The sequence below is a fragment of the Heptranchias perlo genome, chromosome 29 (genome assembly GCF_035084215.1).
Source record: "Heptranchias perlo isolate sHepPer1 chromosome 29, sHepPer1.hap1, whole genome shotgun sequence".
Classification (NCBI taxonomy): Eukaryota; Metazoa; Chordata; class Chondrichthyes; order Hexanchiformes; family Hexanchidae; genus Heptranchias; species Heptranchias perlo.
Window position 1 is genome coordinate 23,214,584 of NC_090353.1, and position 126,626 is coordinate 23,341,209.

The following is a 126,626-nucleotide window of genomic DNA, read 5'->3' on the forward strand; positions in this document are numbered from 1 at the left end:
AAGTAAACTCGTGGAATGATCAGGAAAGTCCCAGATCTTTTACAAACTTAATTTTACAGTTTGTGTAGTTGACTTTAGAGCTTGCACTTACATTACTTTTTTCCTGTTGCAGTGTAACAATCTGCACCATGCCCCATGCTTTTGGGATGATTGGCATCATCATCCTTTGAACTTGTCAGCCATGGCTCAGTGGTAGCACTTTCGACTCTGAGTCAGAAGGTTGTGGGTTCGTGTCCCACTCCAGTGACTTAAGCACATAATCCAGGCTGGCACTTCAGTGCAGTACTGAGGGAGCACTGCACTCCACTGACCGAGTTGCCTCTTTTGGATGAGACTTTAAATGGAGGCCCCTGCTGCCATCTCAGGTGGATATAAAAGACCCCAGGGCAATATGGGCCCGTTGTACCTGATAGGCACTTTCTAGACCTGATCTCAATTTAAGTGTCCAGCGTTTCTCTCTTCCCTATTCTCTAAATATCTGCATTTCTAACTGTTGGGCGAGAGCTCTGAGCATGCTTGTATCCAGATTTGCAATGCGTGCTCTATTTATTAGATACTTAAATTGAGATCAGGTCTAAAAAATGCCTCACGGCTACAACGGGCCCATTTTGTAAACCAGGATTGACACCGGGCTAGACTTACACTCCCTGTGATGTCGGTATCAAACTGAAGTGGTGTCAGTCGACAACCTCCTGTCGGTTAAGGCCCAGACTCCGGATTGACAGTGCTTCCCACCAACGCTTAACTTTCAATGTAAATGCGCCCTGAAAATTGCCTCCTCCAGATGCGCGTACAACCAGTGCAAAATCCCCATCGGTTGCAGCTGTACTTGAGTGACCAATACAAAATGTATAGAATGCCGCGGCTCCATATGTTGTGTAGACTGTACACTCCGACCAATTGTTGCTAATCTATTATACAATGTACATGATTCTTGTCACTTAATTTAATTTTGAAAAGAATGGCTTTTTTTTTCTAACAGGTGTGAAATATATTTGACCAGGGTAAGTAATTAGAAAACGAACGGAGTCAAGTTCGAGTTTGGTATTTACCCGTTGTATCACTTTAATATATAGAAGAAATCATTTTGCAATATATTTATGAAACGGAGAGAAATACCAGACACACTAGCTCAGTATAACGTGTCATAAGATCAGCACTCCCATCCGAATCAAATTTCTTTCCGTCCAGACGTGTCTCTCGCTGAAAACAATTTCCAAATCACCTGCTAGGGGACATTGAAGCGATGATCCAGTTCGAGTGATTAGGTATTTTTTTGTTAATACATTAGATATTATGTGTTCGTTATGCAGATACCTCTGAACAATATTCATATATGAATGTGTGACAACGCTGCACGATGAGAGGTTTTATATGTAAATCCCCCGCATACACATACCATCAAAATACACCCACTGTGACATTACATCACTTGGTAAATAGGCTGTATATACACTCTGAAGATGTTAGTTGACTTCCTATGAAGCACACAATTTGAAATCTCACTACTTACACACCTTTGGCTGACAGTGATCAATGGGGATAATGTCATCCGCTTCTTGTATTGCTGTCATCTCAGTAGATAACCGACTACTTGCTGTAAAGGAGTCATCACTATTTGTACTATTCCGTGGGTTCCGGAAATAAACCTTGAAACGCTTTCCTCTGACACTTTTGGTTTCAAATAACTCAAAACTGCAACACGATCGTATTAGGGTTAGGGTGTAATGTAGAGATGGGGTGGGTATTGTGAAAGAGACCAGATAGCTATTTCTGCTTATAGTTTTTGTGTAGCCTAAATTGCCAAATATCTTCAACCCGGTTTTCCTAAAGTAGACTGTGTAAAATGAGGAACCATTCACTCTGACCCAGGGGCCAGTTCTGATAGTTCGAAATTCAATCTGTGAAAAGAAGTAAAGATTTCAGATTTTTCACCCAAATAAGAATGAAACTGTTCATTTACTCTGGATTTGACTCGTTTACCAGAACGGATATCATCTTATTGACAAGGCTCTTAGTTGAACTTTTTGATAGAATGAATTTCGCTTAATTTTTTTTCAATGGAGATTTATAATGAGGTTTTTCTTCACTTTTTGTTCTGTTTATTTTTAATCCACTTGTTTCTTCTCTTGTTTCTTATCTGATCGCAGATTACAAGACATTAGTATCGTCTATTTATTTAACTGTGGGGCAACTGAAGTTACAACTATTACATTTACCATTAAAACATTACAATTAATCTCGCCTTGTTTGACGCGATTACTGGGGAAGTTAGTAAGGGGGTTAGTAATCTGTGGTTAAAACTGACTACGAGTTAAATATCCCATGGTCCTTATTACAGCCTAAACTGTTAGTCGCATCTGAATGCTGCTATATCCGTGTTGATTGTCACCAAAAATTAACACGCTGTTTAAGAAATCAGCTTTCACCCTGAAATGTTTGAAATTGACGTATGGCATCTATAACTTCTAAAAAGTATCTTCCCATGTTAAGGTATTCTCGATTCCTAGAATTAAGTATGATATTTTATCATTACTAAATATGTAACAGGTGGATATACAGGCGCCGTTTATGTACGGATGGATATATCTGTGACGGAAATTGCAAAGTTAGCAAAATATATCCTTACAGAAAAATATTACACTTTGACCAACTATCTTTACTACACACAATAGATTCGACAAGATTACCAAAAATACACAATTAACTTTTATCCATGATTGTTTTTCTTTAATATTTTAGATGCTTTTTTAAAAATAAAAGCGGCGATTGCTTATCTTGAGAACATTCCTGGGATTTAACCGATTAAATGTGATTAATCGCCAGTGTGCTGTTGAAATATCTTCAAGTGGAACTTTACTCCAGATATTAAATTATTCAAAATGAGTTAAAAATCAAAAGAATATTTCGTACTTTTTTTTTCTTAAATCACTTCTTGTTTGTGAAGAATCTTGAAGTTTACGTGAGATCGGATTGTATCTACAAATAAAGAGCGGCAAACCAGAGACCATTAAAATTGCAGACTATTTTTATATGTTTATTGATATATATTTCCCTTTCAAACATCTACTGATGGGCGATTAAACAATAGGAAGCACAGTGAAACAGTAGAACAACTCGCCTTTCACAGTTATGTAAGCATTCCAATGGGTTGTACCGTATGGGCTAACCTGCAAAAAAAGCAGAGCTAAACCCCACAATGACATTTTCCAAAAAAATAAGTTACTAAATAGGGAGAAGGAGATCAAAAAGCAAACTGCTAATAGCACCGTCCGCCTTTGAGAGGACTCACTGCTTACATTGAGCAGCTATACTGTAAACTGTGTTTCTGTACTAATCCAAAATAATTTTTATTTTAGCTTTCTGCCAGTAATTCTGTTTTTGGATCGAATCTCCCTCCCCCACCCCGGACACACAAGCATGCAGATTCGTTGGAATACATATGAAAGATTATTTGAAGAATGTTACAACAAATAGATATTAGAATATTAGTTTAAAATGCACCCGCGGTTCGTTTTATCAATAATGTATTAAAAGAATTACTAAATAGATGTGGGCCGATAAAACGTATGTCTCATTAGTTTTGCGCATCTTTGAAGTGCTGTGTCCTTGTGGGACTAGATGTTTCTCCGTTAAAATCGCCTTCATTTTGGGTAATTTTACAAATTATAGTAGTAATGTTGAATTTTTGAACCGATGTTTGTGTGAGCAGAAATATAATCGGATAGAAATCTATATTATGTTACCAACTTTATGGTACTCTTTCAAAGCCAGTGAACTTCAAGGCGTCAGACAGTTTTGGTGCGTTGGGGGGAAGGGTCGTTGGCAGCAATACTGGATATTTTTCTTTGGGTTTATAAAAATAGAGGTCTAGGGTTTGATTGGCTGCCGAATAGTACCCTCCAAAAAGTACGGCGATTATCTATTTTTATAAAGTTTACAATTCCCAGGACAGGAGTTTCACTTCATCCTTTAAAATTTCCGAAGATGCTGCTTTAAAAGATTCCCAGACAATATATTCGCAGTACATTCGGGCAAAAACTTAACGCACAGTGGGTAATAAAAGCTGCAACACTCTCAGGTTTCATTTAATCTATTGTTTTGATTTTAGCTTCACAGCAGCATCTAAATTCAGTCGTAACTAACTGTTCAATGCACCCAGCAAGGTAAAGGAAACCGGTCATCATGACCGACAACTACGGAGCAAAATTGTTAAAGTGGTGCCTACTAAAATATTTTAACTTAGATTCAGTTATTGCCCCCAAAAATCGAATGTTATCTTGTGATTCCACCCGCCGCTTATACGTGTGAAGATGGAAATAAGGCGGCATGTTAAAAAGTGTTTTCAGAAGGACGAGGTTTTTCAGTAACATGAAAATGATGCTCGCTGTATAGCTAAGATCCTGCCCCTATCCCTTTGTAATTTACTGAACGAAACCTCATTGCCCTTATTAAGTTTATCACTCAATTAGATTTTGCAAATCTGGGAAAAGTGTAATGGTCCCATCTTCAAAAGTTCCGTTTGAACATTGGCCCATTAATCGTGGACAATGTATTTGAGCAATCTTCTGGCGTGGTTTAACATTAATTTTAACAAATTATAGCGCATGTAATGGCCGTCATTGGGAAAATAGCAGCTCTCACAATTTCCATTCCAATGTTTAAAAAATGTTTTCTGTAGAATAGGAGTGTTATAGCCTCTTGTTATCTTGAAGTTATAAAGCCCTGGATAGAACAATTTTCCGAATGCTCTGCATGAATTAAAAACTTTACTTAAATGACATTAAATAATTCTCCTCGCTTTTGGCCATTGCTACGAGAATACAAAGTCACCACATTGTAAACCAGTTCTGTTTTTAAAAGATTTGTTCGGTATTGCTGGATTCAAATCAATTAGACATCTACCTTACCATTTGTTATAGCAGAAAATTCAAGTCAATGTATTGATCATTTGTATTTAAATAATTTGAAGAGTGTTCCACTATTACTGTAAAAGTTGGAATGCTCAGTTTGCCTTCTGTGTAAGCGTTTTTATCATGCTTACAGAATATTCGTGACTAACTGTCTGAAAATTGGACTCATTTATGAAGCAATCTCTTTTTCGCAATGCCGTCCAGGGCTTTCTATGGTCTAACCAATAAAACCTGATTTTTCTTAACAAAAAAAAAGAGAACAGCGTGAAAAAATGCAGCCTAGAGGTCTGTATTTAAAATCAATAAGTCCTATTTTAGTCAAATGCAAAGGCGTTAAATACATTAAGAAAGGCGAACGAAGCTCTGCTTACAATGTGGCAGTTCGAAATGTTCGCAGACCACGATTTACATGGTCTTTACAATAAATCAGGAATACAAAATACAGACCTAGTCTTTATTATTCATATTTACTTTAAAAGTGTTTAATTTCTAGACACATTAAATAGTTAATTGCACCCATCGCGGTAATTTATATATCTATTTACTAAATTAGTGCAGTCCATCTGAGATGCTAGGATAAAATAGTATCTAGTGTTAACCACCAAGTTTAGATAACATTTCTCTCGCCTTTAAATCCTTCAGTGGCTTCACATAAATGGAATTGATCTGTAAAGTGCAAGTGCGCAATTCTCCCTTTATATCCAGACTCAGTAGAATGGAAGAACTCCGAATGCAATACTTTTGCAATGTTATTTGTGTAATGAACCCCATTGTGCAACATAACAACCACCGGATTGATTATTCTTCTACTTAAAAGATAATGCAAGGAATTAAATTGAGCCCTGCTGCTGGGATATTTTTATGCATGGTGCATACATTTAAGATTTACTAACATAATATTTTTTTGTAAAATATTCACACTGATTTAAGAGTTTACCTTGGTACTTTTTAGTGCCAACTCGTTCTTCAATTGAATGGAGTTTGTGATTGGTGTATTAAATATGCTAGCACGTTGGAGAATCTTTTAACAAGAATATTTTAAAATTCTGCAGATAAAGATTGCTTAATTCCTTATTAAAATATATATCGACTTCATTAATAAATAATATTCGCTAAGGTTCTGATTAATTCTTGGAGATCCTGCGTATAATTAGATCCAGTAATATTTAATTCCAAGCACCTTGTTCGGAAAGTATGTGTAATACCACAAAAGCATTTCTCCCCTTCGATGGCTTAACTGATTTTTATACAAGCAGCCAATTTAGATTTTCCTTCTCAAGCCTGAATATCTGATAATATTTCATAGGCGCTCACCTCAAATCATTTTATCATTTAAATATTTCCCAGGAATTCTGCAGATGCAAACTTATCTTAGTTCCACACCACCTGAGGAAAATTTCTTGCAATATTCATGGAGTTGGGGATGGGGGGTGGGGATATAGGTTGGAAAGGCAAGTCCACTGCAATATCAATAGATAAGCTGTCGATATTAAAGTACGTGGCTCGATTTCCAGCAGAAATGGGTATTTTATCAAGTAGCAAAGCACTTTCGACATTGTGTAGATCTTTATCAACAAGACAGGGTAGGTGAACTCACCAAGAAGTACAGTGTGTAAAAAAAGTTTCTGCAGCGGAATAAAAGTTGAAAATGATTTCTATTGCTAGCCAGGTGATTATAGAATATCTCTGCACTCAGCATGAAATTTATATTTTAGTCAAAACATATCATGCATGGAGTGTTCATATTTATTCACATGGCCCTAGGATGCCCTCGCCACCTTTTAAGTTCCTCTTTGGAAGACTATTTGTCGAGGCTTTTTATTGAATACAGATACAGAGTGTCTTCCCTTAAGGCGTTGAAAAAAACTTTAACGAATTACACAACGGGAAACACGATTAATTGTCGTTCAACCTTATTTTTATTTTTTTCTTCAAATTCGCATATGGCCGGGTACATGGGTTCACGTGTTGCATGATATTTTATGAATTGCGCCTGTTTGCCCAAGATTGTTGGATGGCAGAAATTGGCACTCATCTTGTGTTAAAGGCGTTTTTGGTCACATAAGCGTTTTTCTTGAGTACTTTTGCTTCTTGTTTTCTGGAAGAACCATCTAAATATTGAAAGATCGATAGCTGGAAGGGGCGTTCATTACTTAAATCGCCCACTATTAGTTAATATACACCATCTTTAAAATCGAAAATGGAATTCAGTGCGCTCAAAAATAACATTTTGGCTGTGACTTATTAAGGAACTAATGCTTTCGAAATCAACACGTTCCTCTGGTTTAAATGCTGTGATGTAATTTTAACAGCGCTTTAAATAAATATGAGCCCTCATTACTTTCGGAGTTTTATTTAACAGAATGACTTAAAATTGTTCCAAACGTTGCAAATGGAGTGAAATGAAGTGAAACATTGTTGAAGACTGAAATGTTCACTTTATTTCCTTTATGTCAGCCTAAATATAAACTAACAAAACAGAAGAACCTGATTGAAACAGGACATCAATTGGCAGCATACATATTTTTTTAATAAAAGAAGCCGTCTGAACTTAGTGAGCGATGAATATTCTATCCTAAATATGGCCAGGTTTTTATATTATTTGACATATAAAGAAAAACAAGGGCACACCTCTGGCCCATTTATCCTGTTAAATAAACACATGCAAATAGTCTGTAATCCCATCACCCGTTTCCCATCAAACATGTTTCCATACTTAACGCTGCCAAGTCAGGTGGAATTAATGAGGGGCTCCAAATCTTTGGCCACTTTCGACACTTGAAGTATAAATGCTAGGACATTTAGTACTTCCTACCTGCGTTTACTAATTACAGCCTCAAAAGTGTTTATATCACTGAAACGTATAAATGTATTAAACCCCCTTTCATATTCCTATGATAGCTCCCTTGCAGTGTGCAATAAATCCCATGTACAGTGATCCTAACTTGCAAACACTTCTTCTCGCCGTTTTTACAAATTACTCAGTATTAACAATACATAAATACCAACCGGGTTAAGATGTCACTCTGTATACGTGGGTGTTTTACATCACGGTGTTGCTGTATGTAAACCACACTTATTTTACCAGCTATTTGCATAAAAGCACCAACACTACTGGGACTTGTAAGTTGTATACAGTGGACAAACGATTTCATGGAAATTCACTTACGGATATAATAATGTGCAACAGAACTTTTTTAAAATCAAGCAGGGGGGAATAACATATAGCAATGCTAATGCGAATTTAATGGCGGTTTATTAATCTCTGTAATTGCAATGCTGCATAAAATGGCAGCAATCTGTATATGTGATGTAAATACTGGAGAACGGAGTATCTATGAATGCATAAGATGCTTTGTACTTAATTCTAAAAGCGTTTAATTTCTGTTTCTTGTTAGGTTTTAATTATCCAGTCTTCATTTCCAGCGACACCTATTCTCTCAGTGTAGCATGAACGGTGTGCAATTATCATCTTCACAGTCTCTCTTTAAAACGCTAGGATTGACTTACTTGTTTTGACTGGTTATGTAGAGACTGAATTTGAGAGCAAAAGATGGAACGCTTTGGATGCGGAATTGCCCTGATATCCCCGCACTAGACATATCACAGCGGGAAAGCTAACAACGTAAATGAAAGTTACACGGATTGCACGCACAGCCCGTGGAAACACCTGTTTACTTACCGGGGGAAAGTTCTTGTACATTTGGTAAGAAATAATGAAGCAGATCTTTTTTTTTCTCCCCCACGAGATGAATTTGCTGGGTCTGGAGAAGAGGCGGACAAGAATTAACCGGAGCCAGGGCGAACAAGCAGAGAGAAACGATCAATACCCAGCCGGGCCATAGCAGCTGCCAGATGGTTAGGAGATAAAAAGCACAACCAAACTGTTTCTATCAGAGCCCTCGTCAGCCTGCTATCACTTAAACAGGGGGAAATAAGGAGTCTGATTACATGCAAATTTGAATCAACAATTACAACTGCGTACTTTTAAATGAATTTTAATAAGACATCGAGGCTGGAACATTTTTTTACAGAAATCATATTTACATTCGGTGTGCGAAATGTGTTTTCTAAATGGTTAGAAATCAGATCAGTGCCCACTGAAACAGCATAGTTTCTTAGGAAGAAATTGTGTTAAAATGTTAGTTTTCCTTTTTGAATGTTCCAGTTGTAAATATTAGTTCAGCAAATAGAGAGACAAGCTTTAGCGTCATTAATAATTACAGTTTAATTAATTAAAACGCCAAGTGATGGCGAGCTTCTTGAACTAAGGACCGAAATAGGGATGCAACGTTTTTTAAAGGGGCCTAAGGAAGGCCTTTCACTGACATATCATTTACTGTAATTCCACGATGTAATTCAGTGACACTTACATATGAAGTGAATGCTAAAAGTTCCCTTTTTATTTTTTTTAAAAACCTAACTTATTGTAATAATGGGAAATGATCAATGTTTTTATCCGTTCTGTTCTCTGATTTTCAGCACATTTGGCTGCGCTTTGGCTAATGATATCGTATCGATTTAGGCGAAGCAATGAGGTGTTGCAGATCCCTGCTTGAATGAAGAGCGCATTCAGCTTGCTAAATTATATTTTGTTAATTAGAAAACGAGTGGTGAAGAAATAAACAGGATTTCGGCTGCTCTTCATAAGAATCAAGTGATGAAAGTGTCCATCATACGAGTTTACTGCAGCACAATTAAACAGCAGCGATAACATTCTTACTGTAGAATCACCATTACCCTGGATTTGCATTTAATTGACCAAAATTTACTGCAATAAAGTAGCACTTTTGTACTGTTTTAAATTATCGAGGAGAAATAAATAAATAAATAGATGCTCGCTGCCTGCACGTCTGGTAATATTCGTACTGCGTTCGATATTGATCGTAACAAGGGAAAATTAACAAATTGAACTACATTTTTTCAGAGACTCCACATCTAGAGCTGAGGTACGGCACCTAAGAAGGATAAACACATACAGGTACAGGTGGAGACGAGCTGCAAGTTAAAGTTCTGCTTTGCCCCATCCCTCTCGATTTTCAAGGTCTCAGTTCTTTAAATCAGGAATGCAACGTGTTGAAGCTGCATTCTGAAACTGTCAAATTTCCAAGTTGCTCGTTCACCGCTGATCTTTCAAACCAAACGACACAAACCACACAGAAAAAAAACAGACTTTCTGTAAACTTTTTTTTTGGAGGTGAGGGGCGGGGTGGGTGGGGAATAGATGACAGGGACGGCGAATATAGTGTGAAGCCTCAAACAGAATCTCGTGCAATGTCGGAATCGTATACAGGTCATTTAGTATATCCTACACATAAGTGCATATGAGATTATTCTCCGTTGTTCTAGACTTCTGCATACAGTGAAATATCGCTGAGCGGTGCATTCTTGCTGTAAAAATGTGTGGTCATTGCATTTGCTTGCTGTAATGTTCATTAAATAGCAGTTCAAGTTGGGGAGCTTTTTCAAAACCTTCGACCTAAGTATATTCAAGATCAAAGTGTTCTCAGCTGGATTTTTGTACTTCTTTATGTTGCAAATCCTCTGCAAGTCCCTTAATGCAACACTTTCATGCTGTTACCACTGGTTACTGCTCTGACTCCCCAAAGACCTTTTTTTCCCCCGATCCCAATACCGCAGGTCAGAATTTGTCCTTCACACGTCAGCCAGGAGATTTTAATCAACTCATTTGGCGTTTACAAATGGCATTAAAGCCAGCGGACATCATGAGCTATTCCGCCAAAATTATCAGGTTTTAATGGGGAAAGCGCAATTGTGGATTGTTTTCCAATGGGCAATAAGTAGAATTCTTTTACACACAGGACAGTACAGCCCCTTAAGTCCTTATACCTGATTGCAAATTAAACGTTGTATTTGCAAGGTAAATACTTCCTCCCAAGTTCAAATAAAAGTTAATTTATCAAGCGGAAAGTTTAGATTCCTATGACTTGTTTCATTAGGATCGTACGTTGGAACTGAAGATCTGTTTTCCAATTTTAATCAGCACTTTATTTCCCTGTTGCTGCCATTTATCAATATGAGTGATAAAATGTTACTGATAACTTGGTTCTCTAAATGCTTCCAAGTGTTGTTAGCAAATACATCTTTCGATGGTGTTTTGTATCGCTTATTGTATCTGCGCCTCTCTTGCAGTTGCGTCTGTTTCATATTAGAACGATTGATTGAGACAGTTTTAGGTTTCGTGTAAAAAGACTCCTAAGTGTTGACAAATACTGTATTAACAATCGAGGTGTGTTAAGGGGAGTGACTATGAACTGCCTCAGAACACCTCAATAACTGCACCGGTGTCTGTGCACCCGGCTGAAGATTTGAGGAAACTGTTAACATTTAAATGATGAACATTTCTCTCAAATAATAAAGCAATTTGTAAAATATGCTAAAATTGCTCAAGTTTGGCAAACTGACCTGACAAGTTCGCCTCCATTAAAACCTACAATATCCAAAGGTTTTGGTTTGAATTTAAGACATACACCATAAAAATATAATAAAGATAGATAGATAGATAAGAAATTTCAAAATATTGTAGTTTATCTTACTGAATGGAAATATTGCTGAAAGTACTGAATGTGTTCTACATCAAAAAACACATCAACTATCACAAATCAGGAGTAATTTTGAGCCTCGCAGGCCTGATCTGGTGATAATTGGATCCTAAGATATAGTCATCTTGAGAATCTCTAGAGTATAGATTCTAATGGCTCAGTCAATGATCTTTGACTACCAGCATTGTTTAAGTTCAGTCACACAAGGTGTGTTTCTTGCCGGATGCTTAAATTACCTAAACATTTGAGCTCTGGTGTCTACCCATTTTAATAACTTCCATCAAAACAATCTTGTCCTTAAGTTTTAATATTCAATTTTAAGAGATGTTTGTTCTCAGATATCAAACTGGCATAGTAAACGTTAGGGATGAAACGTTTCTTTCCGTAATGATATCCTTGTCAGTTATACAACTCATTTCAGGTATAATGTCATTTGCTTAGGATCAACCAGCCAGAGATAGCTCTGTGCTGTGGTTAATTAGAAGCAGAATCGTCAGCCAACAGCTATATATAGAGTTTAAAGTGAGGTGTGGTAGTCTGTTATCAGATCAGAGTGCTGAACCTATAATATATCCTTAGATAATTTAAATCATGTAGTGTGTGATCTGAAACTTCCAGTTTTATAAGTAAATGCATTGGTAGGAGAAAAGCTCCGGAAGTTCAGTAATGAGATGTGGGACTGCTGACGTCAAGGTTGGATGTGAGATTGCGCACTGACACTCTGGCTCCCTCTGTCTCTCCCCAATCTGCAGCCGTTAAACATCAGCCCTAGGACCAGCACATCAGTCAGAGAGGCGATCGGAGCGAACCCGTAGCACTGAATTCGAGAAACAGAGACTACAAAATGCTCGATCGAACGGATGAATAGGTATTGATGCCTAACCAGTGCAGCGAACATGGAGCTTACAATGGAAAATATTGGGAATATCCACGGCGTGACCCAATCAAGCGACCTGATGAACAGTCCCCACAATCGCCAGGCTTCTCACCGTAACCTCACTTCCCACGGCCGGCCTGCCATGGTGTCGAGCATGGCTTCGATCCTGGAAGGAGGCGATTACCGTCCGGATCACAGCTTGTCTGGTCCCCTGCATCCTGCCATGAGCATGTCCTGTGAAAGCCCACCTGGGATGAGCCTTAGCAGCACTTACACCACGCTGACGCCCCTCCAGCACCTGCCGCCGATCTCGACGGTGTCTGACAAATTCCATCACCCTCATCACCATCATCACCACCACCACCACCATCCGCACCAGAGATTGCCTGGTAATGTCAGTGGCAGCTTCACACTCATGAGAGACGAGAGGGGCTTACCATCCATGGGCAACCTCTACAGCCCTTACCACAAGGACATGGCGACCATGGGCCAGCCGTTGTCCCCTCTCTCCAATGGACTGGGTACTTTGCACAACTCTCAGCAGCCCCTGACCCCGTACGGTGGACACATGGCAAACGAGAAGATGCTGTCTCCGAATGGCTTTGATTCGCATGCTGCTATGCTCTCCAGGGGCGACGAGCACCTTGCTAGGGGGCTGGCGGGTCCAGGAGCCGGAATGATGGCCCATCTGAACGGGATGCATCATCACAGCCAACACCATGGACAAACTAACGGCTCCATGCTCTCGTCTGAGCGCGATCGCCAGGCATCAGTATCCGGATCTCAAGGCAACAGCTCTAATCAAGTGGAGGAGATCAACACCAAGGAGGTGGCCCAGAGGATCACAGCCGAGCTGAAGCGCTACAGCATCCCCCAGGCCATTTTTGCACAGCGAATTCTGTGCCGGTCGCAGGGGACCCTCTCAGACCTGCTGAGGAACCCCAAACCCTGGAGTAAGCTCAAATCCGGCCGGGAGACCTTCAGGAGGATGTGGAAGTGGCTTCAGGAGCCTGAATTCCAAAGAATGTCTGCCCTAAGGCTTGCAGGTAGGACGGGTAGTATACAGAGCTTCAGTCGATTTCCTTATATGCCGTTATTTTTTAAAAACATATAATGCAAACTTAAAACACACAAATGCAACAAATACTGAAAACTTTGTGTAGAATGCAGAATGACTTCCCTTCATATACATTGAAGGAAATGATTCAAAGTGTCTTTCCATAATCTTTGTACAGTAATTTTGTTCCTTTATTTTATTTATCGCTTTGTATTTCTTTGTCTTTCTATTTGACATTGTGTGTGTGTGTGCGTGTGCATTACACACGCGCACAAACACATTCTCAGTGTTCTCTATTCCTCTCACACTCGTTATTTTACTACAGGCTCCCCAGGGATTCCCCATTATTGTCCTTTTCTCTCCCCCTCCCCCATGTTTAGCATATGTAAATATGGTAATATTTATTTGTTACAGAAATAGATTTACCTAACAAATATAAAGGTAGATGTGGTGATACCTATCCCAAACATTGTTGCTATCACATTGAAAGGCCAATTTATATTTAATCTCCCATTCTCTCCTTTTCTCTCCCATATACATTATATCTAGGGAGTTATTTCTGTCCATTGGTGGATTTGTATTGATAAACACATAGAAAATTTGTTTCCAGCAGAATAGGTTATTCACATTGAAAGAAAGGGATTGTGCCCATTATCCCAGCTGTGTTTTGCTTTTAGAAATAATGTTAACATCTTATCTTGATTATTGGGTAGAAAATAGCTTGAGAAATTTGAAAGGGATTATTATCACCGCTACGTTTTATTTAAGTTACAATTGCTTCATGTACTTTATATGAAATACATAATTTATATTCTATAGTATTTGTACTATGAACTATTATTTCCAAAACTGAATGGCATGCATGTTTTAATAGCCTTTCAAAATGAGTTGTGGGCCACCTAGCGTGGTCATTGTGACAATGTATTTAGTGTACCCTCCATCTCTTGTACCCTCTCTGACACATTCAGCCACGTCTTCTCGTTAAGTAGAAGCACGGACATCTTCAATACTGTACTGTCCTCAGGTGTATAATCCATGTGGTGCCACGTGTCCCACAATTTACCTGCCCTTAATTAGGTGCGAATCGAGGCATCTTTTAGTTACAGTCAATGCGCTATTGAAAAGCAGTTAATGTAATGCAGATTGCATTGGTTTTACAAGACTCTGATAAATAAAGATTTAAACTATCCTGAATTGGCTTTTTAAGTGTCTCTGTTGTTAAACGCAATCGAGCGTTTGTGTTTTATTTCTGTTCCAAAATGTAGTATGGGAGAGTTGGGACAAATTAGCACAATAGAGGGAAATGTTACTGGATTTAGTAACACATACAGAAATTAAATGAAAATATTTTAAATTAAGCGTTTGACAAGAAGACAAAGTCTAGCCACTGAACGCTGATATTTTTTAAAATTATAACATTTAGGACAGCTTTTCATTTTCGAGTGGTTAAATTCTTAGTAAAGCGCTGATAGAACTTGGCGAGTCTTATACTACATTTTGAGATCTCCTATTAAATGGCAATAAACCCTCTGTGCCATAATATAGCCTAACCACTTTATTAAAATATGTGGAGTGCACTGCTGCCAGTGCATACTCATTTGCTGAACGATGGTGAAAGTCTTGCAGTGTAATATTTTCTTTAAAGGATATCCTTGCTTCAAGATTCTTTGTTATCCCAATGTCTGCACAAACAATCTGATCAGGTTTGGGATTTAGACATATTTCAGGGCTGTTTAACGTATTACTTGTACTAGAATAATTGGTGATTTTTTTTATTTTGAGTATTTTATGCCATATGATCATAAAGGGGCTTGGGAATGTCAGCACAATGTCCTACTAGTGATATTAAGATAGAAACATGAAAGGTAGAAATAGCCAGGATTCTTTACCAGTAGTAAGGGAGTCAGAATTGTTCGCGTTTCAAACCACAAAATCAATAGCTTCGAATTACAATTCGGAATTCATCACAGTCAAAGAAATCGATTTTTAGGGTTGTTCAAATATTTTGAAACGGCACTACACGGCCAGATAATGTTACATATGGTGAGAATGCAGAGAAGAAAAATCACAAATGAACGTGTCGGGGTAGTTTCAGATATTATAGATGTAATTGTCCATTTGCATGTTAAACTGCAACGATTGGGACACCTTGGAGGATCGATGCGTTTAGCAGCACGATTTCATTAGGTTTGTAAAGGAAAAGAAGACGATGTGCGAAAAATCGTCGCAGGAGCAATTCGAGTAAGGTCTCAAACACTCGCTTAAAACGAACAAGATATTTTCTTATGATATCAGCTCCAATTTGACCTGCTCAGTGGTAATACAGGTGTTTTTTAATTGTGTATTTGAACGTCCCACGTCAATTATAAAGATTGCAAATGTTACCATTGCTTCGTACATCAGTGCCCCTCCCAAAGGCCAATTTTCTAGTATTTAAATCATAACGTAATATGAATACAAAGTTCTAGATTCTCACAGAGCACAAGGTGTATCCGGCATCCTGCTGGTCAATGAGTAGGTCGATTCGTACTAAAGGCGAATGGATGTGCTTTTAGCAGCAATTTTGCTACATATTTGGTTCAGATTGCGTCTATGCAAATAATGGTATCATCGCCAACAATAGATATAGCCACACAACAAATCCGATAGATAATACATGACAGACGTTTGAAATGGAGGGGGGGGGGGGGGAGGTCTTACAACCCTCCAAATGGCGCTTTAATACTCAGTGTTGAGAGAAAGCCCTGACGTTAGTAAATATGCACCCAGAAGAGCTTCAGATATACGTGTTGCATGAGATATTAAGAAGGAAGTGGGACACATTTTCAGGTACCCCATTTATTGCCCTCCTCCCATCCCCTCTCCTCCCCTACAGCTTGCTCAGATCTCACTAGCAGGACATAGCACAAAGCAGGACTGATGCTGCTACTTAATTGAACCCCCCATCCTGATGTGGTTGTGCGAGTCGGTAAATATACGATCAATAAACATGCTGGACGCTGAAATGGCGTTTGCATACGGATCTAACCCTTTCCACTTCACTTTCTTATCCCGTGTCTGTGGACTGCAGATTAATAATCAATTATTTAAAGGATTCTAACGCGTTACTCGTGCCTGGAACTATACGCTGGTGGGCTGTTTGTATGAGTGGCGAGCTTGGTATAATTTATAAACGAAAATGAACAGATATATTTGTGTTTTGCAGACAGCAATATCTACATTGCTTGGAGCCTTCCTTTAAGAATTGTTTAAAGATAGTACAGTAACCTTTTCTCTAGTCATGATTGATGTTGGTAAAGATACAGATACACACCAGAATGAATATTCCCATCAGGCCGATCTATACGTTGATTTGTATACAAATACGTATTTTATGTACAGTCCCATGTACATGCGAACATATATTACAGACCATAATATGTATTCATATTCCTCATTCTGCGTATGCTGAATCTTTCTCAGATATTTGCTCTCAAAGGAAAGTCGTACTTAAGCAATACCAGAACACTTGCAAGTCTGGAAATCCTCCATATAAAGGTGCATCTATTATTTACTAGGGTACGTATTATATATGTACATATCAAATAAATTACATATGTAGGCATCCAGTCCATACTGGTGTATACATGTCTGAAACAATAATAATGGGGGCATCTATAAAGGTGAAATTATTATCGATTAGGACTATCAAACAGCGCTGTAGTTTAACAGGTTTTACAGCGTTAAAAATATCATTTTTTCGGGGGGGAGGAGGTTTAAGGAAGTGCGATGTGTTTAATGATAGTGTTGCGGCAGTGGGGAGAGAGGGAGGGAAGGAGGGGGAGAGAGAGAGTGCAGCCAGAGCTGGTTTTGTGCAGTTTGAACTGTCAATATTGATCACACAGCAGCTTTGCCTTTGCTACTGGGAGACATACTCTGCTCGCAAATGTGATCAAAAGCCTGCAATCCCAAACCACCTCGACTGAGCTTTCCACAAGACCGATCGGTGCCCACTGCAGTAAATTCTTCTCTCCCACACATCTCTATTGTTCCAATTAACGAAATCAAACCTGCTGCTGGCTGCAGTTCTTTAACTTTTACGAGCAGATCACCACACGCTACACGCGATCTTAGAAGGTCCCGATTTTTGGTAACCCGGAAATGTAGAAATACGACAGTCAGCTGGAGTGATGCTTTAGTTCAACAGAGAAAGGGGTTTCGAACGCATTAAACCGTTAAAAACGGTTCATTAAGCCTGTGCATAGACGGTGTCGGCAGGATAGTTCTGCAAAGAATCAAAACATCCTGATTGACTAACGGTTGCCACAACAACTATTGGAAAAATACCCCCGCCCCCCAGACACACACCCCACCAAAAAAAGGAGCCGTTTGGCTTTTCGATTACTCGCCTGCGATTGATGAAGTTTCATCAGTAGTTAAAAAGAGAGCAAATCAATAACTATTTTTGACAACCTATCTGCCATTTGTTGCGATATGTTACCAAGATGAGAATTATATAGAGCTAAAGCAGTTCCAATAACCGGTGTAAATCCAAGGCTGCTGATATGGATTAGTCTCGGAAAGCGACAAGTAACAAAAGAAAAACACTTAAACCCTTAAAGAGACAAATCTGACCTTTTAAACTATATATGCATATAGGCATAAATATATTCATGTATCCAAGTAACGCCCTCTTTGCATATTGATCTATACATTGTGAAACACTCTAATCTTATGTTGGGAGCCGACAGGAATGATTTTATTTTTAACATTTAATGGGATTCTTATTCTATTAATTATCAGGCGTTCCTTCCGTTAGAATGATACAATTCATAACTAGCTGGAATTATCCAATTACATCGGCATGCGCCGCAGAACAAAAAAACAACAGAGCGCCGTTTGGAAAGGCCCAGGCGGAATGTCTGGTGGATGTAGGTCTGTTTTAAGTGCAACTTAAGTGAAGGGCGCGATATTGAAATTCTCAATTAATGGGGTTTGCCCGACTCTTATCAAACAGCTGCTGAGGGAGCTTTGGAATTTGTTACAAAGGTCGCTGTTGCGAGCTTGTTATCTCGCCTTAAATTGTTGCATTCGGAGGAGTCTGGTGGAAGTCGGGCTGGTCCGGAACGAAAGTTAAATAGTAACAACATGGAACAGATAAAATTAAACATTTCAGATGCGATTCTCTGCGTCAGAGTCGAGTCGAGTTGAGTTGAGTCAGGGGGTGAAGAGAGACACAGACATACACAATCTGATTCTGGCTGTTTTTTTCAGAATGGGGTAACCACCCGCTCTGATCGCCTCGCCACCACAACCCAAATAAACAAGGATATTTGTTGTTTGGTTTGGAATAAATTGGAAAAGTGAAAGACACAAGGACTAGTTTACTCTGAGAGGCCACTTCAATAAATAAATGGCGTTAATTATTAGTAATACCAGGGTGGATAGGGACATTAGTTCGCGATTAGATTATTTGAGGGTTAGATTATAATGTTCTTGCTGATAATACTCAAAGAATTAATAATTTACAGGGCAAGACGTATGATTTGAAAATGGTAATGCTGAAATGGCCTCACCGGTATTAGATACCCGTTCGTGTATTTCTTTACCGCGCGGTGTTCTCATAGAGTCGGGAATATTCCGGCGTGTTCGCATTGAAAATTAATATTGTTTCGAAAATTGGAATGCACTCTGGACAGGAATTCGGGTGTTGGCTTTAAAATATATTTTAAAAGGTAATAACAGTTGTGTAATGTAAACATAAACCGGGTATCGATAACGGTTAGAAACCATTCTACCAGCTAAATTGAAGTGTTAACACTTAATGATTTAGTTTGATATTGTATTGCTAACAGTGATAATATTATATTATCACACCATTGTAATGTCATTAACAACTGGCATTATAAATCAAATACAACCTGAATATAAATGAAACCAGATTCAACTGGGCTCCTTTTACAGTAAAAACAAATGTATTTCTAACATTATAGGACATAAACCAGGCTGAGCGCACCGCGTTTTAAATTAAACTGCAATAAAATTATTAAAAATCGGCACCCAATCTCATTTTGTTAACCAGAACGGAAAAGCCGTATAAAGTAGTTAAAATCCGATTAACGAGCACTCTATTAGCATTACCCAGGAGGCTTTCATAATTCCCTTTGTTGTAGCAGCAAGGTAAGAAGTTAAATCTTTTAATACATGAAACGCGGCAATGACTGTGTGGAATGTCGAGAGTTTGGGAGTGCTGGGACGGTGGGCCGGATTTATTGAGGTGAAAGGACTGAGGTTAGAATTCCTGCGAGCACAAGAGATCAGAAATAACCAATCCGCCTTGTCAACAGGCAAACCTTGTTGTAAACGCTACAGCACGCGTGGTGGCGATTTCTGCTATTAAGATACGTTTTAACCGTATTAGCATTTCGAACTCAGACCCAATTATATCAACAGATAAAATTCTGATTCACCCGCCATCATTGTTAGACCTGGCGTTACGCAGTTTCTCCAGTGACTAACATTTTTATTTGATTTACAAATTGTTCCCCGCTGAATGTAAAAGGCAAAGGGAAATAAAAACACAGGTAGAGTGTTCGTAACTTTTTGGCCACAATCCAAGTGTCATCTTGTGGTTTGAACACAGATAACCATTGTAAGCAACACAGCGGGATTGAACAGTTCATACGCCGTAAAGACATAGGTAAAATGAATCAGAAAAGGTATTTCCGTCAGAGACTGCTCCTCCTGCTCCTCCTCCAAGGGCCATCTCGTTTAAAGATGCCGAAAATGGTGGCTACCGTTTTCCTCACTTACTTTGCAAGTCACACGTTTGTACCAATCCAGCCTTGAAAGCTACAGCGTTAGTGAGTCTCCTTGTGACTCAATATTGACGATCATCCAACGGCAATGAAACACCCCATGGCAGAGAGGTTAAAAAAAACGAAGGAACGTTTGAAAAATAATAATGATATTAACAAACGTTCTTAATAGTTTTAACGACTGGAACTCGAAATCCAACAAGAACATAATTATAAATGTGCCCCACAATCCTGTCCTTTGGACATAATACTGCACATCCTAACTAACAATCCATAGCAAACAAAGTGAGGTTCTGACACACCCACAGATGCCCGAGTTAAACAATACTAATAAATGCCTGGTTACCTCTATATATGTTGCAGTATAAAATATATAAACTGTACTAAAACAGTACAGTATCCTTTCATTTCTACATGTTAAAATAACGCCTACTGTTATAATATAAAATGTCACCCGCAACAAAATGGTGTTCTGGCGAAAAAGTGACTCCTGGTTTTATGGAGTACATCCCGGTCAGTATATCAAGTAATCCTTATTGTTCTTTGAAACAAAATACTAGAACTAACGTTTTATTAATAAAACAAGAATTCTGCATTGTCTTATTTACATCTGGAATGTAATATAAATCTCGCTGATCCAGCCTGTGAGCTGTGCAATCTGTTCCTTTTAACATCTGCTCAGGCCCTCCCGATACAGGCAGAGTTTAACTGGGACACCAACATTTATTCATATGGTCTGCATTAAGGAAAGCCTATCAGCACTGATCTAAATACACTGGAAATCAATTAGTGCCTGAGCAAACGTCTCATATAAAGGAATTGTCTCCATTATCCGGCGTGGGCTGTGCGTGCTTTGACTTTCTTCTCCACTTGGTTTGTGTCGATTTTTAATTTCCCAAAGCATGTGATTGCCACGAGTGAGACCCATATCTGTCTCCCAATCTCCAAATCCCACTCAAGAAAGGCTGAGTTCAAACCAGTTTACCAGAGAAACCCACGTACCGCACACACACAAGCAACGAGTAGAATTTTGCCTCTACCGTACCAGAAAGAGAAACAACTATAATTTTATATTAAGGATACGCCAGCACATTTTGGCTGTAAAGCAATAAGCACCTTTGGAACAACAAAACAATCCTGTAGTTTTCATACAAAATTAGCTGCACTTTCAGATTAGATATTTAATATTTCATCAGGCTGTGTTAATAAGGGTGGGAAGCAGAATCTGATATTCGAGCATTACCTCCAGAAAGCAGTGACCAGTTTCTGTGGTTAGAAATGGGAACACTACATTTAAATCGATTTGTAATTACAACCCAAAGCTTGAGGCGTTTTCCGTGTGTTTTTATTTGTAGATTCGTCTGTGGTTAAACATTCAAAACTATTCGCATTGTGCAAGTATCAAAATTGAACTTTATTATTTAGTCCAACCTGACCCCAGTTCCATTATCTTAAATCGGGACAAATGGACGAATTGTCCTGTTCAAAACCACCTATAGCGAATCGACACTGCGCTGAACGACAGACACTCTTAGGCTCCAGGTAAAAGTCGACATAATATTGGGCCTGGGTTGTGCCAGTTAAGACGGCGAGAAAAAGGTTGGAATAGTTGGTGTTCTATGAAATTTTATTTACCACGAAGTATTTAGATACGTTTTTTGGGATGTGTGTGGTTTTGGGAATTACAATTTAATACTTTATTAAATCCAACTTTCATGTTCATTTACAAATATGAAATATTACTTTCATATTTCATATTTGTAAATGAACATTACTTTTTAAAACATTTCCAGTTGGAGAGAGGGATGAGGTCGATAGACTCGCCTGAATCCAGATCTCTAGGTTTATTAAAGAACTGGGGCATGATCTCTCGGAAAGCTGTACAAAGTCTACCTCAGAATAAGATTTTACTAAATGCCAATCTACACTCAAAATAATTCTCTACTGTCTGTGTATCTTTATATATAATTCGTAAGTATTTTAAGACTGGCGCATTATATTTCTATATAATCACTGAGCTAAGCAGTGACAAATTGACACAGGCAAAGTATGAATTCTGAGATTGGTGTGATACCTAATTCCTACTTTAACATTTTAATTCCGAACAGCCACCCCCAATAAATACCCTCTCTATAGCCCGCTGCTTATTGTTAAAGTTCTCATCCTTTAGCACCAACAGTCTTTTTTTTAGAAATTTCTTTTCGGTTTTTTTGAGGAGTTTCAACCAAAGATTATAAAAATTACGCGAAACCACAGCAGACGCGTTTGGGTTTTCATTTTTTTTAACATAGCGAAATGAAGCATTGTGAATGCAGCCAGCGAATGCATTGTGAAATCCTTACTAGGATAACTCAAGTATTCGCCTGGAGTCAATGAAATATAGGAAGGCGGTATTAGAATTAACAGCAGAGAGGATCCAGCAGATCTGCAACAAATGAAACATAAAAAAATATAATATTTTCTCGGCCTATCTAAGTTGTTACTTAAATTGGTGACGACTGCTCGAAATTATTTAAATTATTTATTTTAGCTATTGGGCCTTCGGATTGTATTAGAGCTATTTTAATATGTACCAGCATGTAAAACTACATAAAAATATAACATCAATACAATGCTTCTGCTAATCTGTTTCGTTTCCGATGCCACTTATTACGTAGAAATTGCAGCGTAATTCGATGGCAAGTTTCAGTTGTTTTAATTTAGTTAAGATATAATAATATACATTTTTTAGATCAGATGTTATTTAAATTAGTGAAAATATTTCCTGAATTTATTTTAAATTGTAATGGCTTTAGATTGTTTTACAAATACTATCACAGAAAGTCACAGATGGTGCACAGGATTCAATTGTGAAGTACAAATAATGTTGATGATCCATTAATTATTGATTCTGTTTTTAATGGGTGCTCATTTAAGGTAAAGAATGACAGTACCGGGGAATGGAATGCTTACGCCTGTGGTTGAGACAGTATGAAGCTTTATCAGGTTCCCTATTACAGCGTTCAGTTGCAATTCTGAGGTCCCATTTCACTGCTCCTACAATGTATTTCCGCCTTAGTGTCACAACAGCTCCCCCTACTGCACTGGCTTGACATTTGTGCATCGCTCCGCCTCACGTCTTTTGTGTTCCAACTGGGCAAGGCTATCAAATTAGTGCCAATTAGAGGTACACTCCAAGGCAGTTTGGTCCTCTCCACTGAGACCTACACTGAGTGTGATCAGACTCATTTCATTTTGGACCTTTAGCATTCATCACAGAGAGACCAAGATGACCTTTATCGCTCTGTCTTGTCTGGGTTCAATCCAGGCCAAAAAAGGTTAAAAAGTATTCTAACAAACCACGACATCCATTTTATTCTACTGATAATAGGATCACAAACAGATTGTCAAATAGTAGTTTGTCAAAAAAACTCTATTTACTCACTGTCTTGAATGCCATTGCTTCTAGAAAACTTCTTGTAGTAGGCGTATACATGTATAGGCATATAGCTGAACGCCCTAATTCATGACAGCAGAATTACAAAGACTACAACATAACTGATACAGAACATCAACTGCAATAGAAATTAGCAGCTGTACTTAGAAATACATTCTTTGTTTCAATTGTGCAGTTTACTTTGGATTTAATCAGTCAAAGTAAACTCTCTGTCCCTGCTCACTGTTATTTGCACCTGTCTCTTTTACCTTTAGATAACTTTTAATCCTCCTTCAGCTTTAGTTTGCATTGAGCAGGGTGAAGGAGGGCCTCAGTTTGATGAATCTGCTATTGTTTGGTTGGCTGGTTCTTACCCCCCTTCTCAAAATCTCCCCAGTCCTAAAGTTTTCTACCTGAAATCACTAAGATTACTCATTTTCATTAGTTAGATGTGATTAGCTTGAGAACATTAGTAGGTTTGTTTTTTTGGGCCTGGAAGATTACATTTTCCAGCTAAGGCTTCTCAAACAGAATCTTCATCATATGAAGAAACAATGATAAATCATTAATAGCTCCAGTCAGGGGCAGGATGGGAAATGTCTTTCTCTTCAGGAGGTCAGGACTGTGGGACACCCCTGTCTATGACTTTCATTTGCTTGTTCATAAGAAAGAAAGAGGTGAATGGAAGTTATTCCAAGCTCGGCCTTTTGTGGCAGGGTGAGAGTTTTCCCCTTTAGGGAATATAACTCGGATAGCTAATTGCTGCCCTCAGAAGAAGAGTGAATGATTTATCCCTTCAGAATAATGGAGAAGTGCTCACAATTCACAATATTTCTCATCATATTTTAGATCAAAGAGGTTACTTTGGACCAGGAATAAAAGGTTAATCTCAGGATCCCATTACAGTTTATATAACTAAACAACACAGGCCAATAATGATCAGTAATTATAAGATTAACTAACTGAGAACAGATCAGGCCTAATGCATTATGGCTATTTCCACTTGCAAGCAATATTGCTGGCATTATATCACCTCAAGTTACCTGAAGTTATAAACATCACCTTACACTAAATGTATTTAATTTTGCTACAGATGTAATATAAACTGTACAAATATTTTCCAAGTACCTGTAGAAAATGTAGAATACTGAAAAATAACAGTCCCCTTCCTGAAGTTGAAACTACAGAACCCTCATCTGTTATATAGGTTCCATGTCAATCAGGAAATTCATTTCTCAGTTAAGAACTGTTCAGTGTGTTTATCCTCTATTCTTCGAGTGTTATTGATTTAGATTCAGTAATAATTCCAAAACACAGCACTGGTGTTTTCTATTACTGATGTGAAGTATCACTTTCAGGGATTGTGAAAATGCCAACAATGCATCTTTAACATTGAGGATTTGTTTAATGATGAAATTCCAGGAAGTTCTGGTGGTATCATGAACCTGGTATCTGTCCTCTCTTACATACTGATATGTGGATAATATTCAGTACACTCAGGATTCCATCCTTGGTGCCCTCCAATTCATCATTTACATGCTACTCCTTAGCAACATCATTTACAAACAATAATTCCACTCCACATGTATATGGACAATACTCAACCCCAGCTCGCTAAAACAACCATCAATTCCAAGATTGCTACTATAGTTTCTTACTGACACCAGGTCCTGGATTATTTAAAATTACCTTCAGCTCAACAAAACAAAAGCTATTTGTTAAAAGCTAAACAGCTCCTATCAGTACCTACTTGGTTCAGATTTCATCAACCTCCCCTGCTGTCCTCTCAAGTTGATCCCAGTGGTACAAAATCTGAGTCTCTTGAGCTTTTTACATCACAACTGGTCAGTTGCCAGGATCACATTCTGCCGCCCTATGGAACATTGCTCATCCAAACCCTTATCTCCTTCCTACGTCTATCAAACCTTAACCCAGCCTTTCATCACCTGAAGGATTCATTTCTCAAACACTCTCCTCACATCCCTCCATCATTCATAAATTGCAGCTCATACAAAACTCCTGTTCCTCTTCCACACAAAGTTCCACATACCTATACTTGCCAAGTTTCGTTGGCTCCCTGTACTCTAGCAAACTGACTTCAAGGTTGGTTCTTGTCCTTAACTTCAAATCTCTCCATTGTCTTGTTCCACCTTCCATCCTATCTGAATAGACATCTCTAGTCATATATCTCTTCCTCACCCTCAATTTCTCTGACTCTGGATTGTTCCCGACTCCCTCTGCTTCACCATCTTTCAATAACTAAATCTCTGGCCTCTGGAATTCTCTCTGAAAACTATTTCACCCTGTTCCTCCCTTCTTGCTTTCAAAAATCCCCTAAAAATTCATCTCTTGAACTGTGCCTTTGATTTTCCCCACTAAATTCCTACTTTTCCATCTCTCTGCCTGTAAGGCATACTGACAGCTTCGTTTACATTAGGAGCAAGTTATTGTTGTTATAATGCTAACAGAAACAGTTTTAACAAATTCTTCTCTTGTACCAGAATATTTTAAAAATTAACTGACCTGAACGGAAGGATTTATTTTTGGAAAGTCTGAATTCTAATGTCAATGGACTTCTGGGTCATCATACAACAGCGAATTTGAACCATCAGGGGAGGACCAAAAATAAAAGCACAAGACTTTGTTCCCAGTAATAGGAATCTGATGAAAGTTTGAAACTTACACATCATGATATTATTTTTCCCTACTGAGGAAAAGGTCTAGTTGATAGCACATGGAATGGTACAGCACTGTTAATAAATAAAATCATTCTGTCCAGGGGATGGATTGTGGTACATTGTACGAGTGTGTACAATTTGTTAGTTTGTACATAATATCTGTTCATAGTTTGCATTCAGTACATGCACTCTATCCCAAGATCAGTAATGGCGCAAGCATTAACGTAGCCAGTTTCAGTGAAGTACAACCAAATTTTCTTTATTCAGAGCAGGGTTAATTTTGGAATAACCACACTCAGGTTTTAACTGATCACTTACTTTTGAACAGATAATTAATAGAGGCAAAGGCAGTCTCACAGCCAATTGTTTAAAAGAAAAATAGAATTGCTGTAATAGGACAATACTGGATCTGCCAACCATTTTACTGGACAATGAGTGTTACCACCCTCTGGGAGAAGGATCCAGGGTCAGAGTTAACTGGACTGACAACAGAACATACCTATTCCTCTTTAGTTGGATATTTTCCTAGAGAAAGCCTTTTTCTGTTATAATTGTGACGATTATAGTTTCAGTGTCTTTTAAGGAGGAAAAAAATGCCTATACAGAGCATCTTTCAAGTACTCAGGACATCTCAAAGTGTTTCAAAGACAATTATTTTTTTCAAGTTATGTAGTCCTGTAAATAACAAATGAGATAGTGACCAGTTAATTTGTATTAGTAGAATTGTTTTAGGGATGAATGTTGGCTGAAATCAGATCAGCCATGATCTCATTAAATGGCGGAACAGGCTTGAGGGGCCGAATGGCCTTCTCCTGCTCCTATCTCTTATGGTCTTATGGAAACACCAGAATTCTCTGCTCTTCTTCAAATAGTGCTGTTGGATCTTTTATGTCGACCTGAGTAGGGAAATGGAGCCTTTGTTTTAACATCTCAGTCTAAAAGTCAGCACTAATGTGCCAACCTAAATTGTTTGCTCAGGACTAGGCTTAGATCTATAGTCTTCTGATTAAGAGGCAAGAACGCTACCACTGAACCAAATGGACTCTGATATCTTACAATACAACAAAGAAAATGGTCAAGAAGCAAAAACATCACTGGTCTTGTGCATAGCTAAATGAGAGGGGTTGTTTTAGGGAGATGTTCCCTAATTACCTCAATCATTAACCTTTTATTTGTCTTTTTTTCTGCTTCTGAAGTAGAAAAGAAACATTACATTAAATAAGTTCAGTATTTAGTTACTTTCTGTTATAAAGTTATAAAGTATGATCAGAGAGACACAAGGAAATCAAATAGCCTTTCTTCATCCATGTTATCTTCTGAACATACTGCAAAATGCCATTCTTGCTATTTGTGTTGTTTTTGATGCAGGAATGTTGCTGCAGTTGTCACAGTGTATGTTTTTGCATGGACCTATGTAAGTTCTGAATCAAAACCTGTCTACCTATCTCTGGGCCTAGCACAAGTTCCATCACTGTATACAAGCAACATTCTCTGCAGACTGCTTTAGTTGCTCTAAAAGGAGTTTCCATTTTAGAAAAATGATGCCTCAGCAGTTTTTGAAATTATTTTCTTTCTCTTTCTATCTATTTGTTGTTCCATCGCTTTCTCCTCCTCCTCCCTTTTCCCCTGAAGGCATTAATGTCTTGTTGGGATAAGCCAAGTGGCCATCATTTATGTGTGAGCTTAGACAGCAACAGTCAGGAGCTTTTTTTTGTTTAAAAAAATTACTTTTTAACTAAACAAATACATTGTTGACCTGATGGACTCCTGTAACAACCAATTCTACTAAGTTCACTCATGCATTTTGAGGGCTGTACAAAATAAATGCTAAAAATTACAACCATAATATTTTAGTTAAATAGAGAATACTTTGTGGTAATATAGAATTAACAATGAACATAACTGACCACATACACTGGAACAGTGAACTCCTGAGCCAAGTCCACAGGTTGCATTATGGAGTATCAGTATATACAGTATATATACAGGTTATATATATGGAGCATCAGTAGTTCCACTGTACCAAAGCTGTTTTTCTTAAATATATGTTTATAATAAAAAAATGAATGGTGTTTAATTTTCCCCTTTTCTCCTTGGGGTCTCTGTGGCACACAGCATCTCCTCCAGCCCTCCGATCAGGTGACTGTGCAGCTGGCTATTAGAACATGCCAATGTAGCATCAGAATATCTGTCTCCCTGATTTTCCTTTCCTGCTCATCAGTAATTGATTGGGCTCCCTCAGCATGGTGACATGGTCAAGAGTGGTAACTCACCACGTGAGGGACACTGATTGTGAGCCTGTCTGCTATCGCTGCTCAGGCACTGTGTATATTTATTAATATGAAGTTTCGGTTGTGGGTCTTTCCTTTGACAGAGGTAGGCAGTACCTGGATGGGTCTTGTGAAGCAAAGCAAAATGGCAACACTGCTAAGATTCCTTTTGGTTTCTTGCGATGTGGTATCCCCTCAGTTATAAAGTTTCTTTCATTGTAGAATTCAGAGACTACCCTGTGACTGAACAAATGATCTTTGCTTTATAATATTCCACAATACATATGGGCGAAGAATAAATATTTTTTGACAATTTTCTTCTCAATTTTCTCCCCTCCTTTTTTCCCGAAAGCATTGACTCATTGCTGGATCATGGTTCGATGGCTGTGAGTTGCCCTCCAGTACCTTGCTAAATGATCATTATACATGTGTGAGCTTTCATCAGGCTGGACTGTCAGCAGGCTATTCAACCCTGGAGGGTCATTACAGCTGAGCCCGATCTTGTCCTCACTTAAAATTCACTTACACACACTTCCAGAAGGGGTTGCTGGATAACGAGCATGAATCACAGGCAATTTTTCTCTCCCCTTACCTAGGGGGCCTTGAAGCTAAGTGTAATACCTCTACCACCACCCCTGCTGAGGTCAGTTAAACCCAGCATAGACTGTTGATCGAACCTGGGACCTTGCAGCTACTCACTGGATAAACTTAATGAGCCACTGGGAGAGCTTTGAGAATAATATTTTAGTCATTGCACGATATAAAACATGGATGTATTTGGAAAGCTGCAAAGTACTCAAATTGGCTTGGATAATTTGAAGCACTGAGATAAATAAGCCCTCCCTCAATAGTTTTGTCAGGGGAAAAAAATCTTTCCATCATGGGACAAAAAATAGTGAAATTCTTTGAAAACCAACTTATAACCTTATTTCGCCTAAAGGTGCTTGGAGGTATTACCTGTTCAATGCCACTTGAGGGTTTAGCCAATCCGTATGGGTAAATCAAAAATGCTGCAGAATGGAAAGTGTGATATCAGCTATGCTAGCAGGAGGAACTGGCAAGTAAAAGTCAGGGGCTTCCTTACAGGGATAGAGAGAAAATGAGACGATCTCGTCACTCTGGGCTGCTCTTGTGCATATCCTAGTGGTTGGTCATATTGTTAGAGCACTAAGGACAATGATGGGAAATGACATGGTGCAGCACGACCAGAAAAAGGAAAGAGAAACAAACTTAAAAGAGAATGAAATTGTGGAATTAAAAATATCTTCCTCAAACATTGTATAAACCATCAGTTTCATAGACACCAAATGCTTCCCCCATCCCCGCCCCCATCCCATGCCTACTGACGTGCGTTTTAGAGTAGACTGGGGCATGCTTGACCAGAAAGTTTTGAATGTTTACATTAAAATTGTGCTTTCTGCCTATTTATGAATGCTATTTTTTACTTCACAATTGATAGACTTTTAATAAAGAAAGTATAGGAAAAAGTAGGTGATATTTGGGTTTATCTGTATTAAATAGACCATCACTTCCCCAAAAGCTACCTGAACTGTCACTTTCCCCTTCAAAGAGGGACTCCCCCTCCTTGAGCTCTCATTTTACAGAGTCTCTCTTCCACCCTAACTCTCCCCTCAATTCACCGAGACCCTTCCCCCCAACAAGTACAGAGAGATATTATTGTTCCAACAACCACCCCCCGAGTTCACAGACCTCCATTAACCCCACCCCCAGCCAAAGTTCACATAGGACCTATTGCTCTACAAATTTCCCAACTCACAGATGCACTTGGTCTCCTTTATCTTATAACAGATCTTGTTATGATGATTCTATTAGACTGTTGGATTCCACTGTTAAGAGCTGTAATTCCCTCTTTGGTAAATCAGTAAAATATTAGAATTTATATTCAAAGACTTTGGCACCATAACCGTTTGTAAAGAAAAATTTATTGCAGAACAGACAATCATACATCGACAGATAAGGAGCTATATACAATGTTCAGTGAGGACAATAACAATTTTACCAAAGAGGGAATTACAGCTCTTATATACAGGATATTATATATTATATTATTAGGATAGTATGGTTGAGCTGTGGGCGCCATTCATGGCCCCAGACGCAGTTCGTCGGTCGTAGGAGAGTCCAGTGGGGGGTGGAGGCAATTGGAGGGGGGGGTTGGACAAACGTTGGCCAGCAGCAGCCCACGTTTTTAATATGGAGCCGGGTGAACCACTTCAGCTCCTCCTGGCTCCACAGAAAGATAAGTAAAAAATGTTCCTTACCTTTTTGGTTCCTTTCAGGACCGCTGGTTTTGGCTGCTGAGCACCTGAAGAAACTAACCCCAGCAAGCACTGTGCGTGCTGCGGTCATTCACAGACCATTTTGACAAAGGGGCTTGAAACAGGCATTAGGTCCAGTTCATTGCAAATGGATGGGGCCTAACGCCAGTTTCAGCCATGTGCCCTGGACACCGACTAAGCAGACCTAACCAATATGGCGGGCAGTGCACCTCCGGCAGGGAATGAGCACATGTAGGATGCCCGCCATATTGGACCCCTGGGCGCCCATTTTATGCCTATAAAATGGGCACAGTGTGATCCAGTTTCTAGGCCATAATGTCTCTGGGGACTCTCATGAACTACCTGGACATCTTTAGAATGTAGGTTCGCACCAGAGTGTACTTACAGTGCACCCAAAGCATACTCCAGGTGGTGTGAGATTATCTATTAGAGGTGGTTTCACATTTCTTGATTCTGTGATCTTTGAGTCAGATCGCCAATATCAGTCTCAAGTCATACTGCTACTGTTGTATTGCTCCACATCTGAAGCTGCTTCATATCAACATAAAAGTGGCAATGTAACTATGTCCATTGTGATCTGGCCAATTGTCTTACTGAGAGTTAACATATTCCAGAAGATGTAATGATGCAATTGGTGACACAATGACATTATCCCATCACTGTTTCCATCAGCTAGTACAATTGTTTTTAATTTATTAAAAAAATAATTTTTAAAACTACTACAAAGAGCACACCTTGCACTGGAAAAATCCACATTGCAGCAGGTAGAGATGTCTGCTCCATTGTAACATTCTCTAATAGGCAAAATGGAGGTGTTTTGTGGTAATTACACAGCAGGCTGTGCTCAATCATCCTGGGATTTCAGTCTGCCACAAAACTTGCCTCAATTCTCTCTGGTAAGGCTACAAAATTCCTTGAAGACTATTCGATAAAATTTTATCAAATGCTTGTAACCAGTCAAGAAACTTCAGTGGTGATTTATGAAATCATCTGTACACACTTAGTATCCTTTGTTGGATTGTTTAGCACTCTATGCACATCACGAACAATGAATTGAAAACACATAATTAAGACCTGTGCCCAGAAAGATGCCCATCACTACCTGGGATAGGTAAAGATGATTGTGCAATCAATTCCTAAAATGAAAAAAAAGACTAATTCTGCAATCAAACTAAAACAAATCCAGCAGAGGTTAATTTTTAATATATTTTTTAAAAATTGTGTTTGAAAAGTCAAAAAAGGAAGTGATGGGAGCTAACTGCCTGTACTTAGCTCTATTAAAAAGCAAAATGCTATGACCCAAAACCCAGAGCGACTTGTACACTTTCTGACAATTTTCAGTTTTGCTCAGAAAGACACAAAAATAAGTCACTAAATGAAAAGTGGGAGGAAGTCTGTTTTTCTCCGAAATTAGTGACCCGCTAACTAAATTCTATTCTCAGCAATCGCACGCTCCAAAGTTACACCTTACCGTGATTTCATTAGTGGACCATTAATTATGGAGAAAACTGCATATTCTGCTTTTCCATTAAAAGAGCAACTTCACCCCTTGGACGGAATTTTTGGATTGGTGCATATTGGGGCTCACCAGCAGAAATGAATCATTGTCCCTCCCATGACTTTTATCCAGTTTTTCCAGGAAAGGGTTGATTTATTTTAATTTCTTGTTTTAACATCTGAATTAAAAATTGTTTAGCAGTGCACAGGGGAAGCAGAAATTTCTGGTGCAACAGGGAAGTAAGGGCTGGGGGTGGTTTTAACAACAACACATCTGGAATTCTTCCCTTCGAGGGCAAAATCCAGCTATTGACAGGGGTGAACATTTTTAAATAATCCTTTTTTTCTTATCCTCTATGCAGTATTACAGGCTAATTTTCTTTTGTTCCCTATCACTGCACCACCTCTTAAGCCAGAAAATCAGCGGTGCTTGGTTACTATAGCAGCCTGCCTTCATTTACCTAATATGGCCATAGTTGTATTAAGTCGTGACCACTCATATAGGTGCACCTTGTAAAATGGTGGATAGAAGCCAAGTATTGGCATTGAAGATATAGCAATATCAATAATGGACACCTTAAAATTTCCTTCTATAACAGTTAATAATTGTTCAGCCTACCTAAAGCCCTAGAGATTAATTATCTTTAACATAAAATTTAAGTCTAAAGCAAGTTTCATTTTTTTTAAATTTAAAGTTAATTTTCTCCTAATTTTGTTTTGTGTTCATCAAGGTGAAGAATGTCAGTGGTGGAAAATGAAGCTCTTCCCATTTCAGGCACCCAGTGTCAGCATCACGTACTCTCAAGTCAGGTATAGCACAGCCAGATACAAAGTAAAGCTCCCTTTACTGTGCCCCAACCACACCATTCAGGTTCAGTCTCAGACAAGCAGCTCCTACTGCACCAATGTGACATTTTTTTCCCATATTCCACTCCACCCAAGCTGTGGCATCTCTAAATGAAATTGCTAAACAGTGATGAATTAGGGACGGTTTTGTACTTCGGTGCATGGCCACAAGTAACTAGAGTAAGACCTGCTCAAACTTATCTTGTGTAGATCCCTTACCTGACCGAGGTCCGAGGCCTGGCAGAACAATTTCCGCCTTCCTTCTTTCAAGGCAAGCTACCCGACAAAGCCAAGAATCCTGTCAGGAGTCTGCCTAAAATTAATAAATGACCTTGACTCGGGGTCGGGGTGGGTGGAAGTCCTGACTTGCTGAAGTTGCAGCAGGATTCTGCTGCAGAGGAAAATCCTGGCCATGTTATTTATATAATAGTTTAAATTTGAAAGTTCACACTGGCTATCTCTGTTACTTGAGCATAAGTGGGAATATTTATTGAAGTGCTGTACAGGATACTTCAGAGATTGTAGATTTGTAACTATTGGGTGTGATCTGAAATTATCTTAAAACTGGAGTTGTCCAAATTTGTTTCTTTTAGAAGTAATTAAGAAACAAATGAAATGGAGTGGGGTGCAGTGGGACTGCACACTAAAGCTCCAGCAGACTGTGCCATGGATTCACAGCCCACTTTCCTCATAAAGGCAAGTTCCCAAACTCAGATATACCTCAGGCGGTGACGCTGAAGTTACTTTCTGTGGGGTCCATTGGCGGTCATCATTGATAAAGTGCCACTGTGTAGAAAACTAATAATTAAAGAGTGTATTATGAGAATAATAAGTTACTGTGTAAATAGGAGTACAGAGTTCAGTTTGCTCAGTACTGACCCAACTATCTCAATGTAAAACTATCAGTATGCATTTGCTGTCACAATGAATCATGCTCCAGTGATCAAATTGGCCTTTGCACATCCTTCCATGCTTGATTGACGATGCCTTTATGAACATTTACCTGAGGAAGGAGGAAGTCTCCGAAAGCTTGTGAATTTAAAATAAAATTGCTGGACTATAACTTGGTGTTGTAAAATTGTTTACAATTTATGAAGGGTGCAGTGGATATACCTCATACTTCTGATAAATCTTTTTGCATTTTTAAAATACAAATAATGGGTCAATTCTTCATCAAAATAGGCTTTTTATTAAACACTCTATAGATGTGGTTAAATGGAATATACATTATATGTGTATACTTTGAAGGAACTGAGAATTTTTTAGTTGATAAAGATATTTAAGGGGGTTTCTTGACAGTCTGTGATCAGCCTAGCCACAGGTCCTGTTTCAGCATGCAAACACACTATCATTTATTCCATTCCAATGGGTCAGATGAATTGGTGAAACTCCCATTTCCAATATAATGCTTCTCCATCATAACATAGCATAGTAACTACTGAACACATCAAAAGCCTAATAATACCAGAGGCCCAAAATAATGGAAAGTGGATGTTATAGTTTAATGGCAAGTGCATCAGTGTCTTCTTGTCAGGTTGATAAATGCCATTTTCTCATGTATCTGAATGCGAATGTAATATATAGTATGTACGTGCCTTAGAACAAATTTAATCATCTTTAAGATGGTTTAAAGCAGAATAGATATGTTTCAGACAAAGATGCCTGCAGTTTATTTTTCAATATGGATTGTACTTTCAAGTAGTTAATGAGAACAGAAAGGTTTCAAAGAGGTAACACTTGCACTAAGAGAGTATTAACCGTGCCAGGCCCACACGGAATTAGACAGTAAATATTGAATTATCAGTTTATTGGGTACCAATTCTCACTAATTAATTTAAATACAATTGGCTGAACGGCAGTTGCCTTGGTGAATAAGCAATACATTACTATGCCAATTAAATTAATGTTTTTGTCAAAATAGCAGTAAATATGGCCTAGTCAGTTTCTGAATAATCAATCATTAATACATAAATACAGACACAGAAAGCCTTTGTAAATAAGTTCATTGCATAAGCATTTTCGTAAATACACGAGAGGCCAGACTGCTGCCAAGAGCCCCATTTGCTTTTGTTTGTCTTGCAAGTAACATTACATTATATAATTTTCCATTCATTAATTATGATATGTCTGATAATCATCAGAACTTGTAACATTTAAGTACCTATTTTATTGATTCAAAGAAAAGACATCAGCAGATTCTGTGGAATTATCACACCACATCAAGTCCCAGTGCACCAAAAAGGAGGTATAATGTTACAACACTGAAGTATATATTTGAATTGCGTTGATTTCTTATGCTACTAGCAGTTATGTTTTCTCCAGTGAATGATTCATCTAAATTATTTATTATGTTTTGTGAATAAAAGTCCTTCCCATCTTTCTGTTTACTGGATGGGGTTGAAGGAACTGGTTTGTGGGGGGGTTAAATTGGTGAACCCCCGAATCCAGGTGCGGGCATCGCGGTGCACGATTAGCCCATGCCCAGTGGTACCTACGCAGCCAACACGTTAGATTGGTGCAGCAACTTCATTTACTTGATAGATGCGCAGCGTGGAGCCCTAGCTGCGTACGTCTCTCCATTTGCTCCAGTCTCTCCACTTCTCACCATCTCTTTAAGGGAGGCTGCACCTTTTATTTGCAAAAGATAAGATACGGGTCCGCATGGAGTCTGAACGGAGATCAGACATCGCACACGTAAAACACAGATGCAGGTCCTGTCCCTATGTTTACAAACTGTTGAGTTATGTTAAAACATTGAATAAAGGTTGCGCACTACTAAATCCCACATCCTTCAATCTGCATGCCAGACCTCACCAATCTGCTGATCTGAGTTTGTACCAGGCCTGGAAGAGAGTGTGCACCAAGGTTCTCTGCTGATGCACTAGCAGCCTTGGTGCAAGAGGTGGACAGAAGGAGGGGCATTCTACATTCACAGTGGGGGGGAGGGCGGGGGCAAGAGACCCTCTAGACATATGCTCCAGAGGCAGTGGGAGGCAGCGAGGGACAAAGTCAATGCCAAGCACCAGGCACCTGGCACCATGAACATGGATGCAGTGCAGGAAGAAGTTCAATGCTTTGACACGAGTGGTCAAGGTGAGTGAGGTCAACTGTCAAGTGCATCCACTGCTCCACAGACTACACCCCCATCATCCACCTACCAACAAAAGCTTTCAAACTGTACTTAACTCTTCCAATCAGATGCTTCCTCTCACCCTCACACATTACCACTGTTGCAAGCCGCACACCCTCAAGTCACAGGCCACACACACTGGCAGTTATTCAACCATGACAGGCACATCACCCAAACATCCTGCAGGACACTCACTGACACATGTCCAGCTTTCTTGTAGGAGAAGGTGGTGCATAACAGGAGGCAGCGAGTGGCAGTGGCATTTAGCCCCTCGAGCCTATTCGGCCATTCAGTAAGATCATGGTTGATCTGTGATCTAACTCCATATACCCACCTCAGCCCCATATCCCTTAATACTCTTGGTTGACAAACATCTATCAATCTGAGACTTAAAATTAACAATTGAGCTAGCATCACCTACCGTTTGCAGAAGAACATTCCAAACTTCTTCCACCCTTTGCGTTTCCTAACTTCACTCCTGCAAATCCTGGCTCTAAATTTTAGGCTATGTCCCCTTGTCCTAGTATTCAAGTATAGGAGACCCTCCAAAAACAGGTACAATCAGCAGTCAGGAGCAATAATCCAGCAACTAGCCTGTAAATCCTGCATGGTCTCTTTAAATAGCACTGGTGGGGGATCCTCCAGGCCTCCATGTTTAGTTGGTCGTGGTTAAGACTGGCTGCAGCTTTAAGTGCCAAAATGGTGTCTATGCCTTTAAATCAGTGTTTTACACTGATCTAACGCATATTCTCCTTACTATACATGCTGCCAGCATTCGTTATCTGCGCCTGCGCAAGCTCCTTGACCAAGATGGCGTCCAGCACACGTCTTGCTAGAAGCGTGCGCACGCATCCCGGGCACCATTTTGGAACTTAGGGAGTCCACATAGCGCCGAACAACGGGCGCTACACGGCCGAATTTTTAGCCCGTGCTCTTCTTAGGGGCCTTCTAGTGTTCATCAAATGACGTAGCCTGTTTAAGGGAAATTCTGCTAAAGGTTATACATCACACAAGAGGCCTGAATTTTGAATGGTGCTCTTGGCATGGAGCTTCATCTGCCAAAAGTGCACACCGGGTAATAGTAGGCACGTTCCCTACAATTTTCTGTCCAGTGGATGGAATATCATGGAGTGCAAGCCACAATTTCTCGTTAATCACTTTTGCTTCTGTCCAAAAGTGCATATTTTTAAAAATCCTAACATTTACAGAACTGCTTGAAAGGATCATTTACCTTCTGCAGTTCTGAGCATTTACCTTTCAGCAGAAGCAGGCATTCCAGTACAAAGACTCCCTTGAGGCAGTCCATGTTTTTTTTGGAAGGGGGCAGGAGGGGGAAGTGACTGTTATGCTTATCTGGTCAATGTTGGGTAATTGATTTTGTTCACTTTTTAGACTTGATGTCGACGTTAAAATTTTTGGGTCAAGAATTGAGCTCCTTTTGTATTGCTCCACTCCTAACCTCAGAAGAGTGGTTCACCCTACTGCAGCAGTGCAATATTTCCATTTCCCTTATCAGCCATCCTTGTCACCTTTCTGATTAAGATTGATAATTTAGTGTCAATTAGTGCCAAACTATAGGCAGTTCTGTAGTGTGTACCCGCCCACTGGGACCTAGTGTGAGACTGTGTGACATTTTACATAGGATCCTCATAGCCATCAGTTTGGCCTTGATTTGAATCCAGGTCCCAGAGGTGAAGGACAATATTCTAATTCACTGTGCTACGCAGTGCCCATAACAAAGAAACTCCCTTATATAATATAATGTTGAGAATTTTTTCACGCAGAGTATTTTGATCATTCATTGGGCTTGTGTCAATTTCTATCCTCAGGGCTATGTGGAAATTCTCCCAGGATGTTTTTATTCACTGCCTTGAGTTTCTCTCAGCTATTGCTAGATTTCAATATAATTGTTGCTTTAATTTGCCATCTAGAACAGCAAAAATTACATCCTCATCATTCCACAATGCTACTAAATGTACGGTGGATAGCGGGAGGCCTCTAATGGGGCTTTTGTAGCACAGGACCACTTCAAAAAGTAGTTCTGGAAATTTGGACTTTAGCCTGCTGCATTTAAGCAGCTCCATTTCTAGCACAGAGTTGTTTGAATATCAATAGGACGGAAGAAATGGCAAAAAGTATCAATGTGCCAGTGAGAACAGTTGGATTCTCCTTCTCCGCCCTGTACAGGTTGTGAGCCAATTTCCTCGTTGCTTACTTGACCAGGTCTTCACCACTGACCAGAGAAGTTATTGATACCAAAATAAAGTATTTTGATAAAGCTTTTGAAACTCTTTTTGATCCAACAGCTTCCCCAATTGCCAGACAAGCTCTATCAAACTATTTCACTAATTGTATATGGGGAGAAGGGAGGGGGAAGGGGAGGAAGAGGGCCTCAGCTGCTCAGGTAAGTCGCATTCATGTGGTTATCTACCTCCTCACTGTCAGTATTGTTGCTGCTTAAAGTGACGCTGAGATCAAGGGTGAGTCCTGGGTTAGTGCCTCTGACATCCAGAATTATGCCCCAGTCTCTGGTAAGTGAAAGGCAATACAATCTCCACATTTATAGACACTGTACCACCACTAGTTTTAATAGTTATGTTAATAACAGATTACTATTGTCAGTGAACTATCACTGGTGATTTAAAGTAAACAGTTTTACTGAAACCTACTCAGAATCTGAGGAAAAGACATGGGAATGAATCAAGTCATGCTAGGAAAATTTTCATGTCGCACTGAATAAAGATGAAACCAATTAATGATTTTATATATAATTATATAGCTAATTTCCTATGGTATTGCTCACTGACTAAAATAAATGTCTTTCTCTTTATGGAACCATCTCTCTGCTTGTCTCCCTCGTTCTAATCCTCGCGTTTATGTCTTTGTGTTTCTATTGGCCTTCAACTGTTTCTGTGCTATTCTTTGTATGTCTCTCTCTGTATGGCTCTGATGCTCTTTTTCTTTTTGTTGTGTGTCTGAATACAAACTTTTCTCTATTTCAGCTCTCTATACCTGGTTAGATTTTTCTATTTTGACTCTTTCACCTACTTTATCTCTTGCCTTTTTCCTCCTATAAGTTTTTTCTTTGTAGTTTGCTCCAGTTGGACTTTATAACTTCTTTTAAATGTTTATCTAATTGAAAGTCATCTTTTGTTCTCCCTCAGAGCATTATTTCTTACCGTGTGTGTTTGGCTCCGTCTCTTGGTGCAGCAGTGAAAAGTTGGGCACAGTCATGCATGCACGGTCACGCCAAATATGAAATGGGGGGGTGGGGTAGGGCTGGAAAATTGCAGAAAATAAATATTAATAACCTATATCAAAAAGCTAGATACACTTTGGAAAAAAAATAATTCAGCAATGTGATGGGCTGAACTTGCCATCATTCATGTGATTGCTTTTCTTGAATTCCTGCGGGGTCTTTGCCAATCTGTATTTCAGTGATATCATTACGGCTAAGCTGCTTATTTGAGCGTTTAAGAAAATTGTAACCCTTTCTTTTCTGCTACTGATAGATTTAATGTGTCACCCTTCAAATTTAATGTGTGGAATACTATAAGCAATTTTAAAATTATATACCAGTGGATTTCCTGTGGCATTGCTCATTGGATGATACACTGTTTTATAAGGACTAGAATGTTAAAACATACAGGGGATGAATTTCTGCAGGGTTCTCCTGATCAATCACCATGACTTTGGCAGAAGAGCCATGGAAATCCTAGCAAATGGCTCTTCCAGTGAAGTTACTGAGGACAATCGGGAGAACTACCGCTGGAATTCACCCCCATAGTGCATAATATCCAAATCAATTTGTGCAACACCACAGGAGAACTACTAGCCTGGGTAAAAATAAACCTGGAAGAATGCTGACTTCAATGACAATTCATTATAACTTTGCTCTTAAAGGGATACTTCTGTGATGACTCCATCTTCTAATAACAATAATTTCAAACTAACCAGCTAACCTGATCCACATAATAAACAGCACAATGTAAATGGAAGAGAATGACTCAATATAGCCAGTAGGTTCTGATCTCCGATTCCTCAATCCTGCAGTCTCAGTGAGGTAGCAATTAATTATTTTACATTCATCTGCTACTTTAGGATAATACATTTACAACCATTACAACTGTTTCCCACTATATGTATTAAGTAACAAACATTTGTGTTGGAGACTATAGTGAGTGAGTATAAGAGATCATGCAGATCTTAAAATAACCAAGATAAATGATTTCTTGCAGTTGAACGTCACTCTATACACATTTTGAGCTTCACAGAAATTATAGCAGAGAAGGGGACCATTCAGCCCATCAACTGGAGCGACATACCCTAATCTCATTTGCCTGCCTTTTCTCCTTAACCTTTTATATTCTTCCTTTTCAAACATTTATCCAATTCCTTCTCAAGCAATGTTATAGTCTCACCTCCGATGACCACATGTGGTAAAGCATTCTGACCATGAATTTCTATGGGTTCTGCCGATCTCCTGCTGTAACTTCAGTGGGAGGTCAGCAGAGCCACGGAAAATAGCGTAAATGGCTGTTTTTAGCTATTTACATAATTTCTTCAGAAATTTCACCAATCTCCCACTGGAGAAACCCTCTGGAAATTCCAGGTATCATTGTTTAATAACATGCCATGTGACAAAATTTCTACTAACATTCCCTTTCATTCTTGTAGTGATAGTTGAGTCTCTGCCTCTTGTTACCAATTCACTGACCAGTAGAAGCAATCTTTCACCATTCACCTTCTCAATACCTTCCATAATTTTGAAAACCTCTATTAGATTCCCCCCTCATTAAATCTTCTGTTCTAGTGAAAAAAGTCCCACTCCTTCAAATCTTTCTTTATAACTATAACCTCTTTTTCCTGATACAATTTTAGTAAACCGTCACTGCGCCCTTTCCATGGCTCTGGTATTCTTCCTAAAATGATGTGCACAGTGCTAGTGCTCTAGTTTGCAAATCAGGAATTCCTATAAAAAAAATAACCCACTTAGGCAGAGGTGAAATTATATTAAGTTGTTTCTTACAGTGGATGTGAATTGAGGTGATATGGATCTTGTCCTTGTCTGTGAAATCCCCCGTAGCCTTGCCCCACCCTATCTCTGAAAGCTCCTCCTGCCCTGAACCTCAGCTCGTTCTCCACTCTTTTGACTCTGCCATTCTGTACATTCCTCCCCTCACTCCAATCCAGTCACCAGCCATTCCACCCCACATTCTGGAAGTCCTCTATCTTGCAACTTCTCTCCCCATTTTCAAAAGCCTTCTCAAAACCTCTTCTGCCATGTTTTGGGTTATCTCCTCTATTTTCCTCCATGTCCGAGCCCTGTTTTTAAAGCACGTTGGGACTTTTTGATACCTTAGAAGGTACTCTGTAAGTGCAAGTTGTTTATCAGACTGTTCTAGAATTTTCAGCTTATATCAATTTGGGGTTTGGCCTCAAGCTCTACTCATTCCAGTAAAGTACTGAACCAGGCACAGTGACAATTTATAACTGATGATGCCCACAAAATCAACTCCACTACTAAGAAATCAAAGTTCAAAACTCAAATTCTGATATTGCAAAATTTTCAGAGTTGGGATTTTTGTGACATGACGAAGCATAGTCTGCAAAACCCGAGAAGCCTGCGATAGGGCCATATTTGTGTTGGGTAAAAATTAATGCTGGTGTGAATAATGAGCGAATGCCTAATGTGATACACAAGATGAGAATGGGGTTGGGGGTAATATATTAGCCTGGATAGAGGATTGGTTAATGGACAGAAAACAGAGAGCAGGAATAAACGGGTCATTTTCAGGTTGGCAGGCTGTGACTAGTGGAATGCCGCAAGGATCAGTGCTTGGACCTCAGCTATTCACAATCTATATTAATGACTTAGATGAAGGGACCGAGTGTAATGTATCCAAGTTTGCTGATGATACAAAGCTAGGTGGGAAAGTAAGCTGTGAGGAGGACACAAAGAGTCTGCAAAGGGATATTGACAGGTTAGATGAGTGGGCAAGAAGGTGGCACATGGGGTATAATGTGGGGAAATGTGAGGTTATTCACTTTGGTAGGAAGAATAGAAAAACAGAATGTTTTTTAAATGGTGAGAAACTTAAATGTTGGTGTTCAGAGAGAATTGGGTGTCCTTGTCCACAAAACACAGAAAGTTAACATGCAGGTACAGCAAGCCATTAGGAAGGCAAATGGTATGTTGGCCTTTATTGTAAGGGGGTTGGTGTACAAAAGTAAGGAAGTCTTGCTACAACTGTACAGGGCTTTGGTGAGACCACACCTGGAGTACAGTTTTGGTCTCCTTATTTAAAGAAGGATATACTTGCCTTAGAGGCAGTGCAACGAAGGTTCATTAGATTGATTCCTGGGATGACAGGGTTGTCCTATGAGGAGAGATTAAGAAGAATGGGCCTATATTTTCTGGAGTTTAGAAGAATGAGAGGTGATTTCATTGAAACGTATAAAATTCTTAAATGGCTTGACAGGGTAAATGCGGAGAGGCTGTTTCCCGTGGCAGGAAAGTCTAGAACTAGGGGGCATAGTCTCAGAATAAGGGGTGGGTGATTTAGGACTGAGATGAGGAGGAATTTCTTCACTCAGAAGGTAGTGAATCTTTGGAATGTCTATCCCAGATGGCTGTGGATGCTGAGTCGTTGAGTATGTTCAAGATTGGGATCGATAGATTTTTGGACTTTAAGGGAATCAAGGTTTTTGGGGATTGGGTGGGAAAGTGGAGTTGAGGTTAAACATCAGTCATGATCTTATTTAATTGTGGTGCAGGCTCAGGGGGCTTTATGGCCTACTCCTGCCCCTATTTTTTATGTTCTTATGTGCTTGCATGACATTCTTCTGCCCACTGTTTTAATGGAGGTATTTGAAAATAAACAAGTTAATACCCCTGTTAAAAGATCAGACAGTGGAATGTCATACAATAGCATGAAGTGTTCATCTGCTAACATCACCGACAGTAATTTCTAGCCTATAGAAGGTTCCAAATGGAAAATGCATTGGTTACCTCAATGGCATAGTAGCTAAACGTAATGTCTGATATAGTACTGAACCATACATTTCAGGAAGATCCCAGATTTAATTCTTGATCTGTGTGAAGTTAACTGATCCTAGACAGTGGAGAGATATGAGCACTAAATTGCCCTCACCATCCCTGGACTGGGAAGGGGAAAATCATTCAGGGTTTTTTGCTACTGACTATCATCCCGTGATTCCTGTTGGAAGGTATATGGGCAAGGACAGGTTTGAGCTTGGTTATGATGCCATCTTTGGTTGAATAGCCTGCCAATAGGCTCACAGATGAAAAATGACCACTTGGGCAAGGTACAAGAGGGCTGCTGCACTTCAGAACTGTATCCAGCAAAGTTCAGCAAGTTCAGCACCTTCAGCAGAAGAAATAAGGGGGAAAACTGAAAAAAGAGAGACAATGAAAAGATATGGTGTACTTGCAGTTATGGCACCATTCTGAACATTACTGTTGCTATTGGCAACAGCCTGAGCTGCTGCAAGTTGTTGCTGTAATTGCTCATTTCCTGACCCTGCCCAGTGGGAATGAGAATGCCTTTTAAGACACATTTTTATTGGCCACCTGGTATTTCTGTAACTGATGGACAATAATGAAATGGCTGTTTGTTTGGTACCTCACAGCTGTACAAAGGTGTTCATTGCCAACTTGTTTAAAAGGCAAAAATCTACAAAATGGGCACCGTGCAATGACCATCAATCACCGAGAGGAATTGTTTGATGGTTTATGATATTTTGAAGTTTTTCCATTGTGCAGATCAATGATAGCTCGAAGGGTTTATGATTTTGTTTCTTGTATATGTGCAAGACTGTGGACAGTATTGATTGATACGTGATCTCCAATCACATGATAGGTTGCCAGTCAATCAATATAACTAAAAGGAGATGGAGTTTAAATTTCTGCAGTTCGTTTTTTTCTTGAATTCCCCGTAGATTTGTGTGTGTGGTGAAGGGCATGACTTATAGTGCAAAATCCTCAAACGACTAATTTGGTTGCCATGAGATTTAAAAACATTCCATCGATTGTAGCGGGCTGCATAGATTCACAAATGTAACAAAGGCCTGGTTAGATGCCTCTGCTAGCACTCAACGTATTCAGATGCAGATTACAATGACATTGCTCTTTATCAGATTAGCTTCATCATTTTGCAATCTGGTCACCTTGTTGAGGGCTTTATATGATTTTTTAAAAAATTAATATTCTTGAGTTGCCAGAGGATATTCATAGATCTTAAAGAACCACATTTTACAATGCTAACCATTGCAAGTAATGTAAGTGGTCTTTCTTTTAGGAAGAGGTGTGCAGGTAAGACAGGTTTAAAGGGAAAAGCATTTAAGTTCTTCTCCCTCCATTCCGGATCATTGCTTTCCTGCAGCCTCCAATGTATTGTGGTATGCTGCTTCTCTTTCCTCTTCCCTTCTAACTCTCCATAAATACTAAAATGTGCTATTTATTGCTTTTGTTAAAGTTTGAACTTTAACCAGAGAAAATGACCATGTAAAGCAATAAGTAACACATTTTAGTATTTCTGGAGAGCCCTAAAAAGCATCTCAACCCATCAAGACTGAAGGGGCATGGAATTAAGACATAGCAAGTCAAGATGAAGGGAAAGGGAAAGGTGCAGGTAAATGTCTGTGGACAAGTGACAGTGCAGCCCAGCACCCAGCTTCCTCTTTCAAGCAATGATGTGCAAGATGCTTGTGAGGAGGGTTGTCCTCTGTGTCACTGCACCATCCCTTAGGTTAGTGCTGCAGTATTCCTGCCAGAAGATGCAGCCAAGTTTCAGACCACAGCACAAGTACGACCCCTATGCTGCATGGCAGATAGTGTCCTTACAGCAGCTGGCATAGTGCCATCTGCTGATCCAAACCCTGAAAAGGCAGCTCCCCATGGTCTTCGCATGTAGGTTTTCCTGGTCCACCAGAATGGTTGGTGGCATCTTGGCAGGTTTGGTCATACAGGCAACACTGGCTCCTGATCACTCTGGCATGCCTTCATTCATAAAATATCATACAAAGCACAGCATGTTATGATTAGGGTGCTTCAGAAGAACCTATCAGCATAACGATTAGTCAGGCATTCACATCTCAAAGTGATGACACTAGGGGGTCTGCTGGCATAGTCTCCTTTGGAAAGAGGAACCCTGCCCAGCGCAATATCTGAAATGAGGTATGTTACTATGTTACCTCTCTGCAGATGTGGGGGAGCAGGAGGACATGCCGCACTTCTCGGGCTGCTGGACATCTATGCAGATCCTACTCTTCATCCGAACAGGTCAGCTCAGAGGATTCCTATTGGCAAACCCTCTGGTGTTAATAAAGGAGATGGGATGGAAAGAATATAAATGGCTACTGGCACAAAAGCTCATGCAAATTTAAGTGCCAGAGTTTAAAAAAACACACACAAAAAATACAAGGGCTTTTAAATGGCCAAAAATATTTTTTTCTTTAAAATCTGTCACCTTTTAAAGGTGTTCCTCTCTGCAGATTCACCGCAGTCCTCCTTCTTGCCAGGTTTCCAAGGATATGCCAGGAATTTGCCAGCCAGGATGCCTGTGTGCCAGAAAATGGCAAAGCACCTTTCTTGGCTCCTTCTTAAAGATGCAAAGGAAGCTTCCTGCCCATTTCAGGTAAAGAGTGTCCAGGTCTATCTTGTGTCCAGCTTAATGGCAATGACAGCTGCATTGGGAGGGGCCTGCTTACAGATCCTAAATGGTTTGGAAAGGCCAGTTTTGGCAAACCTCCAGTGAGTATGTCCCAAATGACTGATTAGAGATCAGTATTGGCAGAGGTCTATGACCAGACAATCAGCAACGATCTGCGCTGGGAGCAGGGTCTTACAAAATTTACCTCTATGTTTACATTTTCTTGAGAAATTTTTTTGAAAATCTATTAATTACATGTGGGCAGATCTTTCATTATAACTTAGGTGTGCAGGGACTGGGAACCCCCCCCCATGCCATATTTTTATCGGGCTACTTAACGCTCGTCTATTGCTCCTATACAGAATGAGTGAGAGCTTCATTAAAACACATGTCCTGCATACAAACAAGGGCTTAAAGGCGTCCCGCCATGGTTTCTTCCTGCTGATTTAAACTGGGTGTTAAAGGAAAATTGTGTGGGAATTCTTAAAGGGACGCAGATAATTTTGCTGTTTCTTTACTGTTTGTTTTTCTGGAGGAGTGCTATAATTTTGGAGAGTTTTTTCTGTTTTGTTGATTTGAACATGTATAAAAAGTTTATATTAATAGAAAAACAGTTGAATTGCTGTCTCCAAAGTCATCAAAAAGCCAATAGTAAGTAAAACATTTACAAATGTTCAGCAGAATAGGAAGATCCTTAAAGAAGACGGCATCTGTCAAGTGGCTTCTAGAATACAAATTTTCACTCCAAGTCATGGAGAAATGAGTTATCCAATTGCAAACAACAGAGTACAATGTCCCACAAGTCAACGTAAAATTAATGATGCGAGCTATCACAGTATTTAAAGGTTGAAGTATTACCAAATGAAAAAAGGCATGCCAGTGAGATCAACTGGCACCTTAGCCTGCCTGCCAGCACCCATCACTATGTCATCAACTGTATCTGAAGGCTTTGGTGTTAACTAAAGACAACTTACTCTGCAGGGTCCAAGTCAGCATAAAGGCACTTGCAAAACTGTTGTCATCTGCTGCAAGGAGACCTGTAAGCAACATCTGCCATACGACGACAGTGTTAATGACGGTCAACGTCATTTACCTCCCTTAACTGTTATGTTTCACCCTGTTCCAAGCTGGGACAGCGGTATTCTGCAGTATCATCCAATTTGCTGCCTACAGGTGTATCAAACAAGTGGCTGATGCATTGTTCAGCAGGGGCTATTTTTTCATCTCCTTTCTCACTGAACAGAAACAGGAGAATGACATGGCTGTGCAATTTTACTCCATTTCTGGATTTTACAGAGTACAGTAGAGTCACTGATGTCACACATATGGCCATCAGGTTCCCCAGGATAATCTGCTGCAGGTCTGGAACTACTCTTCCATTTCCTGCCCTGCCTTCCAGTGCAACGCCCATCTAGGAGGTGGACCTGTGACGGGGGTGCTACTGGGTCATTACAGAAAATCCCAGCAATCCTGTACCTGGAAAGGCACAGTGCTGGGGTGGGAGGGGCAGGAAAATCAGCCCAACAGAAATAGGTCATTTGGCCAATCAAGCCTCTGCTAGTCTCCACGTGAATCACTCTCCTGCTTGCTTCGCAAAGCGTTTGATAATCTCCCTTTTCAAGCAGATATATAATTATCTTTAAAAGAAATTTGATTGAGTTTCATTATATTATACAATAGACAAAAAATGCACAGAACTGATTGGAAGAATACTACCAAAGAAAAGCCAAAGATTTTTTTTTTGAATAATGCATAATTTTAGATTACAAAGGGTTAAACAAGACCAATATGGTGAAAGAAGAAAGTGTATTTTATGTTATACATCCTTAATAAGGGTAGCATTCAAAACAAGTGCTTTTGTGAATGCAGGTTCCATTCAAAAGGCAGACCTAGACATTTTTTTAAATTCAAATTGTATACAATTCCCATCTCAGCCTGGTTCTCCAGGGAGCCAGAGGTAAAGTACCTCACTGTGGGTGAGAGTGAAATTTCAAAAGCCTGTTACTCCACACTTTTTTTACATGAGGAAGAGAAAATCAGAGTGCCTGTTATATCATAACTTTCTCAAGCAACTCCCAGTGCTTAGTTTCAACATGCTCTCCATCGCTGTAGTGGCCTAGCTGGAGGAGACCCCACTCTAAGGTTTTGAAGCTGCAGGACAATTGGCATTTTTCTCAAAACATCATATACTATTTTGTTTGATTAAAAAGAACAAAAAGTACTGTCCCTAGACTTTCCTTCTTCTCTGGTACAATCTGACCTTATGTGATATAATTGGAACCCTATAATTAGATTATTCCATGTAATCACTCCTAGGAAGCCATTATTTTATATTTTATCACTCATCAGCCACAGTAAATGAAATATACTGTACTTTATCATATTAAATACTTTTCTGTGATTAATTGTTGTCCTGGTCAAGTTAGAAATACAAGTTTGCTAGCACACTTTGCCTCCTGTTGGTTGCCTTACACTCTTCTTTTCTCTATTTGTTCTATAACACCCACTCTATTTCTCTTCCCCGAGTTATTGCACCAGTACTGTCCTTGCACCCTGCTGTAGCACTAAACTGCCTTTCCGGTGTTGGTTTCTGCACTGCTGTGTGATTGGGAAGCATATAGGCAGGCAAGTCTACAAGAGCACAAGGAAGGTGAAGAAATTAAAAATATAAATGGATTCAGAAAGAAACAGAACAAGGGAGGAAGCCATAATAATGATCAAAATCTGAGAGAACATGAATTAAAAAAGGCATTTTAAAAGAATATATACAAGCAAAGAAAGCAATTTAAAAAAGAGTCAGGAAAGGGAAGTACAAGAGAATGAAAATCAACAATCGTGACGTCAGGCGATCACAGCTCCATGTAGCAAGAGGTAATCCATGCACTTTGGGTACTAACCCAACTTGGTCTTTTTCCAGTATTTTCTGTTTTGTTTTGCACTATCAGCTGTTAATCACTTTTCTATAATTTTTTCCTCACTTTTATTTTTTATTTTTAAAGGGAAATTACCTAAAGATCCCAAAAAGCTAATAAAGAGATTTTTACACAGTTCAGTGTCTCTGAATCAAACCCTTTATCATCCTGCATGCTTTAGAAATCCTGCTCAATACAAGTCTGGAAGCAACTATTTTGTGTAGAACTTCTTCCTCGTGTGACATCCTGACGTTCAACTCCAGCGACATCATGAAGGAGTTGAAAGCCGTGTTCCTCATTCATGATGCCACTGGAGCATAACTTCATAACGTTTTACAATTTATCTGCTCCTAGGCTGCATTGAAGTGGCTCTTCTAAACCAGGGTAACAAGGGATGATTGATCCGCACTTGAGATGGTCTAACAATTCTGTAGAATAAACATCCCCTTCAATTAAAAGTTCATTTACACAGTGACCTTCGAGTTGATGTGCAGGGGTTTCCACTTCACAGTGCACTAAACTTGCGGTATAAATCTGAAGACAGAGCCCGACCTAACTCCAGAGAAAAGTAGTGTGCAACACTCTGGAAACAGGAATCTCACACCCTTAGGCTCAACGTCACATGGACAGTGGCTCTAATGGCGCCAAACCAGATTTTTAAAGCACTGAGGATCCCTTAGACCTCCTAGGTACTTTTAAGCCCTCTCTGGAATTACCTTAAATGTTTAGAAAATGTAGACACTACCTCTGGTAGTTGAGAGAGCAGTGCATTATGTGCTCCTGGCAGAAGGATAGCAATTTCAGACAGGTACTACCCAACTGGAACCCAAACTACAGCTACAATTGTCAGGATAAGGCTACTAATCACAAATTACTGAACTTAGTGGAGAAAAGCAAAATGAAGCAGTAAAGGAAAAGGAAAGCCTAAAATTGGCAAAGCTAGTTTAGTACAGTGGCCATGTCTTATGCTGCTTGATGTTATCATAGTGCTTTTGAATTGGGTTTTAACTTTTGAGGCATGGATATAAAGATGAATCACCTTACCCCACGGAAGGAGTACTGTGCATGGTAGGGAGTACAGCAAGGTACAATGCAGGCTGGAGCCATCTTTATATCATCATCTTTACCTCTTTTAAGTGCTTTCATTATCACTCATTGACATGGCCGCTGTAGATTTATAAACTGCTTACAAAAGCCACTCTTCTGGACTCCCGGTGGCTGATGAAAATACGAACAAATTGACACTGATGAGTCAATAAGGAGAACCTAGAGAAGGTTTTGTCAAAAGATACAAATCAACTGAACTACTTAATGTGTTTTTTTTTAATTAAGAGCTGGCTGCAAAACCTAGTCACTGGAGCGCTGCTGATTCCCATTAAACAGCACTGCTGAACACTACCACTTCATAGTTAAAGCCATTTCCACCCCTAACGTTAAGCTTCTAAACAACAAAATGAGCTAATAACATTTTTTGTAATCCTGAAAGTTGGCAACACAAGTCAGTCATATTCAACAACACTGACATCTCTAAACCGGACCACCTGTTTCAAAGGAGGGGTCGATTTTTATCTGGAGCAGGACAAGTGCAAAACACACTCGCTGGCCTGAATTTCAGGCCCAGGGAAACTCCTGGATCTCACTTCAATGTTGCTGTCCACTTTCAGGAAGATAGCACAGAGCGGCTGTCAGCAGCGGAAGATCATACGGCCCTCAGCCACCCGCTGGGCCTGGACATAAGTGGTGGGAAGGGGTTTTTGGGAGGGTCTCACAGGAAAGGGGGAAGTCCCAGGAACAAAGGCCGTGACTTTCCTTGTCGGGCCTAGAGGAGCAATCCTGCTCCTCCTCGCCCACAAAGGAAAATTTTGACTTACCTTTTCGTCTTAAGATACCATCGGGTCCTAACGACATAATAGGACCCTGATTAGCATTTGTGCATGAGACTCTGGCCTGACTTTGGCGGGTCCTCATCCGCTGCCAAAACCAGCAGAAAGCAGTAACTGGTGGAACAGAGTGGCAAATGGAGCCAACCCATTTTAACTGCTTGCCTGCTGTCTTCCCACCCAAGGGTGAAGAGTTAAAAATTCCCTCCAAAATTTCTTGCTTCGAGAAATTTCGACCTACAACACCCTTTAACTATTGGCTTACTACATATTAATTTTTCCAGATATTCCAATGAATTTTCATATTCTCACCAGGCTAAAAGGTCAAATCTTCAAGTCACATCGATCCTCTAAACTAGTAAGGGGTAGGAAAAAAAAGGGACGGGCAATGGAACAACAGAACAAAGGGTTCTATCTACCAGTAGATCGATGTAATGGATATTAGGAAAGTACAACAGAGAACTGTCTTGGTAACTTAATGAGGGAGGTTATTATTTTATAAATGATCCTTCAATGGTCTAGTGGATAAAGGTGCCACTCAGTGCAAGCCTTCAGCTCCTGTGGGTTAAGTAAGGAAAATAAACAAAGGCTCCAACTCCCTCTCACTGAGTGACTCCTGCTGAAAAGTATGCATGTGTGGACATTGGGTGAGGATACTAAGTGAGGACAAGATCGGGCTAAGATGTGATGTCCACCTTAGTCAAATAACTTATTTACACTCGTTGTTTAGGCTCAGACATGAACAGTGGGCACTTGGGCAAGGTACTAGAGGGATGTCAGCATCTGTGGAAATGTACCCCAGGATGAGCAAGTTCCCTCAGAAGAGGAAGGTAGAAAAGGTAGAAAAAAATGGAGTGTAAAAAGTGTATTATTGTTACTGATAGTAGACAATGATATTGGAACTGGGCTAGAGTGAAATTTTTGTAGGGTGTCAGTACACTAAATATTCAGTTCAGAAGTACTAATCAATTAAAAGCAGGTTAATTTATTGGAATGAATACGTAATCCAACGCACTGTAAAGATTGCTTTGTGGCATTTTTCAGTTTCTTCATAGTTAATACTATAAATTTTTTGTCTGTCGGTAAGCAGAAATCCCACCATGCCAAATTGTAAAATTGATTTCAATAAATCTGGTAATTTGTGGGCTGACATCAGAAAATGACCATGAAAGCTGATGTTTTGTTGTTAAAAACTAGCAAGTAATGGGCAATAAATGTTGCCTTGTTTTCATACCTTCAGTCTCCTCTTGGAGAATAGTGTAGTAGTGGAAGGATTTGCAGGCTGATAAACAGTCTGACAGGCTATATGAATGCTCCTCCAATGGCCATAACTATCTTTATACTAGATGATGGTTAGTCCTATGGGCTCCCATAACCCTTACACTAAGGAGAGCCACCCACACCAAACAGACACAGGTGTTCAGCTGGTTGTCAACCCAGAAATGGGAACCAGAGCTTTAGTCTCCACTTGTTGAGACTGACTGAAGGTTTTCGAACCCTGCACCTATTGACTCAGAGGCAGGAGTGCTAACGACTAAGCCAAAGGATCGTCCCATCAAAAACCTTTTGAACCACTGAGCAGGTGCGCTGCTAGCAAGGTTTGAGCCGGCACAGGGAAACCTCAGTGGATTTTTAGTCCAACACCTTAACCGCATGGCCATTGCCACTGGTTAAGGCTGCCACTCGTATTCCAAGGACAAATAATAATAAAAAATATTGTTGAGTCAAGCTAGCAAGAGAGGCTGTTGGCTGCATGGTCAAATAGAAATTGGGCCTGGCCATTGCAGTCTGAGAACTGGCTGGAGACAAGATTGACTGCAGGTTCAGACAGGAAGTCGTGCACTGCACATTAACTCCTGTGCATGTTCAGATAGCAACAGCCTCAAAATTTACAGAAATTGAGAAAACTCAAGAGGCAAAGGCCAGAGGTAGCAGTGAGCCCGTAAAAGTGATGGAAGCCTAGCCACATGCTCAAGAAATGAACTTGCAGTGCTAGGTTTAACTTGAAACCACGGACAGGTGGCAACCCTTACCGTCTTGTTTGTAGGTGCGCACCTGCTTTTCATGGTTTGTTTGCGGGTGCATATTCTTTTTCACGTATTGCTATGCTTGTTCACTGCTTTGCCTATTTGGGCACTACGTATCTGCCAGCCCTCAGCAACAAGCCCCCAGGAATCAGCCTGCTGCAACCCTGCCCCGGAGCTCGCGCACGATCGAATCCGGGCTCTGTGCGCGTGCACGAACGCTGTCCATTTGCGTAAAAGTGCGTACAAACTGCCGGCGTTAATGTATGCGCGGATTTATAACTCTCCAATTTTTGGCACGGTTCTCTCCCTTTCAAATGAATAATCAAGGCCAGCAAATTCAGCCCAAAAATGGAAGGTGAGAAGCAAATGCCAGTCAAGAGTGAGAGTCAGACACCTTATTTAGTTTCAGGTGACCCACTATTGCCATCTGAGAAATTATTTTGCAACGTTACTTGATAAGTGAGGGAGCCATCAATAATGCATTAATAAAAATCAGAGGGAGTATATCAGAAAATGCTTTAATGAGGATGCATTATGGAGATATTTTACATCGTGTATTGAACAGGAAGCCTTAACTAGCACTGATGAGCAGAAAGGGGCACATTTTCTGAAATCCTGTGTTGCCAATGTGGAGATCAGAAAATCTCGAGTGTGCTGCTCTCCATTTTCTGTTCAATTAAATCAATGAGAAAAGTACCAGCTTGAACTGGGGCAGTGGAAGAAGAGCAACAGCTTAATTGGGTTAGAGGGTACTGTTTTTTTTTTGGTTAGAGGGTACTGTGTCTCTGTGAAATGGGACCAGAAGGAGCAGAGAGATTTTGTAAACTGGAGCAACGGGGGCTGAACTGCTGAGGTAACTTTTCAGTAAGTGATGGTCGGATTGCTTGATTGAAAATCCAAATGTATTTGTATTTTCCTTTTCTAAGTGTAAAAATCTATTAATTGTGAGGTATAAAAGTGCTTAAAGTTAATGTGAACGCATTATTAAATGTTAGAATTCAAAAGGATCCTCCCTAGAAATGGACTGCAGATTTACTGCCATTGGATTTTCCCCTTCATGTGCTTATGTTTTTCCCCCCCCCCCTATGTAAGTGAAGGAATGTTTTGTATATGCAACCTCATGTTGCAAAGCCAGTGTGACAACAGTGGAACCTATCTTTTAAGACCCCTCTAATGAGACCACTTGCCATATGCAACTGTAATATTTTGGCTGGAATGTCATTAACTTCCATGAGAGACCACTTGCTTGATGTGACTCACATCCAGGCTCTGGATGACCATGTCTAATTATTTCATCTGTAATTGCCAGGAAGCAGCATTTGAACCTATATTTAGACAATGGGATTTTGTTTGTAATGGGGAAAAAAATGACCCAATAACTATGTGGGTCAAGTCTTAATTATGTATGTTCTTTGGAGGCTATGATTGAAATTGTTTTCAATCTGTATCATGTTAAAGTGAAGATTTTGGATGTAAATGACAATGCTCCCAGAGAACCAGTTCCACCTTGAAATCTCGCGGGTCATGGTACCAGGTGTGCATTTTGTAATGGAGTGCGTGCATAATCCAGCCATTAGAATCAACTTCCTACAAACCTACTAGCTGGTTGTTAATGATCATTTTACCCTAAATATTGAAAAACCCATTGTGGACGGGAAGTTCCCAGGCTTGTACTGGAAAGGCCATTGGCCAGAGAGAAGCAATTGATTCATAAGTTGGTGCTAACTGCCTAGGATGGAGGGGTCCTTGAAAGATCTGGAACTGCTGAAATAATAATCAAACTATTGATTGCTAAAGACAACAAGCTTGATTTTCTGCAGTCAGTGTATTGGGTTAGTGTGTTAGAAAATGTATCCAAAAAAATTCTTGGTGTTTACATTGAATGCTACTGACTTGGATGATGGTTCCAGAGGGAAGAGAGTGTATATTCAGTAGCCCTACTTCTGTTAAGAGTCTGAAGTGTTTGAATAATGTACATTGTGATAAGTTATGCTAATTTTCAGGGTCACTTCATGCAATGTCCTTCCAATCAGGGAACATCTGTTTTTTGAGACCACTTTTTCCAGAACACGTGGTCTAAAAAGACTCTTCCACTGTACTTGTTTTCACATGTCAAAGCTGTTCTTGAATTGTAAGCTTCTTGAGGCTATATCAGTTCTGTGTTTTTTTTTAAAGCTGTTTGTCAGCTTTTTCTAGTTTGACATGTATGCTTGTCTTTCCCACCAGAACCTGCTTGTGTTTCTCCATAACTGAAGTTACCAGCATGTGCAGGGTCTGGTTGGCAAATTTGCTTTTTTGAACCTGCCATCACCTATCCTCCCCACCCCTCCCAAAAAAAAACACTCACTCCTCTGCTGGCTTAACAACCTTTGATATTTATACTGATTTAAGTAGCTCATTAGAAGTTTGAAGCATTAAAACGACCATTATTGCAAGTGTGTCACAATTGGCTGCTAGCTTTTAGTTGCTACTAATGAAAATGCATTGTCAGTAATTACATGTTTCAAAGTTGAGCATTCCTGTAAATTTGTGGCAAGTTGTTAAATGCCCTGAGAAAAAAAATGATATTTCCACAGTTTTCCACTGAGCAAAATCTACCTCAAAGTTTTCTCAAAAATATTTATTGTAAAACTATATCTTTACATCCACCATTTGTAAATCTGAGAGCCTGGTTGAGAAACAGGCCCACCGTCACTGAAATCATCTTTGACCTTTTACAGTCACAAACTGAATGAACACCTTTGGAATCCTGCAAACCTCAGCATTTATGGTCCATGGAATGCGGAAATTGCCAGGCATTAAGTTATTTTGTTGGCAGCTTGTTTCCTTGCTGTTAATAACCATAGTATTCCTGTCTTGCAGTGCGCTGTCTTCACGCAAAACCATGTAACAAGTTTTTCTGTTTGTTTACAAAGCAGAAAGCAATGACAATGGGGGAAAGTTTCTTCCGTTTGCTATTTCTAGTGAAATTGTGTACATGTACAAAGTAAGCATTCAGGATTTTGCAGCAGTTGCAAACAAAAAAAACCTTCCCCTTCCATAGTACTGAGGTCAGTCATCACATCTCTTACAAGCAATGTTATTGGGACAAATATTATGTCTTCACCCACACCGAAAAATAAGTTGGCCAATTACTTTTTAATGGAAATACAGTTCCTTTAAAGGTCTTCCTTTTCCCTTTGCAAATGCAGTTAAGAACAACTTCCATTTTTATAACTATTTTAATAAAGCAGAACATCCTAAGGTGCTTTACAAGAGGGAACGGAATGGGCATGGAGCAGGAGATAGTATAGATGACTGAAGGTATTGTTGAAGATTTTGAGGAAGTTTGAGATCTGGCAATGCAGAGGGATTTTTGAAAGAAAGTTCTAAGTGTGGAGCATGATGGCTGTAGTTAAATAGCATTCATCTGCCAGATAAGTGTTTTTTGTCAGACTGCTATTTAGTCATTGTCCTATACCCAACTTTTTACTATTTAGGTTTTAGTGAACTTACTTATTTTCATGGGCAGAATGGCAACTGGAAATAGTGGTGTGAATATTCACTCCTGTGTAAGAAATATTCCTTCATAGAATATTGCACAGTGGTTGAAAAGCAATTTACAAACAGCAATATCGCCATCCCCTGGCAGGAAAGTGGAACCAAGTGGACAAAAATTCTCAATCCAAATTTAGAATCTTCCAAATAAATCCAAATTGTGCAGATTCGGAATGATTTAGGGGTAGAGATAAACTGGGTGTGGACACCGTTAAAAAGACACTGTAAACAGGAGAATGGAGGAAGTAAAAGCAGCCATTAAAAGTTTTGCCAGTGATTGGAAAGATATGTATTTCTGCTATTTCTTGTATTGAAAATGGAACTTATTATGTTTTTGGCTCTACATTCAGTGTTGGCTTAATTTAAAAAGGTTTGATATGCAGTCAAACTAAAGCTGATTGCCTCACTTGGCTTACATTAGATTATGGACAGGGATAAAGAAAATTTGTGAGGTCTGAGAGCCAAAATGAGTTTATGGCTTCACATAGCGTTTAAAGTCTTCAATTTACTGAATCAGAGTTGAGCTACCCGAATGGAGCAGGGGAAGACATGTGTGAACATTTTATCAAGAAAGAATCTACACAAACCCTGAATCAAATGGTAACTGGGCCCAAATGCATGTTTGTTTAATCTTCACTACACCAACACTAGATTGTCCACCCATTCGTAGTCATTGGTTCACTGTAACTCTTTCCTTCACTTTCTACCAAAACAATCCTTGGTGTGTTGCAACCCACAATAAATGCATGCTTTCTAATTCATCATTGCTTGAGTAATATATATTGTATCTTTTATTTGGAATAGCATTTACCCACAGTACTATAAAATACAATAACACAGCAATAATCAACTGTTAGGACATTTACTTTGGCTCCACCTATTTTTCTTCTGTCACCTGAAATGTGTCCTCCCCATACAGTGTCTACACGGTCTCGCAATGCAAAGAAGTCTTCAGGAGTTGCCACTGGTGTTGTAAAGCACATCCTCAGGTACTGACGAGTCTGCATTTCCCAGACGTTGTATAAAACAAATTCCTTCATTAACAACTGGCACTGTAGAAATGCTCACCCATAAATATAACTTTAAAAAATGTGCAGCACACTCCTGTTAAGTGTATAGCTGATACTTTCAAAAACTAATTATACACTTATCTGGGGTACAAAAACCATAGAAAATGTCTTGCAATGCAGTATTAAAGCTAGAACAAAGTGCTGCTGATTGTCAATTCTTCCAATGTCTTACACTGTAAATACAGAGGAGTTACTGAGCCTAACAATGTGAGGGTGTAAATACAGTTACCTAGAAGTAACTATCACCATTAACGCTAATGCCTGTGATATTCAAGATATTTGGAGAGTAACCTGTATTGCATATTTCCCTCACGTGACTAAATTACTGTTCAGGGGCAGTGGGTTCTGTACAGTACAACAGTGAAGATAATTAATCTTGTTATTGCTGACACAATACTTAAGGGAAGGTGCACCTTATTCCAATGCTTAACACATCACACTTGCAAGTCCTAAGTGTTGCTGCAGACACTATAGTCTGTTTGACTTTTGACTGTAAGTCGAGCTGCTGTTTCCTTCAATTGAAACCTACACTTTTTTTCAACAGAATGGAAATTAAATTCAGTGTTCCACTATCACTGCATTTAGCAGAAGAGGACCAGTAAAAACCAGGAAAGAGCTATCTGTGATGTCAAGTGGTACACAGGCACTTGGAGGAAATCTGTTTGCCCAGATTTTGCTGGAGCCGGGCATCTCGTGGCATGCACTGTTAACTACACTTTTTCCCTCACCCTTCAGCTTGAAATTTTTTTTGCCCTGTAAATTGCTGGAAGTGTGAGCTTTTAATGGCACAGCGAGGGCAATGGGCATCTGGGACCTTAGTGAACGGCAGGACCAACAGTCCATCTTCTTAACCAAGGAAATTTAAGGGTTAAGAAAGAAACAGAGGAACGATGGAAAAGGAGGGTGAATTCGAGACAAATCAGGTACAGAAAGAGAAATAAAGAGAGGGAAAGAAAGATTGGATTAAGAGAGAGAGAAAAAAGAGACAAAGGAAATGTAAGAAAAAAATATAAAATTTTAAAAATCACTTAACAACAATTTACTACCTGTAGGAATGAGACTTCACATTTTAAATTGTTCCCTTTCTGGGCTGGAGAGGTTGAGTGACATTGCAGGAACATAAATCTCCTCATTAAAAAGGTACTTACGCTGTTAAGTACCAGCCCTAACTTGCTACGGCGAGTTTAATTGGCAATTAATGTGCAAACGCAGCAACTTCATGAAACTCACGGGGAGGTTGAAAGTTAGACTAACAGCGGAGCAGCGCAACTCGACCAGCAACTTGTGATTCGCAATTCACGGAGTATCTCTTCCTCGCCATAAGTTGCTGGACGATTTACACATTATTAATGGCGATTAAACTCTATTGGCCAACAGCAGCAACCTGATGGAACACAATTCAAAGATCTACTGGCTTTCCAAGAGTCCAAGGATTCATTGATTGAAATCATGTTACCATTCAGACATCTGTACACAATGCTACACCTTACATGGATTGAAAGGGATTTTATTCTCTCCGTTCCCAGCTGGTATGAATCGTGCAAGTGAATACCTGCTTCCTGGGAGTTCTCATGATAACTAGTTTACGGCATCATTTGTGGGACTCCTGTTTGAAAGAGAAGGATGACTCCTGGGAGACCAGGGCTACCCTCTGGAATAATGGCTCGTGCCATCCTTGTGTCAATCATGGCAGAAGTTAAGCACGGGTACATTGAGACTCATGCCACAGCCAGGATGATTATCAATCATGCCATTAATATCATAAGGCAATCACTTCTGATGTCTCTGACTGGGGAGACACCTTCACAGAACAATGGCTCCTTTCTGGTTTCATGAATAATTGTCACCGACCACATAACTTTGGCCTGCAAATAGGCTTTGCTGCACAGCTCAAACAGGATGATGAAGCCACAGCGGAGGAAAAGGTTGTAAAGGCTTTGAGACATTAGCTGCCAAACTAGCAATGAATAAGGGAATTGGTGCACCTGGTATAATTCAACATACCTTGCAAAGAGTGCTACAGCTACATAACTTCCTGAAGCTGCAATCCACATCCACAAAGTAACCACGCCCAAAGCACATTCTCTGTTCTTAATGTTGCTATCTACGTGTGTAGCTGTGCTGGTAATTGGCAGGGGTGGTGACAGTGATGCAGAGTGCCGAGAATGGTTGGTTTGCTTGAAGATGCCGGCCATGACAGCTGTTCATTCTTCCAAATCAAGCAGAAAAAACAAAATGACGAAATGCTTTATGCACTACTTTCATTGCATGGGATACTGAGCTAAATTTTCCTCTGCAATCCCTCTTGAAATTGGGCAGGATAGCGGCAGAAAATCGAGCGGCGAAGCCTTCTACTACCTTCCTTCCCTGACCTTAATTTTCCTCCCTCAGTCTCCGCTGAGACCACTGCTCGCCATCCCTTCCCTGACCACTACGTACAAATACCAGCAGGTTTTTTTGGGGGCTCTTATGCCCCGTTTAGTGCCCCACCCATCTCACTACAGCACTGCTCCAATTTCCCTCTTGCAGCTGAAGGCTCCCTCTTGGTGGCAGGAATCCCGCCAGATCCTGCCCTGCTTTGAAAGTGATCTCCAACCCAAGAAAATTGGTCAGACTTGCAGTGGGATGAGAGGGGCAGTGAAAAATCCCACCCTGCCGCTTTTCCACCAAGAAGAGGGAAATCCAGCCCTCTGTGTAATTCTGCTTCAATTCAATATGTGCCTATGTGACACGCCTTCAGTAGGACAGAATGACGTGACATGAAAATAATGGCACTAGCTTTGGGTTCAGGGGAAAGCTCTGTCTTCACTAGTCCTTCTTTCCCTGATGCTCTCAGCCAATGATTTCAAGGGTGGCCTCTTCAAAAGGTGTCAGCGTCTTAATTTGCTTTGGACCATCATCTGTGAATCTCTTTGCAACCATCTTGTTTGCTAAACAGAAGAACAGTACAAAAAGTGTTGGAAATACACAGAGCAGTGACAATACCATGTAGCTCCAGGGGCATTCTCCATCCTATAAATTGTTGATTCATATTTCTCTTGTGAAGTCCCTTTAAGAATTTTTGCTGTGCACACAGGTTATCATATGCCGTCCTTAATAGTAATTATAGAATACAACATTCAATAATAGAATGCCCCATTCAAACAAAATATTCCTTGCCCTGGTTCGATTATAGCAGCACTGCACTTACTTTTACTGCTTTACCTTTTTTTTTAGCATTGAAGGATTAAACTGTTAGCAGAGAGTGTTTTTTTATTTAGGGCAGGTACTGGTCATGCAGAGTAGTATTGGTGGCTGACCAGAATAGATTTCAAGAGGTTTGACGTTACTTTCTGATGTTCAGCTCCTGCTGTTCTTGGACACTGCATTTATTCTTTCTGGCACCACCTCCCATGCTTGCTGCACCAGACACTTTGTTGGGGGTGGGGGGGTGGGTGTTGTATCCACCAGCCTCATAAGCACCTCCCAGTTGGGCCACTTGATCAGGAAACCTGGCTTTTCACACACTGCAATGTTTCATTTGTTCAGCAATTCTGCTTAATAACAGCTGTCCTGGTTTCCTAAGCACCATTTCAACTGTTGTTTCAACTACTTCGTTGGATGGCCTGCTTTGTGGCCATTAAAGTTCTCGTTTTAGTATAGCTCTAGGAAACAGAAAGGTGTGTGTGGGGTGGGGGGGCAGCTTAAAAACTCTGAAACCCCTAATGCAAAGTTCACTTAACCCCTCAGTAGTTCACAAACAGTAGTCTCTAGGCTACAGTTATTAACCCAAGCAGCTTTCACAATTGTGTCTTTTGCAATGTAGCTTAATTTAATTTCCTCACTGATTTGGGCTCAGTAACTCCATAAAATCAGGTCCCTCAATAATGTTATTAGTAATTACCGTTCAAACAAAAGGGTTTTAAATTATTACTTTAAATGGCCTCATTTCCAAAAAGGGTGCTGGCAATGAGATTTTTTGCTTTAGAGAATTTAGAAGTATGCAAGAGCTCCCAATAGATTTTGGAGTCCGAATTAGGATTGTATGCAAAAATCAGAATTTTGGCCCAGTTTAGGTAATTTACATTGTTAGGCCAGTTCTTATAAGAATGTTGGTAGCACATATGCACACTAGAGCAGTTTGTCATTTGAAAAATCCACCTGGTAAATTTGTGGTGAATATCACTAACAATGCACTAAAACAAGCTTGTATAGCTCCTTTTCTCTCTGATATTGTGGTGCCAACAGCCAGAATGATTACATTTTTTAAAAACAATAGCCTGTGAGCACCTATTCCATCTGCCTGAATTCCACAGTAGTCAGAATATTGTACATGTTTATTTTGAGGGAATGAAAGCTAACATGTTTGTTGGAGGTGCTTGTTGCTGATTCAAGAAACTGTACAAATCTCATTCAGATACGTTTTGTTTTTCCAGTTTTACTTTTATGATTATTTTCCAATATTCTCTCCCTCCCCAAAGTTATCCCTCCATCTGCTCAGTTCAAAGGGCAAAATGATCCTCATTGATTCTATTCCCTCGTTGACTCACCAGCAACTGCATTTTAGTGATGCGGCAAGGAACTACAGGCTAGCTATTCAAGTTGTTTCCCAAGTAGTTTGATGGGCCATGCCATTTGACGTGGGTGGCTATCGATTGAAATTTTCAGCTTCTGTAGCTATCCATCCCATGTGTCTCCCTGTTAGTGCTGAGGATGGTTGTCCATCCAGTAAGTCCATTTTGCTCGTGATCTTGGAGTGGCTGTCCATCCAATGTGGTAGCCTCCCTGGTGATGTTGATGATGGATGTCCATATAATGTGGTAGCCTCCCTGGTGTTATTGAGGATAGTTGGCCATCCAATGTGTTAGTCTCCTTGGTATTATTAAGGATGGATGTCCATTCAATGTGTTAGTCTCCTTGGTGGACTTGAGGATGCTTGTTAGTGCCAGTTTCGCTTGTGGCCTTGTGGCTGTCTATGCAAGATGTCTATTTCTCTCGTGGTTAGTGGAGTCCCTCTGCTGAACCCCTATGTGCCATTTTTGTTACATTTTGAACTTGGAATGTCTGAATTATGAGGTCCAAATCTGAATCCAAACTCAAAATAAGTAAAAATTCTCATCCCTGTTTTGACATTTCAACTGACTACTTTGGCAGTTAATGGACAATTAGTTGTTAAACTGAGATACTGCAATGGGAAAAGTAGGGTTGTGAATCTACCATATTTGCATTGTAGCAATGACTGAAACTATACACAGAAATGGCTTCTCATACCCAGGTAACAGATACATTCATAGAAAGTGTCCCCAAGTTCATTAATCTTTATAACCTACATATTCAAGTGGGATATAAACTTAACAGCTATACTCTTAAGTGGAGTAGACTGTATGCTAGTGTAATTTATTTTGACTGTAGCGATATCTATCAGAATTAAAACTGTCAAAATTTTAAAAATACATTTCTTGTAAATACAGTTTTGTAGGGCAACCAAACATAAATTATAATCGTAGCTGAGCTGAAAGATCACACAGCCATCCTGGCAAGAACATTTTATCTATTCATTTTGGGGAAGTAGAAGATAACATGTTCTTTCTTTGTGGGTTTTGTTGAGACATTGTACAAATCTCATTCAGATTTGTTTTGTTTTTACAATTTAATTTTTTGTAATTTTTTTCCCGATCTTTTCCGCCTCTCCTAGAGTTGCCCCCACCCCCACTCCTTGAGCATTCTTCTAGGTTCAAATGGTAGCAGTGATCTCCATGGATATCATTCCTCAGCTGAGGCACTTCGGTGATATAGAAAGGCAATCCCTCAGCTGAATGCCTTTCCACCAAATAGGTGATCCAGCCAAAATTAGGGAAACTCATCCTCTAGAAGAAATCCAAGTGTGTATTTCATTCCAAACTGGCATTTGACCTCAAGTGTCCTAATTGACAGGGCAGTGTTTCAGCAGTGTAGCTGGAATTCACCTGGCTACCTAAGCTTTTGAATTCTAGGTCCTCTCCACTTTCTCCCTGAAAGGTGACAGTGTGACAACTAGAATGTTATTGTATCATTCCTCTCACTTTTAATTAAAGAGGATCATCTCCCTTAAAAGCTGTACACTTGGAAAAATTATTCATGACAAAATAATCTTTTCCTTGCAATCCAATCTGCTTTGTTCAGAGCATTTACTTACAAAATGCTTTCTACAATTTATTGGGGGGGGGGAGTAATATTTTATAATAATTTTAATATTTAGTGTTCGGAATAATGTATCCTTTTGTGAGACTTTGTCAATGAGATGCCCGTCTGATAATTAGTCAACTAGCACTGCAGGAAGAAAAAGAAATCCTGTTCTATTCTTGATGAAAAGTTCAATATTATCAGTTGAACCTCTGTAGAACAAAGAAGTAGTTAGTGTGAGGTGGACAGCAGCTTACCTTCAAAGAATATTGATGTGTTAAAGAGGGTTCAGAGTGTGTCAAGGATGATTTTAGTACTCTAAAACTACACAAAAATAAGTTGATAGAATTGGACTTGTTCTCAATGAAGAAAAGACAGTTGGAAAGAGGACATTTTTTAAGTCTTTAAAATATTGGAAGATACAGACAATAATATTCTTGCAAACAGGTTGATGCCCATCAGTTTATTAGAGAACAAGAATAAGAAATGAGTAAGTCTAAAGCCTGAGCCTAACCTGGAAATTAATGTGAGCGATGACACTGTACAAATATTTAATATGTTTGTTTCAATTTCCTCCTGTTATTTTAATTGAGACATTAATCAATTTATAATAAGTGGGTTAATTCTTCTTTTAAAGTAATGGAGAGAAGAATCTTATGGGAACATGTTAAACATTCATAGGATAACATCATTCACTGTAATTTCCAGGTTTATAGATTAGCAGAAGTTCTTCCAGCAAAGTAGCAGATATGTGAAACATTTTGCTACCAAAAGAAGGTAATGCTGTGTCAATAGTTCATTTAGAAAGAAGTTGGATGGGTATCTGATTGTGAAAGCGATTGAAGGCTGAAGGGATAAAAATAGATGGTACTCAGTGGAACACTGTGATTTCAGTCTTGTTGGGACCAAGGGAGTATCACTGTGGAATAAAGCTGGTCATCATTTAATAGTTTCTGTGATACCACTGAATTGGTGCTCTGCTGTTTTTTGCTCAATTCTTTTGGATGGAGGAATGGTCAGGCAGGAGTTCAGAGTTTTCTCACAGAGGATTTGCTTGTGGCTACTCAGCTCCTTCATTAGATCAGAGCAGTTAGGAAGAGTGCAAGATAGTGTTACCTGTGATGGTCCGTCAGAAGGAGCCAGTTCAGTGTGCCGAATGGTTAATTCTCCCACCTTCTCAGGTTCCTTTATGTAATATATTATACCCCAATCAAGGAAGATTTCTTTTCTCTGCACTGTGTCTAACAAAATCTTAAACTGGTATAAAAAGTTTACAATTTCATTACACGTAGCGCACACAGAAAATCCCCCCCCCCCCCACTTTAAGAGAGCAAATGAATAACCTGATCCCAAGCTTTGGCACATGTTGCCATTGAAGTGACTATTAAAAAATGGGCAGGAGTAGCCTAGTCACTCTTCAATTTTCCCTCCCTCTCTATAGAGTCTCCTAGATGCCTCATCAGAGACTGTGAATTTAATCTTAATGGAAGTCTTCAAATACACTGTTCCTTTTCATGAAGAAAATGTCTGTTTGCCAATTTCCGGACAGGCCAAGTGCATTTTTCTTCAAACATCAGCAAAAAACTGTCCATAACAGAAAGTGATCTTTCAGCTCACCCACATATCATTTAGGTTTAGTTGTACTGTACCAACAGATACCTGAAATCCAAGCAGACTGTGCTTTCTTTCTATATATGTACAATAAATATTAGCATCATACACACTCTTCACATAGTAATGTGAGCGCTTTAACCCCAAAGCATTTTAATCTTAGCTGCCCCTATTCAAGTCTTTGAAAATATAAAGATTTGTTGTTGATTTCTTAGATTGCCAGATCCTATGTTTTTGTTTTAGACGTGGGTGAGTGGGGGCGTGGGGGAGATGAGAAGAATCATCAAATATAGAGAAAATTTACCAATTATTGCAAGGAGAGTTGAAAAGTACACACTGGATAGGGAAAAATATCATGATCCTTAATTCAGAAGAGTTAGCAACATGAGTTACTTAAATTTAAAGGTAAGCTTAGTTTACATATACCTTGTAGCACCAGGCTACCATGACAAAGTCTTGCTTTATTTTCAAATTGACCTTAACTACTTGAAGTTAGGAAGTGTTTTAAAAAAAAGGATTAATTGTTAAGAGTTTGAACTGTTGAACTTTCTAGGGAATGGTACGATGGACTTCCTTGTACAAAATCAATTGAAATTAGTTATATTGGGTTCCAGGGAGTGTGCCACGTGTATCTTCACTTGCTCTATCAATTAAGACAACTATATTTAAGTGAAGGTTGACTTAAAGATAGCATTTAAAAGTGATCTGAGATGCTGTTTATCAGCAGTGTGCTGAGTATAGGCAGGTTTTTCATTGCTATAAAATGAACAGTTTGGCATTCCTGAGGGAATTAAAAGGTTAAATGGTTGTTTCCTGTAGTGTGTTCTTTGTGTGCGAATACAACCTTTATTTTATGTACAAGCTAAACTTTTCTGTCACTAATTTTTTTTCCCTCTTCTCATCCTTCCTCCTGTACATGACTACTCACACTGTATGCTGATCCTCCAGCCGGAAGAGTGGGCCGACAGGATTTAAAATCCTCCACGGTAGAGATGAAAGGTACGGTAGATGTTCACGTTGGTCTGGTTTGCTTAAATAACCAGTCCTGTCGGTCCAGTCAATTATATTGTTGCCCAGACCAGACTGAGATTTTAATGATATAATGAGAAATTCTAGATGATGTTTGTATTTAACCCTAAACAAACAAACCTATAGGGTCCTAAGGATTCTTATAGGTTTTTGTAACAAATCCCATAGGATTCCACTCAAGTTTTGAAATATTTTTTAAAGGAAAGCTTGATAGGACCTATGACAATTTACAATACTGTGGGATTTTGCAACATTGGTGACTTTTCATTTTGGAAAAATACTAATGCCTTATCTGCATATAAGATTAGTGGATACTATGCATTTGTTTTTTGATTTATATGTTTGCTATATACTCTAATTTCTAATTTGCACTCTTCGATAAAAGTATTTGTTCAGCAGCCTAATTAAAAGTACACCTTACTTTCCTGTCTGCCTCCAGTGTTACCTGGGTCTGGACATGACTCAGGCTTTGATCTGGTATACTTTATCAATAAGTGTAGATTTCAAAAAACAGATCTGTATCATACTGTTTTCCCCTTAACCCTCTTGATTGCCACATGATTCATCTTTCACATTACATGATAAAGGCCATTTACACAGTAAAGATAAACCAACTACCAGTCATCCCAAAGATCCAAAGTACTTTCCATGGTACTGCTCACTGACAAGAAACAAGAAGACATGCTTAGCTGAATGTAGTTTTTGGTCAGTTTGTGTCTCTAATAAAAATAAAACACACTTTTATATCCCTGCTCATCTTATGCGTTATTAATATATGTTCTGTAGATTAACAGACACCTATATTGAGAATGGAAAGTGGGAGAAAGAGATTTTGGTACCCATAATCCACTAAGGCAGAAAAATGGGGAGTATGAGGTGTTTTTTCAAACTGTAATAGCTGTTTATCCTGCAGTATTCTAAGTACAGTGCTGTTAACAGATAACACGTGAGGATAGCAGTTGTGGCATGAAAGCACAATTCGTAAACCTGAAGTGGTCTAAATATCTTAGCATAGAGAAGCTGCATTGTCACTGAGTAGGTAGCCTGACGCTGACTTCAGTACAACCACTGAAGCCACCACAAAGCGCCAGAAAAATCAATACACATCAGAATATCATGATGCACATTGAAGTCATCCTGTATAGTTGCTGGTGCAAGTCTGCATCCTGTCCTTCCCCTGCTTGTGCACTGAACTAGTAGGTGGACTCGAGTGCATGCAGCTAGATGCAACAGATCACACACCATGGGTGCTCTGAGTTTTGATGGTCCTGCGCACAGCTAGTATAGCTCTGACAACATGAGTGATGTGATGTTGTTTAATGTGCCTTGGTATAACAAGGACATTTGCACCTGATGCAATTCAGTCTGCCAATTTCTTTTAATAAGTGTGCTCAGTTGTTGGCCTGAGTACTATATATTGTAGACTACTCTCATTTATTGTTTCTGGGGGCAGTGGGGTGGAGGTGGGAGTGGTGGTGGGTTAGGGATAAGGAGAAGCTTGCCTGCTTCTTCCCAACTATATTTCCTATCAGCTTATCGCAGGTAAAGAAACAAGCAGTTGTGGAGAATTCTATTGCTCAGTCTGCCCTGTCCTCATGCTTAAACGAGAACCAGTGTGAGCAACATTATAAAGGAAAGAAGGAAAAATAAGCAACTTTTTTTTTCTTAAGTGACTACGGAAGTGAAAAACAAATATTGTCCTCCTGGGTGTTGTTTAATTGCAAGAAAATACCTTATTGTAGCCATTAGATTGGTTGCTTTCTGTTGCAGATGTGAATTATTTACTAGCAGGGCAGGCCTGATCATTGAAGTACAAGCAAATCTGGAGCATGGAAGACACTTGTCCCAGAGGAACATTTTTCTCTGTGGGAAGCAAAACATTAGCCTCTGCTGACAGTGGTGCAAAAGCTGCCTCTTCAAATGCTGACGTGCAAGTATTTTTTGTCAAAAAGACAATCTTCGATATTGATTTTTCTAATTATAGCTAACACCACTACACGTTGTGGAGGCAGAGAGTATAACATTTTATATGTTGCGATCTCTAGTTCTGTCACATGTAATAAACCATTTTAACTTGGAAAAAATTCACCTTTAAAACAGAGCATAGTTAATAAAATAGATGGCCCTGTTTGGATATTGCTTACCTTAACTCTTTGAGGGATTGAAGTATTTTCTGAACAAATTTAGAAAAAAATAACAAGATTACAGGCTTTTAAATATATTGAAAGTCGCAAAATTTTTTGTATTTCTGTTTTCTTTATAATATCCAACATACTAAATTGTAAATGCAAGTAATGTTTTTGTACAATACACATCAGATGACCGTTCACTTGTCTCTACCACAATGCTGTGCAGTCTCTGTGCAGCTGCTTGTACCGATCATAGCAGCAGTGCCAATTGTTGGCTGCAAGACAAGCTGTGTTGGTGATAGAAGAGTCATTATTAATTTGTCTGGTGCCTTTGATAGGTAGTGGTAGAAAAGGCGTATGTTTGATCGCCCAGTATGAACAGTATATCTCCTACACGAATGGTATACAACTCGTGTTTGACATGCTGGTGACAAGTGTGATCTTTCTGGAGTCTGTAGATGATATGTCATATAAAAAAAGGATGTTTTTTTTTAGCCAAAGAATAGGAGTGCAAACCTTTAATCATTGAGGAGAATGCTTGCAGTAAACTGAAGGATGCTTACAAACCCCTTAACATGGTAACGGTCACTAAGCTTGTGGTCAGATATCAGACAAAATGCATCAGTGTTGTCTTGTATTTGCATTTTGATGTTATTTTTAAACAGGACAAATTAGTACAGGAGCCTGATTTTACACCTGGCCTTTGCAAATCATCTCCAGTCATTGGGAAGGAACCAGCCACAAAGCAATAGTCACAAGAAGTAACTTTAATGTTTTGTTTATATTGCGGAATTGCTTTTACCTGAAGCAAATCTGTGATTTTTCTTTCAACTGCTGGAGCTCTGAAATCTGGTCCGGAGCAGATTCGCAGCACTGCTGGTAACACTGAAAAGTGCACCTGTATATCTCCACATAGAGTTATTGAAAGATTGCAATTGCAGCTTTCACTTTCTTAATATGGGGGGAGGGTCTGTACAAGCCAGTAATATAACAACCGCATCACAGGTTGTATAAATGGGCATCAGAACTAAGGCTATCCGTGGGCAGATCAAATGGATTCCCTTTCCTGACTATTATTCAGTGCCCACAGCTGGAAAGTACATTCGTGTGGACATTAGGTGAGGGCATTATTGTTTCTCATGCCGCTTATGGTAGAAGTCTTGTAGAATCTATTGCCTAGGTGCACATATAAAGAATAAGAGGATGGCCAGCACTTGTGAACCCATATACAATATGAGTCACCAGCTTCAGAAGAGATGGGGAGATAAATGGAAAAAAATGTTGCAACCACTTCATCACTTTTGTTTTGCAGAGGAGATATATTAATACATTTACAGTGCTCTGTTTTTATTGCATCTAGCATGCACTCACCACACTTCAGATATCACAATTCATTGAATAATCTTAAAAAAAGAAAATCAATCATTTCCCGCTGGTATTTCTGAACTTGATGCCGTGGTGTCTCCGCAAGCCCAGGAGTGGAAGGTTTACAAGCAGCTGCCAATCTACAGAGACATCACAGCAATTAACCTCTAATTGATCTCAAAATGTGACTAATTTCATATTACATAGAATTTACTGCACAGAAACAGGCCATTCGGACTAACTGCTCGGTGCCGGTGTTTATGCTCCACACAGGCCTCCTCCCACCCAACTTCCCCACAGGGATTATCTGAGCAGCAGCCTTAAAAGCAGGTAAATATCATAACAGTGTTTATGACCCTAGACTACTCATGAACAACACCATGGAAGATCAGCTAGTTTTTAAAAAAACTTTTAAAAAAATGTAACTCCAGCTATTTTGATCCTATCAATATGGAAAAATTAGAACATTTTCTTTAACTACATTTCTGATACTCATTTTTTTAATAGTACGTTATAGATGTAATAACTAGAAACTCCTGTCAGTATATGCCAGTGGTAAGAGAGGGAGAAGAGGTAGTAAAATCAGTAACTTTTTTTAGGACTCCATTCTCGATTGCTGCAAAATTGCCAGTGAATTACCAGTGTATGGGGAAGAGAACGCTATTGTTTTCCTTGTGTATTGCACATGCGATGAGCCCTATCCATCCATTGAAAGTGGGCATTGGCAGTAAAGTTCACTATAGTGGGAAGCTCTTAGACACTTCTGTTGAAGTCATCACTGGGAATGGTTGCAGAATCAGTTCTTTGTGCCAGAAGATTGTTCTGCAGATAATGCACAATTTATAGCATTGTGTTCAGTGCTGCTTGGTACTGAATTTGGCAGGATGGATGAACAGATCAGGACCAGGCACTCACAGCCAGAGAAGTTAGAAGGTGGTAAGAGTGTACTGCCCAGATCTACTGCTATGTCACTTATCATGTGTACTATCTTAGCTGCTTGGATTGAGTATGGAGTAAGTTACAGGTCTGCTATAGGAGGACTACCAGCCAACATGACTGGCAGCACTACCAATAGCAATCAATATCACTGTTGCCCTCAGTTTCTATGCTTCCAGCTACTTCCAGCCGAGTGCTAGGTATATTGGAAATTTTATCCTGTTGACTGCCCACGGATGCATCAAGAACACGACTGCTTTATTTAGGAGGGATAATTTTTTTTTATTTGTTCACGGGATGTGGGCGTCACTGGCGAGGCCAATATTTATTGCCCATCCCTAATTGCCCTCGAGAAGGTGGTGGTGAGCCGCCTTCTTGAACCGCTGCAGTCCTTGTGGTGAAGGTTCTCCCACAGTGCTGTTAGGAAGCGAGTTCCAGGATTTTGACCCAGCGACAATGAAGGAACGGCGATATATTTCCAAGTCGGGATGGTGTGTGACTTGGAGGGGAACGTGCAGGTGGTGTTGTTCCCATGTGCCTGCTGCTCTTGTCCTTCAAGGTGGTAGAGATCGCGGGTTTGGGAGGTGCTGTCGAAGAAGCCTTGGCGAGTTGCTGCAGTGCATCCTGTGGATGGTACACACTGCAGCCACAGTGCGCCGGTGGTGAAGGGAGTGAATGTTTAGGGTGGTGGATGGGGTGCCAATCAAGCGGGCTGCTTTATCTTGGATGGTGTCGAGCTTCTTGAGTGTTGTTGGAGCTGCACTCATCCAAGCAAGTGGAGAGTATTCCATCACACTCCTGACTTGTGCCTTGTAGATGGTGGAAAGGCTTTGGGAAGTCAGGAGGTGAGTCACTCGCCACAGAATACCCAGCCTCTGACCTGCTCTCGTAGCCACAGTATTTCTATGGCTGGTCCAGTTAAGTTTCTGGTCAATGGTGACCCCCAGGATGTTGATGGTGGGGGATTCGGCGATGGTAATGCCGTTGAATGTCAAGGGGAGGTGGTTAGACTCTCTCTTGTTGGAGATGGTCATTGCCTGGCACTAATCTGGCACGAATGTTACTTGCCACTTATGAGCCCAAGCCTGGATGTTGTCCAGGTCTTGCTGCATGCGGGCTCGGATTGCTTCATTATTTGAGGGGTTGCGAATGGAACTGAACACTGTGCAGTCATCAGTGAACATCCCCATTTCTGACCTTATGATGGAGGGAAGGTCATTGATGAAGCAGCTGAAGATGGTTGGACCTAGGACACTGCCCTGAGGAACTCCCGCAGCAATGTCCTGGGGCTGAGATGATTGGCCTCCAACAACCACTACCATCTTCCTTTGTGCTAGGTATGACTCCAGCCACTGGAGAGTTTTCCCCCTGATTCCCATTGACTTCAATTATACTAGGGCTCCTTGGTGCCACACTCGGTCAAATGCTGCCTTGATGTCAAGGGCAGTCACTCTCACCTCACCTCTGGAATTCAGCTCTTTTGTCCATGTTTGGACCAAGGCTGTAATGAGGTCTGGAGCCGAGTGGTCCTGGCGGAACCCAAACTGAGCATCGGTGAGCAGGTTATTGGTGAGTAAGTGCCGCTTGATAGCACTGTCGACGACACCTTCCATCACTTTGCTGATGATTGAGAGTAGACTGATGGGGCGGTAATTGGCCGGATTGGATTTGTCCTGCTTTTTGTGGACAGGACATACCTGGGCAATTTTCCACATTGTCGGGTAGATGCCAGTGTTGTAGCTGTACTGGAACAGCTTGGCTAGAGGCGCAGCTAGTTCTGGAGCACAAGTCATTATTTAGGAGGGATAATGACTCCCATCACATTTGTTACTGACCAACAGCAACAACATGAGAGAGCAATCCCATTCTGTTGTACTGCTGGGCTTTCTATGAATATAAAGGGTGATTGAATGTTCCCACGTAAGAAAGAGAAAGAACTAACTTATATTTTTATAGCATCTTTCACATAGTCAGGATGTCCAAAAATGCTTCAATGAATTACTTTTTTTTGTAGTGTATTCATTGTTGTTTTGCAGGCAAACAAGGCAGAAAATTTGGACACTGCAAGGTCCTATAAACACCAAAGAGTTAAGTGACCAGTTAATCTGGGGGTATTAGTTAAGAGATGAAAATTAAGCTGCTAGGAGAATTCCCAGCTTTTCTTTGAAAAAGTGCCATGGGATTTTTTACATCCATCTGAACAGGCAGACGGGGCTTCAGTTTAATATCTCGTCCAAAAGACCGCACCCCCAACAGTGAACACTCTGTCAGTATTCGCCACTAGGCTTGTCAATAAAACCAGCCTTTCCCCTTGGGGTGTAGGTTTAAAGAAAACATCTCCTGTTATTCTCAAACTGAAGAGAGGCCGTCCTGGTTTGATGAGCCTGGGATGAGACAATTGACCTGCATTATATCTGTTTGAAATAGACTGTGAGCTGCAACATTCCACTTATTGGGTCATCTGGCTCTAATAGACACCTTCAATCTCTGCAGCTGTGGCTTTTCTAAAATCTGTATGAATTCACTTTGTTTTAAAGCACAACACTTAAACACAACTCATTTACAAATCCTTTGTTTTTTTTTAAAAAGACAAAAAAATCCTAAAATGTGACTGATGTGCTTCTGCTTTGTTTCAGATGTGTGACACCTGATCTACTCCCTCTAAGTGATTCCCTTGAAGAGGGAGTAAGTGTCTTGGTAGGCTGCAGGGTAATATTGACAGTCTGGTGCTCTTGCCTTCCTGGACTGCACACTGCCAAACATTGTATATGGATCAGCCACATCCAAATCTGCGATGATTGGCTCTTTTAAGTTACCTCTTCCCGTGTCTCATGCAGCGTGCTTCTGAAAGTGGGGGAGGGGGGGCAATTAGTATGTGCGGTTTTTGTCTGAATCCTTGCAGCTCCTGGCCAATCAAACCAGCTTTTCTTGGTCAATAATGCCCAAATCTACAGCAAATTGGTGAGTAATCAGCTAGCTTTGCTTTCCCTGTGCTATTTCAGGTGCTTAACTGGTTCCTAATTATAGCTCATAGCTGATTGAGAAGATTTAGTGCTGCTCCTTCCTCATTGACTGGCCCACGGCGTGGGAGAGACAGCTCAGAGTTTTGCCCACAGATCACAAACTGCAATATTGTGAGAAAACCAGCAGGAGTATTTTCTTTCAAAAAAATTCAGTACGCCACAGTTAGCCTATGAATAGGATGAACAACAACCTGCAGACTAACAAGTTAACTGTCTCCCAAATTGACAAGTTAAGTTGTTCACTTCCTTATAATTTAATTACAAGAGAGGAACAACAAAAAGGCAGTAGACAAACAGAATTGCATATAGCATTGTAATTGCTAAAGATCACAAGATAAATATAAATGAAGAAGGCAATTCCGCTCTTCTTGGCTAATCCATCCAGGAAAAAAATCTCATAATCCTTCTATCATATCATCTAACTGGATTTTAAATTAATCTAAGATTGTTGTCTTTGTTACTCTCCCTAGATCACCATTACAACTGAAGAAATTCTTCCAGACATCTGTTCTAAATTAGCCTGCCACCAATTTTAGATTATGCTCCCTTGTTCTACTGGTTTGAAGCAGTGTTTCAGATTTAGTTTATCTATATCATTTAATATTTTATATATGAACATATGAAAAGTATCTTAACAAGGCCTCATCCAGCCACCTCCTTTCAATGCTAAAGAGCCCCTGTTTCTCTAGTCTCAAATCTCTGACATCAAGGGTCAGCCTCATGGCTGTACTCGGCACTGCCTCCAGGGTGTGAATGTTTCCCTAGTTACTTGATCGAAACTAAATGCAGTATTGTTGATGTAGATTAAAAGCAATAGGAGGCTCAGCATTAATTTGCATCAATCCTCTCAATACTTCCTCTCCAGCCCAATATTATTTCCCTAACAAGTACCCACATATTACACCATCCAAATTTACATTGAAAGTGGTTCCGTAATCAATGTGATGTCAATGGTGGGCCCTGAATAGTTAACATTGTGGTATAATAATGTGTGCTAGAACCACATCATTGCACTCATCAATAGCACAACAAATGAGTTCAGAGAGATACATCAACATTTCTGAGCACTGTCATTGTACAAACAGTACAGCAGATACATTCACATCATGGACCTAGGAATTTACTATTCAGTCTGCTGGTTGTTCTCTAGATATGGTACTCCATGTGTGGAAAGAAAGCAAGTTTTGAGTACGTGAGTCATATAATTGCTTGTAATGCAAGCCTTGCTGAACACTAGAATCAGATGTGCATCATCATGTTGTTGAAAACACAACCATTACTTCTTTGCCTAATCATAATGCAATTCCTCTTTCACTTTGAAAGTGCTGTAATGACGAAGTAATACCTCTCTCACTCTGAGTCTTTGTTCATACCCAGAAATAATAACTTGGCCATGGTTGTTATTCATCATAACCACATTGTTACTAATGGGTGTTTGGGACAGCAGCGGCCCAGAGTGAACAAAGTAATTTAATTATCTTAATTGCTGTCTTATTTGGAGATAAGTTAAGTTGTGTACTGCTCTAGTTTTTTTTTAACAAGATTGCAAATTAGGTCCAGCGCATTTGCTTGATAAATACAGGTCTTAGCCCAAACTCCAGGATTTTCTACAGGGCTGCTCCTGCTCCGCTGTCTTAACTGGTAGAAGTTGAGCAGAAACTCCGTTTGCGCGTGTAAACAGGATTTCCACCAAACTTTTGCCAAGGTTACGGTGGCGGATCTGGAGAAACCTTGAGGAATTTCCCAGCCAAAATAAACCTAAATGACTCCTTACTTAGTTTATACATATACATAAAGATACCTCTTCCCATGCATTCCCATTAGATTGAATTTGTAATCCAGAGATATTGAAATATAAAATCCTAATTCCTAATTTTGAATACACAACAAACACATCTAGGTAGCAGAACATTGTAACATGTACATTGTACTAATCACAATTGTATAAAATGTGTTTTTGTTCATTGTTTTCTGCAGTTTCTGTACAGATTGGATTGGACTGGTCTGTGTCGCACTGATTTGTAAGCTGCTGTTTTAAAGTAAACAAGGGTAAATTTTGTGATGCAAGCCTCCCAACACAGTGTCTCATTCACTGGGAGCGTGGATTGGAATATTGGGCATGGAGAATCAGGCAGACTGCCCTCCAAATCTGATTCTCTGATCCAAGCTCCCAACAAACAAGGTTCCGCACCGGAAACCTCACCTTATAAAATTTATCTGAATCAAGCTACGTTTCTTTGTAAACTGCATTTAATAGGATTCAACTGCATATTGAAATCAACTTTCTGATCTGTTGACTCTTTACAAGTTGCAGGAGCTGTAATGAATTCATGATGAAAACAGAAATGTGTGATTTTTACATATAAAAAGATCAGAACTATAAAATCATGTTTAGTCCACGAGCAAGCTTCCTCTCCCATTTTAGGCCCATGTTCAGGACCGATATGAGAACCATTTCCATTTCCTTTTACTTTTGTTGTGGAATCAACATCCCTCTGGCCTCTGTAGAATTAAGAATCTTTCCATTTTCCTTTTAACTGCTTCAACTGTGGCTATGATTTTACTGAGTTACCAAGACTAAGATTGAAGGGAATGAAATTGATTTGTAGCTGGCAACACCTCATTTATCCTGGCTGCTGGAATCACCCTATCATGGCTAGCAAAGAGCTCTGTCGAAGAGTGGTTACATGTGTGCATAGAACTCTGCTTCTTGACCGGTAATTTTTTTTTGAGAGTGCGGGAAGAAGCATCTCCCTTCTCAAGATATGAAAAGACTCTGCTTAAGGTTATAAATGCTCATGAAGCCCATTGAACGTCTTTAGCTCTTTGCAGAAGCAGCTTGACAGTGTAATGGAGTTATTCTCTGTGTTAGGTCAAAAGTAAGCCATGTAAGACAGCCTGCCTGAGGGGTCTGGTACCAGATTGGGAGCTAACTCTACAGTTATACTGTCACTTTTGCATCCTGCAAAGTAGAAACCACTTCATTGTAACGCAAGAATTGGCAGTAGAACCACACTTATAGCACTTGGTGTCAGTCTAGACCATAAATAATAAAAATTACAAATTGGATTTAATCCTTACATACTGTCCTTTGGAAATATGGGTCTTAACCAAAAGAAGTATAAATGAATAGTTGAACTGTGAAAGGAGTTAATTCCACAGGCCCCGAAATCACACCATGGAATGCAAGCACACAAATGCTTAATCCTAGGGTTAACTCCTCTGCTAAAATAGCAGATGGGGGAATTTCAGACAAATATGGTGAGCATTTCAACATGTGTATTCCATGGCATAATTTCATGATCATAATAGATAACTGGGGGTGGTGGGCAGGGAGTAACCTATAAGAGATTGAGGTCACATCCTGAACTGTAACAAGGAAGTAGAATGGCTTAGAATCGTCATCTGGACCCCATATATCAATGGCTTGAGGTCACTCCACAGCCACAGGAGATCTACAAATATATCACTGAAATAAAGCACTCTCTAGTGAATGTATTGATAAAATGATCACACCAGAAAATATTGGAGAATGCAATCCGTCAACAGATGTATAGTGATCTCAGCTTAGTTTGTGTTGCAAGCTTGTGTGAGCTCGGCTCAGTTAGTAGGCCTCCTGCCTCTGAGTCAGAAGGTTGTGAGTTTAAGCCATACTCTGGAACTTGTAGGCAGACATTTCAGTGCAGCACTAAGGGAGCACTGCATTGTTAGATGTGCAGTTTGCTAGTTCATGTGGAAGTAAATGATCTTAAGGCACTATTTGAGGAAGAGCAGGGCGCTTTCTTGGTATCCTGGCCAATATTCATCTTTCAACCCAACACCACGAAAGAGAAAGATAACTGGTCCTTCATTTCATTTGCTCTTTATGGGACCTTGCTATGTGTAAACTAGCTGTTGCATTTGCGTACATAACAACAGTGACTGCACTTCAAAAGTAATCTATTGGTTGGGAACCAGTTTGAGGTCTCCTGATATGGGGCAAGGTGCCAAATAAATGCATGTTTTTTTGTTACAAGCAATACTAGGAAATAATTTAATTTCTCTCTTTGCATAATGAAGTATACAGGTAATTTCGTTTATCATTGCTCTATAATATTTCCCAGTGCGTTACTGTCTTGCATGGAACAGTTTTCCTCTCATCCTCACCACTGTTTAACCTTCTATGCTGCTTCATCCCCGCTGCTAACTATGTGATGGTGCTTCCTGGTTTGAATAGTGGACCCAGTAATCACAGACTAAGCCCCCAGTGACATCAATCTCCAATGAATTGCAATAAATATCTCAACTTATTTAACACCCTTCCTCTATTTAATACAGGGCACCACAAAAATCTTAAGCAAAAACCATGAAAAACTATGAGGTAACTACGGATATGCATGGAGGCACTAGAGGATTATGAAGAGTAAATTACTTGCAATGCAGTCAATGTAGTTTTTCCACTTCTCATGGCCCATAACCCCTCTCTGGTACATTTTCCCAAAATCTTCTTTAAGTCAACTGAGAGATCCCTATAATTTGGAATATTTTCAATGAAATCTGTAATAGTGAGGCAACCATGTTATAATCAGAAATTATGTGTATCACAGAGGCCTACTACGTGGTGGAACTACCGAGGAATCTCACTGATATTAGTATCTCTTAGGGTAGTTCTTTGGGTTGCCCTGTCATGCATTTTAATTTCTTTGGAGGCCCCAAGAAGTAAATGCAAAGGAACAGGCTGGATTTTGTTCTTTTGAGGATTGTGTAAGACAAGTTGTTGCTTTATACGAGATTGTGGAGCATCAAAATGTTCAGGGGAAACTTGTTTTCATTTCTTTCATTGATTTTCATAAGACTTTCAATCTCATTCTATATTCACTAGAGTTTAGAAGAATGAGAGGTGATCTCATCGAAACATATAAAATTCTAACAAGACTAGACAGACTAGATGCAGGAAGGATGTTCCCGATGGCTGGGGAGTCCAGAACCAGGAGTCACAGTCTCAGCATATGGGGTATGCCATTTAGAACCGAGATGAGGAGAAATTTCTTCACTCAGAGGGTGGTGAACCTGTGGAATTCTCTATCACAGAAGGCAGTGGAGGCCAAGTCATTAGATGTATTCAAGAAGGAGATAGATATATTTCTTAATGCTAAAGGGATCAAGCGATATGGGGAGAAAACGGGAACAGGGTACTGAGTTACACGATCAGCCATGATCTTTTTGAATGGCGGAGCAAGCCCGAAGGGCCGAGTGGCCTACTCTTGCTCCTATTTTCTATGTTTCTATGTTACTATCTCGTGCCCTCATGAGGAATCCAGAAACTATGGGAGTAAAGAGCCAAATCTTTTGAGTTTATTCAGGATGTATACTTAAGCTGCTAGACCCATGACAAGGTGAATGGGAGGCTCACTGAACCTACGAGGCAAGGTTGTCCACTATCACCCATTCTATTCGGTACCTTCATCAATAATGTATTGTATGGCATTGTAAGGGATAGTCCGAGTGTTTGTTCAGGACATTTCTGAAAGTATTTCAGTGCTTTATTTTTGCAGTTGATATTGTGGTGTTCGTGGACTTACCTGTTGCAGGGAGAAGGGCTGTGGCTTACAATGAAATGTCTCTGAGTATCCTGGACGAATGGCTGAAAGGTAGACACTAAATTGGGTGCAGTGACCAATGATGCTAATCAAAGTACAATAGGGCACTTGATTGGGCAGAGAGGTGGCAGATAGAGTTCAACACTAATAAGTGTAAAATCATAAGATTAGGTAAAAGAAGAATGTGGATTACATATTAAGTGGCAATGTGCTTGAGGTAACAGAGCAGGAAACAGACCTAGGATAGATAGATTGAGTCAGTTCATTGTTCACAGGTGGTGAAGAAAACAAATGAAATGTTGGAATCTATAGCTAAGGATGTGACTTAAGTCTAAGGAGGTCACGTTGAAGTTGTATTTGGCCCTAGTGAGGCTGCATCTGGAGTACTGTCTTCAGTTTTCATCTCTATATTAAAGGAAGCATGCAAAATTATTGAAGACAGTATGAAGGAGGGTTACATGACTGATTCCTGAATATAGAGGGCTACGTTGTGAGGAAACATTGCTTATTCTAGGACTTTCTGGAGAAGAGGAGGATGAGGGGAGACTTGCCGGAGGTCTTTAAGGTTTCCAATAGTATGGAGAATTTGGATCCAGGAAAGCTATTTTGTTAGACACAGGATTCAAGAACTAGGAGACAATTTAAAGTGTCAAAAGAAAGTAAGAAATTTAGACAACTATTTTTTAGTTCTAGAATCTTGAAACGGCTTACCACTGGGGTAGGGTAACAGAAAACCTTGACATATTTTAAAAAGGGATTGGATGAATTACTATTAGGAAAGGGGACGTAGGGCTATTATTTCCAGGATGATGTTAAAGAAACTGGTGGGTGTTTTCAAAAGGTATGCTCAATGGACTAATGGTCTTCCCCTGGCCAAAACATTACTATGTTACTATGAAAATTACCTAGTAAGTGACAGCTAACATGGTTGCAGAAGGGGCTAATCTTGTCTCACCAACCTCCTTGACTTTTTTGAAGAAGTAACATCTAAAGTGAATTCAGGAAAACCTTATGATATAATGGCCTTGAAATTCTGCAGCGGTTCTCCCCACTCCTGCTGTAACTTCAGCAGGGATTGGCGGAACTCCTGGAGAAATGAAGCGAGATTCGCTGGAGAAGGGAGTCTCACCCGCTTTGCTTCGGAGTCAGTTCAGATCGTCACAGCCAGTTCATGTGATGCAAGTTTAGTGTTGATGTATAGCAGAAATTGCTTTGCACTGATGCTAAATTTGTGGTGTAAATTCACCGTAAGGAGCTTGGATATGCATTTAGAATAGTGACACTGTAAAAGTGTAATATATAAATACTATGATACCACAAAGTGAATTATCAACACATTTTGCAGTGTTAAGTGAGAGTGAAATGATTTCATTCATACTTTCAAAAAATACTACTGTTATAGTTTTAAATTTTTGATCTTTATTTCTGTATAGGACATTGGATGTGCCTACTCCAACACTACCACGAAATAATTTAGAATAAATGTTACAGACAATGAGTGAAATTTCGGTTCTGTTTATAGTGTAGTTAAAGTGTTCTACACTGGCCGGCATCAGGCCAGTTACAGTTCAGGATGATGCTGGAATAAAAGTCCTCCTCAATCTGGTGACCATGCCCTTTTAAAAAGGGTACATGAGTCAGCAGAATTTCCTCAATAATATTAATTAATTTTGGGACAGAATGCAAGTGGACACAGGCATGTACAGCACACACAGGTAAGATTATGCAAATTAATTAAGCACCACAAAGGTTTGCAGTTGGATCAGTGTGAAAGCCTGTCACATCTACGTTGAAGAATTGTTCTTCATACACTTAAAAATTTTGTAACAGGGTTCAACTATGGTGAACTACAAACCTGTGGGACATGGTGATCTAGTACAAGAGGAGATGACTGGGGGAGGAAAGGGCAGAGAACTGATGTGAAAAGGAAGGAAAGAAGAATTGCACTTTTCAGGTAGTATGCATGGAATGAAGGTACATGGAATATTTCTTGTTCTTTCTGTCCACTCTTGATACCTTGCTGACAGTCTCCATGCTTCAGATTTCTGATGTCGGTGTTGAACAGAACCATTAACAGCTAGTTCATTTTGTTCCTTGTAAATGTTATTTTGCATTTGCTTGTGGGTTCAGTCTGTCCAATTTCTATGTTGGTCTAGTGGCTACATGTTTGAGGTGTCCCTTGACTGGGTAATCTGGAGGACTGTCTGAGATATCCAGTTCTCCTGTGATCTGAAGTTTGCATTTTCCTAATGGCCCTGCAATACGCTTCCAAGCAACTCTTATCACCTGGGCCTCCAACACAGAGTTGATCTCTCCAAATCTGAGTGAAATTTGAGTTAAATGCATGTGACTGAGAATTCAGAGTTATATGAATAAAAATTCAAGCAAAAATGATTAGCTTCAAGAGACACTGCCTTCAGGGAAAAAGTGTACATATTATAATAGCGTAGTGGTCATCTTACTGGTCTAGTAATCTAAAGGCCTGGACTAATAATCCAGAGAATGAGAGTTCAAATCCCACCATGGCAATGCAGGGGTTGTTCTTAGAGCAGAGAAGGTTAAGGGGAGATTTGATAGAAGTGTTCAAAATCATGAATGCTTTGATAGAGTAAATAAGGGGAAACAGCTTCAAGTGGCAGGAGAGTCAGTAACCAGAGGACACACATTTAAGGTGATTGGCAAAAGAACCAGAGGCGACATGAGGAATTTTTTTTTTACGCAGCAAGTTGTTGTGATCTGGAATACCTGAAAGAGTGGTGGTAGCAGATTCAATAGTATCTTTCAAAAGGGAATTGGATAAATACTTGAAGGGAAAAAATTACAGGGCTATGGGGAAAGAGCAGGGGAGTAGGACTAATTGGATAGCTACCAAAGAGCTGGCACAGGCATAATGGGCCGAATGGCCTCCTGTGTTGTATCAGCATGCTGCTGAAGCTTAAGAGTGGAAGATTTCCTTTGTGTAAAGAGAAGAAATCGTCCCTCAATGCCTTCAAAATGAAAATAATGCACAGCAATGCTATCTCTTCTCCCTTCTCCCTCCCAAAGAAAACCTTCTTTCATGAGGCAATGCCCCTTTAAAACTGGGGTAAATTTGCAAGATCCTAAAAGAAATGCTTTTATAGATTTATTGATTCATTACTCTGCTGCTTAATTGTGCAGAGGTCCTTCATGAAGTGATAGATTTTAGTTACAAATCAGAATTTACTTGCTAAATTTATATACTGCATCCAACATCTTAATTTCTATTTTTCAAACTTAACTGAAGTATCTTTTTTAAATAAGTCATTTTGGCTGCCATCTTGAAAGTTTATTTTGTTGTTTTTCTCTCAGAACATTAAAAAAATAGAAAAACACACAGCTGAGCAAACAAGCTAGCAATAACTCTCAATCGCATTACTTTTAATTAGTTATAATAGTTAACTTCAGACACTCCAACAGCTCTTGGTGTCCTCCACTATCATCTGCTGGGTGCTGCTCATCACAGAAGTTTCACCCCATTAAGCCCTTGACCTCTGAGTGGTGAGTCTGCTACAGTTCTAGCACTTTCTGGGGGTTGTGTTAGTGATATTCCTATGTTAAGGAATTTCACAGATCACTTCGTCAGCACATCCTGTTGTCTGCCGCTTTGTTCTTGGGATGTGGGCAACACTGGCAAGGCAGTATTTATTGCCCATCCCTAGGTACTCTGAGAGCATTAAGAGTCAACCACATAGAGTGGCATTGGAGTCACGTGTGGGCTAGACCTGGTAGAGGTGATGGGTTCCAATCTCTGAAGAATATTAGTGTACCAGTTGGGTTTTTATGACAATCCGACAGCTTTCATGATTATTTTCCTGGTGCCAGCCTACAAATGATCAAATTTATTGAATTCAATTTCACAACTTGGCATGGTGGGATTAGAACTCATGACCAGTTCCATAATCACTAGGCTACTGTACTCCAACTTCAGCTTGCCTAAGGAAGAATCTTTGAGACAGCCAGATATTGCCTACATCCTGCTTGAATGGTACCATGTGTTAAAACCGGCTATCCATCTCATCCTTCAGATACACTTACCTTGTAACTTTCCTTTTATGCACAGCTTCCTTTCGAGACAGTCAGTTCTGCAATAAGCATCCTATTCTGTGATCTGTTTTGCAGCACAATGTCCAGATCAAGATTCATCTGAATAATTTTACTGGGGATTATTAATGGACATTCCTTGATATCTGCCGTCATATGCTACTGCTCTCTAACAGGCCTCAATTCCAGTAACTTGTTATTTTCTCCTACAGACACAAACTTAACATTAACAGAAACTCTGCATCCTCCACACTCTCAATTGCTGCCTTCGTCACTTCATGTTGCCTCCAGGGGTACCATCCATATTGGAGACAATACGGCAAACCCTCAAAATGTATTGGAATGTCTTCCTTAGTCACACAAGCTACACCTCTGAGTTAATACAGTAGCTAAATTCAGTAGGATTTGTATAAGTATTTTAAGCTGGTGAATAGGGTAGAGTAGAAAGTGGAATGAAGAGAGCTAGCTACATATTAAATTGTTCTCCTTTGAAGTATTGTTCCCATAGAGTTCCCAAATCTGATCAGGAGTGGGTTGGCACTCCAAAACGTTATATGTTCACCTGTAACATTTTGTCTAGCCTAAAGTTAGTCTATAGTTACAAGAGTTTAGACTTTGAATTACTGTAGTTGTATTAGGAAGGATGTGAGCACTTTCCAGCAGTTATTCTGGTCCCTACATGACACACATATATTGTCCAGTTCATAAAAATAAAGTAGTTCCTCAAATGGGAGTATTTAGCTTCCATTCAAAGACTTGAGATAACCAACAGAAAAAAGAGGAATGTTACTGAAAATGCCCGGCATCAAAAGAAAATTAAAAAAAACTGTACATGATAGTTTCTCCTCAATATTGTATGTTTTCAACTATGCTGCATCGTAAGTTATTTACAGAAGATGTGAAAGTCTGACTTCCCTGACAGAAACAGAATGCTTTGAATATACTGAATGGTCTCCACTGATTTGCTCTGGGTGATGTACGCTGTGCTTGAGATGGCCTGGGAACAGTTTAGACAGTAGTTGTAAATAGCTCTCAGTCTCGCTCAGATTGATTTTTCTCAGAACAGTAATTAGAGTGAGCCGGGAAGATTTGTGTTAAGCTTTATCAGCAAAGTGCTCAGTATATTCTCAAAAGCCAGGCTTAGTGTTTTCTTGTTATAAATAAATGAATGGTTTCTGACCTAATGTGTGAAAAAAGACAGATTTAAACATGAAATTGTTTTCTTTTAGATTATTCTCATTTGCTTTTCCTGCCTGGCTCAGAGAGTCTTACATTATCCCCTTTGAGTAGAGCGTATACATATTGGGGAGTGGATCTTTACTAAAAAATTAAACCACAGAGATGGAATGGTAATAAACATTGATGGATAGGTAAGAGTTTTCTTCAGCTAGAGTAACACTGGCCAGTCTTGTAAGAGTTAATGTATATAAAATACATTTATTGCTGAAAGGATTTACAAGTGATCAACTTTGCATCACAAATGCAAAGATTAGGAAGCACCGTATTATGCCACAGCATTTTTTTTTTGCTGCCCAAACACCAAATCCGTATCCATTGTCAACAACTCATAATCCAGCTCTAGAAACCACGGCTGCTGTTACTCTCAGCTGTAAACTATCAGACAAATCAATCCATGAGAGCAGGGCCAGTCGAAAGATAGTGAAACGTGCATGTGCAGTATTAGGCTCTGCTGATATGCAATGTATGTGGTCTACTTAATTACCACACACATCAAGAGTGTCTCACAGGAATGAGCCCCAGATACTGCAATATGTAAAATAGGAAGTGTTTCTAGATAATCGTGAACTTGTTAATGTGTGTGGTTGTTAAAGAGGCATTATTTTAACCTTCTTGCCACACAAACCTATACTCTAGTTTGAGCAGAACACTCTCTGGATGGCAGTAACCTTCATTTCTGCTAAATAACTGTTAGCAATCAATACACTTTAACACTGGTATTCTGGGAATAGAGGTGCACAATTTAATAGGAAGGTTAATAAAAATCACAAACAAATGGTCATTAAAATTATAGTTATAGATCACCCTGGTGTTCCTAAACAATTGCAAAGGCTGTTTCTCATCCCCAGATGTCACCTTCAGTGAATGGAGGAGGGCCTGGAATGTACTTTCAACCAGAGGGTGTTCTGTTTCAATGGTAGCCCTCCTTCGATAATCCACCGCTTGTTTCCAGAATACTAATGAATTTACACATTTAATTCATGAAGTTCCAAGTACGGAATATGATGTCATTATTTTTTCTTTTTAATTGTTTTACTATTGTGACTTGATGAGAAATAAACTAAAAATGATCAATTACATAGAAGGTACAGCATAGAAACAGGCCATTCAGCCCAACTAGTTTGTGCTCCACACGAGCTTCCTCCCACCCTTCTTCATCTAACCCCATCAACATATCCTTCTATTCCCTTCTCCCTCATGTGTCCATCCAGCTTCCCTTTAAATGCATCTATGCTAGCCGCCTCAACTACTCCTTGTGGTAGCGAGTTCAACATTCTAACCACTCTCTGGGTAAAGAAGTTTCTCCTAAATTCCCTATTGGATTTATTAGGGACTATCTTATATTTATGGCCACTAGTCCTGGTCTCCCCCCGAGTGGAAACATCTTCTCTACGTCGACCCTATCAAACCCTTTCATAATCTTGAAGACTTCTTTCAGGTCACCCCTCAGTCTTCTCTTTTCTAGAGAAAAGAAGACTGGTATACACTGCTAGATAGGGTAAGAACAAAGAATAAATGGAAGATATTTGGAGACAGAATGTATTTGTTCTGTAGTCCCCTAATTATATCAGGTAAAAAGTGTTCAGATAAGGAGGTAGGATACTAATACGAGCAACAAGGGAAGTTGATAGCACTCTTGCCTCTGAGCCAAAGATTTCAAGGCCCACACCCAGATCTGAGCACATAATCTGGGCTGACAGTTCAGTGTGTTACGGAGAGAGTGCTGTATTATTAGAAGTGCTGCATTTCAGATGAGACATTGCCTCATCTGTTTGTTCATGTGGATGTAAAAGATCCCATGGTACCATTTGAAAACGATCAGGGAGTTCTCCAGTGTCCTGGCCAACATTCTTTCCACAGCCAACACCATCAAAAAAAATACAGATTAAACAGTATTGCATCTCATTTCTCTATTTGTGGAACCTTGTTGTTTGAAATTGGCTTCTGGATTTCCCTACGTAACAGCACTTCAAAAAGCAATTCATTGGTTTTGAAGTGTTTTGAGATTTCCTGAGGATGTGAAAAGTGCTATGTAAATACAAGTGACAAGTGACAATATGGTGTATGTCCAAGTCAGGATAATATGTGACTTGGAGGGGAACTTGGAGGTGATGGTATTCCCATGATCTTGCTGTTTCTTGTTTTTCTTTGTGATATAGGTCACGGGGCTGGGAGATGATGTTGAAATAAGCTTGGTGAGTTGCTGTAGTGCATCCTGTAGATAGCACATACTGCAGCCACAGTGTGCCAGTGGTGGAGGGAGTGGTTTTGAGTTCAGTGCTAAGGATGCTGATCAAACGGATTGCTTTGTCCTGGATGATGTTAAACTTCTTGAGTGTTGTTGCAGCTGCATTCATCCAGATGAATGGTGAGGATTTCATCACACTCCTGACTTGAACCTTGTAAATGGTGGGGAGGCTTTGAATGATCAGGAGGAGAGCCACTCTTCACAGAGTACCTATTCTCTGTCCTGCTCTTGTAGCCACGTTGTTGATATGGCTGGTCGAGTAAGCTTCTGATCAATGGTGAACCCCATAATGTTGATGGCGGGAGATTCATCAACAGTAGGTGCAGTTGAAGGTCAGAGGGAGGCGGTTGTGCCTTTTTTTGTTGGAGCTGATCATTACCTAGCATTTATGTGCTATGAATACTACTTCCCACTGTCAGCCCAAGCACTGGTTGTCCAGGTCCTGCTGTAGGTTGATATGAGCTGCTTCACTATCAGAGGAGTTGTGAATAGGGCTGAACACTGTAAAATCATCAGCGAGCTGCCACACATCTGACGTTATGATGGAGGGAACCTCATGGATGAAGCACCTTACAATGATGCTTTGAGGGACTCCTACAATGATGTCCTGCGCTGATTGGCCTCAACAATCACAATCATCTTCTTTTGTGTCAGGTAAGAGTCCATGGAGGGTTTTCCATTGACTTCAGTTTTGCTAGGGCTCCTTCGTGCCATACTCGGTCGAATGCTGCCTCGATATCCTGGGCAGTTACTCTCATTTCACCTTTTGATGTTTATTAAGTACTTGGAAGAAGGGACTATAACTAAGCTCTTCAAGTTTGCCATTGATACAAAATTTGGATGTGTTGTAAATAATAGCGACCAAGCAGCCCAGTTGTAGACAGGTTGGGGGATTGGACCAAAAAGTGGCAGATGTTGTTTAATAGAGAGAAGTACAAAATTATGAAGCTGGAAAAAGGAAACAAATATGGAAGTACAAAATAAATCCAGTCTACTGTTCACAACGCAGGAAAGGGATTTGGGAATTTTAGTGGAAAAGACCATAAAATCGTCAGTACAAAGTGCAGCAGTGATGAAAATAACAAATAGGATTCAAGGATGTATAGTTTGAGGGGAAGAGCACAAGTCCCATATTATGATTAGCTTGTACAAAGTGCTGGTCTTCCCATACCTTGAGCTTTGTGTACCACAAAAGGGACATTCTGGTCTTGGAGCAAGTACAAAGAAGGGCAACTACATTGATGAATAGAATTTTATACTTGAGCTGTGAGGAAATAATAAGGGTACAAGGGATGTTTTCATTGCAAAAGTGGTGTTAGAGATGATCTTAGTGATGTATAACCTGGATCCCAGATGTTCAATAGTCACACAAACTCAAGCAGATGGGACATGGATTCTTGTTTAAACAAGAAATGGTTTGTACAGAGTTAAGTTAACTTCTTCAAGTATAGGGTGGTAAACATGTGGAACAGCCTACTCAGGAAGTGGTGGATGCTATAAATTTTATCGTAGTTATGGATAAATATTTGACAGACAGAGCTATTGAAGGGTAAGTGTAAGATGTCCGAGACCTTTGAGACTGATCTGATAGATGGAGAGAGTAGTTTCCAGTCCTGTGCAGTCCTATATTCCTAAGGAAATTGGGACATATGGCAGGGGGAGAGGTAATTTAAGTATGTTTAGTGATGTGTAATGGGTAACTATGATCTCCTGAAGCTTGCTTGATTAACTTGGGGATCCAAGGAGGAATTTGGCAGGGTTTTTCCTGAAATTGTCCCCCAGGAGTTAACAGTATTGCTGGTTGGGAGAGTGAAGCATGAGGTTTTACCATTTTGTGGATGAGCGATGGTCTTTCCTCACCTTTCTCTTTTATGTTTGTATGATTTGTATAGATTTTATGTACACTTGGAGTCACTTAGCTCTGCATTAAGAGTGCTCTTGTGATGCCACCTCCTGTGTCTAAAGCCCTTGCAGTTCGACAGCCCAGAATCAAGTCTCAAGAAGCCAATCTCAGCAGATTTCAGTAGCTCCAAGTGTTACAAAATTTAAAATAAAAAAAATTAAGCAGGAACTGAAGTTTACTGTAGCACTGAGTACCAGCCACACTGCCCTGTAGAGGATGGGACTCAGACGTTTGGCAACGCAGTGAAAATTGAAAGAAATCTTTATCCTTAATGTTCTAGGGGATGACTATTTAGAAAACCTCATTTTTAAACTATCAATATTTGAAAGCAACCAAATTTCATTGTTAAAGTGCTTTACCTCAAGAGTCTAATTGAGAGTGGGTATAAAGTGGGTGCACAGTCAGTTCACCAACTCAAGGAACCCACTTCCAAATTATAAAATACTGATAAATCTTGACTTTAGGTTGCACTTTTATGTTTGTCTGATTTTTAAATGAAGAGTGGCTTATGTAGCATAAAGAATGGGTCCAATAGAAAATAAAGTGCCCCTACAGTGCATACCTAGTGGTGAAAGTTGTCAGTTAGAAGTTACTGTGGTATAAACACTTAACGTGATCATATCAAACTTCGTCGCTCCTTTTTTTAAGGAGGCACCAACCTATTAGAATAAATGGGCTAATGACGCCACTAAAATAGGGAGAAAAAGAATTTGATGTGAGCATGTTAAATATTCATTCAACAACGTCACTCACTGTAATTCTTAGGTTATCAGATCATTCATAATTGTCTCAGTATAACTTGGTGTGTCTCGGTGTTAATCCCTGTCCACGTGTGTTATAAACTGTTAAGTTTTATGCCTGGTATGACAAATGAACTGATATTTGAGAGCAGGACAATAAGCTTTGGTGATACAGGAGTTGAAATTCATTTGTCCAGTACTTCAGCTAGCTGCAGCAGTTGTATAAATTGTACTCCTTTCCTGTATAATACACATCTCAGTCTCTACTTTTACACTGCATTGAAAATCATGTGAGAAGTGCATGGCCCTGTGTTTACAATTTACAGAATCAAACTGCAGCCCCTGGTTGATTGTTTGATGCTACATTCTGAATCCTTCTCCTTCTAGGTTCTTTTGCAGAATGGCTTCTCTACCTTCTGGAATCAATTTGTTTTTGTAAAACACATTGTAGATTTGGCTCATTATCTCTCTGCACCTAAAGACTTTATCGCAGCTGGAATGGGGTGGGGATGGGGGAGATCTGAAAGACCTGTCTGACGAATTCTCTGCAACTTCATAAACTGTGCTTGGAATGCAATAAGAGAGAGAGAGAGACAGTTCTTCTCTCCTCTGGGGTTGAACAGTATGTGATTCACCAAGTCTGCTGATGGAGAACTCTTGCGACTCAAACATTCACTTCTTCAATTATGAACTGAATAGCCTTTTGTTAGAAGACAGCTGCATGGCTCTTTCTCCAGACTAACAGGTAGTTTTCCTACATACCTTCACCAAGACCATGATATGTTTTGTGGTAAAATCATTAAAAATGTGATATTAATATAAACAATTTGTAAAGTTACATTTGCCACCTAGTGCTTTTAGAAAACAATATTTGCATAAAACTGGAATTAAAGTTCTCCACTAACTCACTGTTTTATAAGAGCGGTGGTTTGGGGAGCTGCAGTTGCTTATTGTTTTTTTTCAGCCTACAGCCTTTTCCCTCAGAGGGCAGCCATGCTACAGACCAAAGTGTTACAGCATTTAGTGTTTTTTTTTATTCGTTCATGGGATGTTGGCATCACTGGCAAGGGCAGCATTTATTGCCCATCCCTAATTTCCCTTGAGAAGGTGGTGGTGAGCCGCCTTCTTGAACCGCTGCAGTCCATGTGGTGAAGGTAGGGAGTTCCAGGATTTTGACCAAGCGACGATGAAGGAACGGCGATATATTTCCAAGTCGGGATGGTGTTTGACTTGGAGGGGAACGTGCAGGTGGTGTTGTTCCCATTTTCCTGCTGCCCTTGTCCTTCTAAGTGGTAGAGGTCGCGGGTTTGGGAGGTGCTATCGAAGAAGCCTTGGCGAGTTGCTGCAGTGCATCCTGTAGATGGTACACACTGCAACCATGGTGTGCCGGTGGTGAAGGGAGTGAATGTTTAGGGTGGTGGATGGGGTGCCAATCAAGCGGGCTGCTTTGTCCTGAATGGTGTCGAGCTTCTTGAGTGTTTTTGGAGCTGCACTTATCCAGGCAAGTGGAGAGTATTCCATCACACTCCTGACTTGTGCCTTGTAGATGATGGAAAGGCTTTGGGGAGTCAGGAGGTGAGGCACTCGCCGCAGAATACCCAGCCTCTGACCTGCTCTTTTAGCCACAGTGTTTATGTGGCTGGTCCAGTTAAGTTTCTGGTCAATGGTGACCCCCAAGATATTGATGGATAGGGATTTGGCGATGGTAATACCATTGAATGTCAAGGGGAGGTGGTTAGACTCTCTGTTGTTGGAGATGGTCATTGCCTGGTCCTTGTCTGGCGCGAATGTTACTTGCCACTTATCAGGCCAAGCCTGGATGTTACCCAGGTCTTGCTGCTTGCGGGCACGGACTGCTTCATTATCTGAGGGGTTGCGAATGGAACTGAACACTGCAATCATCAGCGAACATCCCCATTTATGACCTTGTGATGCAGGGAAGGTCATTGATGAAGCAGCTGAAGATGTTTGGGCCTAGGACACTGCCCTGAGGAACTCCTACAGCAATGTCCTGGGGCAGAGATGCTTGGCGTCCAACAACCACTACCATCTTCCTTTGTGCTAGGTATGACTCCAGCCACTGGAGAGTTTTCTCCCGATTCCCATTGACTTCAATTTTACTAGGGCTGCTTGATGCCACACTCTGTCAAATGCTGCCTTGATGTCATGTGCATGTTGCTGTGGTAAGGACAAGAGGAAGATCTGGACATCACCCACAAATGATAGACTAAGGACACTAAAAGAGAACAAGGTGCCTGGCCCTCACAGACTTCAAAACAGTCAGCTGGTATTTCCATGGGGGGTTCTCCCTGTCTCCTGCTGTAACTTCATGAGATCAGCAAAAATCCCATGGAAACAGTGAGAACAGCCACTTGTGCAGTTTCTCCTGGGTTTCTGTCGAAGTTACAGTGGTAGATTGGGAGAACTACAGTGAAAATTGTATCCCAGGGTACTAAAGGAGGCGGTTGTTGTTTCTGAATTATTTAGTCAAATAAATTGACAGTGGCTGACTCTTTATCATTTTCCAATACTCATCCCTATCTGGAATCATACCTTTACGTTTATACATAATATAAGAGCTTTTTTATCCCTTTATCGCTCACATTATTTCCCATATTGCTCACATTACGTTCCTACCTCCTCTAATGCACTTTTAACTAATGGAATATATTTGTTCTGCAGTCCCCTAAGTATGTATTTCAAAGCCAAACTTCTGTATTTCATCATCCAGGGCAGTGCAGAAATGTAGCTGTTACGAATAAGTGTCAGCCATAGATAACCTCTTCAGGCTCAGTGAATCATCGAATCATAGAAAATTTACGGCACAGAAGGAGGCCATTCGGCCCATCGTGTCTGCACCGCCAGCCTAATCCCACTTTCCAGCACTTGGTCCGTAGCCTTGTAGGTCACGGTACTTCTGGTGCACATCCAGGTACTTTTAAATGAGTTGAGGGTTTCTGCCTCTACCGCCCTTTCAGGCAGTGAGTTCCAGACCCCTACCACCCTCTGGGTGAAAAAATGTTTCCTCAGCTCCCCTCTAATCCTTCTACCAATTACTTTAAATCTATGACCCCTGGTTATTGACCTTTCTGCTAAGGGAAATAGGTTCTTCCTATCTAGGCCCCTCATAATTTTGTACATCTTAATTAAATCACCCCTCAGCCTCCTCTGTTTTAAAGAGAATAACCCCAGCCTGTCCAATCCTTCCTCATAGCTAAAGTTCTCCAGTCCTGGAAACATCCTTGTAAATCTCCTGTGTACCCTCTCTAGTGCAATTACTTCCTTCCTGTAATGTGGTGACCTGAACTGTACACAGTACTCAAGCTGTGGCCTAACCAGTGTTTTATACAGTTCCAGTATAACCTCCCTGCTCTTATATTCTATGCTTTGGCTAATAAAGGCAAGTGTTCCATATGCCTTCTTAACCACCTTATCTACATGTTCACATTCACCTGAGGAAGGAGGAAGCCTCCGAAAGCTTGTGAATTTCAAATAAAATTGTTGGACTATAACTTGGTGTTGTAAAATTTTTTACAATTGTCAACCCCAGTCGATCACCGGCATCTCCATACCTTATCTACCTGTCCTGCTACCTTCAGGGATCTGTAGACATGCACTCCAAGGGTCCTTCACTTCCTCTACACCTTTCAGTATCCTCCCATTTATTGAGTATTCCCTTGCCTTGTTTGCCCTCCCCAAATGCATTACCTCACACTTCTCTGGATTGAATTCCATTTGCCACTTTTCTGCCCACCTGATCAGTCCATTGATATCTTCCTACAGTCTATTTTTGTATCATCTGCAAAGTTCATTTAAGTCCAAATCATTAATAATTATCACAAAAAGCAAGGGACCTAGTGCTGAGCCCTGCGGAACCCCACTGGAAACAGCCTTCCATTCACAAAAACACACGTCGACTATTATCCTTTGCTTCCTGCCACTGAGCCAATTTTGGATCCAATTCCACTCTCTCTTGGATCCCCTGGGCTTGTACTTTTTTGACCAGTCTGCCACATGACACCTTGTCAAAGTCCTTGCTAACATCCATGTAGACTATATCAAATGCACTACCCTCATCGACTCTCCTTGTTACCTCCCAAAAAATTCAGTGAAGTTAGTCAGACACGACCTTCCCTTTATAAATCCATGCTGACTGTTCTTGATTACTCCATGCCTTTCTAAGTGACGGTTTGTCTGTCCCTCAAAATTGATTCCAATAATTTGCCCACCACCGAAGTTAGACTGACTGGCCTGTAATTACTCGGTCTATCCCTCGCTCCCTTTTTAAACAGTGGTACAACGTTAGCAGTCCTCCAATCCTCCGGCACCACGCCTGTATCCATTGGGGATTAGAAAATGATGGTCAGAGCCTCCGCTATTTCTTCCCTTGCTTCTTTTAACAGCCTGGGATACATTTCATCCAGCCCTGGTGATTTATCTACTTTCAAAGATGCTAATCCCCTTAATACTCCCTCTCTCACTAAGTTTATCAGTGCTGTCAGTTGCTACCTCAATTGGCCTGCATGCCTATTTTTTACGGAATTTGCCATCCACTGCCTTCTATCTTCTTGAACGATAGAGGGACCCAGGAATCTAACAACAGAACTCCCTTGTGATTTGGACCGAAACTCCATGGGCCCGATATTACCATGGCGGCGGGCTCGCGGCGGGGGGGCGATTGGGCGCGTGGGTAACACGCCTGGTGAAATCGCAGGCTAATTGGATCCACTTACCTCTTGTTCCGGGTTCCCCGCTGCTGAGCTACGCAGCGGGCAGACTGCGCATGCGCAGTGAGGTCTGTCAGCTGGAGGAGCTCTGTTTAAAGGGGCAGTCCTCCACTGACTGATGCTGCAAGAAATAGGAAAAATTACAGCATGGAGTAGCCCAGGGAGAAGGCTGCTCCCAGGTTTAATGATGCCTCACTCCAGCTCTTATTGGATGGGGTGAGGAGAAGGGGGAGGACAGAGATCTTCCCCCCGGCGGGCGGGAGGAAGCGGCCTGCCTCTGCCACCAAGAAGGCTTGGCTCAAGGTGGCAGAGGATGTCACCTGCACCACCAACATATCGCCCACCTTCATACAGTGCAGGAGGCGCTGCAATGACCTAAGTAGGTCAGCCAAAGTGAGTACACTTACTCATTTCCCTACAGTCCGTCTGCCACATCACCGCCCCCACCCCACATCTCCTTCTGCACTGCCAACACTACTCTGTCACATCACCCCTCACACCCACCCAAACCTCATCCTCATCTTACCTGCACTTACTCACCTCCCCAGTACTCATCCCACCACTACCGCTCAACCCAATCCTCATACAATCTCATGGCTCTATCTCATACTCACCCTCTCATGCATCTCTTTCACAGTCAGCCTCACTCAACCTGCCACTACCTGTTCTGCAGCCACAGGGCATGCATCACATATGTGCAGTAGGAAGCTTAAGGCAAACGTGTTGTGAGCATGAAGGGGATGCACAAGGGTGTTTGAGGGTTTGTCATGGTGTTTACTTATATTTACTTTCTGATCAACTCACATTACATATTATATTGGCATCACTACTGCCACGTCTTTGCGAATCTTGTCTGATTTGTGCAATAATGCCCTTTCCTGAGGATCACAATGAAGACCCACAACTGATGCCACCCATTGTGTCACTGCAGAGTGGGTGTAGGTGTATTTGCAGGGCTCTTTTGTGCAGACGACTGAGAGACGCCGGCGATGTCCCCGCTGGCACCCTGGAAGGATGCGGAGGAGAAGTTGTTGAGGGCAGTGGTGACTTTGACAGCGACAGGTAAGAAGATGGTGCTCGGGCCAGCCTGGAGCAGCTCGGCATGAAGGAGGCTGCAGATGTCCACGACGACATGTCAAGTGACTCTGAGCCTCCGTGTGCACTGCTGCTCAGAGAGGTCCAGGAAGCTGAGCCTTGGTCTGTGGACCCTGTGGCGAGGGTAGTGCCCTCTGGGACGCATCTCTCTCTGCGGTTGCCCTCCCTCCTGCTGTGCAGGTGGATGTGTCACAGCACTCTGTTGTGGTGCTCCACGTGTCAGAGGTGGACGGCGAGGCTGGTGATGCTGTTCGCCCTCCGAGGAGGTCATGACTGCAGCTACGGCGGCCCCCATCCGGAAGATGTACATCTGAGGGGGTCTGCAAGGTTAGGTACATGTGTCTGGACACCGGTGTAAGTGTGGAAGTTTGTGAATTTTATTGTTAGGAGGAGGGTGGTGCAGGCCAAACTTTGTCCAAAGTGACAGAGTGGCCTCCTGCAATGAGTGAGGGTCTCCTCCCCCCTCCCCCCACCCCCCCCAACCTGTCAAATGGACCTTTGCAGCTGCCACAAGCTGATGGCTGCAACACGTCCATTTGAACTGGGAGTGTTTCCCCCAGTGCGGGAAACAATCCCAGTTGTTTGTAAAATCCCACCCCTCCTAAAATATCACGTTAATCAGGTCTGTAAACGTCCTGAAATACCAAAATAAGTACTTTAAGTGGCACCCCGCCGGCGGGAGTCCCACATGCGGGGGCTGCGCGCGCATTTCAGCGCGTCAGTGGGAAACCCGGAAGTGTGCGGGTTGGAGCCAGGCTCCCGATCCGCCCCGGGAATCCCCGATTTTCGGAGCCCCCCCCCGCCAGGAACGCACCCGATCGCGGGTGCTAAAATAGAGCCCCATGTCTTATACACTTCAAGCTATCCAAAGGTGGAACAAATTAACACTAGGTGAAGTGACATCTGGTTCAAAACATAATGACCTGGAGTTTCCTCCATGGGCGCAAATCGGGAGGAAACACTGAGCTAATGTGCTTTTTTCACAGTAAGTAAAACATACAGGACAATGAGATTGATGAGAGTTTGCCTGGTATAACTTATGTACGCACGCTCTTACAAAAATAACAAACACACAAGCACAAGGACACACAGGTGGGTTGTCTTACTCAACATAAAAGAATAATCTCCCTGTCCTATTGCCTAGGACAGTGGTCTTCCCCCTGTGCTGCACTCTGCAGTTTGACTATGTTCTGAATATTTTAAAGCCTCTCCCCCACCCACAGAGATGAAAAATGTTCTTCAACAGCAAGATGCTAGGTGTCTTTCTGAGGTGATGGGTGTTTTTATGAATAACCAGACACATTAGCAAATTTGCCATTGTTTGGTCTCTGAAAGAAACAACCTCCTAACATTTTAATCACCACTCTTCTGCCCAAGGATCCACAATCTACAAAGCAATGGCTTGAGAAGTTAACCCTTTTTTAGACAAAATGCATTTTAAAGGAGCTCATGTCCAAATCCTTTCTGTGGAAAAATGGTCAAAGAATCCTAAACCGTGACAGTGGCACTAATTCACGTATTTTTTTTAAAACTGACAAATAGGAGTAATGAGGTTGTTGTTATAATGCTACTCTTGGGTCATTGTCATGCGGTTTTCAGAACGCAGTGACATGAGACTCCCTCAGGGAGACCCCCCAGGGAGACCTCCTCACACTACTTGGGCTTGACAACATGTGGTGTATAACTTTAGTGCAGTGTCAGGTCAGCTTCAAAATGTACTTAGGGATGCTTTATAAACTTAATCAGGGCTTTTTATAAGAAAGCCGGTGCACTCGTATATGCTCTCATAACATGAAAAGAGCTGTCTCCTGGTGACTAGCCCACACATAATTTGGGGTTGCTGGCTATGAATCACACTCTGCTGCTGCCACTCTCAGATCAGTAGAGCAGTATAGCCATAGCATAAGATAGATCCTAAGCCTTCATCTTGATATTGTAGCAGTTGAAATCTTTTAATGGTTGCTTACTCACTGCTAAAAACCAACTAACATTCCATGATTATTGTACCTGAAAATTTTAATCTCACTTAAATCATTTAATGACAGGCCCTGTTAAACTGCTCACTTACACCTTTAAATTTCCTGTATAGATGTCTTTGGCTGGGGCTATCATTTGCCTTAATCTAATAAAAGAGCTTGAGCTTACTTTTCATTCAATGCTGTGCTCCTCACTTCTGACTAATAAATTCTAAGTTGTACATTTTATACTGTTGGTAGGAATTGTACATTGTTAGAATTAAATTCTATGATGACTATTGATTATGAACATAAGTTGACTGACGGATGCTGTATCTGATCCTGTCTTTAGCTACCCAGAAGAAGAACTTGCATTTATATAGCACCTTTCACATCTTCAGGACACCCCAAAGTGGTTCACGGCCAATGAAGTATTTTGAAATGTAGTCACTATTGTAATGTAGGCAAATACAGCAGTCAATCTGTGCACACCAAAACCCCACAAGCAGCAATGAGGTAAATAACCAGGTAACCTGTTTTTTAGTGGTGTTGGTTGAGGGATAAATGTTGGCCCAGCCACCTCCATGCCTCTTCTTCAAATAGTCCCATGAACTTTTTACATCCACTTGAGTAGGCAGATGGGGCCTCAGTTTAATGACAGTGCAGCACTGTAATGAAATGTCAGCCTGAATTGTTGTTCAAGTCTCTGGAGTGGGACATGAACCCACAACTTTCTGACTTAGAGCTGACACTAGCACACAGGAGAATCAGCTCCAATAATTAAATATGCCTTGTAATTGTTGTGTGTTTGATGTATATAAATGGCCTGTTAATATTTAATCTAATAATTTATACAATGATTATGATTTATCAATAACAGAAATATTTTATTTTCATGAAAATATTGGCGACTACTAAATAAAGAAATTTGGATAAATATCTTTACAATTGGAGCTGGTCCAGCAGATATGGCAAGATGGAGAGTACGGTAGATATAAGATTCATTGAGAAAAAAAAATCTCAGACAGGGATTGAAGCTAACTAAAATATTCAGATTTTAAAAGACTTTAAACAGCTGCATTTTGCAGTGTCTCATGCACTGACCCATCTGTTGCAATAGCTGCTCTACTATAGTCCGATGTTTCAATTATTGCAGCCGCTGGATCAGTCTGATGTACCTGACAGGGCCACACTTCTGGTGGTGTATGTGATGTATTGTGTGTCTTTAACCCTTACTAAGATATTCAGGAACTCTATAAGTTGATTCAAAATTTAAAACGAGAGTTTTATTCCTTTGTCCACTTCAGGAACAATGCAGGAGATTTGTGCCATTCCAGAGAGGGCGAGGACACGGTTACCATTTGATACTGTACATATAAGACCACCTAATATGCAGTGTAATTGTGACATTATGCTACTATTTTCATCATGGAATTCCGTGAATAATAAGAAAAAGACCGATCCAAATAGCTTATCTAGTGATTAGGTCGTTATTCTATTTTGCCTACTATGCACACTTTATATCCTCTTGATTGGTGATTAGAGATATTGTTGTCATGATAAAGCATCTTCAAAGTCTTGCAAGACACCTGGTTGTTTGTGCGTAGAGGAGATGCCTTAAATGATGTGACCACCAGTGTACTGACATTTGGTGGCACTACGTCATTTTTATCCTATTTCGATAAGAGCTAAGGTCATAACAAGAAATCCACATTACAAGCAATGATCCAACTGCAGATTATGTGTTTTCTGCGGTAGAAACTTTTCCCTATGAACAATAAGGCAATGAGGTGTTCTGAGCAGGCTGTTCTTGGGACAGAACTGGGTTGAAAATGTCCCAATATGGTCTCTCAAATGAATGTGGTCCAAAGAGGCCTATTTTGTAGCCTTCTGTCATGAAAGTGTGCTTGTAATAATCCTCTGCTGATCAAAGTGATTGATGGTATAGTCAGATTGTGGAACAGCATCATGGGAACACACGTTGAGAGATTCTGTTGAAACATTCTAACACCAAGGTGTCCCGACCTTGACTGCAAATAAGCATTATAAATGTGCTTAACGAAGTGAGATAAAACAGGATCTTTAATCTATCAAATGGAGGATTTTTAACTGTAAATATTTCTTAATGGTAATCAGGGTTTTACATAATAAAGCATATTTCCCAGTTCATTTTTTTTAAGTTTGGCCTAACAAAGTATTGAGTGCACATGCTAAGAATGGGTAATGTTGAGATACAGGAGTCATGGGTAATGTTGAGTTACAAGAGTCATTCATTTGACGACAATTGGGTTGAAATTACTTCAGCGACATTTGTAAGAAATGTATATTGCATTCTCTGGAAATTCCTCTGTATATTATTTTAACACATTTGCTAATCCATTTGCAGTCTACACTGATCATTTGAAGTCACTTAATTCAAAATACTAAATAATTCAAATTTGAATTGCCCTAAAAGATCCTGAATTGTTTTATTCAGTTGCTTAATTCAGATTACTAGATAATTTGAAATTTTTAGCACAAAAAAATGACTGAATTATCAGGCTGTACTTTTAATTACATAGAATGTACAGCACAGAAACAAGCCATTCAGCCCAACAGGTCCATGCTGGTGTTTATGCTCCACACGAGCCTCCTCCCCCCACCCCCCCCCCCCCCCCCCCACATCCCCTTAGGTTAATGAATGCATCAACATAGTGCACAGAGAAATTTCATAGGAATGCACCAATATGTTTCTTACAAATTATCTGAGAGTAATTTCAGCTCTTGTATGTAAAATCACAATGCAACACTTGGTGCAGAGCAAAACAACCTGACCATTGTCTTGAAATTAATGTAATCATTGAATGTGACAGGATAATTCATACACTGTCCCCTGCTTTCGATGGATCTAAAACAGTTTACTTTCTCATTGAATACAAGCAGAATTTTTAAGGGCTGCAGAACCTCGAACATTGTAGATGGGGAAAGGAGCTAGCAGAAGTTGAACAGTTATAGTAAAGCTCACTCTTCTGTCCAGTAAATGCAATTCTGCTAATACCTCCTACCTCTTAATTTGACTCTGATTTTCTGTATGCCACGACTGTTTCATTTTATTCTGTTTTCCAACCTGTTGTTTTCCTTCCTGATTCATAGCTTTCTTCCACGTCCTATATTTTTTTTCTTTTTGGTTGCAGTTACACTGCCACTTCAATATTTATACAAAGTGGTTTCAGGAGTCCAATGATACAAAAGTGGCTATATAACTTGGGTTTAGCTCCTGAGCTGACGCCCACTAAAGCCAAGCAGTATGAGATTGTCTGCAGAAAGCCATCACCCAGAGCTCTGGTTTCATACCAGGTGGAATATAACTCCAGTGTAGTGGGAAACTGGATTTAAAAAGTGTTCAAGCATGTATTTCTTGAGCACTGCATAAACTTTGAGTATTGAGTGTTTTTAATAGTAAGAGAAAGTCACTGCTGCCTCTCTCCTCTCCTAATATTAAGAAACAATCATCAAGGAAGTGAGTCTCATCAAGGAAGAGAATTTTCTCCTGGTGTGCAGAATGTAAGTCACAGTGCACAGTATAACTTTTGGCTAGCTTCGCTGCACACCAGTTCAAGATCGTGTACTGTAACTGCAGTGATGTGTAAAACTGTACATGGTTAGAAACCACCCCAGATACAGTTCTAAAAATGTCGCGAATATAAGTAAGACAATGTGGAAAGCAGGGACCAGCAACAGTCTTAATCAAATACTGAAGCACCTTGATGCCATGAAGGTTGACATTGTTGGAGTTGTGTGAATTTGATTTATGACAGTTCTCTAGTAAAGCCAAAAACAGACTATCCTGAAGGAAAAATCGATGGGACAAATTTCAAGGCCTGGGAATGATATAGGGAGTCCATCATCCAGCAATGAACTCAAGTGTTTTATTTGCAAATAAAACTTGGAAACCAATACTTTGCACACAGTGTTGAGGGATTGATCATGATCCCAAGTTTTGGGGCCATTGTGTTTGCCTTCAGAAAAAGTGTGTTTTATATTTCACCAGGGAGGGCCTGAACTGTGTAACAAGTCTTATCAAATGGTCAACATAATAACAACTGGGAACAATGATGGGGAAATTAGTAATAAGTGACTTTCCTCCTAGGTGGGTGGAGGAGATCCTCGACCCTAATGAGTTAACATCCAGTTGGTATAAATTGTATCCCACTGCCCTCAGTTCCACAGCCTCAATGTGTCACTTTGAACATTGTGATTTCATTTAAAATCTTTTGTTTTTCTATATTTGTTTTCTCTTTTAGCTTGCAAGCGTAAAGAACAAGAGCAAAACCGAGATCGAGCCACCACACCAAAAAAACAGCGGCTTGTCTTCACTGATCTCCAGCGCCGCACCCTGATTGCCATATTTAAGGAAAACAAACGGCCATCCAAAGAAATGCAGATCACGATTTCCCAGCAGCTGGGGCTGGAGCTCAACACAGTCAGCAACTTCTTCATGAACGCCCGCAGACGAAGCATGGACAGATGGCTGGACGAGCCGTCTACCACCACCGGGCCACCAGCGTCAGCTGCAAGCACTTTTACCAAAGCATGACAGAGGAAATAGTAGGCAAGCAGTCGTGCCTGCTACTGCACTCTGGAATTAAGACAAAACCAAAAAAAAAGGCTTTAAACCAAATAAAGACACGATTTTTAAAATAAATAAATTCCAAAGAAAATCAAATCGGAGACACGTGTACACCTTGCTCCACGGCAGGGTTATAAAGGAGCTGGTCGGGAGATAAGTTGCACTGTGTCGCTGGCTGTTGATGCGGGTCTGGAAGCACATAAAAGTACATATTCGGGTAATTTTCATGACAAACTCTCGCACTATAAAGGTCATTGTAGAATAGCCTGTATGAGGAGATGACCTAGTCATAGACTAAATATATTAAAAAGTGTTTGTTGATATTTAAGTCTGGATGGAATTTATTTCCTAAATGTCTCTGTTACCAAAGAAGATAAAAGACACAAACTTGTACACGGATTGGAACCCAAAACAACTCTTTTCCCCCCCCCTCCCCACCCCACCCCAAAAAACATAAAAGATCGAAAATGATTTGTCACTCAATGGCTAGTTGCAGAAACGAAGAGAGAGGAAAACTTGTGCCAATAGCAACAGCTGCCTTAAAGATAATCACATAGGATGGTACTACATGACTTGTTGTTGCAATACCTACAAGATGACTTGTGCCATATACAATACCAAAACAGAGAATTTTTCCACGAAAAAAAACCTTTTTTAAATGTCTCGTGCTACCTTATGAGACATGACATCACTGGAAACTGAATTTTTAAAAATGCGGGTATAGTACCATCTAATGATAAGGTTCTTTTTCAATGAACTGATTTGCTTTGCTGTGAAAGTTAGGCACCTTGTTGATGAAGACGAAATTACACACTAGTATATTAAAAAAACAACTTACCAGATTCACAAAAGAAAAGAACCAAAAATAATCAAGCTTTTGGTATGTAAGAGTAATAACATTATGATGAATAGTACATTGTTAAAAATGAATATTAAGGTACTATTGAAGAGGCACAGATGGAATGTCTGATCGGTTTTTCGCTAAAACTCCTCTAATGTTGTTTCTGTCTTGTTGTGATGTGGTAAAGCTTGATTCTTTAACCAAATCTAGTAGTATTAAGTAGGAAGCAAAAAGGCTTCCAGTTGTGAACTTTGTAGAGACATTTATAGTGAGAACCAAAGAGGCTACCTCACTGAATTTCAATTGTGATTTTAAAATCACGTCTGATACCAAAGATTTCCTTGCACGATCTGCGTTTTGAAACTTTTCCCGCACTCAACCTCTCAGCCCTGTAAATTACAAACATACCCTGATACAAATTCCTCAAACATTTTACAGTGATGCAGGAGACTACTAGCAGAGAGTGACCACAAGACGAGTGCCTTGCTTGAACCAAAGCGATGACTATTTGTAGACCTCTGTGCTTTGAAACTTGTGTATACCTCAGTTTTAGAAACAGAGTTTTCTGCTCAGTCTTTCACTATCGTACCTACATTGTGAAGTAATCAGGGCATAACTAATTTTACTGAGACAATTGGGAAGAGGGGGCAGCATTGCCCTTAAATTTAATGTGTCAGGTGGGGTTATCCAAGTTATATTGCCAAAATCTGCCCCAGACAATTGCCTCAGTTGCCTAAATGATAGTTACAACCCCTGGTGATACATGATATTAGTGCACATGTTTTGCTTTTTTAAACAGAAGCTTATAGGTCTGGGAAGGTTATTAAAAGGCAATCTATCCAGAAAATGAATTGGTATTTGCATAGTTGCAAAAGGCATAATGTAAACCTTCTATTTTATGTATGTATGTATGTATTTATTTAATTTATGAATTTTACTCATCTGCATTTTAAAACATTATGCTTTAAAATAGGCATTCATGGCAGAGGCGTATCCATGTATATAATGAGTTTGAGGGATAATATCAAGGGTTATTCTGGGATTTGGAGCATGAAGAGAGAGGGAGGAACATAACTTGTGTCAAACATAATTGGGAAAAGGAGACACATCCTCTCATTTTCCCCATACACCTCACATCCTCCTTTGTTGTGGCTATGATTCATGGTATTTAAAAGAAAAAAGGTTACATTGAACTTAGAACTCTTGGGAATAGGAAAATTTAGATTAAATAACCATGGATTCACATTAAGCTAAGGGTTACATAAATACTTTTCTGCAAAATTCCGCTTAATCCACGGAATTTAGGGACATTTGTAGAAGATCTTAGTGAAGTGAATGTTTCTCCTGGATGAAAGCAAACTGAAACAAATTGCATTCTCTTTCTCCACCCATTGAGCCATTCCTTGTTACTATCAATTTCTGTATATTCCTGCAAAACTGAATACTGTTGCTTAGGTTATATATTTCACTGTGTGAAACTCAAATGACATGTAGTTACATTCTGTATCATGCTCTGTCCTACCATAACAGCACATAGGTCGATTTGAGATTAAACTTACTTTCTATATTGCATGTATGAAAATAAAACAATAAATAAATGAAAGTCTCACCAAGGATTATGTACTGATGAACCATTGCTGAAGAGTAGCTCATCATATTATAGATTCCCATCAAACAATTCAATGCAGAGGGACATGACATCCCAACTGCACAGTGAACCACCCTGCCCAAAATAACCTGAACTACAAAAGCCTGGAACGGTACAAGAAATTCTCCAGCATATTATTTTACATAAAGTATAATTATTTTATACATTATACAGTGTTTCTATGTGTAATGCATCCTGAGGGAGATTTTAATAATCCACCCAGGGCTTAAATCCTGGGTTATTAAGCTTTCCTCATTTGTGGAATAATCTCCAATTTCCATTGAGTGTCCTCTCTATATTTTCTATTTAGTTAATAACATAACAGATCACTTCCTATACAGTAATATTTCAGTGACAATCCCCTATTAAATAAATTGACCTGAAAAGCAAATATAATATTTTTTAGTCAATATACCATTCAAGAGGGATTGACTGTATTAGCAAAGAGAACCTTAACGTTTATCCATATATAAACGCATTGTCACCCATCTTCATTTCAACTCTGACACAGAACGTGTGCACTAAAATTTTGGTGGTACGTGATTGGCTTTACAAATACCAAAGTGTTTTAAGAATATACCAAAGTTCCCATTACTGCGGGTGGGCCTGTGACACAGACCGTGCAAGCTTTTGACAATTTCTCAGAAATACCTCAACTATTAATGTATAGTTTATGTGATAAAATACTAGCTAGTTTTGGAAATTGTGACTTGAAGCTTTATACTGTTAAATTATAATTTTGCAGAAGGTGGCATGTATACTTTGATGCGTTCATGGAAGACATATGAATGTTATGGCAATGAATTAGAAAGCTGATGCTGGTTGATAAAGGACCCCGGAGTTTACACTTTTCATACTTTTACAGTCCTTTGAGGTAATTTTATGTTCAGATGTGTTTCTTTCAGAGTCATGTCTTAATACAGTATTTATAAGTGTTATGTGTTCAGCTGCAACTAAAAAAAAGATAAACTGAACTTATGATTTATGCATGAATATGTACTCTTTATAGAGCTAATGTATGGTTAGTATTGGAAAATGATTGATTTTAATACCAGATTTCATTTTGACTAGGAGTTATGCATGGAAACTGTTATTTGTTGCATATTGTGGAAGAATTTTGTATATATTGTGTTGTGATGACACTCTGAACTGAATTGAGAAGCTGAGGCGCTGAGTTTGTGCATTAACTGCAGGTGGTGTTAGCTGTGCCTATGGTCAATCGTGAAGGGATATTGCCCAAACCAGGCTTTTTGGGGTTATTCCATATAGCTGCACAGGGCCAGCCGTAGAGTGCGGATAGAAGGATAGCAAGTCAGAAAAGATGTCCATGATTCTGTGTTAAAATTTTTAAAAAAAGAAAAAAAAGAAGCTTGAACAAATAGTGATCTTGACAATACAGTCTAGACAAAGCATTAAAAAATCCCTTTTAGTCAAATTTTTCAAAGTAGTTGCTTTTTATCTCATAGAGATATACATTCAATCAAAGTAAGTGTCTTTTGTGTTAGTAAAGAGACAATCAGCATAGACATTGTAAGACTTTTTTCAGACTAGCATTTTCTCCAAGTCAAGCTAACATATTAAAAGTTCACTGGCAGCTTTCTATGGTATTCTGATTTTGGTAAGCTAACAAAAAAAAATGACTTTACATCTTTTATGTTATCGTGCCCAGGAACTTTCCAATGTTTAATCTTCAGCAAAATCTTCATTATTCCATAGAACAGCAGGTTAAAACAGCGATGGGAAAAGGGAAAATGTATAATTGCAATATTTCCTTAAATAGAGTCAAGTGGTCTTGTATTTTTCAAGTATTATGACTCATTAAAGCATATTGCCTCTACGAAAGAGAAAGAAAGGAAAAAAAGTAAGTGCTAACAGCAAAGGAAAGCAAAAGAACAACAGCAAGAAGAAAAACTCTAGAAGTGTGAGGCACTTGGTTGAACTGAATATTATTTAAGACCCTGCTTCCATTTAATGAAATGAGCCAGCTTGAGTTTGATAGTGGCAATTGGATTTTATCCAGATCATATTAATATGAACTGAAAACAGCTGTATTGATCAAGTATTTGTTGATGCAACTGTCTCAAATTCTAATTCCACACTAGCTTCATGCATTATACAGATGTAACAACTCACTGCTAGTAGCGTCTGTGTATATTAGTTTGCCTTCTGGTATTGGACTCTTTTATTTGAGTTCAGTGATTCTGCTTCTAGTTAACTTAATTGGTTTTGTGTGGAATGATTGTTGGACAAAGGAAAACGTAAATCAAAAATTCTAATGCTAATGAGCAGATTACAGTGAAGATGGTGAATTAATCACGTCTACTGTCTACAATTTTCTGCCCATAACACAATGTGAGGCAATTTCCTGGCTCCTAAGAGACTTTCATGTGTGTAGTTATAAATAAGGTGTCACTGGGGATTCCACTCACCTATCCATTGTCCTTTTGTCCCCAATATCATAGATGCAGTGTTGTAATTTCATAAGGATCCTGGTTTAGTGAACTTAGGTGCTTGTATGTTGGGTCACATGAAACTCCCAAATTGTGGTTTAGTATGTATTTGTAAAAATGCAAATGCAGATAGCTGAAACCATTGTGACATTTGACATTTGTAACTTGACATTATCGAGCAAACTTTTCCTCTGCATTCCAGTTATGAAAAACGGTTGCAGGTTGCTAAAGTCTGGCATTAAATGTTAGATGTCAGTTACTACAGGAAAGTGTATGCATATGTTGGGGGGGGGGAGGAATGATGTCAAATAATGTCCCACATGAAACAATCCATCATTAAGCAACCCCTCATTATTATTATTATTATTATTATTATTATTATTATTAATAATAATGATTATGCTAAGGATGTTCAAGTCAGCACATTTTAAGCTGAAAAGCAGATTCTATTCTAACTAGGGTAGATTTTAGGGCCTGTGATTAGAACCAGATTTTCTTGGCAGCTGTATATATGATGGTGGTTTTGAGAATTTATTCAAGGTATGAAATTGTGTTATCCCAGCTCTGTAGGCACATTTATCAGAATGACCATGTTTAACTTGACGGTTCTAAACCAGTTTGAATAACCAAAAGACAGATACTAGTCTAGTTTCTATGCACAGGTCGGATTAAAATTATTATTAATGATTATGACTGGCTGAGAGTAAGAGTCCACCAATCCCACATAACAATCACTTTAAGACCTAGAATTGGTTGACAATAAAGCATCCAAATCCTTAATCCTGGTACCTGGTTTTCCAATTTGCTGAAACTCCAAATCACTAGTGTCCAATGATCCTCAGTGAGAGACATGCTCAATGATGAAATGAAGCTAAATCTTAACCTAGTGATTTCACCAATAGTGGTAATGCAGTGATATCTCAATATCTACTGCCCCTGAACTGAATGATATGCCTCACTGCTTATTGCACTTTGTCCAAATTACTTGCAAGTTAATGTTTGATTTTTGACTTAACGGTTTAAGTTGACTTTTTGGTCATTTCATACGTAGCAACTAATTCCTATAATAACCAGAAATATAAAGGGCGATTTTAACCTTACCTGCACTGCAGAAACCGGGCAGAGGGGCAGTTAAAATCAGCCAGGTGATTTAACCCACTAATATCCCACACCGATCCTGCTGTCTTCTATTTTAATCTGCTCTTCTGAGCAGGCAGCAAAGAAGGTTTCCTGAAGTCGGTTGGGTCCTTCTTTAAATAGGCAGATCAGGGTCCATTGATGTTATCAGGCCCCAACTGCAATTTTAACCGTGGCCTGAGTGGGGAAGCCATTGTGGCCTTCTGCCAGGTGAAGATAACAGGAAGAGGATTCAGCACCAGAAGAGGCCCAAACAGGTAGAAAGTTTTGGCCTTCCCTACCCCAGACTGATAGTGTGTTAATAGAAATGACTGTTTACGAGCATTTTTAAAGTAAAACAGCACTGTACCATTCCCTGGTGTCCCTCTTGACTCAATGTACATTACAGCTTTCTGTAACTGTAAATAAATATGCTGTTCTAGCGTGACCAGTAAGATTATGGATTGCATGCAGTATGATTTCTCTGACATTTTGTCATTGACACCCCATATAAAATTGAATACAGTTAAAGTATAATATTAAAAGTACTGTGATGGAAAATATATTATTAAATATTATAAGGAGGTGATGACAATGGCTTGAAAGTTATCCAAACGATATTTAACTACTGTAGCAAATATAATATTCTTGGTGGACAATCAGTATGGACTACCGATCGCCTATGATAAGGATAAAATGTGCAGTGTTGTCAAATAATGTACATCAACCTTAGTCTAGGGGTCTAGTGATGGAATAATATACATTATCACTCCAGGGACATTTTATGACTAGTGTGTGATGCCTGAAAGTATCCACTGTTGACTTGTAGACCTGAAAACTTACTGTTTTTCTAAGATACAAACTTCATTGCCAGTTATATTTCATTGTGCTGTCCTGTTCCATTTTGCAATGATTATTAAAAAACACCAAGCTGTTCATTAATGCATACCAACTAAATAAATTGCACATACCATTATAAGGATGCTAAGATGTCATTATAAAAATATTAAGTGCAACCTAACCGTAAAATAATCATCCCAAATTTAATCACAGTTAAGTTGGTTGTTACTGCTACAAATCCTCACTAACCAGGTTCCAGGATTTAGAATTCACCCATTAGATCCTATATGACACCATCAAAACTCTGTACAGTTTGTCCCACAGAATATAATTTATGAGTAGAACACTCTGGACAAATATTTTATATCAGGAGATTGTCCACTTAAAATCAAATATATAATGCACAACTGTCAGCCAATTACAGCTCAAAATTATTATAATATTCAAGAATTTAAAAGTGTTTGAGGCATTTTTCAAAATTCTGGAGCTTCAATCAATACCGATGTCTTCAGGTGTAAATTTATCTATGATTCTGTATGGTCTTCAATTGTTATACTTCATTGTGTTATTACCTGCTACATCTGTGAATGTAAATGACCTGACTTATTACCAAAATCTCTACTTTACATACAGTTTAATCTGAGGACATACAAGTTTCATAAGATTTACACTTCGCTCTATTTGATATTATAGGATCTTATTTATATTTGTTGTAACTGTCTAGGAGTCCAGTGGATTTTTGAATATAAGGGTATTTTGGTATTGTTATTATTTGAGTAACACAGTACCAATAAACAGCAACTGTTTATTGTGAATGAAACCAAAGATTAAAATTTCCACACTGTGGTAATACACATTTTCTATGTATAAAATCTGTAGAGTTTTATGTCGCAACTAAGATACAGATGATATTGTGAGGCTGCCACTGTTGTATAATGTTTTCATGTTGTAATAGCTTGTCCTGGAGAATAATGATCTTCTTCTACAGGGGAAATTAAAGAAATGACGTGGCACCCAGAGTGTTGAATTGGTGTAGTATTATTTGGTTGAATCCTCTGTCTCTTTTTCTCATTTTTTGTTTTGGGAGAGAAATGTAATGAAGTCAGCATTTTCTGAGTACGGACTGCAAAATGTTAAACAATTTTTTTTGTGTAGAAATATAAATGCCATCTTAGCGCATGGTTCTTGAAATTTGGCTGCATCTCTTTATTTATAGCTTAGCTTTGCCACCAGACCTATTTCATAATGTCTTATCTACTGTGAAATGCAATTATTAAATGTAGACACTCTGTTTCAGTGTTGTTAAGCTATTAAAATGGGTAAGTGTTTGGCACTTTATACGGTTACCTAACTCTTGATATATAGTCTGGTGTTTAGGTACTATAATCTTGTCATAAACTCTCCATCAGGCGCAATTGTGTCTTTCTATCTGCATCTTGTCAAAAATCACATATTTGTTCATGCTTTATTGTCATTACTGTGCTGTAAATTTTGACATTTATGTTTAATAAATTATTTTCTATTCATTCACTAATACTGGAGTCCTACATCTGGCATTATTAATTTGGTTTGTGCTGAGTTCATTGGGAAGGTATTTCTCTGTTTAATATTGTGTAGTGAAAATATGGTAACTCCTGGAAGTGAGAATGTGTTCCGATAATTATCGATTCATAATGAATGCAACATTATTTCTTCTATATTTTCTGAAAATTATACTCCAGTAATCTGCATTTTCTTGTGCTAAATGTGCTAGTTACTTTCCTCTAATTTAGCACCTCCCATGTCATACCTGCTTTGTGCTACTACAGGAACACTCTGCATACAAAGATTTCAAACAGCATTGTTTTACGGGTTTACAGAAAGGAAGAAAGAAAGTACTTGTATTTACATAGCACCTTTTCATGACCCCAGGACATCCAAAAACGCATCACAACCAATGAATTACATTTGTTGGGAAACGTGGCAGCCAATTTGAACACAGCAAGGTCTCACAAACAATGTGATATATGACTAGTGGTGTTGGTTGAGCGATAAATGTTAGCCAGCGGGACAATGGGAGAACTCCTCTGATCTTTTTCGATCGTATCTTTTACATCCACCTGCGGGGGTAAACAGGACCTCGGTTTAACACCTCATGGGAAAGATGCACCTCTGACAGTGCAGCACTCCCTCAGTATTTACTTTAGTGCTTCTACAAAGTGCTTCCCTCACTGCAGCACTGAAGTGTCGGCTGGGATTATGCGCTCAAGTCGTAGAGTGGGGCTTGAACCCAGGACCTTCTGATGTAGATACCACTGAGCCAAGGCTGAGTAAGGCCTACACATAACTTGTCACCCTGGTATGAGTCCCTAGTGCTTGTCTTAATAGCTCATTTGCATACTTCAGTGCTTCTACAAGATGCTTCCCCCAGTGGCTGCAACATGGGAGGTGGGCTACTATGACTCATTCAAGGACTCAAGAGATGCTCATGCTTGATGACCTCCAGAAGCATGGGCCTGAAAGGACCCAGTTGCAGTCTGGGACACCTTGTCATCAGCCTGAGCAGTCTTTCCCATCTGGTTTTCTGGCACCAGGACGGCCATTGGTTCAGGGGGTCACGGGGGTACGGAAGTGTTGTCATCGTGAGAGTTGGCATCATGTTCCATTCTTGTTGTATGACCACCCCTGCTACTTCTATTGATCTGCAGAAAAGCAGACTCAGAGATCTGTATTCCGATTGAATCCCCATCTGTTTACTCTCCCAGCCTGTCCGAGGCAGCGTTGATGGTTAAGCCCGGAGCCTGAATGGCCCCAGTATGAGCATCCCTGAGAGATGCTACTACTGGTGTTGCAGACTCCTACTGAGAGGGGCTCAGCTGCAGTAGCCGTTGAGGTGGCACACACTCCATGATTGACAGCTGGGTGTTGATAAAGTGGGTGAGAACCCCACACAAGTTGCGAGTGGACTCCGCCATGCTATGTGATGTGTTTTGGAAGCTCCCTGGCTGGCGGTCCAATGCATTCAGAAATTGTTGGTGCGCAGAAATCATCTTTCTTTTAAATGTTGCGCCCCTGAAGTCTGCATCTCTGTCCTCTTCAGCAGAGCTAGTACATGAGCTGGCCCCTCAGTTAGTACTTTCCTGGGCCTTTCTTGCCACCTACACCTACTCCTGCTCTGTGCTCTGAGAATCCCCTAGTGCAGTCCCCTAAAACTCATTAGCTAAGTTATGTGGGATGCCGATTTCTTTGCTGGTGCTTGACAGGGTTAAGAGTGAGTGGTGGTGCATTGCCTTTAGGGTTATCCTCACCAGTCATCTGATTGACCTAGAAAAAAGAGAGAGGGACAGGAGTTAGGATGTGGTTGCAAGATTAAGCACAAGTGGATCAGTGACTGCGCAATGCACCACCATTGGAATTTAGTCATGCTGATTGTGCGAAAGAGTTAAGTAGAAAGAGAAAGGGAAGGGATAATACCAACAGACCCTGCTGTGCCAGGCCTCCAGTCTCGCCATCGCCAATGCTAACTGCTGTGTGCCTTCCAATGATGTCGATGATGGCCTCTTCCATAGCTGTTTGTGTTTGCAGTGTAGTCGACCTCCTCCTGTGCTGATTGTCTGCCCCCTGGTGTTTTTCTCAGCTTCTCCTGCAAGAAGAGTAGACATGGGTTAAAATGTGTCCTGGGTAAAGGTTTTCAAGATGTATGAGTCAGTTTACCACAGTATACATGATGACAGGAAGAAACAGTGAGAGTGACCAAGTCAGAGAAGTATTTGTGAGGGGAGTAGCAGCTTTTGAAGGTGCGAGTGCAAGCAGAAAGGAGGTGCATTGACGTTGTATCTGCTGACTATGGAGAGCCGTGGCAAGCGCAGAAGGGAAGGAATGATAGTGCTGAGGCAAAAATAAAGCCCTTGATGGGCTATGCAGAAAGTATGAGAGATGTGAAGGAAAGCCTTACCTTGACATTCCTGGTGAGATAGTTAAATTTCTTTTGGAACTGCAGCCAGGTACTGGTGAAAGTGCTGATGGCATTCATGTGTTGCGCTAGCTCTTACCATGCCTGTTCACCAATTTACCATGGTGCCTGTCTACCATCTGTGAGGAATAGGACCTCCTCTCTGTTGCTCACTTGCTCCACCAGCATCTCCACAGCTGCATCTGAAAACCCCAGGCCCTGCTGGAACTCACATTGCCCACCAAAATCTTCCTACAGCTCCACAGTGTTGCTTCCCTCTCTTGCCCACAAAAAAACCCTCCCTTTTTCAAGAACCTGTAGCAGCACCTGATTTCCCACCTCCTAGTCGGTGAGCTGCCTATGGGGTGGGTGTCTTGCACTGGCAGCTTGCCTTCACCATGCAAATGAAAGGTATTCAAAATTGGGATGAATCTCCAACCAACTTCTCTGGGCGACCACTGCTCTTGCCTTGCCCACCTCCTGCCCGTTTCCTGATGGGAGACCAAAATTACTGCCGGTGTCTTCAGTCACATTCTATTCCAAACCCAAAATGGGACATTACACATGTAGATAACTGATCCCTTGACTATCCATTATTCTGCATATAACAAAACTTTAGTCATGTAGGTGAAAGAATATAGTCTTCTTGTAATAAAAATACTCACAGTGCAAACATCCTCCATCATTAAAGAGTTGTCCATATATGTGAAACATATATGTATATATATATATATATATACACATTTGATGACACAACCTAATGTCATGGCCCAGGAATCTTAGTACTAAAGCTATAGTCTCCCAATGTAGGAAAAGCGGAAAGAGACTGATGGTCACAAGTTCAAATCTCAACATTGACTACTCTAACTTTCTTGTCCTCATTGGGCATGTTTCACCAGTTCTTAACCTGGCCACAAAGGGCAGCATAAGCTGGCAGAACCAGTCTTCCCTTGGGAGAAATGCACCAACTGTTTGCTGATCAAGAAGCAACATTGGTGGCAGCCACGGATGTACCCAACCCCCACAACCAAAGAAGGAACTATGGTGAGTAGTAGCAGTGGAAGTGGGGGAAAAGTAAGAAGAATCAGAGTGGGGGAAGATATACATAAATAAAGATTAATGCAAGATATTTGTTTCCACAACTGACATCATTACTACTGGGCAATCAAGGTGATGTAGTAGTTGGATTGCAGAAAATGGCTTCATCCAGGTTCGTTCATCCATAGATATGACCTCAGCTTGTCCCACCATGAAGAAACTCTTTCCATCTACTTCATGGACATGCATGTTCATCTATCTGACTGATGCGGCAATGCAGAATTTGAAGGTATGGAGAGGTCAACAACCCTGTCACCCACTGTGTGCATGTGGAATGAGAAAAATGAAGCAATTATATACCACGTTAAATCAATATTCAAGTGTGGAAATATGATGAAGTGAAACATTTTGTAATGTTCCAAGATAAGTTAGGCATCAACACTTATGAAAGATAATTTCAGAAGTAATTTTATAATAGGAAAATCATGTGTTAATTTGTGAATAATGAATTAGGTTTGAAGTGTACACACTTCAGATTAATTACTTCTTATAAGGAGTCTTGAGATTCAAGACTAGAATCCATTGTCGCCAATGTTAATGGAAGCTTTATTTCAGGAACACTTTAATACAACTTTCTTTTAGCAATGAAATAAAGTGAATATTAATTATAATTAAAGCTCTTGTCAATTTAAGTTATTTTGTAAATCATGGAATAATTAATAATTTATTGAAATTGCAATGTGCAATTTCTGTACGTTCATAGTTCTGAAAAAACTGATCCACTAATGATATCGCAGGCTGGAATTTAGTCATGAATCTTGTGTTATTGTTCCCACCATGACATCTTTCATTGGAATGGTTCAGGTAAAATCATTTTTGGCATTACAATTTAAGGAGTACTTTTGTGAGGTGAGGCTCCCAGCTTGGAGCCTCACGAGACTGGAGTCTGGTCAGAGAGGGGCTATAACACTATAGGGCTGACTCTGTAACCTATATCCTCATTTGGTGAGGCTCTCTGCTGTGATACAGCCTCACAAAATTACCCCTTTAAAGTATAGTTTTAGAGTTTGGAACTTTTAAAGAGAAAATTAGAAACTTTTAATAAAAAATTCATTTGTGTCCATTTTATCGGACCATTAATTTACTTAAAGTAACAGTCATATCTCATTATAACAGAGAATGAGAGAAATGGAATTTGAAATCATCAATGACATGATGGAATTCTGTCACAGGTAAAAATAAAAATTTACAGTGAGTTATCTTATTGCACAAATGCTTTAAGAACTCATATCAAATTCCTCTCTCTGCCATTTCAGTGTTTAGCCACAAGGTTAAAATGGCTGCTGTTAAAATAGCAGAGAGGAAATTGATACAAGCATAATAAGCATTTGTATGATATCATTGCCTTTATACATTTTTGGTTTTGTTACTAAATGTTTATCTTAATAATGAGCAAACAAAACAGAATAAATCTTGTTTTATAAACTCATTCTAGGACAATATGACAGAAATCTGTTCATCTTCCAGAAAATCATAGAATCATACAGCACAGAAGGAGGCCATTTGGCCCAGAAGCAAAACAACAGCAACACAAGAGTTGCTAGTTTTTTAGCCAGACCTCTTTGTGCCTGAGACATAACAATTGCAGTATCTGAAGCACATTGTGCAGATTCTTTTAGGCTGATATAGAACAGAGTATTAGTGACAGTGCTTCACATGCTGCTCTTTCTGTTTGTGGAACTGTCTCCCAAATAGTGTCCTTGCCTGGAGCTCAGCTCCTTGTATTCACAAATTCAATTTGAGAGTTAATTATTATTTTCTGATCTGCGATTGCTGTATCCCAGTGTGTGTAGCCTGTATAATATCACCCCAGGAATCAGGCTCATGCTGCAAAGTGAGTCTAACCATAGCAGTAGAAGCATGTACAGACAGTTTTGTATTTACCAAATGAATAACTATTCTATGGTTCCACATTTTTCCAATTCCACTTAATCTAGTATCAAAAATCTTTTTCCAGATATATAAGGGGTAATTTTGTGAGCATTGGCTCCCAGTGCAGAGCCTTGCTAAATGAAACTGCACGTCGGAGATTGGGCTATCACATGCTGGGGCCGACTCTGTGACCCATCTAGCAAGGTTCCACAGCGACAGTCCCGCCTTGTAAAATGACCCTTGTGGAGTCTGGCGATGACTATTGGCAACATTAGCAGACTCTTAATGTGTCATGTGACATTTCTTTATCTACTATTTTAATGCAGGCATTATCCCATTTAAATGAGGTAATGTCTCTACTAAATAGCAGGCAGGGGAATGCCGTAATAAAATGTGTTCATTGTTTGTCCAGGAATATGGCCAACAGACTTATGGAACATAGTCTATAGTTTCTGAATACTTCAAAGGAAACGTGACACCGAAACAACTTCAAATTTAACGCAGCATAACTTTTTTTGCACCATCCTCTTTCATACATATTTTTCTCCTCTTTAGCTTCTCTCCCCTCCATATACCACACGCTATTCTTCAACTGAAAGGACAGGCATCACACTGCCAATCTGTCACTGACTGCTTGTAAGGTGGCTTAGGTTAACTCTTACGTTGCTTCTTAAGTTGTATAGTTTATAGTAAAATATTAATAAGGAAACAACACTGTAGCTGTAAATCTTGCATTTTATATCCTTTAATCCATGCTTCTGCAGTCATATAGTTTAAAGTTTTTCTTAGTCACTATCAGTGCCTGAACTGGGGTAGGGAAGGAGTTTAAAATATTCTTCAGTAACAATATTCTGGACATTACATCCTTCATCTTTCTGGTTGAAATGCTTTTTCTTTTATTGAACTTTCAAGAGTTTACATTCACACGTATATTTGGAAGCTGACAGGATTTTGAGAGCTTGTTATGATGCATGCAATTGTACATTCTTTATGGAAACAATGGCCCCAATATTTACTGGGAGGTGGCGAGGGAGCATTGGGGGGGAGGGGGGTTGTAGCAACCGGGAAACGCAGAAATGCGGGTAATGCGGAGGTCCAGCCAAATTTAACGCTTTGCTTGAGGGACCTGGGGGAAGCACTCCTGCTCCTCCTGGCCCACAAGAGTGCTGGAAAGGCACTTACCTGCTGGATCCGGCCGTTCTCGCCTCCCTTCAGCTGCCGGGTTTCCCGAACCCTGGGAAATCCAGCCCGCAGCTGTTAAATATAAAAGTCAATTAAAATTTGATGCACGCAGCCTCATTAACATGTTTAAATAACTGACCTGTCTCGTGAGGGCAGGTTAGTCGCCTGCCCCTTAACCTGCCTTCGTTAAAACCAGAAGTGAGCGCATGGAGGCAGGTTGGGGTCGGGTTTCAGATTTTTGAAATTTTAACCCACCCATCCTGGGAGGTTAAAATTCCCCCAATGTCTCCTACTTTTAAGCTACTGTTATGTTGCACTCACTGGGGTGCTAGAGCTCCCAGTTTCTGATGGTTTTTTACTGGGTCCTCATGGTGGCCAAACTTAGCAAATCTGGCAGCTTTACCGTGTAGCTGCTGTGAGATCCGTGGGTTGGGAACTGGCAGCCTCACTAACCACTATATTAATGCAGTTTTATAGAAAGTTCTTTAGCATTCTTGAGTTCATTGAGGGATCCTTTTAATTCATTAGCAGCTCTGTCTCTTTGACAGATCTCAGGATCTCTCTTCTTTTTGGCAGAGTGGGAAGTTTAATCCACTGCTGAACAATGCCATTGCTGTTGGTGCATCAGCTGAACTGTGTGGAATTGCTCTGAGAAACATACAACTGTTGGCTTAAGGTTTTTTCCTTTTACCATGACAGTACAAAAAGCTTCCTTCAGCCTTTTTCATAGCTCTCTTGACTACATTGTTGCTTTGAGACCAGAGTGGAGTTTTGCTGAAAATGAAGATAGTTTTAAAAAAAGGCAAAATCTGGATCGTTATAGAGGTGAGCATTACCATGTTTAGGATCCAGTGAGATTGCTTATGCTGAAAAGATTTTGTTGACTTTTGGTTTGTTAGATTTAGCTACAGTGAGTGTCACTGCTTGAACTTTTGGGAACCCACAGCATTCATCCATTATGAAAAGTAGGTGTCTGCTATTAGGAAGGCTGCAGAAATCGATACTGACTTCAGTCCATAGACTAATTGGCAATTCTGTCATAACGGTGCTTTGGAATTATCAGTTCCTGTGGCTTGGCAGGGTAGACAGTACTTAATTCAGCCTTCTACATGGCTGTCAGTACCATGGAGTCATTCCTTTTACTCAGTGAAGTTTTTCGTTTTACATTCTTTTTGGCACTGGGCACCGATGCAGTTCCAGAACTTCCCTGGAATTACCAATCTGTTGGCTTGCAGATAGCTTTTGGTCCACATGTGAAAATGGTTGTATGTACGCTCTATCTACTGAAAGAATTTGTTTCACTTGTTTCACTATTGCTTCCACCAGTAACCTCTGGCTAATTTGAGCATTAGTTGAGACATGGATCGCACTGTGTTTCTTTTTGGATTTCACTTAGTGTCATGGCTTTAAAAATTGCATGGAAAGGATGAAATGAACACGAGAGCCTCAGTGAGATCAATTCTTGTGAAATTTTCCATTATTGTCAGCTTTATGGAGTGCTTTAAGAAATAATCTGCAGCGTAATTATTTATGGGCCATTTGGTAGTCATAAATATACTAGCTCAGCAGCTATCATTTAATGTGAGCACATTATTTTAATAAAGGGCTGAAAATAGTGGTTCATCGTCTTGTAGTCACTGATTTGGTGAAGTACAAATGAAAATATGGACATTCCAGACCACAGCAAAAGCTTCTGTTACATAGGTGAAAGTATCATGCAAGAGATCGTGTGGGTTGGTCTTGCATGTCTTGTGTGAAGAAGCTCAAGACCTACAAGGTTATTTGCAACAAGCTTGATCTTCTTCTAAGGTTTTAATGTGAGTCATTACAGTGTTGGTCGTTGGTTTTCTGAGTACCAAAAGTTTCTTGGAATTAATTTCTCTCTTCCCATGACTGATTCTTCTCAGTTAGTAGCAGCAAATTCAGTGATAAGGTGACAATATTTGGTGAAGCCTAATAGACTCCTAAGTTCAGTGAAGTTCTTCAGCTTGCTGGAATTCTTTATGTTTGTCGCATTTCTTTTGAGATAATGTGAGAGGAATCCCAGAGTCTTCCTGATAGAACCATAGAATTTTACAACCCAGAAAGAAGTGATTTGGCCCATCGTGCCTGAAAGATCTATCCTTTTAGTCCCATTCCCATGTCCTTTCCCCATACTCTTTAAAGTTTTTCTGGCAAATGTTTATTCACTTTCCTTTTAAAAGTGGTTATGGATTCTGCTTCCACCATTGTTTCTGGTAGGACATCTCAAATTGTATTCAGATTTGTTGGTTCTCACTAAGACTCTGGAGCATTGTTTGAGACAGTTACCATGTTCTTCCTGGGTTGTAGCAGTTACCAAGATGTCTTCACTAAAATTAAGCTTTCCAGATATTGGGACTGATTTCCCTATACAGTGTGCTCAGGAAACGCTCATTCCCCGGAATAGGAAAAAGAGAGGAAGAGCCGTAACAGAGACTTCTGGCCTAGGATAATGACCTGAACCTGGAAATACATATAGATTCAGGTCAGGCAGAGAACAGTTACGGGTGAACTCCAACTGACGAGTGCCCAGGCAGCAAAGGAGAATTGGTCCTATTGTTTCTCCAAAGCAATTCTAGAAGATTTCAGCAGCTGATGAAATGCTGAAATTTATGTGCTTTTCCCTTCAGAATCTAAGATGGGTTTTGAATATGCTAATATACTTAGGCTGATTCTCCAGCATAGCTGGAAAGTGGTGGGGTCACTCAACAAGTACTTTTCTTCAGTATTTACAAATGAAAAAGATATTGGAAAGGAGGTAAATCCTGAATTGGTTAAAAGTAAGATGAGAGATATTATAATAAATAAAAGGAAATTATTTGACAAGTTAATTAAGCTAAAGGAGTTTAAAGTGCCAGGACTTGACTGGATACAGATCAGCCATGATCTAATTGAATGGCAGAACAGGCTCCAGGGGCTGAATGGCCTACTCCTGTTACTATGTTCCTGTGATATATCCAAGGATCTGAGGGAAATGGGGGAAGAAATATTGGAGACCTAGAAATTATGGGGTAAATTTTAACCCCACAAATGGGTGGATTGGGGGCGGGTGGGAAGATAAAAATTGTAAAAAAAACTAAAACCCACCTCCAACCCGTCCACCTACAGTTTTAACGGAGGCGGTTCGAGGGGCGGGCGACCAACCCACTCTCAGGAGGCAGGTTGGTCCGTGAAAGCTTTTAAGGAGGCTGCAGGCCTCCATTTTGACAGCTTCTTTATTTTTAACTCCTGGGGGCCGGGATTCCCGGCCTTCTGCTTCACGCCAAGTGAGAGGAAGCGAGAAGGCCCGGCTCAGCAGGTAAGTGCCTTTATTGCACTGCTTGTGGGTCAGGAGGAGCAGGAGTGCTCCCCCCGGCACAATAAGCCTACCTGCCGTGATCCCACACATGCGATTGACCGACCCCACCCCCACGTCCAACACCCCCCCCCCCCACAATCTCAGACCCACTGATGACCGACACCCACCCGATGACCGACCCTCCATGACCCCTGACCCAATAACTCCCCAAATGACTGACTCCTCCATGACCCCCAACCCCCTGATGACCCCCAACCCTAACCCCCCCAATGACTGACCCCCCTGATGACCCCAACCCACCCGATGATCCCCAACCCCGATCCCCCCTCCCAATCTAAGACTTACCTGCGGACATCCGCTCCCTGGCTCTTCTCCCATACGACTGGCGGCCAGCCTGTCAATCTGGCTGGCCTGTCGGGCAGAAAACTTACAAAAAAAAAATTAAAAGACATCCTTGTGTCAAAATCGTAAGGATGTCTGGGAAACCTGTACTTCCGGGTTTACCATCAGGAATCCCACCACCACCCCGCCCTCTTCTCAGCTCCCGGTTAAAATTTACACCCAAATTTCAAGTTTCTATTGAGTGTGGATGTGTGCTGGAGGACTGGAGAGTGTAATAATCATTTTCAAAAAGGGAAATTGAGCTAAGCCAGGTAATTACAGGTCAGTTCATTTAACATCTGTGTTAGGGAAAATTTTGGAATCATTAATGAAAAATATTTAAATGAAGAGAAAATAATTAAAACCAGCCAATATGGATTTCAGAAAGGAAGATCGTGCTTGACAAACCTGAAAGAGTTCTTTGGGGAGGTGACAAATATGGTGGGTGGGGGAAATGCAGTAGATATGGTGTACATGGACTTTCAGAAAGCCTTTGACAAGGTACCACACAGGAGACTATTGTAGAAGATTAAGGGGTATGGAATTAGGGGATGGGTAATGTTAATCAACCTCCTTCCTTCTACGGTTCACAGCAACATGCTTCGAGTAAGCACGAGACAGTTAAGTATATGGAACAGACTTTATAATACAGCACAGGTGATCAATCTGTACAGTACAAGAGTAGCATCTGGTTTCACTCTTTCCAGCTACCTACTTAGCCCTGTAACTGTACCCCTTTTTATACACATGTTGTTTACTACAAAAGCAACACACAGTAATATTTTCATAGATTATGCTGACCTTCAGATTACAACTCCTACTACCTCCCTTGTTAGCTGTCTCCGGACCTTATCAAGGACACTAAGTTCAAAGCACTGGCAATACTATGGACTATAGTTTCTATATCAATCACTCATGGTTGATGTCCGCTCTAGGAAGCACTCTCTTACATTCCAGTTGATCCCCCAACATTCGCAATGGAATAGAATCCCTTTGTTCGTATTCAATGTTTCATCTTTCCTGTTACCAGACAACCTGCTGGACCATCAACCAGTTATGGTTATTATAGTCGGCAAATAATTCTGAGGACCAAAGGAAGCTGCAAGACAATATTGATAAAATGGTGGCATGGGCAAAGAAATGGCAGATGGAATTGAATGTCAGCAAATGTGAAGTTGTACATTTTGGTTAAAAAAAGTAGAAGTAATAATTATACTTTGAATGGGGGAAAGCTGAGTGATGTGAAAGAGCAGAGGGACTTGGGGGTTCTGGTTCACAAGACATTAAATGCAGTACCTCAAATAGACATGGCTATGAAAATTAATGGAATACTGGGTGTTATGGCAAAATATGTAGAATATAAAAGTTGAGATGTAATGGTGAATCTATGTAAAACTTTATTAAGACCACATTTGAACTACAGTATGCAGTTTTGGACTCCGCACGATAGGAAGGATATGGCCGCTTTAAACAGATTAAAATCGCCCCTATTGCTGTTTACCATAGTAGATTGTAATGACATAGTCTCCTCTTGTTTTTCTCTTGTATTTCTCTGTGTTTACCTACAGGCCACATTTATTTTGCCTGTTTCTTTGTGACACACTTCCAGCAGTTACACTGCAACAATTCATCATCCCATCATCCTCATTGCTGTTGTGACCTCTCTTAGGATGTATACTGTAAAATATTAATAAAGAACAGATCCAGAGGCTTAGTCTCGCTTTCCCATCGCCACTCACTTTGGCTGAGCTGGTGAAGTAATTTTAAACATTATTAAGGCAACAGTAACAATTCTCCTCCCCATAGCTCTGTATCTTCCTCTGTTTCAAATATTTATTCAGTTTCCTCTTAAAAGATGCAATAGCCTGTGCCTCAGTTATTGGCTGCAGCAAAGCATTCCATGCACTAACAATTTTCTGAATAAATAAATTTCTCCTGAGCTCTTTCCTCACTCTGGTAGTGGCAATTTTAAATTGATGAGCTGCTCATCAATCATAGAAAATAGTTTGAACCTATTCACCTTATCAAAGCTCTTCAGAATCTTAAAAACTTCTATTAAGTCTCCTCAGTCTCTGCTCCAGTGGAAATAGTTTCAGCATCTCAAGTCGTTCCCCATAACTATAGTTCTCCTCCAAGGTATCATTCGAGTGAAACCTATACTGTACACATTCTATGGCTTTAATGCACTTTCTATAAGTATCATTTATGTAGGTGAGATATTTTGCTTCTTACCAGCCTCAGTCGCACACACACACAAATAGACAGTAGTAATGAGTCCTTGTAGGCTCTGCTTGAAAGAATTTTACAGCAGGTTTTCTTTCGTGCACACAACTGTTCTGAAATAACCATATCAAAGAGCACGCACAGGGAACTAGGTTTCCAGTAAATTCAAAGAATGAGTGTCATCGTCTGGGGAAATGCAGCCTCTTTCTGAGCAGTTCCTGTGTTGCTGATTCTCTGATCTAAACTGTGTTGAATCGGATGCTGACAGATGGAATGGCAGACTCCTCGCTCAGATAGTTGTTTTGCGTTTCAAATTAAATGCATTGTGGCAGTTTCAAGCCAGGGCAGCAATCACATTCAGATGTGGTAAAAGAATATTGTGTGTGGGGAAATGGTAACTTTGCATCAGTGTAGCAGGGGGACCTTTTCTGAGACTGAAACTGCGCCATACTGGCAGGGGTCTTACAATTGTGTCAAAGACCCGACTTTGGTATGGTGACTGGTTGGAATATGTAAAAAAGCAGTTCCGTTTCTAAGCACCAGTATTCATCTATTTGATGAGCTTCACGGAATGCAATTCAGCAACACTTTCACAAGAGAATCACAGTCTCCCAGTTTCCCCCCCTCAGGATCTCAATCTCGTTGGGATATCTCCCAACTTTCTTTAGTTAAGCTCACAGCCACATTTCCTATCATTAGAAGCACGGTTTCCAAAGCAGCATACAACGCGCAAGATAAAATAATTTCTTTCCTACTAGACAAGCAATTATGTTATTAATCAATTTCACCACTGAAGAGTATGAAGACTAGACTTCTGCCCAGTGTGGTGAGATTCAATTGTTTTTTGACAAATATCAAATAGATTGGCTGTGATATAATAATGCAAGCTTGTATTGCATTAGCACCTCAAAACCATGAAGTAACTTTTGTGCAATTTATTATAAGTATAGGAGTTTGACAGCATTGATGGAGAAGCAGACAGCTTCACCTCAAAACTAAAAGTTGCCTCCAGATAGATTTTGTATGTTGTCTCACTTCCTCCCACACAAAGACAAAATAATTCTGAAAGCAGCTAACAGGGTGTTACTTGAGTTTCACAATATCTAAAATTTCACATGAAAAATATATTTGAGATTTTACAATTTGAAGTAAAATGGAGCTCTGCTTCCATCATACACATTTTGGAGGTAATTTTAACTTTTGGCAGGTAGGATGTGAAGAGAGAAGAAAAAAGGGGAGAAAAGATAGAAGAGAAGGAAAAAATGTTCATGTCATATTTGCAACTCACTGAAAGATGCAGTATTGGCTTTATTTTTAAAGCAATTAATACGGAAGGCATATTTTCACTATTTGCATGGATATAAAATAATTTAAGACAGTTCTACGCATATATATTCCTGTGTGCACCTGGAGTACTGCTTCCAGGCAAATAATGAGATACACACCTACTCCCACTAGACCACTAGGGATTCAATTGGACCACCATCATTGCTTATCATCCTTGAATTAATGCATGGAAAAGCTGTACCATATTAAACATTTGATGGATTTTAAATCCTCCATTCCCTCTCGCACACTAGTGCCATTGGTAATGGTTGCAAATCACATATGGGTTTGCCTGCTCTGCTTGTACTCCTCTACTTAAATCACTGCTGCATTATATTTGCATTTGAAATCACTTGGGCAAGAGAGAAAAGAGCTCCATGATGCTCTGTCGCTGTTACCATTTACTACAGGTGTAGATTAACTCTAAAAAATATGGAGGATCTTGGAATTTGTGTGATCTTTCCCACTATTAGTAAGATTGGGTTTCCACTCACCTGATGTTGCTGGCAGCTGGGTAGCACCTTCCACTGGCTGACATGAGGCATATGTAGGATCCATGTCTCCAGAGGCCACTTACTACAGTGGTTGCTCTACACAGGTTTGATTTTACAAAAAAACAGTTATGAAAAAGTTGAGTGCAATCAACAGATTATACAGCAAAACATTTTAGAGAATTCACCAAAGGAATCTAGACAAAATACAAGTGAATTATAGGTGCAATTTCTTGTCAGAGGTATTAGAAACATACAGTGATATTATAAAATGGCTGGACTCACAGAAACATGTCTTACAATTCTTTCTAAAATCAACGTATGTTTGGCTGGTAGCCTGAAGCTTTATTAAAAATTCTAAACAATTTCTTGATTAGGAATTATCTCCATGTTGATTCAAAGGTATTATTATTGGGATACAAAATGGCATTAAACTATAAACTTAAAAAAACTTTCAATTTCAAAAATTGCTTGAAATGTAAAATAAAATTCAGCACTAGATATGCTCTCTGATATACCACAGCTACAAGTTTGACATTGTTAACTTGCTTTAGAGCAGTGCAGACAAACAGCACCAAGTATACTGCAGGTACTGTTAGCTGCTTTAGAGCAGTATAGGCTGGCAGCACTAAGCATACTGCAGGTACCAGTTTGACTCTGGTACCTAATATAGAACAGTGCAAGCCTAAGTTACATTGTCAGCTGCAGAACAGTTTGGGCAAAGTTGATCTGTGCTATGTGCTTGGCGTCACTCAAGGTGCTAATTACATTTTTTAAGTTAATGAAGATCAGGCTGCCCTGGCAGTTAACACTAACATCTACTAACATTACTACTACTACAACTTACATTCATATAGCTTATATATACTAAAACATCCCAAGCTGCTTCACAGGAGTTGTAATCAAGACAAAAATTGACACTGAGTGGAAGGAGATATTAGGACAGGTGACCAAACACTTGGCCAAAGAGGTACATCTTAAAGGAGGAGAGAGGTGGCGAGGCGAAGAACTTTGGTGGGGTGGGGGGGGGGGGGGATTTCCAGAGCTTAGGGCCTAGATGGCTAAAGGCATGACTGCCAATGGTGTGGAGAAGCAAGTGCGGGATGCACAAGAGGCCAGAGTTGGAGGAACGCAGAGTTTGCGGAGGGTTGGAGGCGTTACAGAAATAATGAGGGGGTGAGGCCACATAAAAACTACAGGACTGATTCTGCACCTTTTTGGGACATGCACCATGGGTAATTGTGGGCAGACAGCCCGTGATTTTCTGTCCATGAATTTTAAGGGTAAGAAATTACAGGCCATGCGTGAAATTTCCAGCCATGTGTTTCCTGAGAGCACTGTTCCCCACTAGGAACAAAGGAGAATGGAATCAGCTCTATATCACATCAGTACAAAGCCTGTAGTGCGACTGATGCCTAAGTGTTACAACAGAGATTGATCTGTAATAAATATTAAAATAACAAAGTGCATAGTACTGAAATTTAGTGTCGTTTTTAAGCAGAACTAGTAAACCTTTTAACAATATTTTAATATGGATTTCTCAGCGCTGGCTCTGCAGCGGTGGAATATCAGTCTGTACTGATTACAATGGGAAGATGGCACAAAGCTTATTAAAGTTAACAAGAAGCAGTCAGTAGTGATCACATAGCTAAAACCCGACACATCACATCAGATTGTCGATAAATACTCTTCTGAGGTCTCTTGAAATGAAATGTCGCTCAAAATTGTTTCTCCGACAGCCTTAGCCAATCAGTTATTTGGGGTTGGGCAGCAAGTTTGTTAAATATGATGGACGAGCAAAGGTTGAATTATCTGCTGAACTACAGTAAAATATAAGCCCATAAGCCTTGAAATTACACTGTGTGATAACGTCTCAACACTTTCTATGAAACCCCTTTGCCTGCTATTTTATACAGATTCTTTAACAGTAATCACGTGCGATTTATCTAACATTTTAAAGAACAAGGTTGTCAGCTAAGCGACCAGCTACATTTAACTAATGTCTCAGTAATTCAGCTTAAATAATGGGATGAATGTACAACTACAGAGTTTCTGAGATACAATGAGATGTAGTAAA

The 126,626-nt window shown here is 40.0% G+C and overlaps 1 protein-coding gene and 1 long non-coding RNA gene across 2 annotated transcripts; both read left to right on the forward strand.

The window, feature by feature from the left end:
• The first annotated feature begins 12,372 nt into the window (after positions 1-12,372).
• onecut3b (one cut homeobox 3b) lies at positions 12,373-102,135 on the forward strand. Its single transcript, XM_067968710.1, has 2 exons — positions 12,373-13,399; positions 101,506-102,135. The coding sequence occupies exons 1-2, from the start codon at positions 12,373-12,375 to the stop codon at positions 101,796-101,798; spliced, it is 1,320 nt and encodes a 439-aa protein (XP_067824811.1). The 3' UTR covers positions 101,799-102,135.
• On the forward strand, positions 53,611-66,191 carry LOC137299767 (uncharacterized). The gene is made up of 3 exons (XR_010957976.1): positions 53,611-53,697; positions 57,290-57,359; positions 66,141-66,191. It is a non-coding gene; the product is annotated as an uncharacterized lncRNA (long non-coding RNA).
• Positions 102,136-126,626: the final 24,491 nt, after the last annotated feature.

What these genes read in the sequence shown, in the direction of transcription:
- onecut3b (XM_067968710.1), top strand. Translation starts at nt 12,373, where the DNA reads ATGGAGCTTACAATGGAAAATATTGGGAATATCCACGGCGTGACCCAA. An exon ending in GTCTGCCCTAAGGCTTGCAG is followed by an intron (nt 13,400 to 101,505) that starts GTAGGACGGGTA and finishes TTTCTCTTTTAG; the next exon opens with CTTGCAAGCGTAAAGAACAA.